The sequence below is a fragment of the Pelophylax lessonae genome, assembly GCF_965119305.1.
Source record: "Pelophylax lessonae genome assembly, chromosome: 13".
Taxonomy (NCBI): Eukaryota; Metazoa; Chordata; class Amphibia; order Anura; family Ranidae; genus Pelophylax; species Pelophylax lessonae.
In genome coordinates, this window is record NC_138780.1 from 202,031,134 (window position 1) to 202,175,312 (window position 144,179).

A 144,179-nucleotide genomic window follows, 5' to 3' on the forward strand; every position below is an offset into this window, starting at 1 on the left:
TTCCATTTAATTAGGTACTGAATCTGATTGTACCTCCTTCTACAATCCAAGATTGTTTCCACCTCGAATTCCTCCTCTCCATTGACTATTACAGGCTCTGGTGGACCAGTATTTCGTTCAGGAAAAGGATTCGGAACCACAGGTTTCAACAGAGTCACATGGAAGACGGGGTGAACTTTAAGTGAATCGGGTAATTCCAGCTCATAGGCTACATCATTGATCTTCCTCTTAACAGGGAAGGGACCCAAAAACTTAGGGCCCAATTTTTTTGAGGGGCAAGCCATTTTCAAGTTCACTGTAGACAACCATACCTGGTTGCCAGGTTCCAGAATTAGTTCTCCTCCCTTCTTCCTGTCAAAGATCTTTTTATTATACTCCTATGTCTTGGCCATAGTCTCTTGTAAAAGTTTGTTGTTTTCAGAGAAGAAATTCATTGTTTCAGAGACTGCAGGGATTGAGCATTCAGGTATAATACTAGGCAGGAATGACGGGTGAAAGCCGTAATTAGCAAAAAACTGAGTTTGTTTGATGGCAGAATAGAAAGAGTTATTATAAGCAAACTCGGCAATGGGGAGTAAAGAGACCAAGTTATCTTGGGAGAAGGAAAAGAAGCAACGGAGGTACTGCTCCAGGGTCTGATTGATTCTTTCTGTTTGTCCGTTCTTCTGAGGGTGGTATGTGGAGGAAAAAGCCAATTCAATCTCTAGAGAACCACACAGAGCTTTCCAGAACCTGGAGGTGAACTGGACACCCCGGTCGGACACGATGTTGGCTGGAACACCATGGAGCCTTACAATTTCTTTGACAAAAATTTTTGCAGTTTCCACAGCCGAAGGTGAACCTTTCATGGGCAAAAAATGGGCCATTTTGGACAGTCTGTCCACCACCACGAAGATGGTAGAAAAACCCTCTGCCGCGGGGAGTTCCACAATGAAGTCCATTGAGATCATTTTCCAGGGTCTCTCTGGAACGGCAATGGCTTCAGTAAACCCAAGGCCTTTACCCTGCTGTTCTTGCTTCGGGAGCAAGTAGTACAAGACTCCACATAGCTCTTACAGTCGCCTACCACCTGAGGCCACCAGAACGTGCGTTGTACCAGTTCGGCCGTCTTCAGGGCACCGAAGTGTCCGGCCAGCTTGTGGTCATGACAGAGCTCTAACACCGTCATTCTTAAGTCCTTAGGTACAACAATTTTACCTTCATGCCACAAAAGGCCATCCTGTGCCTGTCAGCTGGTTTCAGAAGACGAAGCAATCTCAGCAGAAGCCTGTTTGAGTCGGGATAGGAGATTCCCCTGTAATAGAAGAAAGTTTCCTGAAGGAAGGATGGTGTCTGGGAGTGTGGACCTTTCAGGGTCGTTGAACATACGTGAAAGTGCATCTGGTTTTGTATTCTTCGATCCTGGCCTGTACCTTATATGGAATGAGAATCTAGAGAAAAAAAGTGCCCACCTAGCCTGCTGAGGTTTTAATCTCTTAGCCGTTCTCAGATATTTTAGATTCTTGTGGTCTGTATAGACAAGAATGGGATGTGCTGCACCTTCAAGTAAGTAAGCCATTCTTCCAATGCAGCCTTGATGGCCAAAAGCTTGCGGTCTCCCACATCATAATTTCTTTCCGCTATTGATAATTTGCGGGAAAAGAAAGCAACTGGGTAGAGTAGGGCTTTAGCTCCTTGCCGTTGAGACAGCACAGCCCCCCACTGCAACTTCCGAGGCGTCAACTTCAAGAACAAACGGTAAGGCAGGGTCAGGGTGCTTCAAGATGGGTGCTGACGTGAACAGCTTCTTGAGGGCTTCAAAAGCAGATTGCGCTTTGGGAGACCAGAGGAATCGGGTTCCTTGCTTAGTTAGTTCGGTAATGGGGGCGATAATAGCAGAGAACCCCCTAATAAACTTCCGGTAGAAGTTGGCAAACCCGATGAAGCATTGAACCCCCTTTCTGTCCATAGGAGCTGGCCAATCTAAGATGGCGGTGACTTTCTGAGGGTCCAACTTGATGCCTTCAACAGAGATGATCAGACCTAAGTACTGGATACACTGAAGTTCAAAATCGCACTTCTCTGGTTTGGCATAGAGGCCATGTTGCCGTAGTCTGGTTAGCACATTTCGGACATGTCTACGGTGGTCATCAACTGAGGAGGAGAAAATCAGGATGTCATCCAGGTACACAATGATGTACAAGTCCAGATAGTCACGAAAAATGTCATTGACAAAGTGCTGAAAGGTGGCCGGTGCATTGCATAACCCAAAAGGCATGACTAGGTACTCGAAGTGCCCGAATCGAGTACGAAATGCCGTTTTCCAATCGTCTCCTTCTCGAATACGGATTAGATTGTATGCTCCCCGCAGATCCAGTTTAGTGAAGATGACTGCGGCTCCCAGTCTTTGAAACAGTTCCGGCACCAGAGGCAGAGGATAATGGTTCTTTACAGTAATCTTGTTCAATTCTCTGTAGTCTATGCAGGGTCGCAGTGAATGGTCCTTCTTTTCAACAAAGAAGATGCCTGCGCCAGCCGGAGAGGTAGATGGGCGAATAAACCCTTTTCTTAGGTTGTCATCAATATAGTCCTTTAGCGTGCCCAATTCAAGCTCAGTTAAAGGGTAAATCCTTCCGAAAGGGACCTCAGCCCCTGGTAACAGTTCAATAGGGCAGTCATAGGACCTATGAGGAGGGAGGGTCTCCGCACCCTTCTTACTGAATACGTCCAGAAAATCGTGGTATGCCACTGGGATTGATTTTTGTAATTCAAGGTCTGATTCAAGGCAGAGTAAGGGGGAGGGGTTGACTGAAGGTTCTTGCAGGCAATGTTGCTGGCAATAGCTTGAAGGAAATTTGATTTCTCCAGTGGCCCAGTTGATTTGGGGGTTATGGGCCTGTAGCCAGGGCATACCTAGGATGATGGGGAACAGAGGTGATGAAATGGCATCCAGGCGTAAAAACTCTTGGTGATAGTAAGCAAAGGGACCGTCACTTGTGTGACTGGACCGGATTTAATGACAGAGCCATCAGCAAGATGTACAGTTAGTCCCCGGGCCCTTGGTTGAAGTGGAATGAGGTGTTTGGCTGCAAAAGTCAAGTCTATGAACCAGCTGCAGGCTCCGGAATCAATTATGATGGATACCTGTATACTCCTTCCTGGGAGCTGTAACATGATGGGGAGAGTAAGATGAGAGGCTTGGTTAGGTGAAACAGGAACATGCACTGAAGAGATTGAAAGGCACTTACGCATCTTTGCAGGGCAGGACCTCACATAATGCCTGGGTTCCCCACAGTACATACAGAGGTTATTGATTCGAGGGACGAAGCAAGCCCAACTGCATGGGTTCGGAGGTGTCCGGGCCCGGAGCGACTGGAGCAGAAGGAGTCTGGCTGGAGAAACTGGGAACTTTAGGTAGCATCCAAGTTGGCCGATATTGGCCTGAGGATCTTTCGGGGCGACGTTCCCTTAGGCGTCGGTCAATCTGAATTGACAAGTTAATAAGTGCGTCCAGGGATTGGGGTATCCCAACTTGTGCCAGTTCATCTTTTAGAGGATCAGATAGTGCCATCCGAAATTGGTAACGAAGGGCCGCATCGTTCCAATTGGTAACCAGAACTCCAACACCTGAACTGGGCCACGTAGTCCTCTGCCGCTCTGCGGCCTTGTTGAAGTGCATGTATTGCGGCCTCAGCGGTAGCAGTCTGCTCGGGGTCCTCATAAAGTTGGGACATCGTGTCAAAGAACCTGGTGAGGTTGTTTAGCGATTCGGCCTTTTGTTCCAGAAGGCGATGTGCCCAGGCTTGGGGTTCTCTGGTCAACAGGGAGATAACGAAGCCCACTTTGGTCGCTTCCAAAGAAAAGGTGCGGGGTTGCAGGGCAAAATAGAGTTCACAGGCATTATGAAAGGCTCTGTATTTGCTACGTTCACCCGCAAATCTTTCGGGTGTGGGTACCCTTGGTTCTGGTGGTAACATCACTACTGCAGGTCCGGATGAGGTAGCACCTGTAGGGTTGGTGGGAGATGACAGAATTTAAACTCGTTCTTCCAGCCGAGTATATCCCTCTTGTAGATCCTTAACAGCTTGCGTCAGACCCGCCAGATGTCGGCACAGTTCTTCCATGGGGGAGGTTCCTCGCTCGGGCTCAGACATGGCTGTCTGATACTGTCAACTTCTCACGTACCCGACTGATGAGCCCAATAGTGCAGAGGAAGGCCTCCCTTACGTATCTGACTCGCAGCCCCTGGTAGAGCAGCCAGGTGGCACGGGAGAGCAGACTGGTATGAGGGCCTGGCGGGTCAGCTGTTGGCCGGGCAGCTCCAAAGTCCCAGATGCTTTAAAAGGAGACAACCAGCAGGTAGGAGGATCCCAACAGCAGGCAGGCAGAAGGATGGAACACCCGAGTCCACACTCACTCTGGGGGCTCACAGGCAAACGGATCAGTTCACAGGCCGGGTCAACAACAGGCGGGCGGCGTGGAATCCAAAGGAGCATGCAGGTTCAAGGTCAGATTGGAGCCGAGGTCAGGGTGCAGGCAGAAAGCAAGGGAAGTCCAAAGTCAAGCCGGGTCGTACAGGAGATCAATCACAGAAACAGGTAAACAGGAGCAGGGGTCACAGGAAGCTGCAGATCAGACAGCAAAGACATAATACTTCTGAGGAGTTTAAATAGAGCAGCCTGTTGCCAATCACTGCAATTAGTCTGCAGACTCTGCACTAAGTTAACCCTTAGGTAGCATATCCATGACAGTTTCTCAACTAGGGTTCCTCCAGAGGTTGCTAGGGGTTCCTTGACCAATGAGCAATTTCTGCCTCTCAGATAAGTTCCCATCGACACCAGTGATCTTTTTAGCTATCTGTAAGGGGGTAATTCTTCTCAATAACCTCAAGTGTAAGGATCATTCTTCTCACTGACCATCACATAGTTACATACAGTAGTTACATAGTAAGCAGGTTGAAAAAGACACAAGTCCATCTGGTTCAACCAACAAAAAAAAAAACAGTATTGAAGACCCAACCATACAATCCCATATACACAATCCTATACCTGCAGTTGATCCAGAGGAAGGTGAAAAAACTCCAGCAAAGCATGATCCAATTTTCTGCAGCAGAGACAAAAATTCCTTCCTGATCCCCCGAGAGGCAATCAGATATTCCCTGGATCAACTTTACCTAAAAAAATTTTAGTACCCACTTATATTATGTACACCTAGGAAAGAATCCAGGCCCTTTTTAAAGCAGTCTACTGAGCTGGTCAGAACCACCTCTGGAGGGAGTCTATTCCACATTTTCACAGCTCTTACGGTAAATAAACTTTTCTGTATTTGGAGACGAAATCTGTTTTCCTCTAGACGTAAGAGTGCCCCCTTGTCCTCTGTGTTGACCTTAAAGTGAACAACTCAACACCAAGTTCACAATATGGACCCCTTATGTATTTATACATGGAGATCATATCACCCCTTAATCTCCTCTTCTCAAGAGAGAATACATTCAGTTCCTCTAATCTTTTCTCATAGCTGAGCTCATCCATGCCTCTTATCAGTCATCACACTAATGTATCAGGAGTTGTAGATATAGGCATTTTACGCAGGGGTTCCCTTAAACTAGGAAGTTTTCTTAAGGGTTCCTCTGTGTTTAAAAAGTTGAGAAAGGCTGCTGTATATCATTTGTAGCAAGTTTTCCAGGCCTATGGCCTGATGTGGGTCTGCCATCAGTACCGGTAACCTCTCCAGCCCATGTGAGCTGTAACCCTGGGTGTGAGAACTGAAGCAGCGACAAGTCCGGCATCTTTGTTTGTGGTTTTTATTGAATTAAAGGGGATCGGAGAAGGGAATGAGTTGGATACTCCTTTAGGCTCCAACTAATTACACTTGGGACTTTACTTCTGAACAGGGCCGTCTTTTCCAATGAGCATGCCCGGCGGTTGCCCGGGGGCCCCACTTGCCAAGGGGCCTCACAGCCCACACACATGGTGGCAATTACTGTCAACAGGCCAGAATCCTCCAGATTACTTAGTTTACCTGGTGGTCTAGGTCCCCCCCGTTGTCCGCCGGGTCCCGTGCCCCCCCCCCCCCGTTGTTGTCCGTGGTGGCTCGAGTCCACTGATTGCTAAGGCCAGGACGATTAGCATCTAGCAACCAGTGACGTCACGTTCTGAGAGCAGAGCAGACCCATGATGCACAGCTCCTCGTCGGCTCGTCCTCCTCTACACACCTAGAAGACTGGCTCCGCCTCCACCCAACTTCTCCCTTCATGTGCAGCCGTTGTGAAAGGTAAGGCAGCCAGCCCAGCTGCCAGGCTGCTTGATTTTATTTATTTTTTTTCACTCTCTCTCTCCATCCACACAAGAGACAACTAGTACCTGGAGGATATACCTTACTATATATTGGTCCCTGTAATATGTATATAGTAAGGTATATATCCTCCAGGTAGTAGTTGTACTCTCTTGTAGTATATAGTGTTCCCTGTAATGTGTATATAGTTAGGTATATACTCCAGTCTAGTTGTACTCTCTTGTAGTATATATGGTCCCTGTAATATGTATATAGTAAGGTATATACTCCAGGTAGTAGTTGTACTCTCTTTTAGTATATAGTGTTCCCTGTAATGTGTATATAGTAAGGTATATACTCCAGTCTAGTTGTACTCTCTTGTAGTATATATGGTCCCTGTAATATGTATATAGTAAGGTATATACTCCAGGTAGTTGTACTCTCTTGTAGTATATATGGTCCCTGTAATATGTATATAGTAAGGTATATACTCCAGGTAGTTGTACTCTCTTGTAGTATATATAGTCCCTGTAATATGTATATAGTAAGGTATATACTCCAGGTAGTTGTACTCTCTTGTAGTATATATAGTCCCTGTAATATGTATATAGTAAGGTATATCCTCCAGGTAGTTGTACTCTCTTGTAGTATATATTGGTCCCTGTAATATGTATATAGTAAGGTATATACTCCAGGTAGTTGTACTCTCTTGTAGTATATATTGGTCCCTGTAATATGTATATAGTAAGGTATATACTCCAGGTAGTTGTACTCTCTTGTAGTATATATTGGTCCCTGTAATATGTATATAGTAAGGTATATCCTCCAGGTAGTAGTTGTACTCTCTTGTAGTATATATTGGTCCCTGTGATATGTGTATAGTAAGGTATATACTCCAGGTAGTTGTGCTCTCTTGCCATGATGAATGCATGTCCTCGCTCACCTCCTCCGGACTCCTCTCCGCCCTGCCATTTTTATTCTCGTGGGTGATTGTGTAGGCAGGGGGCCCCAATGCACTGCATTGCCCAGGGGCCTATAAGGCTCTTAAGATGGCACTGCTTCTGAAAAATGCCTGTTGGCCCTTCCTTGATGCTTGCCGGCGCCAGCCGGCACCAGCCAATGCTCACTAACTCTGAGAACACTCTGTACAACTATAAAGTGCTGAATCCTCGACTGGTAGTCCAGAAAATCCAGGACTAAGAACTGTAGAACCTTTGGCACTGTTGTATTATAAAAGTCAATTAATACTTACCTTTGCCCTGACTGGCTTGAGGTAGTATGATGTAGAATCCTGTATGGCTGTAACTTTAACTGACACACTCTGTACACTTCAGGGACCAACTACAGGTGCCCCCTTTTACCTTGAACTCTTCAGGGTCCACCGACTATGTACCCCCTTTTACAACTATCTGGATCCCAGAACCTCTTCCGGAGTGGTCCCCTTTAACTTCAGGCGAACCCCCAAGGGCAATCCGCAGTACTCACGACCATAGGCGTGCGCACAGGGTGTGCTGGGTGTGCCTGGGCACACCCTAATCACCTAGGGCACATTAGCATTATCGCTCTGTTTGCCAATGAGTAGATGGGAAAGATCTCCCTCGGACCTGCTCTGCCATAAGATAACTGCCACACACTTCTATTTCACTTTGCCAGAAGGGAGAGTAATGTACCGGGGCCATATACATGTAGGCAAACACATGCATGTGTATTTAAACTTTGGGGTGCACACCCTAATGCAATAGGCTGCGCACACCTATGCTCACGACCTGTGTAGGCTTTCCTGGGACTGAACCTCTCTCACTCTCCGCAGGCTCTCGGCACACCGGATCCCCTCAGCTCCACTCAGCTCTCTCTCTGGACACTCAGGCGACACCCCGAGACATCCACCTTGCTCAGACAGGAGGAGAGACAGCTGCACTCTCCCTCCTGGGACTCTGCTCCCGCCAATGACACCATGCCACGCACTTCCCTCCATACTTATACCCACTCTCAGAATCCGTTGCAGCGTAATCTGCCTTCTGGGGTAGTTAAAAGCTGGGAGGTGTCCCCTGATTGGGCTTCCCACACTGCCCTATGAGAAGCCTCTCACAGGAGCCAGTGGGGACACTTCTCCCCTCAGCAGGCACACCTGGAAGCAATGACACCCTAGCTAGATAATCATAACCCTGCTGTTAGGCAGACAAGGCACACTATACATTTACCTAGCACCTACCTGTACGGTGCTACAAATTTATAAATAAATAAACAGAATTGGTCCCAGGACAGAGCCTCGGGGTACCACCCTAACCATTCTAGGCCATTCTGAGTACTGTAAAGACTGCTTTCAAAAATGTATATTTTAATTGTTTATTTTTAGCAAATTAGAAAATGCAAAGTGAGCGAACAGAAGAAAAATCTAAATCCAATCAATACTTTGGGTGACCCCCCCTTTGCCTTCTAGGTAGACTTGCACACAGATTTTGTAGGAACTTGGCAGGTAGCAGTGGCGGTCCATCCATAAGGGGCGCAGGGGCACCGGCCCCCATCCATGCATCCGGCCCCCTAATCTACATGCAGGGCGCCGGGCACCTGGATTCCAATAGAGTTTTTTTTTAAGCACGTGATTAGAATCAGAGGCTCTAATAGGCTTCAAAAAAGGGTGGGCTCGGGGCGCAGAGTACTGTGCCCTGAGCCCACCCAGTTGTGGGACAATAGCGAATGAATATTTGCTATTATCACACTGATTCTCCCCTTTCTCACCCCTTTCCTGATTGGCCAAAAGGAGAATCGATCTTATTGGCCAAGGAGGAGGGAGGAGACGCACAGCCAGAGGAGAAGTACTGGAAGCACAGACCGACCCACCAGCTGCCACTGCACCTGTATGTATTTAGAAGCCCAAATCTCCTTTATGTCTTCTCTTTCCTTGCATGCTTGTTCTGGGCCACCCCCCCCCCCTTACCCTCCCGATCGTTCAATGCTGAAAGGAGCCAAGAGCGGAGCACAGCTACTGACACTGACACGCATGCCATAAACTAAACACAAAAGTCCATGAACATTAGCAAAAAATATTTCTCTGGATGTTTTGTTTTCAAAGGAACACTCTGGTGAAAATTGAAAATTAAACCAGCTTAGTATTTTGGCTTTTCACCAAGGCATTTCTATAGTGCAACAATCCACTGCCCTGAACTACTCTTTAAAATTCATTAAAGTTCATGATTTATTGGTCTTATAGACTGCATTGAGTAATGCAGACATGCTTTTTGTGCATACTGCTTTCAGAAGTGGGTATGCTACAGTTTTGGTTATCATTATGCTATCACTATCATAGCACATTACTATGTATTTTATATCCTTTACTAAGTGCTTGATACTTGATCCTAACTGGAACTGATACTGAGTTTCTTCACACTTTTCAGGAGTTTTCACAGGATATTATATATATAGATATATATATATATCTATTAGAGATCGACGATTATCGGCAACACTGATATATCGGGGGCCGATATGCACTTTCCCCAGTATAGCGGAATCCGCCCCCGAGGTTACCGTTATTGCCGATATTTAGGTAAAGTGCATGTACCGGAGTGATACCTGCAGCTAGAGGCATCACCCCGGTACCGGCGTCCATAGCCGATGGTCGGCTGTCTTGTAATGACAACCAATGCGCCTGAGAAGCAGCTCGGGTGTCATTACAAGGAGTGGGAGTGGACGTCCCCCCCCCCCCCCACCGCCAACTTCTGCTGCTCACCCGGGTCTCCCGTCCCACCGGGAAACCCGGGCATCCTACCTCCACCGCTGCTGAAGAGAAGACCCGGTGTTGCATGAAGATATGCATCCCCGTGAAAGCTGGTATCCCTGCCGCAAATGCGCATGCGCCCGTCTCCATGTAAAAAAACCCTCCCGCTCACTGAGGTAACGATCGAGCGACTCCCGAGTCACATTGGTCGTTACCTCCAGAAAGCCAACCACCGGCTCTAAAAAATGGTGACAGGGTCAGGCATCACCCCGGTAAAACCACTTACTGCAGCCGACGTACAACTACGGTGATTTGCGTTAAGTGGTTAATGCTGACATTCAGATTTACATTTTCTTGTTGTTTTCACAAAGCCTCAAAATCTTAATTTATGGCCAGGCCCCTAACCCCCTAATATTGGGATATATACTGAGAGACACCTTAATATGGGATTTATTGAGAGTGGGAGACCCCCTATTATGGATATACTGGAAGACCCTGTATTTTATTACTTGTGTTCTCTCAGTATATCCCATAATAGGGGTCTCTCAGTATATCCCATATGTGGGGGGGGGGTCACTCTCATTCAGTGTATCCCATAATAGTAGATCTCTCAGTATATCCCTTAGGGTGTCTCTCACAGTATATCCCATAATAGGGCCCCTGCTCCCTATTATGGGATATACCAGTACTGTGAGACCCCTTAATATGTGATATATTGGGAGAATTTGTTCACGCAAGCAAAATACAGGGGACAAAATGGGTGGAGACTATAAGGGGTGGGGCTTCTTAGAAGTGGGAGGGGTCAACATGGAAGGGCGGGGGTCTGGTTCCCCACCATCTTAAAACTTCACCAGCCGCCACTGGTACATCGGTACATCTCGGAGAGCTAAGCACAGATCTCCTGTGGATGTCGGCTGCCTCAAATCCTTCTGTCTCTTCATGTCATCCCAGACAGACTCCATGATGGTGAGGTCAGGGCTCTGTGGGGGCCAAACCATCACTTCCAAGACCCCTTGTTCTTCTTTACACTGCAGATAGTTCTTAATGACATTGGCTGTATATTTGCAGTGGTTGTCCTGCTGCAGAATAAATTTGGGGCATATCACATGCCTCGCTAATGGTATGGCATTGATGGAGAAGTATCTGCCTGCATTTCTCAGCATTGAGCATTGATCCGAACCAAGTCTCCAACTCCATTTGTAGAAATGCAGCCCCAAACTTGCAAGAAACCTCCACCATACTATAATATGACCTTAAATTCTTAAAGTTCCCTGTAACTACGAAAATTAAGGTAGAAGATTACTATTTTAATTTTTTGTTCTTTTTTAAAGAAAATGAGGGTCCTATTGCACCTCGGCTTCAGTGTGGCTCTTCTGTGTTTGATGGTCTTTGCCCACCACGATGGGGAGAAACATGGTCACAAAGATGATGAGAAGAAAGGTGATCACCATCACCACGACCACCATAACCATGCCGATAAAATTTTGTCCATCCATAAAATAAAAGATGGCAATCAAAAATTTGCATTTGACCTCTTTAGCAAGGTAGTCGCTGACCATCCAGAAGAGAACATCGTCATTTCCCCAGTAAGTATATCTGTATCATTGGCCTTGATGTCCCTCGGTGCCAAGGGCAAAACCCATGACCAGATCATAGAATGCCTTGGCTTTAACATTTCTGAGACGACCGAAAAAGAAATCTACGACGGCTTCCACGATCTTCAGGAAATGTTAAACGATGATGACAGAGAGCTGCATCTCGACAGCGGAAATGGCCTTTTTGTGAGCCAGGCATGGAAAATCAATGATGACTTTCTCACCAAAGCTAAAAGCCTCCATTCCGAAGCCTTTGCTGTAAACTTTGAGGAAAATGAAGAAGCCAAGAAACAAATCAACAGCTACGTTGAGAAGAACACGAACGGCAAGATCGCGGATATGCTGACCATTGTAGACAGGGACACAGCTTTCCTTATTGTTAACTTCATTTATTTTAGAGGTAAGTTGGTAAGTTATATCTGAATATTAAACACACTATATTGTCAAAAATATTGGGACGCCTGCCTTTACACACATATGAATGGCATCCCAGTCTTAGTCTGTAGGGTTCAATATTGAATTGGCCCACCTTTTTCAGCTATAACAGCTTCAACTCTTCTGAGAAAGCGGTCCACAAGGATTAGGAGTTATGAGCGAGTTTAGGGTGGAGAAACTTGACTGGTCTGCAGAGTCCTGACCTCAATCCGATAGAACACCTTTGGGAGGAATTTGAGCGGAGACTGTGAGTCAGGCGTTTTTATCCAACATCAGTGCCTGACCCCAAAAATGAGCTCCTGGAAGAATGGTCAAACATTTCCATAGACACACTCCTAAACCTTGTGGACAGCCTTCCCAGAAGAGTTGAAGCAGTTATAGCTGCAAAGAGTGGGCCAACTCAATATTGAACCCTACAGAGGCAGGCGTCCCAATACTTTTGACAATGTTATATAGATATAAATGGCATCTGTCAGGGTGGCTTTTAATATTAAACTGGTTGTAAACCTCAGACATGAAATATGAACAAAGCATATCTCTCTATAGTGTATACTTGTCTTAGTCCAGAGTACTAAGTGTCATTTCTGTCTGCAGCCTCCTTCCTCTGCTATCAGCATGAGTCCCTTCTGACAAGTTTTCCTGACACCAAGAGAAAAAAAAGATGACATGGGAGGGTCCTCCAGCTGATTGGCAGCCTCTGCTTTTTTTTATGTGTGCTGTGTGAAGGAGAGGGTGTCCCTTCCCTCCAATCAGCTCTCATAGTTCTCCTCCCTGACCTCTGCAGAGTGTAACCTAAGCCCCCCCCCCCCCTTTTTCTTGAACTCTCAGGCAAGGTTTAAAAATTCAGTACTTTATCTGGCTGTAGAGAAGAGAAGACCGCAGATAAACAGGTACAACTTATGTAAGAGGATTTGTTTAATCTCTGTGTATCCTAACACATAATCAATCAGTGCAAATACATAAACAATATAATTATTATTATTATTATACAGGATTTATATACACTGCTCAAAAATATTAAAGGAACACTTTTTAATCAGAGTATAGCATCAAGTCAATTAACCACTTGCCGACTGCCGCACGACTATCTACGTCGGCGGTCAGCCCCTCACAGGCAAAGTGACGTAGGGCTACGTCGCTAGCTTGTGAGGGTCTAGGGAGCGAGCGCGCCCCGCCGGAGGCGCGCTCCCGCGGGGTCACGGACCCCCCGCGCGTGTGACCGGCGGACCCGATGTCCGCCGGTCACTCTGCGATCGGCGGGGGAGTGGGAGAAAGTCAGGCGGCTAGTGTAAACAAGCTGCCTGTCATTCTCCCCTGTGTATGAAGGATGATCATACGGTTCTACTATGTAGAACCGTTGATCACTCTTCATACATCTGAAGCCACAGCCAATCACAGTAGAAAGCACGCCCCTAGGGACACACATAGCCCCTCCCTTTCAAAAAAAAGTTAACCCCTTCACTGCCAGTGTATTTTTACAGTAACAGTGCATATGTATAGCACTGATTACTGTAGTAATGTCACTGGTAACCCCAAAAGTAGAAAAAATGTCAGTCAAGGGTCCGATCTGTCCGCCGCAATGTCGCAGTACCGCAAAAAAAATCGCAGATCACCGCCATTACGCGTTAAAAAAAAAAAACAACAAAAATGGCAAAAATCTTTCCCTTTGTTAGTAAACGCGATAACTTTTGCGCAAACCAATCAAAATACGCTTTTTGTGATTTTTTTTTACCAAACATATGTAGCAGAAAACAAATTGGCTGAAAATGTTAAAAAATTTTGATTTTTACATTTTTTTGGGGGGGAATTTCATATAAAAAAATGTGAAAAATATTGCTATATTTGCAAAATTTACGCTCTTTTTTTGTTTATAGCGCGTGATCAAAAAATCGCACAGGTGATCAAATACCACCAAAAGAAAGCTCTGTTTGTGGGAAAGAAAGGACGCCATATTAGTTTAGGTACAGCGTCGCACGACCGCGCAATTGTCCGTTAAAGTCACGCAGTGCCGAATCGCAAAATACCCCCTGGTCTTTTAGCAGCCAAATCCTCCGGGGCTTAAGTGGTTAAACTCCTGGAAAATTGATCTGGTCAGTTAAGTAGCAGAGGGGGTTGGTAATCAGTTTCAGCTGCTTTGGTGTTAATGAAATTAACAACAGGTGCACTAGATGGGCAACAATGGGGTGACCGCCAAAACAGGAATGGTTTTACAGTTGGAGGCCACTGACAATTTTTTCCCTACTCATCTTTTCTGACTGTTTTTCCCTAGTTTTGCATTTGGCTGGGGTCAGTGTCACTACTGATAGCATGAGGAGATACCTGGACCCTGTAAAGGTTGCACAGGCAGTCCAACTCCTCCAGGATGGCACCTCAATACGTGTCATTGCCAGAAGGTTTGCTGTGTCTCCCAGCACAGTCTCAAGAGCATGGAGGAGATTCCAGGAGACAGGCAGTTACTCTAGGAGAGCTGGACAGGGCCGTAGAAGGTCCTTAACCCATCAGCAGGACCGGTATCTGCTCCTTTGTTCAAGGAGGAACAGGATGAGCACTGCCAGAGCCCTACAAAATGCCCCTGGTGTGAATGTCTCTGACCAAACAATCAGAAACAGACTTCATGAGGGTGGCCTGAGGGCCCGATGTCCTCTAGTGGGCGCTGTGCTCACTGCCCGGCACTGTGGAGCTTGATTGGCATTTGCCATTGAACCCCAGAATTGGTAGGTCTACCACTGGCCCCCAGTGCTTTTCACAGATGAGAGGAGGTTCACCCTGAGCACATGTGACAGACGTGAAAGGGTCTGGAGAAGCCGTGGAGAACGTTATGCTGCCTGTAACATCGTTCAGCATGACCGGTTTAGTGGTGGGTCATTGATGGTCTGGGGAGGCCGATCCATGGAGGGACGCACAGACCTCTACAGGCTAGACAATGGCACCCTGACTGCCATTAGGTATCAGGATGAAATCCTTGGACCCATTGTTAGACCCTACGCTGGTGCAGTGGGTCCTGGGTTCCTCCTGGTGCACAACAATGCCCAGCCTCATGTGGTGAGAGTATGCAGCCAGTTCCTGGAGGATGAAGGTATTGATACAATTGATTGGCCCCCACACTCACCTGACCTAAATTCAATAGAACACCTCTGGGACATTAGGTTTCATCCATCCGACGCTGCCAGGTTGCCCCTCAGTCTCTTCAGGAGCTCAGTGATGCCCTGGTCCAGATCTGGGAGAAAATACCCCAGGACACCATCCATTGTCTCATTAGGAGCATGCCCCGGCATTGTCAGGCATACATACAAGAACATGGGGGCCATACACACTACTGAGGACCATTCTGAGTTGCTGCAATGAAATTTTAGTAAAATGGACTCGCCTGCTGCATCATTTTTTCACTCTGATTTTCAGGGTGTCTTTGAATTCAGCCCTCTGTAGGGTGATCATTTTCATTTCCATCAAACAATGTGGCATCCTTTCATTCCTAACACATTACACAGTCCATACCAGTACAGATCCTAACACATTACCCAGTCCATACCAGTATAGATCCTAACACAATACTCAGTCCATACTAGTATAGATCCTAACACATTACCCACTCCATACCAGTATAGATCCTAACACATTACCCAGTCCATACCAGTATAGATCCTAACACATTACCCAGTCCATACCAGTACAGATCCTAACACATTACCCAGTCCATACCAGTATAGATCCTAACACAATACTCAGTCCATACCAGTATAGATCCTAACACATTAACCAGTCCATACCAGTATAGATCCTAACACATTACCCAGTCCATACCAGTATAGATCCTAACACATTACCCAGTCCATACCAGTATAGATCCTAACACATTACCCAGTCCATACCAGTACAGATCCTAACACATTACCCAGTCCATACCAGTATAGATCCTAACACAATACTCAGTCCATACCAGTATAGATCCTAACACATTAACCAGTCCATACCAGTATAGATCCTAACACATTACCCAGTCCATACCAGTATAGATCCTAACACAATATCCAGGCCATTCCAGTATAGATCCTAACACATTACCCAGTCCATACCAGTATAGATCCTTACACAATACCCAGTCCATACCAGTATAGATCCTAATACATTGCCCAGGCCATTCCAGTATAGACCCTAACACATTACCCAGTCCATACCAGTATAGATCCTAACACAATACTCAGTCCATACCAGTATAGATCCTAACACATTAACCAGTCCATACCAGTATAGATCCTAACACATTACCCAGTCCATACCAGTATAGATCCTAACACAATATCCAGGCCATTCCAGTATAGATCCTAACACATTACCCAGTCCATACCAGTATAGATCCTTACACAATACCCAGTCCATACCAGTTTAGATCCTAACACATTGCCCAGTCCATACCAGTATAGATCCTAACACATTACCCAGGCCATACCAGTATAGATCCTAACACATTACCCAGTCCATACCAGTATAGATCCTAACACAATACCCAGGCCATACCAGTATAGATCCTAACACAATACCCAGGCCATACCAGTATAGATCCTAACACATTACCCAGTCCATACCAGTATAGATCCTAACACATTGCCCACTCCATACCAGTATAGATATCCAGCATGATATTTTTCCCAATTCAGATCTGATGTGTTTTCAAATGGTTACATACATTTTTTTGAGCAGTGTATATATAATACAAATATTGCAAGATGAATACTAAACGAATATTCCACACTTAGTCAATACAGAGAGTAACAGAAAAGTCCATCAGACATGAGATATCCGTGTGACATGTAGAATATTCAGATGCACCGGGGTGTCATACTCCCATCACCGACATACACTGTGACTGCCCACCTCAAAAGGATGACCCCTGAACAAACAGAATGGCCACAACACGCTTTTCCTCTTCAGGGTAGTAAACCAAGATGCAGGTTGTCGCACTTCCGCAGCATAAAGATTCCCGGGTGGCATATGCAAGGCAAACAAGAGACTAAGGCCCCTTCCACACTTGGAGTCCGTCAGCGGACTCCGTTTTTCTCAGCGGGGGATCGATCCGCCAATCCCCCGCTGAGCAGGCAGGTGGCAGCTCTCCGTTCTCATCCGATGCCATCCGATCCGATCCACTGAACGGATGGAAAATAGGGTTTCCATCCGTCCAGATTTGACGGACCGGATCAGATGTCAGCGCACATGTCTCCGAAAAACTGACAGGCGGATCTGAATGGTCCGCTAGTGTGAAAGGGGCCTTATAGTGCTCTTTTACTCCTACTGAAAAAGTCTACGCCCAGAGACGTAACGCATATGGAGCGGAGCCCACCTGCCTGACGTCATCCCGCAGACATCTCGACAAGTGAGGATTTGTGAGCCAGCACTGCTAAAGTAATTTATTTGTGAGTGTATTTACACATATTTTGTATGGAGAATTAAATATTTTATCAAACAGAGAGCACTAGGTCTGTTTTCTTTTTCTTCCATACCATGAAAATCCCTTTTTTTCTGCCACTAGTATCTGTTTTTTTCTTGTTCAGTTTTTGGGATGTAGGTACCTTTAAAATCTGATTAACAAAGTTATTAACCACTTGTGCCGTCGGTACTTTGACGTTAAATACCGGGGTTATGGCTGCAGATAGCTGCCATAACCTCGGTATTTTTTTAAACTGCGGGCGGTCCGCTTTAACATAAGGGTGGTCCCAGCGGCAGATTCGCCACGGGATCACCCTTATGGGCGGAAGGAGAGGTGCCCCCCCGGTAGTGGGGAAAACGCCGGTAGTGGGGAAAACGATCCGGTCCGCTGTCCCCTCATGCAGGAAGTTGAGTGAGGGCGAGATAGCCCCCACAGCACTCTATGGACTTGGAAGACCAGAGGGACATCATACATTGCTTCCTAGCAACTGATTTAAAGAGCCCATTTTTTTTCCAAGATGAAAAAAAAATCCTTTTTTTTTTCTTTTTTAGTGTAGATGTGAGATGTGGGGTCTTTTTGACCCCGGATCTCACATTAAAGAGGTCCTGTCATGCTTATTTCTATTACAAGGGATGTTTACATGCCTTGTAATAGGAATAAAAATGATCAAAAACATTTTTTTTCTTTAAAAAGTGTAAAAATAAAAAATAAAAGATAAAATAAATAGGAAAAAAATAAATAAAATTAAAGTGCCCGGTCCCCGTTAGCTCGCGTGCAGAAGCGAACACCGCTTCTGCCACAGACATGCCTAAATGATTCCTGATGAAGAGAAGTAAAAAGTCCCCACCGCTGACCTACTGATTGCGGACAAGGACAGAGTGCAGGCCTGCTCCCAGCATGAATTGTGTAAACTGCGTCTGAGCAGAGGCCGATTCCTGGCTCCACTGGAGACTCTCCTCCCTTAGCCAGCCCCAATTGAGCTGTCCCAGCTCCCCCCCAACTGTCTGTTGGGAACCTGGATTCAGCCGGCTTCAGCCTGGAATGGGGGTCAGGAGGAGGAAAGGTAGAGGGAGAATGGGAAGGGGGCCAAGTCACTTCAGCATGGGCCTCTGGTTTGTACTTGCCCCCTGGTCCGAAAGTTGCAGATCTGCCCCAGACCATCTCTTTGTGTCACCTGAGGTCAGTCACTGCACTGGGTATATGGAAGGGTTTACAACCACTTTAATTCTGTATTTCTACAAGGATTGCCTTGGGGATGGAGAACAATGAACCTCTTAACTGTCCTGATATGGGGCCCCATCATGCATAGTTATGCCCCTGCCATTAACGTTTTTATTTGATCATTCATTCTTGGGGAAGTGGGAGAAACCTTTTGATGAGAAGCTTACCAAAGAAGGAGATTTTCACGTGTATAAGGATCTTACCATGAAGGTGCCGTTCATGTCCCAGACTGGATATTACAAGGTAGCAGAAATGGATGAAGCCACCGCTATATCTGTCCCTTACAAAGGGAACGCCTCCGCGTTATTCATCTTACCCAAAGAAGGCAAAAGTAAAGAAGTGGATTCACACCTACCTGACATAGTGAAGAAATATAAAAGTCATTGTCACGAGGAGCAAGAGCACTTTTCCTTAAATGATGCTATGCTTAGTAGACATCTTGCCTACAATATACACACATACACACGGGTGCTATTTATTGGCATTTGTTTTTTGATATTGCAATTGTCTAGGGCAGTGGTCTCCAAACTGCGTCCCGGGGGTCAGTTGTGGTTCTTTGCTTGCCTTTATCTGGCCCTTGGGGCACTACTTCACCAACTGACACCAATGAACGGGCATCATTCCCCCTACTGACACCATCAATGGGGCACTATTCTTTCATTAATATCAACAATGGGGCACTATTCTTCCATTGATACCACAATGGGACACTATTCTTCCATTGATACTACAATGGGGCACTATTCTTCCATTGATACCATCAATGGGGCACTATTCTTCCATTGATACCATCAATGGGGCACTATTCTTCCATTGATTGCACAATGGGGCACTATTCTTCCATTGATACCACAATGGGGCACTATTCTTCCATTGATATTATCAATGGGGCACTATTATTCCATTGATACCATCAATGGAGCACTATTCTTCCATTGATACCATCTATGGGGCACTATTCTTCCATTGATACCCCAATGGGGCACTATTCTTCCACTGATACCATCAATGGGGCACTATTCTTCCATTGATACCATCAATGGGGCACTATTCTTCCATTGATACCTCAATGGGGCACTATTCTTCCATTGATACCACAATGGGGCATTATTCTTCCATTGATACCACAATGGGGCACTATTCTTCCACTGATACCATCAATGGGGCACTATCCTTCCATTGATACCATCAATGGGGCACTATTCTTCCATTGATACCACAATGGGGCACTATTCTTCCATTGATACCATCAATGGGGCACTATTCTTCCATTGATACCACAATGGGGCATTATTCTTCCATTGATACCACAATGGGGCATTATTCTTCCATTGATACCACAATGGGGCACTATTCTTCCATTGATACCAACAATAGGGCACTATTCTTCCATTGATACCAACAATAGGGCACTATTCTTCCATTGATACCATCATTGGGGCACTATTCTTCCATTGATACCAACAATAGGGCACTATTTCCTCAATTAAATCCAATGATGGAGCATTCTGTACACCAACATGGTACAAAACTCCTCCAGGCTGCCATATTGCATTGAGTTTTACAAAAAAAAATATAATGGCTGCAGATTGAAAATAAAAGGTCGTAAATTACAACATGGCTTGTGAAGAAATTTTACATGCAGGATTATTTTATTTTTGCTGGTTTTTTTTCTGTAGAAGTGGATTTACCTATTTAGTAAGATACAGACAAACTAAAGGCTAACTCCACCTTTTTAAAACAAATAATAAATTCACCCGTATTAATTTTTTTAATAAAATATGAATTTATAATTTTTGGGATTTAAGCCTGCAAAGCTCTGTGGATCTCAGAGGCAATGCTTTGTCTCATGCAGACTATTTCTTACAGCTGCAGCTCTATAACGAGGTACAGACCTTCAGTTAAAGGAAGTTTAAATAGACTACAGCAGTGGTCTCCTTACTGCGGCCCTTTGCTTGCTTTTCCAGCCCTTGAGGCACTATTTTATCCACTGATACCATTAATTGGGCACAAATCCCCCCACATTGGCACCAATGAAAAGGCACAATTCCTCCTAATGACACCAATGATGAGGAAACATTCCTCCCATGGCACCAATAATGGGGCCCAGTAACACCAATAATGGGACACAATCCCTCCCAATGGCACAGTTTATGGGGCACAATTTCTCCCAATGACACCGGCAATGGGGCCCAATCACTGACACCAAGGATAGGGCATTGGGGCATTGTCCCTCCCAATGGCACCAATGACGGGGCACTATTCCTCTCACTGACACCAATGATGGGGCACTATTCCTCTCACAGACACCAATAATGGGGCATTATTCCTCCCACTGATACCAATAATGGGGCACTATTCCTCCCCTGACACCAATGATGGGGCACTATTCCTCTCACAGACACCAATAATGGGGCATTATTCCTCCCACTGATACCAATAATGGGGCACTATTCCTCCCCTGACACCAATGATGGGGCACTATTCCTCTCACTGACACCAATAATGGGGCACTATTCCTCCCATTGATACCAATAATGGGGCACTATTCCTCCCCTGACACCAATGATGGGGCACTATTCCTCCCACTGATACCAATAATGGGGCACTATTCCTCCCACTGACACCAATGATGGGGCACTATTCCTCCCCTGACACCAATGATGGGGCACTATTCCTCTCACTGACACCAATAATGGGGCACTATTCCTTCCACTGACACCAATGATGGGGCACTATTCCTCCCACTGATACCAATGAACTGGTCCTTTGTTTACAAAGTTTCAAGACCCTTGGACTATCGGTATAGTGATGTCACTGTACTTGTTCTCCATTGAGAACGACGTGTCCCTCTGCTTCAGTGGCAGATGGAATTTGTAGTATTTCCATTAGCAGATTGCAAGTACAGCCACGCTGACCTCAAATAATGATAGGAACTGGCAGGAACCCTCAGATCCTGTAAAATCCAGGGGTAGGCAACCTTGGCACTCCAGCTCTTGTAGAACTTCAAGTCGCATGAGGCACTGCAAGACTCTGACATTTTCCAGCTACTGGTGTTTAATATAATATCACCACTTCTGCACCCCTCACTTTATTTATTTATTTACATATTTTTCTCAAGTATTTTTTCTATTTATTCATGATTATTTGATTGATCATTGCATTTTCTTCTATCACACTTTGGAGATTCACTGTGATCTGATTACACCAGCATCAATATTCTTTTATTACTCCCGTTTTTTATAATTTTGTCTTTTTACTACACTACGGATATTTATTGTGATTTAATTACATCACTGCATCATGAGTTTTTTAAACCTTTGTTACTTCGAGTTTTATATATTTACTCTTTTTATCGTCAGGTGGTCCATCACTTTGAAGGATCAGAGCGCTGATTCTCTCTATTTTACAAATAATTGTGGTATGTGGTGACACTACTGAATTAGCTGCTCAATCCTTGGTGTTCCACTACATTTTCTGCTTATTTTCTTCATCCTCCACGTCTTATACCTACTGGTAGCGCATAGGTTTACCCCTTCTATTTTTTGGGGCCTAAATATTGCTGTAACATATGGTCATAAAGATGTACTTCTCTTTTAAAGCTTGACTTTAGCGTACTCCCCCCCCCCCCACCCCATTGCTGCCGACCCCCGGACCCAGCAATGGGGCTCTTATTCTTTATTGGGTTCCAAGAATCAGGTGTCTGTAGTGCAGTGATGGCGAAACTTGGAACCCCAGATGTTTTTGAACTACATTTCCCATGATGCCCAACTACACTGCAGAGTGCCTGAGCATCATGGGAAATGTAGTTCCAAAACATCTGGGGTGCCAAGGTTCCCCATCACTGGCCTAGAGTGACTACACTGCTGCTCTACAGATACAGTTCAGTGAGAATTGTCACCGTAGGACAGGAAATACAACCCCAATTCCAAAACTAATTGGGGCGTCGTGTAAAATCTACATAAAAACAGAATGCAATGAGCTGCAAATCTCATAACCCCATATTTTATTCACAATCAAAAACTAATTCGATGTTTAAACTGAGACAATGGGCCATTTTAAGAAAAAAAATCACATAATTTCGAAATTGATGGCAGCAAACAGTTAGGACAGGGCAACAAAAAGCTGACAAAGTGGTACCAACAAAGAAGTGCAGGAAGAGCATTTTGCAACCTATGAGTTTAATTGGCAACAGGTCACATGGCTAGGTATAAAAAAAACATCTTAGAGAGTCAAAATGTCTCAGAAGTAAAGATGATTGAGGAGAGTGGAAGGATAGCGCTGGACCAGTAGGTTTATTTTACTGTTATTGGTATCTCAAGGTATTAATGATGGTATAAATGAGAGGGCAGCTGTTAGAAATCACGGGGCCCTGTACAGCCTACCTAGCAGGGTCCCCCCCCCCAAATATATCAAGACAATATTTTTACTAAAAATACACTAAAATCATAATTAGTGGACACAAACATAACAGAAAAGGTGTGTGAATTAGCCCTCTTTATTTTTTTTACATTTTAAGAAGAAAAATTATATATTTTTTTAAAAAAATGTTTAAAAACTTTTACAAATATTTTATTTTACAATTTTTTTAAAACTTTTTTAAAACTTTTTTTAAAATGTATTACAATGTTTCATTATTATTTTTTTTACAATCTGTTATTTTTTTTACAGAACAGGAATGGGGGGGGGGCACAGTGAAAGGGGGGCACACAAGGAAACATAGAAACATAGAAACATAGAATGTGTCGGCAGATAAGAACCATTTGGCCCATCTAGTCTGCCCAATATATCTGAATCCTATGAATAGTCCCTGGCCCTATCTTATATGAAGGATAGCCTTATGCCTATCCCATGCATGCTTAAACTCCTTCACTGTATTTGCAGCTACCACTTCTGCAGGAAGGTTATTCCATGCATCCACTACTCTCTCAGTAAAGTAATACTTCCTCATATTACTTTTAAACCTTTGCCCCTCTAATTTAAAACTGTGTCCTCTTGTGGTAGTTTTTCTTCTTTTAAATATGCTCTCCTCCTTTACCGAGTTGATTCCCTTTATGTATTTAAAAGTTTCTATAATATCCCCTCTGTCTCTTCTTTCTTCCAAGCTATACATGTTAAGGTCCTTTAACCTTTCCTGGTAATTTTTTTCCTGCAATCCATGGACTAGTTTGGTAGCTCTTCTCTGAACTCTCTCTAGAGTATCTATATCCTTCTGGAGATATGGCCTCCAGTACTGCTCACAATACTCCAAGTGAGGTCTCACCAGTGTTCTGTACAGCGGCATAAGCACTTCTCTCTTTCTACTGCTTATACCTCTCCCTATACATCCAAGCATTCTGCTGGCATTTCGTGCTGCTCTATTACATTGTCTTCCCACCTTTAAGTCTTCTGAAATAATTACTCCTAAATCCCTTTCCTCAGATACTGAGGTCAGGACTGTGTCAAATATTCTATATTCTGCCCTTGGGTATTTACGCCCCAGGTGCATTATCTTGCACTTATCCACATTAAATTTCAGTTGCCAGAGTTCTGACCATTCTTCTAGTTTTCCTAAATCCTTTTCCATTTGGCGTTTCCCTCCAGGAACATCAACCCTGTTACATATCTTTGTGTCATCAGCAAAAAGACAAACCTTACCATCGAGGCCTTTTGCAATATCACTTATGAAGATATTAAACAAAATTGGTCCCAGTACAGATCCCTGAGGTACCCCACTGGTAACATGACCTTGTTCTGAATGTTCTCCATTGACTACAACCCTCTGTTGTCTGTCACTCAGCCACTGCTTAATCCACTCAACAATATGGGAGTCCATGCTCAATGACTGCAGTTTATTGATAAGTCTTCTATGTGGGACAGTGTCAAAAGCCTTACTAAAATCTAGATATGCAATGTCTACTGCACCTCCACCGTCTATTATTTTAGTCACCCAGTCAAAAAAATCTATAAGATTTGTTTGACATGATCTCCCTGAAGTAAACCCATGTTGTTTTTCATCTTGCAATCCATGGGATTTAAGATGTTCCACAATCCTATCCTTTAATAGGGTTTCCATTAATTTGCCTACTATCGATGTCAGACTCACTGGTCTATAGTTGCTCGATTCCTCCCTACTACCTTTCTTGTGAATGGGCATGACATTTGCCAATTTCCAATCTTCCGGGACGACTCCTGTTACTAAAGATTGGTTAAATAAATCTGTTAATGGTTTTGCCAGCTCACCACTAAGCTCTTTTAATAATTTTGGGTGTATCTCATCAGGACCCTGTGACTTATTTGTCTTCACTTTAGACAGCAATCTTAGAACGTCTTCCTCTGTAAAGACACATGCATCAAACGATTCATTAGTCATCCTTTCAAGTGGAGGTCCTTCTCCTTCTTTTTCTTCTGTAAAAACTGAACAGAAGTATTCATTAAGGCAGTCGGCTAGCCCTTTATTCTCTTCTACATACCTTCCGTCCTTTGTTTTTAATTTAGTTATTCCTTGTTTTAATTTCCTTTTTTCATTTATATATCTGAAGAATGTCTTATCCCCCTTTTTCATAGACTGAGGGGGAATCTGAGGGGGGGTCAGAAGCAGGCAGAACAGGGAGGGGGAATCGGTGTCGGAGTGTAACGCTCCTGCGTTTTATGTATGATGTGGATTTACAGCTGCAGAAATATTCCACTTCAGTAGTCATGTAGAGAAACGCTGAGACACCAATCCCAACTCCCAAAACTCATCATGTGTGGATGATCTCAATTCAGCAAGTAAATACACACACTCAATAAGATGTTCCTAGAGTGACTTATGTATATAGTAACACAGTTATGATAGGCTGAAGAGACAGGTTGGGTAGAGATGGTAGATGACAGACACTTGAAAGGAAATGTTCTTGAAAGTAAGATAGTAGCAGATGGGATGCAGATAGGTTAGCAATCATGTATGGTAGCAGATGATAGAGTAGCAGGTGAACATACAGGAGAGACCAACCCAGTGCAAGAGCAGATGGTAGTAGGCTCAAGAGCTAGCAATCTTAGATAATGCAGATGTAATAATAGTCCTTAGTATGCAGAGCTAGATAGTGTAAGCTTTAGTATGAAGGTTATAGAGGTTTCCCCTGTGGGGTACTTATCACTAGTAGCAATGTAGCAGAGGAGAGGTTCGGCAAGAGCGGATGATCCGGTAGCGGGATACAGGGATCAGCGCAGCGTGGTTCCGACAGCGAGGTATGCTTGCAAGCATGAGAGCTTCAAGACAGGTTAGCATCAAGGCACAAAGCAGGTTGAACGAACACATGTGAGTGAAAGCTGGTGATTTAAATAGCTTTTCAGTCCGGCGCTCAGTGATGACAGCATCAGTCTTAAAGGTGTATGCGCACCTTACCAAAAGAGAATGGTGGGGCGCATACACTTAGGAAAAGAGTAATTAGGGTACCCAAAGGTACCAGAACATTACACGGAGAAGCAAATACAGGAATGATTCCCTGTGTCTGCGTCTCTCCACGCAGCAGCTGGCAGGGGGGGGGGGGGACTGGCTTTCAGCTGCAGAGCTTCCTTCTGTAACTGCCCCTCCGCCTGACCACACTGAGTCCCCCATTCTGTTAGGGCCCCCCTGTGTACCTGGGCCCCCTACAGGAGAACTGGTTGTCCCCCCCTCTACGGACTAAGACTGGGATGCCATTTAAGTTCATAAGCATGTAAAGGCAGGCGTCCCAATACTTTTGACAATATAGTGTACGTGATCCGGCGCAGAGGTGCCGCCCTGTAGCAGTAAAACTGCCATAGGGCGGACCTTAAGTGGTTAAATGGTCCATTTCCTCAGTTGAAATATTTGATATGTTTTATATTTTCTATTGTGAAATAAATGGGGGTTTATGAGATTTGAAACTCATTGCATTCTGTTTTTATGTAGATTTTACACAGCGCCCCAACTTTTTGGAGTTGGGGGTTGTATGTCACTGGCAATGGAAAAAATAAGAAGAAAAGCCTTAAAAAAAAAAAAATAACTTGTTGCACTTATTGTTTAAATACTGTTTGTCTCTGTATCATTACCTATTGTTTCTTTTATCCTCCCACAGACTTGTGGATCTCAGAATCCCCAAATTTACAGTCTCTGGAGATACTGACCTAAAACAAGTTCTACCTAAAATGGGAATAGTTGATATGTTTTCCAACAGCGCGGATCTTTCTGGAATCACTGGGGCTCCGAACCTGAAAATTTCACAGGTGAATTTTGTCTTTTTTTTATAGTTATAGTTTTATGTAGGGCGGTTAAAAATCCATGATTTAAAAAAATCTGATTTTTTTTTTTTTTTTAAATTTAAATCACATTTTTTTTGTTTAAATCAATTTTTTTTTATTTTTATCAAATTTATATAAAAAAAATTCTTTTTGAAGTAAAAATATATGTAAAGATAGTTTTCTATTTAAGATACATTAATCATTTTGCTTATTCCGCATGAAATGGAGTTTAGTTATGTAGCATGAGGCTGTATTCTCTGCAATATTTACATCTTTGGTAAACCTATTCAATGAATCCAAGCTCTGCAAGCGGAGATAACATGCACTGCATTGATGCATTCACACAATTTCACACCAATTACCAGCAAGAATGAGTCCTTACATGTAAAGAGCACCTGTCATTTCAGATCCATCATGGCAGCGCCTGTTAGCCGGCATCCACTCACCTGCTGCCGCCACGTCCCTCCCTGCCGCATCACCAGCCATCCCATTAACCACTTACCGACCGCCCGATATACTGGCCCGATATACTGCGGCAGGCTGGCTCGTCTGCGCGGACCAGCGTACCTGTACGGCGGTTCGTGGGAGCACTCCTGGGGCACGCACTCGCCTGATCCAATTAGGCAGCGGGAAACCCGATCCACGAGGCCGGCGGGCATGACTCCCTGCTGAGAGAGAAGGACAGTCTGCTATTGTAAACACAGTAACTGGAGGAAAACAAAAAGCGCCATCTGAGTGCAGCATAATGTGTTTATTATGGCAGAAGAAACATAGTTACTCACACTTTGGTATAGAGTGTGCTTCTGGCTCAAATAATCAATCCTAATGTCAGAATCCCCTGGGAGGAAGGAAGACTTCGGGATGGCCTCGGCGGCTCCCGATCCTTGGACGTGGCTGATGGGTGTCAGCCTCTCCGCGGCTCAGCAGACTGTCCGGCGGCTTCTCCTGTGCTCGATTTCCGGGTGCAGGGGGGTTGCCAAGGCGACGCGTTTGCGGAGCATGCTCTCCTTCTTCAGGCCTGAAGGCCCCATATTCAAATCCCAAGATCCCTGGGTCAGCCCTAATCAGGGCCGCCAGGGGCTCTATGGTGATGGCGAAGAGCAGCAGAGACAGGGGACAACCCTGCCTGGTACCTCTGCCCAACGCGAATGCCTGGGACATCCTACCCGACATCCGAATGGTCGCCTGTGGGGATGAATAAAGCAAGCGCACCCATGCAATAAATTGTTCACCAAACCCAAATTTAGACAGGACCGCCCATAGATATCGCCAACCAACACTGTCAAAAGCTTTGTTGGCGTCCAAAGATAGTAGAGCTCTGTGTCTCCCATTGTCTGCCATTTGCTGCATGTTAAGATAAAGGCGTCTAAGTTTTGTGGCAGCAGACTTGTGTGGCCTGGTCAGGGTGTATGATCGATGAAATAATACCATTGACCCGGATCGCCAGGACCTTTGCCAGGATCTTAACATAGCTTTGGAGAAGAGAAATGGGCCTGTACGATCCCGGGTCAAGCGGATCCTTCCCGGGCCTAAGCAACAGTATCACATTGGCCCTAGCCATCGAGGGTGGGAGGTGCCCCTCCTCGATAGATGCATTAAACACCTCTAGTATCCGTGGCAAGAGCTGCTCGCCAAACTGAGTATATACCTCCATTGGCAGACCATCCTCCCCCGGGGCTTTGCACTTCGGGAATGAGCGTGCTGCCACCTGCAATTCCTCCAGGGTCAGAGGGGCGTCCAACAACTAGTGAGTCATGCTCCTGAAAGGCCAAATCCTTATGTATCAGGACACTCACCCCACGGGAATAAGCGAGTGGAATGATACGCCCTACCCACCCAGGAGTACTGAAGGAGCCCCACGTTGGTCCCCATGAGACGCGTCTCCTGCAGACCAATGATAGCAGGGTGGAATTTACGCAGACAGGTGGACATCATAGTTTGTTTCAGGGGGTCATTCACTCCGCGGACATTCCAAGAAACAATAGGTGTGGAAGACATAACATAATAATAAACATAAACTGAGAATAAAATACATAGAGTCCAACCGACCCTCCACCGTCCAATGAGATTGGGCACAACAGTTATTTGGAGTAGGCCAGATGATGTATGGGAAGCAAGACATGCCCCTAAGAAGGCTGCACATTGGAAAGACATGAAAAGTGCACAACAGTTAGTCTCGCGCAACTGCGCGGTAAACAGATTAAAACAAAAATAGGAATTGAAGGAGAAGCCTCCCAGGTACAGGGCCATTGTCAACCGGACATAGCTCCCCAGGCCCAGGAGCAGCATAAAACAAATGTTGAGCAAAGGCTTCGCACCAACCGAGCACCAAGCCTCAGGCCTAGGATCCCCGTGACCCCAGGAAGTTCACAAATAACCAGCTCGCCAGTAGCAAATGAATATGGTGAGGTTAATACTAGGGTTGAGCGGACACCTAGATATCCGTGTTCGACGGGTTCGGCCGAACTTTAAAAAAAAGTCCGGGTCCGTGTCCCGGACTTTTACCGAACTTTTCCCGGACACCGAACCCCATTGAAGTCAATGGGGACCCGAACTTTAAGGCACTAAAATGGCTCTAAAACACCAATGGAAAGGGCTAGAGTGCTGCAAATGGCAGCAAAACGTAGTTAAGAGCATGGCAAGTGCTCTGCAAACAAATGTGGATAGGGAAATAACTTAAAACAACAAAAAAAAAACAGAAAAATAAAACAATGTTCTTCATCTCTGAAGGACGAGGCCCATATGGAGTAGGAGGGAGGTTGAGGTGGTGGTGGATGTGGCGGTGTCATAGGCGTGCGCACAGGGTGTGCCTGGTGTACCTGGGCACACCCTAATCACCTAGGGCACATAGCATTATCGCTCTGTTTGCCAGTGAGGAGATGGGAAAGATCTCCCTCGCACCTGCTCTGCTCTATTTCTCTTTGCCAGCAGGGAGAGTAATGTATCGGGGCCATGTACATGTAGGCAAACACATGCATGTGTATTTCAACTTTGGGGTGCACACCCTAATGCAATAGGCTGCGCACACCTATGGGCGGTGTAGGTGGAAGCGGCGGTGGAGGAGGACCAGGGCCGGATTAAGAGCATCATGGTCTTGGTGCTGAGGATTTTGAAGGGCCTTAAGGGCCGTGCCTTGGCATGCACCCAGAGGAGGAAGGGTGCAGCCATGCATGCCTAATTCAACATGGGATGCTGTCTCTGAAGCCCATAAACACATCCATGCATCGGCAACTGTCCCTCCTTGTCCGGCCTTCGCGCTGTGTGGGGAGGTTCTGAGGGTGCTGCCTGGGGAAGCGAGCATAGAAGCCAGACTTCTGTGTTTACAAGTGACAGAAGAGCAGTCACAGTGAATATGGCCAACCAGGGGCCTATATAAAAGGTAGGGGCCTGCATGGAGCTGCAGCTCCAATAGCCCCTACGTTAATCTGGTCCTGAGGAGGAGGACGAGGTAGCCAACACTGCTTCTTTTCACAAATTTTAAATGAGGGTACACCCCAAAAGAGTGAGAAAGAGCAAAAATGGAACAATGGCTGGGTAAGGTCCGTATCCATTGCTATTCTGCACAAGGTACGGAAAAGTCCCGTGGGATCCATGCCTGGTTCATTTTAATGAATGTGAGCTTGTCCACATTGTCTCTGGACAGGCGGCTGCGCTTGTCTGTTATAACACCCCCAGCCGTGCTAAATACCCGTTCAGATAATACACTGGCTGCAGGGCACGCCAGCACCTCCAAGGCGTAAAGGGCAAGCTCAGGCCATGTGCCCAATTTGGAGACCCAGAAGTTGAAGGGGGCAGACCCCTCATTCACTACATGTAGGCGTGTGCACACATACTGCTCCACCATGTTGGTAAAATGCTGCCTCCTGCTAAGACGTTCCATCTGAGCTGCTGGTGCTGCTGTTTGTTGTGGCGTGCTGACAAAGCTTTTCCACATTTCGGCCATGCTAACCCTGCCTTCTGAGGTGCTGGCGGTGCCCTGGTTGAGTTGGCGACCTCCTCCTCCTCTGCCTTGTGCTTCCACTGTGGCCCCGCTGTCAGATGGGAATGCCAGCAGCATCGCGTCTACCAGCGTGCGCTTGTATTCGCGCATCTTGCGATCGCGCTCCAGTGAGTGAATTAAGGACGGTACGTTGTCCTTGTAACGGGGATCCAGCAGCGTGGCCACCCAGTAATCAGCACAAGTTAGAATGTGGGCAACTCGGCGGTCGTTGTGGAGACACTGCAGCATGTAATCGCTCATGTGTGCCAGGCTGCCCAGAGGCGACGAAAGGCTGTCCTCTGTGGGAGGTGTATCGTCTGTGTCCTCTGTATCCCCCCAGCCACGCACCAGTGATGGCCATGAGCTGGCCTGGGTGCCACCCTGCTGTGAACATGGTTCCATCTCCTCCTCCAGCTCCTCCTCCTCCTCCTCATCCTCCAGAACTGTGCCCCTGCTGGACAATTGTGTCCCTGGCGTTTGTGTGTGCAGGAACCCACCCTCGGAGCCCCTTGCGAATGACTGCCCTGAAAGCCTTTGAAATGTTACCTCTTCATCCTCCTCCTCCTCATCCTGTGCCACATCCTCTTCCATCATCGCCCGAATTGTTTTTTCAAGGAGGCATAGAAGTGGGATAGTTAAGCTGAGAACGGCGTCATTGCCACTGGCCATGTTGGTGGAGTACTCAAAACAGCGCAACAAGGCACACAGGTCTCGCATGGAGGCCCAGTTATTGGTGGTGAAGTGGTGCTGTTCCGCAGAGCGACTCACGCGTGCGTGCTGCAGCTGAAACTCCACTATGGCCTGCTGCTGCTCGCACAGTCTTTGCAGCATGTGCAAGGTGGAGTTCCACCTTGTGGGCACGTCACATATGAGGCGGTGAGCGGGAAGGCCGAAGTTACGCTGCAGCGCTGCCAGGCGAGCAGCAGCAGGGTGAGAACGCCGAAAGTGCGCACAGACGGCCCGCACTTTCTGCAGCAGCTCTGACATATCGGGGTAGTTTTTAAGGAACCTCTGCACCACCAAATTCAGCACATGCGCCAGGCAAGGGATGTGCGTCAAACCGGCTAGGCCCAGAGCTGCTATGAGATTTCGCCCGTTATCGCACACCACCAGGCCGGGCTTGAGGCTCGCTGGCAGCAACCACTCATTTGTCTGCTGTTCCATGCTCCTCCACAACTCCTGCGCGGTGTGTGGTTTGTCCCCCAAACAGGCAAGTTGTAAAACTGCCTGCTGTCGTTTAGCCCTGGCCGTGCTGAAGTTGGTGGTGAAGGTATTACGCTGTCCGGATGAGGAGGCGGTAGAGGATGAGGTAGCGGAGTAGGATGAGTTAGGAACAGGAGGCAAACTGAAGCGCCCTGCAATCCTCGGTGGTGGAAGGACATGTGCCAAATTGCTATCCGCCTCAGGCCCATCCGCCACTGCATTTACCCAGTGTGCCGTTAGGGAGATATAACGCCCCTGACCGTGCTTACTGGTCAGTAGTTAGGTGGACCTTGGCACAGATGGCGTTGCGCAGTGCACACCTGATTTTTTCCCCCACTTGGTTGTGCAGGGAAGGGATGGCTTGCCTGGAAAAGTGGTGGCGGCTGGGCACGACGTACTGTGGGACAGCCACCGACATAAGCTTTTTAAAACTGGGCGTCTCCACCAGACGGAATGACAGCATTTCAAAGGCCAATAATTGTGAAATGCTGGCATTCAGGGCCAGGGATCGCGGGTGGGTAGGGGGGTACTTCCTCTTCCTCTCAAGTGTTTGGGAGATGGAAAGCTGAACGCTTCCACGGGACATTGTGGAGATGGTTGTTGGTGACCCAGGTGGTGGTGTTGCTGACAGATCGTCTGTTTGCGGGGTGGCAGGTGCCGGTATCACTACAGATGTGGCTGGAGCGGCCGAGACTGCAGCAGAAGAGGAAGCAGGATGAGCCAGAGACGTTTCTTGGTTTTGAAGGTGTGTACTCCACTGCAGCTCGTGCTTTGCACTTAGATGCCTGATCATGCAGGTTGTGCTCAGGTTGAGAAGGTTTATGCCTCGCTTCAGGCTCTGATTGCACAGGGTGCAAACCACTCGTGTCCTGTCATCAGCACATTTTCTAAAGAACTTCCACGCTAGAGAACTCTTTTGAGCTGACTTTGGTGCGCTCGTTCCCTTGCTGCGTTGGGCAGTAGCAGGCGTAGTGTCTAGGGCACGGCCGCTCCGCTTCTGCACCCTGCTCCCTCTTCTGCTGTGCTGGTGGCTCTGTGCGACCACCGCCTCTTCCTCCAAACTACTCAGGTCACCTGCATGACCTTCATTCCATGTGGGGTCGAGGACCTCATCGTCCTCCACATCATCTTCCACCCAGTCTTCACCCCTGCCCTCCCTGTCGGTCTCCACAATGCTGAACGCCGCAGCAGTTGGCACCTGCGTTTCGTCATCACCGGAGACGTGCTGTGATGGTCCTTCCATGTACTCATCTTGAGAAATAAGTGGTTGGGCATCGCTGCACTCAATCTCTTCCACTTCTGGGGCAAAAAGAATAAGAGACTGCTCTATGGCTTGGGGCTCAGACTGCTTGCCTGATTTGCAAGGGGGTGAGGTGAAAGACGGTTGGACATTGGCTGCAGGTGCCAACTCTGACCTTTCTGCAGTAGACTGGGTGGGAGACAATGTGAAGGAACTGGAGGCACTGTCAGCAGCAAACCAATCTACTATCGCCTCTCTGTGTTCTGGCCTCATCACTTCTAGAGGCGTATGATGCCCTACCAAATACTGATGCAGGTTCTGTCGCCTACTCACACTTGAGGAAGGTGTTTCACTTGTGCGTGTAGCTGGCACAGATCGACCACGTCCTCTCCTTGCAACAGGAGCTCTAGCAGCAGCACCACCACGACCCAGGCCACGGCCCCTATTTGACGCTCTCCTCATATTTCTGAAATTTAAGATCTTGCCCTAGAAAGGTCTTTATTGAATAGCGGAACAAAAGAACAACAGTATCGCACGGGTGTATCTCACAGTCAAATATGCAAACTATGCCGCAATTTAATGTTTTTTACACCAAAAGGGTGTATATTGAATAGCGGAATAGGATAAAAAACTGTGTATCTCACACGTACAAACACAGACTAGGCCCGATTAAATTTTTTCCTACCCTAAAGGGAGGATGAGGAAGAGGAGTATGGAACAGGCAGCACCCTCAAATCTTCAGAAGTATGAGATGAACCCCAAAAACTTGGAAAGGTGGATCTCACACGTACCGACACAGACTATTCCGCAATTTAATTGAGCCCCAAAGGTTTTTATTGAATAGCAGAATAGGAAATATGATCAAAAAAAAGTGTATGTTTTTCACACGTACAGAAGCACACTAGGCCCCAATTACTATTGTTTGTACACCTAAAAGGATGGATGAGGAGGAGGAGGAGGAGGAGTATAGAACCAGAGATGTATAGTAACGAAGTAGAACTACTTAAGTACTGTACTTAAGTACCGAAATGCGGTATCTGTACTTTCCTAGAGTAGAATTTTTTTCTCCTACTTCTACTTTTACTTCACTACATTTTTTCGATGATTTCGATACTTCTACTCAAGTATTTTTTTTTTGTGCTGCATAGTTACTCGTTACTTTTAAAAAAATGACCACTGCCAGAACAGTAGATGGCAGGTTGCATAAAGCTCAAAAAAATGTGTATAATGTCATTTGTAAATCAGCGCATACGAAAATAAAGGCTGTGTATAATAAAAGCTGCTATACCAAATCTTTCCAATAAAAAGAAAATATGAAACAAATAAATAAATGGTGCTACTGCGCTTAAAGTGCATCAAGAAACTACTAACACAGGTTAATCATTTGAATAAATCATTTGAAATAATAAAAACCAATATGATGTTCAAACTTTTGATTTCTTTCTTTAATAACTACATAACACAGTACTTGTACTTCTACTTTCAGTACTTGAGTAGAAATTTTTTTTCAAAACTACTGGTACTTTTTACTTTTAGTACTTAAGTAGCAAATTTTTTGAAAAAACTACTTGCAATACTTAAGTAAAAAAAATGTTGAATACTTTAGTACTTCTACTTAAGTAACTTTTTCTGCGAGCACTTCCACTTCTACTCAAGTCACTTTTTGATCGAGCACTTGTACTTTTACTCAAGTAGAAATTTCAAGTACTTTATACAAGTCTGTATAGAACAGGCAGCACCCTCAAAGCTTCAGAAGTATGAGATGAACCCAAAAAACTTGGAAAGGTGGATCTCACACGTACCGACACAGACTATTCCGCAATTTAATTGAGCCCCAAAGGTTTTTATTGAATAGCGGAATAGGAAATATGATAAAAAAAAAGTGTATGTTTTTCACACGTACAGAAGCACACTAGGCCCCAATTACTATTGTTTGTACACCTAAAAGGATGGATGAGGAAGAGGAGGAGGAGGAGTATAGAACAGGCAGCACCCTCAAAGCTTCAGAAGTATGAGATGAACCCCAAAAACTTGGAAAGGTGGATCTCACACGTACCGACACAGACTATTCCGCAATTTAATTGAGCCCCAAAGGTTTTTTATTGAATAACGGAATAGGAAATATGATCAAAAAAAGTGTATGTTTTTCACAAGTACAGAAGCACACTAGGCCCCAATTACTATTGTTTGTACACCTAAAAGGATGGATAAGAAGAGGACGAGGAGGAGTATAGAACAGGCAGCACCCTCAAAGCTTCAGAAGTATGAGATTGTGTTCACTGTACCCCACAAAGATTGTGTTCACTGTACCCCACAAAGGTTTTGTTCACTGCACCCCACAAAGATTGTGTTCACTGTACCCCACAAAGGTTTTGTTCACTGCACCCCACAAAGATTGTGTTCACTGTACCCCACAAAGATTGTGTTCACTGCACACCAAAAGGATTGTCTTCTCTGCACCCCACAAAGATTGTGTTCACTGTACCCCACAAAGGTTTTGTTCACTGCACCCCACAAAGATTGTGTTCACTGTACCCCACAAAGGTTTTGTTCACTGCACCCCACAAAGATTGTGTTCACTGTACCCCACAAAGATTGTGTTCACTGTACCCCACAAAGGTTTTGTTCACTGCACCCCACAAAGATTGTGTTCACTGTACCCCACAAAGGTTGTGTTCACTGCACCCCACAAAGGTTTTGTTCACTGCACCCCACAAAGATTGTGTTCACTGCACCCCACAAAGATTGTGTTCACTGTACCCCACAAAGGTTTTGTTCACTGCACCCCACAAAGATTGTGTTCACTGTACCCCACAAAGATTGTGTTCACTGCACTCCAAAAGGATTGTCTTCACTGCACCCCACAAAGATTGTGTTCACTGTACCCCACAAAGGTTTTGTTCACTGCACCCCACAAAGATTGTGTTCACTGTACCCCACAAAGGTTTTGTTCACTGCACCCCACAAAGATTGTGTTCACTGTACCCCCCAAAGATTTTGTTCACTGCACCCCACAAGGATTGTCTTCACTGCACCCCACAAGGATTGTCTTCACTGCACCCCACAAGGATTGTCTTCACTGCACCCCACAAAGATTGTGTTCACTGCACCCCACAAAGGTTTTGTTCACTGCACCCCACAAAGATTGTGTTCACTGCACCCCACAAAGATTGTGTTCACTGTACCCCACAAAGGTTTTGTTCACTGCACCCCACAAAGATTGTGTTCACTGTACCCCACAAAGATTGTGTTCACTGCACTCCAAAAGGATTGTCTTCACTGCACCCCACAAAGATTGTGTTCACTGTACCCCACAAAGGTTTTGTTCACTGCACCCCACAAAGATTGTGTTCACTGTACCCCACAAAAGTTTTGTTCACTGCACCCCACAAAGATTGTGTTCACTGTACCCCCCAAAGATTTTGTTCACTGCACCCCACAAGGATTGTTTGTCTTCACTGCACCCCACAAGGATTGTCTTCACTGCACCCCACAAGGATTGTCTTCACTGCACCCCACAAAGATTGTGTTCACTGCACCCCACAAAGGTTTTGTTCACTGCACCCCACAAAGATTGTGTTCACTGCACCCCACAAAGATTGTGTTCACTGTACCCCACAAAGATTGTGTTCACTGCACCCCAAAAGGATTGTCTTCTCTGCACCCCACAAAGATTGTGTTCACTGTACCCCACAAAGGTTTTGTTCACTGCACCCCACAAAGATTGTGTTCACTGTACCCCACAAAGGTTTTGTTCACTGCACCCCACAAAGATTGTGTTCACTGTACCCCACAAAGATTCTGTTCACTGTACCCCACAAAGGTTTTGTTCACTGCACCCCACAAAGATTGTGTTCACTGTACCCCACAAAGGTTGTGTTCACTGCACCCCACAAAGATTGTGTTCACTGCACCCCACAAAGATTGTGTTCACTGTACCCCACAAAGGTTTTGTTCACTGCACCCCACAAAGGTTTTGTTCACTGCACCCCACAAAGATTGTGTTCACTGTACCCCACAAAGATTGTGATCACTGCACTCCAAAAGGATTGTCTTCACTGCACCCCACAAAGATTGTGTTCACTGTACCCCACAAAGGTTTTGTTCACTGCACCCCACAAAGATTGTGTTCACTGTACCCCCCAAAGATTTTGTTCACTGCACCCCACAAGGATTGTCTTCACTGCACCCCACAAGGATTGTCTTCACTGCACCCCACAAAGATTGTGTTCACTGCACCCCACAAAGGTTTTGTTCACTGCACCCCACAAAGATTGTGTTCACTGCACCCCACAAAGATTGTGTTCACTGTACCCCACAAAGGTTTTGTTCACTGCACCCCACAAAGATTGTGTTCACTGTACCCCACAAAGATTGTGTTCACTGCACTCCAAAAGGATTGTCTTCACTGCACCCCACAAAGATTGTGTTCACTGTACCCCCCAAAGATTTTGTTCACTGCACTCCAAAAGGATTGTGTTCACTGCACCCCAAAAAGATTGTGTTCGCTGCAGCCCACACACAGAAAAATGGATGTGGATCACTGACACCTGCCTATCTCCTATCCCACACCACACAGCAATATCGATTGTAGTTTGTAGAACACACTTTCCCTAAAATTCAGCAGACTCTGTCCCTAACAGGATTGAGAAGAGATCGTAGATCAGGAGAACTAAGTGCAGACCCCACCCCACACAGCAATATCGATTGTAGTTTGTAGAACACACTTTCCCTAAAATTCAGCAGACTCTGTCCCTAACAGGATTGAGAAGAGATCGTAGATCAGGAGAACTAAGTGCAGACCCCACCCCACACAGCAATATCGATTGTAGTTTGTAGAACACACTGACCCTATAATTCAGCAGACTCTATCCCTAAAATGCCTACAACTCGCCCTGCCTAAACACTCCGACCTGTCCCTCAATTCTATCCGGACACAAATGGTTTTTTCCTGCCTATCTTTCCCTAATCAGCAGCCAGCACGTTGATGTGTGCTCTGTCCCTGATCTAAGCAGCATAATGACGCCGCTGCGGCTGCCTGGAACTTATAAAGACTTGGTTCAGACGGCCAATCACAGCTACTGAGACATTTGCAGGCATGGCTGGGATGGCTTAAGGCACACCAGTTAAACGATTGTTGATTGGCTGTTGAAAGCCCGCCATGAAAAGAGCGCCAAAGCATGCAAAACCCGGAAATAAAACGACCGAACACGGATTTTTACCTGAATATACAGTAAAGTGTCCGTGTTCGTGTTCGGGTAACAAAAATCCAATTATTCGGTACGAACACGAATAATACAGTCCGTGTTCGCTCAACACTAGTTAATACGCACTGTGACAAAGATAAGATGGCGGTTGTCACACGCTGAGTAGAAGATCATAGTAATGTTTCCTCGTCAAGTGAATATTGTAAAAGAGGGACATATTGCCCAAGAGTCCTGTGGTATAATCAGATATCTTTGGGGTTCAGCCTGCCCTATCCTCACGCCCAAGGCGACGGAGATCTTGCTGATTGACGTCTAGCCAGGCAGTCGCATCCTGTGTGCTGTCAAAAAAGTGGATTTGGCCCCTGGCAGTCACCCGAAGCTTAGCTGGGAATAACATAGCATAGGATAAGTGTAGCCTCTGAAGTCGCCTCTTGACTTCCGCAAACTTTGATCACCGGCGTTGCACTTCTGCAGAGAAGTCAGGATAGAATGAAACTTTAGCACCATTGTATTGAATTGCCCCCCTTTCCCTGGCCAGGCAAAGCACCACTTCACGGTCCTTATAGTTCAGCAGCCTGGCCAGAATGTAGCGAGGAGGGGGTTTCTGGGTGGGAGGGGTCTGGGGGTACTCTGTGTGCCCTTTCCATGGTGTATAGGGGAGAAAAGCCTTCCTTGCCAAAGACTTCTTGCAGCCATTCTTCAACAAATGCCGTGGGGTCCCTGCCCTACACCTTCTCAGGGAGCCCCACTATGTGCACATTGTTGCGCCGCAGGCAATTTTCAATGTCATCTGTTTTGTTATAGGCCTGAGATGCTTGTTGGGAAGCCACCCTGACATCACAAAGCAAGGGGGGCAGTTGGTCAGCCACATCACTCACCCTACCCTCAACTGCAGTGGTCCGCTCCCTAATTTTCTGGAGGTCTTGGTGTAAAAGGGACACCGTTTCCCGCAGCCCCCCAAATTTCTCCTTGAGGTCATCCACGGATGCAGTGCATTTGTGTATAGCATGAAGTGAGGGCTGGGCAGTGTCTTCCAAGGGTTCATCAAATATGTCTGGCATAGATTCAGTCTGTAGGTCTAGTGGCTCTGTGACATCCAACAGGCCTGCTTCCTCCCTGCCAGCAAGGTTAGGGGAGAGTGCAGGACCCTGTGTGGCATGCAAGGGAGGGTCAGTAGACATAGAGAGCTTTTGAGTATAGTACAGCATGTCTCTGGATTGTTCATTGTGTTTCAGGGGCTTAGAGGACTTACCCCCCTGCTCAGGTTTCTTCTCCAGGCCTTGTGGCATCTTAGGAGGCTGCGACTGCCCAGCGACATTTTGGCCACCATGGAACGCTGCAGCCGCGGCTTCTCCTCTGCTCCCCCGGGGTCATCATGAGCTCGGTTTCACTCCCTAGCAATTCCGGGCAAAATCATATGTGAGGACAGGATAGTTGTCAAGATCAGCAGCGGGAGCTCTGTGCAGCACGTCTGCTCGCATGCCTCATCAGGCCACGCCCCCCCAGAACACTTCTCTACTGCTGGAGGGCGTAAAGGCGTCCTCAAAACCCGTTATGGCATATGCATTTCGAGGGAGGGCCCTCTTCCTCCGAGCCAAAATTGCCACTGCAGATACTGTTTTTTGGAATTTGTTAACCCTTTCCCTGTCAGTGCCATTAGTACAGTGACAGTGCATATTTTTAGCACTGATTACTGTAGTAATGTCACTGGTCCCCCCAAAAGTGTCAACAATGTCAGTTAGGGGTCCGATCTGTCCGCCGCAATGTCACAGTCCCGCAATATATTTCAATATATTTTCCGTCACATTGGATTTCCAGCTTATACATATAAACAGTGATATTATGCACAGCACACTTTTTTATATATATTTAAAATTTGCACCCAGCACTTTCTGATACACCCTATTTATTTATATACATATATCACACTATCTTTATTTTAGGTGTCACCCATAAATATTTGGTAATTTTTCACTGAATACTTTTACATTGCATACAGAATCATTTTTCAGGGGAACATTAAGGTCCTGCGCTGATCGTTATTTCCGTTTTTATTATATATCAATATGTGATCCACTCAGTATTGCTCTGTGATTTTTAAAGGATACATGCTGCGTTGACTGTGTAATTTTTGGCGACCCAGATGCACCAGGACAGTGGAAACAGCCCAGGAACCACAAGTGCAAGGGCAAAAAAACGACTGAGCCAATCCTATTTGCCTTGGAAAAAACCCAAGGTTAGGGGTCTGAAAGCCCCGCAGTCCATATATGAAAAGAGGCCCAGGTGAAGGTCCCAAAAAAAAAAAGGAAAACAAAGCTAGAGGCCATGAGTCATTTCTCTAGACCAGCATGCAGCATGTGTACCTCCCTGCAACAGATAGGGAAAGCTGGCATCACAACATCCCTTCCCCCGCTTTTTTGGTCAATCCTTTAGTGGGATTTTTCCTTGTATATAATTTGCTTGGGATGAATGCCGTCAGTTGTTATGTCTGAGTGGAACTGGGCAGCTTTTGAATGAAATAATTACATTACGGGTGGCAATGAGTCCATGCCCACCAGCGATGCTGCCTGTAGGGGGTGTTCCATCCTTGACATGTGCTGCAAAGAATTATGGCTGGTTCCCTATTAACCTTGGTTCTTAACCTCTTCTGGAGCGGAAGGATTTGCCCCCTTAATAACCAGGCCATTTTTTGCGATTCGGCACTGCGTTATTTTGTAGACGCGATAACTTTTGCGCAAACCAATCAAAATATGCTTATTGTGATTTACTTAAAAGGGTAACTTAAGGGTTAAGGTTAAAGCTTATAGTTAAAGTTAAATGTTAAGGTTAGTGTTTAGAGCTAAGGTTAAATGTTAGGGTTAAGGGCTAGAGTTACATTTTAGGGTTTGGGTTCAATGTCAGGGATAGTGTTGCATTTTAGTGTTCATATTAGGGTTAAATGTTAAGGTTAAGGGATAGGGTTAAATTTTAAGGTTTGTGTTAAATGTTAGGGTAAGTATTAACTTTTAAGGTTCAGGTTAAATGTTAGGGTTAGGGTTGAATATTAGGGTTAGTGTTAAGAGCTAAGGTTAAGGGTTAGGGTAAATGTTAGGGTTCGGGTTAAATTTTAGGGTTAGGGTTACATGTTAGTGTTAGTGTTTAGAGCTAGGGTTAAATGTTAAGGTTAAGGACTAGGGTTACATTTTAGGCTTTAGATTCAATGTAAGCTCTAACGAGCAGGGCCCTCTAGTTCCTCCTGTTTTGAATTGTATTGTAACTGTATTGTCTTCCCTCACATTGTAAAGCACTGCGCAAACTGTTGGCGCTATATAAATCCTGTATAATAATAATAATAATAATAATAATAATAATGTTAGAGATGGTGTTAAATTTTAGGGTTAGGGTTAAATGTTAGGGTTAGTGTTAAGAGCAAGGGTTAAATGTTAGGGTTAAGAGCTAGGGTTACATTTTAGGGTTTGGGTTCAATGTTAGGCTTAGTGTTAAATTGTAGGGTTTAGGTTAAATGTTAGGGCTAGGGTTAAATGTTAGGGTTAGTCTTAAGAGCAAGGGTTAAATGTTAGGGTTAGTCTTAAGAGCAAGGGTTAAATGTTAGGGTTAAGAGCTAGCATTAGGGTTAAGGGCTAGGGTTAAATTTTAGGGTTTGGGTTAAATGTTAGGGTTAGTGTTAACTTTTAGGGTTCAGGTTAAATGTTAGGGTTGAAAATTAAGATTAGTGTTAAAAGCTAGGGTTAAGGGTTAGAGTAAATGTTAGGATTTGGGTTAAATTTTAGGGTTCGAGTTAAATGTTAGCGGTAAATGCTTGGGTTAGTGTTAAGGGCTAGGGTTAAGGGTTAGGGTTAAATGTTAGGGTTAGTGTTAAGAGCAAGGGTTAAATGTTAGGGTTAAGAGCTAGGGTTACATTTTAGGGTTTGGGTTCAATGTTAGGCTTAGTGTTAAATTGTAGGGTTTAGGTTAAATGTTAGGGTTAGGGTTAAATGTTAGGGTTAGTCTTAAGAGCAAGGGTTAAATGTTAGGGTTAGTCTTAAGAGCAAGGGTTAAATGTTAGGGTTAAGAGCTAGCATTAGGGTTAAGGGCTAGGGTTAAATTTTAGGGTTTGGGTTAAATGTTAGGGTTAGTGTTAACTTTTAGGGTTCAGGTTAAATGTTAGGGTTGAAAATTAAGATTAGTGTTAAAAGCTAGGGTTAAGGGTTAGAGTAAATGTTAGGATTTGGGTTAAATTTTAGGGTTCGAGTTAAATGTTAGCGGTAAATGCTTGGGTTAGTGTTAAGGGCTAGGGTTAAGGGTTAAGGGATTAGGACTATCCCTAAATTTGATCCATGTCCCGGCAAATCAGGGCTAAGTCCTGGAACGCCCATGGCGTGTTCAGGGCCGCATGCTGCAAGCTACATTGTCTTTGCATGGCAGCCAGAATCTCTCCCTGGCTGCCTCTGACACACAAAAAGTTCACAGTGGTTATTTCTATGTACACTACACTTGCAGAGGAGGAAGGCATGGTTGAGAGGGTGAGGATGGAGCTAAGATGGGATCAGGGGAAGGATTGAGCTTGGATGGGATTGGGGGAGGGATGGAGCCAGGATGGGATCAGGGGAAATGGGAGAATGGATAGAGTTGGGGTGGGATTGGGAGATGGATGGAGCTGGGATTGGATCGGGGTGGTGGGTGGAGCTAGAATGGGATTGGGGTGGTGGGTGGAGTCAGAATGGGATTGGAGTGGTGAATGGAGCCCAAATGGGATCGTTATGGTGGATGGAGCCGGAATGGGATGGGGGAATGAATGGAGATGAATAGGATTGGAGGAGTTGATGGGGCTGAGATGGGATTGGGGGAATAGATGGAGCCGGGATAGAATTGGAGGAATAGATGGAGCTGGGATGAGACTGGGGGAATGTCTCCAGGATGGAGCCAGGATTGGATTGGGGGTGGTGGATGGAGTCAGGATGGGATCAGGGGAATGGCTGGAGTGGGAATGGTATTAGGAAGAATGGATGGAGCCAGGATGGGATGGAGGAAATGGATGGAGCTGGGATGGGATCGGAAGAATGGATGGTGCTGGGATGGGATCGGGGGACTGAATGGAGACAGAATGGGATCAGGGGAATAGATTGAGTTGGGATAAGATTGGGGGGGAAAGTTGGAGCCGGGATGGGATGGGAGGAGTAGATGGAGCTGGGATGGGATCAGGGGAATGGATAGAGCAAGATTGGATCAGGGTGGTGGAAGTAGCCAGGAGGGGATTGGGGGAATGGATGGAGTTGGGATGGGATCGGAGGAATAGATGGAGCTGGGATGGGATCGAGGGAATAGATCGAACTGGGATAAGATCAGGGAGAATGGATGGAGCCGGGATGGGATCAGGGGGAATGGATGGGATCAAGGGAATGGATGGAGTTGGGATGGAATCGGGGAATAGATGGAGCCAGGATGGGATCAGGGGAATGGCAGGAGCAGGGATGGGATCAGGAGAAAAGATGGAGCCGGGATGGGATCGGGGAATGGATTGAGCCGGGATGGGATTGAGGGAATGAATAGAGATGGAATGGGATTGGAGTAAAGGATGGAGCCCGGATAGGATCGGGGGAATAGATGGAGCTGAGATGGGATCAGGGGAATGGGTTTTGTTTAACCACATCCCTTTAGCCCCTCCCACTGCTAAGCACCTGGCCACGCCCATATTGTTCGGTCTTGTCCCTCCTTTAGGGTTCCTCATTCTGAAGATCAAATGTTGTAAGTTATGCTCATACCCATACTGTACATACCAAGGGCAGTGATGTGCATGGACTGAATCTTGCAGTGATCATGCGCCTTTGGTATCGCACTGCCACTTGGGATAGATGTCAAGTGGCAATCCCAGGAGGCAGCAGGGCACAGCCTAGCAGCAGGAAGCAGGAGGTTTTTTTTCATTTTGGATAGAATAAGGGAGGTTATAAACTCTGTCAGATTTTTTTTCGCCATCTGTGTCTCAATGCAGAGATTTCCCTTCTCTTCTTGTCTCATAGCCAACAAACTGGAAGTGGGAAGTGGGATAAGGGAATTCCTTGGGGACCCCCCAGGTCACCAGAACTAGTGTCCCCATTGAAAGATTTCCCCTCTATTATTTTTTCGGGGGACAACCAAAATTTTGGGATATTCTTTCACTTTCAATGCATATCTAGGACCTTCAGGGCCCCCGATGCAAGAAACCATGAAGGGTTCTCCGGCCCCCGACTGGGGCCCTTCCCACTGATCCCAGGGCCCTTTACTCTTATTATGGGACCTTTTATTATGGTCCTGCAGCAGACCACTTTCCTGCCCACTTGGGGTCCCCCCACGGTAGTGAAACACCACAGCCCAGGCACAAGTGTGAACTTTGCGACCCTGGTAGTTTCGCCACTGATGTCAGTAATTTTTTTTTATTTTTGTATTTTTTGCCCCATTTGTTTTTTTTTACAATTTTATTTTATTTTATTTTAGAATTTCATTTTTTTTTTTATTTAAGAATTTCATTTTTTTTTTTTACATATTTTAGGACCTCGGTTGGGGGGCTTTGGTGAGATATCAGGGGTCTAAACAGTCTATTCATTAAGACAAGGAAGGGGCCGGTAAATTACACATCTGCATCCTGACAGATCCCCTGCAGCAATTGATGCTAGAGGGAAACCCGGCAACACTGCGGGGGGGGGGGAGGGGGCGTAAAGCACACTTGTCCCAGGGCAGCAGGATAGGCAGGATAGGGATAGGGAGGCGGTGGGAGTGGCATGAGGAGGAACCGATGTCCTCCTATTTCCTCCTGCAGGTGCTGAATGTCTGAGGGGGGGGAGGAGGAGTATTCAGTGGCTACATAGAAGAAAATGTAGGGATCAGTCCCTCTGCATGCTGCCGCCCTCACCACCCTCCTATCCAGACGCACCCCTTTATGTATGCCCCAGCTTTCAATGATAAGTATGGTAAACGGGACAAATAGAGAGGGTGAATTTCCTTAATGGGGGGGGCACAGACAGCAATAAAAATTGACAAATGTTCTAATTCATCTCTACTCCATCCAAAACTAAGAAAAAGGTTTTTCCCTTACTTATACTAGTAGTACTGCCTGGCTGTATTCAGTAAAGAGTTCAATTGATAGTATATTGGGGGGTGTTCCCTAAATCCAGCCTGGTTGTCTACCTCTGCCTATGGATAAGGAGCGTCCCTGGAGTAGGCAGAGGAAATGGCTCTGGATAAAGAATATTTATATCCTTCTCTGGCCAACCGGCATTTTGAATATTGCAGTAATATACAGCTTCCTGGGACACCTATCCTGGGACCTGCGTCCCTCAATACAGAAAAGGCCTGGAGATGGATGGCAACAGTAGGCGGAAGGCTGGACATGACTAGGTTAGCCGTAGAGGCTAGGAGATCTTCGGGAGTTAAATGAGCAAAATCTGGAGTGGACAAAAGGTCAGTTTTGATTGGAGATAGGTAGGGGTTTTTTTTTCTCAGAGAATACATGCAGGAACTCCCCCTTCTGAGACACTTCTCGTCTCTGCCCCCTACCCACCTCCGAGCACCGTCACTTGGTTCTACCACCTACCCTTCTCCCAGTACCGCCCCTTTTAGAGAATACAGAACCAAGTATCATTTTGTGGTGCCAAGTAATTTGTATAGAATTTGTTAATAACAAGAAAATCAGTAAAGTAGATCCCCCCCCCCCCCCATCTTAGAGCCAGCAGCAACAGACCCTTCCCAGCATCAATAGTTTCCCCCAGCAACAATGGACCCAAACAGCAATAGATCCTGACAGCAACAACAGATTTTCAGCAGCCAGCCCAGCATCAATAGACCGCTCCCTCAACAGTAGATCCATCCACAGCAACATTAGCCTCCCCCCCCCCCAGCAACAATAGATTGCCAAGTAAAAATAGATCCCTACTGTCTCAGTAGAAGTCCGCTAGGAGGAAACGCGTCAGAGAGGAAGCGCGCCGTCACTAACTACATCCGCGGTCCGCACTGCAGGCGGCAACGGATCTACAGGGTTCCAGCAAGCTTATTATATCGTCTTAACTGTTCACCATTAACACCGGAGCTATTCACAAGCTTTACCACGGCTGTGTGTCATACCTTGGAGAAGCTAAGAAGTGTTTGGAGGTGATCCATGTCCATTTATGTGGAGGAAAGAGTCTATCCTGAGTGTTTTTGTCCCAAGCTTGAGTGGCCTGTCCATTAAGTTGGGGGCCCATTCCCTTTGGTAAGCAGCCACCTTTACCTATTCACCACGGGTGTTTTCCTCCTGCTCACCATACCTTGGGACCTCACCTTCTTTTTGGACTTTTTTCTTTCCACCTCAGATCCATGTCTGGGATTTATGATTCTAATGGACTTTCAAATGTTGGTCTTGTTTGACTTCACTGCACTAATGATTTTTGCCATATATTTATCAGTTATTTTTTAGCGCTGCACTATTTGATACGCAAGTAAAAATAGATGCCCCTCAGCATCCAGCAACAATAGACCCCTCCCTCAACAGTAGATCTCTTCCAGCAACACCGGATCCCTCAGTAACAAACTCCCTCCCCCAGCAACAACACATCCCCCACCAGCAACAATAGACCTTCCCAGCAACAATAGACTGCCATGCAAAAATAGATCTCCGAGCAGTCATGGACCCTCCAGCACCCCTTGCCATTACATACATTCAGAGCTGGAGGTGCCGGAACTGTGTTCCCCCGCGTTCCCGCTGAAAAAAAGCCCTGGAGATAGGTAGGGTGGGGCAGGGTGGAGTCAGTGGGAGAGAAAGGGTGGTGCTGGGGGTCCTAGAAGTCATTCGAAGCAGAATGGCGTGGAAATAGCTTCTCCCTCCCTTGTTTTTTTGCGGTTATGGTGGTTTTTGAGGTTTTGTCCAAAATGTTTTCCTTCTTCAGGTACTGTGGTTCAAGGGATCGCCCAGGATGGGGATTGACCGGGGGGGCATGTGTAGCCTGGGATTGTCGGTTTGTGGGAGTTCTTGTCATAGCAGTGGGCAGGGGTCTTGGAAGGCTGTAACAGTTTTAAAAGGTGTAAAAGGAAGGGTGGGGCCCATCTCAGGTATGGGTGTACCTACCTTGGTAACAATTTAAGATGGTAATGGCTAAGAGTCATTTGGCTGTATCGAGGGCATCTTAATAGTAATAGTCCTTGAGCCGGTACAGTTCCGGCTGAGGGCCTCGGAGTCTATAAAATTATAGACTGATCATTTTTATTGTCAGTGGGCAAATGTACAAAATCAGCAGGGGGTCACATACTTTTTCCCCTCACTGGCCAGAAGAGGCGAGCCTGAAGTCATCTAACAAAACTTTTCTAACTAAAGTTCCGCTTTAATAACTAAACTGCATCCTCAACCCCAAAAATGAAAATGTAATATATTGCAGCTCACTAGTCCTCGGCCAGATGTGGTGGCTGCATTCGTTTTCTCTTTTAGGCTTTTTTCCCTTTATTTTCATCTGGTGATCCTGTGACTTGCTGTCATTTCATGTCTGCGCTAATTTCTCTACTGTATGTGGCGCAGAGGAGAAGTGTCTGGGATATGACAGTAAGCAGTATTTTAAGGAAAGGATGGTGGAGGCTTTCGGGTAACATGCATAGAAGAGGATTTTGGTAGATACACTATATTACCAAAAGTATTGGGACGCCTGCCTTTACACACACACATGAACTTTAATGGCATTCCAGTCTTAGTCCGTAGGGTTCAATATTGAGTTGGCCCACCCTGTGCATGCCAGTCAAGTTCCTCCACCCCAAACTCGCTCATCCATGTCTTTATGGACCTTGCTTTGTGCACTGGTCCACATCATTTGGTGGACGGGGGATTATGGTGGGGGGTTGTTCTTCAGGGGTTGGGCTTGGCCCCTTAGTTCCAGTGAAGGGAACTCTTAAGGCGTCAGCATACCAAGACATTTTGGACAATTCCATGCTCCCAACTTTGTGGGAACAGTTTGGGGATGGCCCCTTCCTGTTCCAACATGACTGCACACCAGTGCACAAAGCAAGATCCATAAAGACATGGATGAGTGAGTTTGGGGGGGAGAAACTTGACTGACCTGCACAGAGTCCTGACCTCAACCCAATAGATTACTTTTGGGAGGAATTAAATGCAGACTGCGAGCCAGGCCTTCTCATCCAAATCAGTGCCTGACCTCACAAAAGTGCTTCTGGAAGAATGGTGAAACATTCCCATAGACACTCCTAAACCTTGTGGACAGCCTTCCCAGAAGAGCTGAAACTCTTATATCTGCAAAGGGTGGGCCAACCCAATATTGAACCCTACGGACTAAGAGTTCATGTGTGTGTAAAGGCAGGCGTCCCAATACTTTTGGTAATATAGTGTATGATAGGTGGACAGTATGTGTGGGGGAGTGGTAGGTATAATAGGGGGTACTATGTGCTGGAGGGGCATGCAAAGAATATGATGATGAGAAGTATGTGAATGGGTATGGAAAAGATAATGGTCAGCGGTTTGTAACACAGACTGCACTTTATCGCCGCTTGCCGTTCCCTACATTAGTTAAGTGCAATACTCTAGGCCTGTTTCATATGGGCTTTAGCTTTTATAAGAGCAGTGAGAACAGCAAGCTATGACAAAGCATTTACAGAGCTCTCAGCAAGTTTTGTTGAAGCTTTAAAGTACCATTCAGCTCAACTCTGGAAATTTTAAACACAGATCTGAATAGGAATATGGATGACCCCCTTAAACAAGCTACTAGCAGGCTTCAGAACTTCTTGAAGCTTGTTGAAAAGCCTGCTAGCAGCTTGTTTAATATGGCAATCAGCAATCCCATTAAGACATGTTTCCAACATTTACAAACTGAAGCTGAAAAGCTTTAACAAAGCTTGCTAATCGCTCTGCAAAAGCTTTGTCAAAGCTTGCTGTTCACACTGTTCCTATACAAGCTGCTGTTCTCAGCCAGAGTTCCTCTAGAGCAGGGGCTGACTGGCAACTTTTGGCCCAGGGGGCAAGTACAAACCAGAGGCCCATGGTGCAGCGATTTGGCCTTCCTCCCACTCTCCCTGTTCCTGGATTCCTCCTGACCCTCATTCCAGGTGCTCTCTACTGATTGAATCCAGGTTCCCCACCTGGCCAGCAGGGGGCAGTTGGGGAGAGCTGGGACAGCTTAGTCAGGGCTGGCTGGGGGAGGAGAGTCTCCAGTGGGGCATGGAATCGGCCTCTGCTCAGACAGTTTACACAATCCATGCTGGGGGGGGGGGGGGGGGGCTGCACTTTTTTCTTGTCTTCATCCCACACTCAGTAGGTCAGCAGCGGGGACTTTTTACTTCTCTTCACCAGTAATCCTTTAGACACGTCTGTGGCAGAAGCGGTGCAGACTTTTTGCAGGACATCAGAGCAGCCTGGGGGGGGGGGGGGCAATTTCCCCCCTGCCCCCTGGGCCAGTCCTCCCCTGCTCTAGAGGTTGCTAGGGGTTCCTTGAGCTGCTTCCAATTTGATGGTGCCTGCAAAGTTCCAGGGCTGATGCCACCTAATGCGTTACACCAATAATCTTCTTAGTTGTCGGTAAGGGTGGTATTCTGTCCACCACTGTCAGGGACTTTCCTTCCACAAGCCACCAATGTGAGGGCCATTTTGCCACTGACTCTAATGCATTGGTTGTAGCAGGGGTTCCCCAAGACCTGAAATTTATTTCAAGGGTCCTCTGGGGTAAAGGGGTTGAGAAAGACTGCTCTAAAATGATGAGTCCATGAACATCATCCTTGGGCACACGATGCAGGCAAATAGATGTAATCAGACAATATTTGCTCGCCCACATGTGAACCCAGAGTGGTGAGGTTATCCTGTTAATGGTTAGAGAGATCTTGGCTCGCACCAAAGTGTGGACACATGCTGTTCTATATAAGTGATCAGTCAGTATATTTGATTGCGGTGTTCTCTCGGTGGACCTCAGGACTCTGCAGTGAGTATGCATGATTTGATAATTATTCAAATTGTTTTTTTTTAAAGCAGCTTTACAACAAATATCTTGTGATTTCCTTTACCATATTGGTCCTTAATGGACCATTGCTCGGGGCAGAATAGACAGAAGGGGCAGCACCAAGCCTCAGAATTTTCAAAATGTGTTCCTTCTTCTCTTATTTTGTCTCACATGTCTGGCCACCTCCGGACATTTGTGGCTAAATTCAGTAAATTTACCTAAGGGGGTGCAGGGGATATGAGAGGCTTCACAAGGCTGGATGGTGCCCCTGTGCTTTGCACCCACACCACAATGCTGGGATCTCATGCACCGGGGGTAAACGCTCAATATACAAAAGGCCTAAAGCAGGGGTCTCCAAATTTTTCCAACAAAGGGCCAATTTTCTGACCTTCACACTTTAGGTGGGCCAGGTTGTGGTCATTGGGGATAGAAAATGTGGCCCAGAATCAATGTGGGTAAATTTAGTTTCAGAGTTGGTGGTCAGTAGGAAGAGGAGTGCCCAATCATTGGTGTCAGTGGGAGGGATAGTGCCTCATATCATTTGGAAGGATAGTGCCTCATATCATTTGGAAGGATAGTGCCTCATATCGTTTGGAAGGATAGTGCCTCATATCATTTGGAAGGATAGTGCCCCAAGAGGCAGATAAAGGTTAACAAAGGGCCAAAATTTGGAAACCCCTGGCCTAAAGGGGTTAGTTCCCCAAAATTACAATTTTTATTTTAGCACCAATGAGTGAAGCCACCCACAAGATGATTTGGGTGGGTGATCTGGGTTCTAGGTCTTCCTGCCTTCTGTCCCCTTAAAGATTTTTGCATATTTTCAACTATGTTTGTTACCTTATCAATAATAATGAAAAGGGAAAGCTAACTCACAACACCCTACCCACCCCCCTGATCCTGAACTAAATTTTAAATTACCGGACCCTTATACCAACTGGAGGGCATTGGAAGATTGGAACAACATAAGATCGATATTATGTTGTTCCAATCTTCCAATGCCTTCCAGTCCGTTTAAGGGTCTGGCAAAATTTTTCCCTAAACAGTTCTGGAGGCTGTATGGCAGTATGAGTGTTTATTAGTCAGTGCTGACCACATGATCAGTGAGAATCTCTTCATTTTGGGAATGCCGTACAAGAAGAAAGATTTGTGCTGGGAGGAAGAAATTTCTTTAGTGGGGCAGATTAGTACTGGGAAAGGGGGGGGGGGGGATATGCTTAGAGAATATGCAGGATTTCTACTGACACATAATGCTCATACATCTTGAATGAGGGGGGCACAGTTTGGCATGTTCTCCCTAGGCTCTAGATGACCTTGTCCCAACACTGGTTATAGAATATCCATGGGTTCTAAATCCTCTAGAGCAGGGGTGTCAAACTCAATTTCATTGCGGGCCACATCAGTATTATGGTTGCCTTCAAAGGGCCAAGGGTATCTGTAAGACTAAATGTCCAGAGCAACCCCCCCCCCCTTACATCAGATGTCAAGACCCCCCCACCCTCCTTTAAATTATAGGGATGGGGAGGAGGGTGGCAGAGACGAGTGCTTCCGTGGCTGCACAGAGAAGTGCAGGATCTGGTGGAGGAATTCTGTCATCCTCTCCGCTGCCAACTGCTGAGACAAGATAGGGCGAGACTAAGCGGGTGCCTTAGTGGCAGGAGAGGTGTGAGGGCCACATAAAATGGCCTGGCGGGCCACATTCGGCCCACGGGCCTTGTGTTTGACACCTGTGCTCTAGAGCTTGGCATGGGTAAAATTAATTTAGAATTGAGGTAGGCTTCTCATGAACTATGTTCCCCATGGGTCATTTTTTAACTTCCTTAAAGGGGAGGAATGGCTGGCGCCAGGCTCTAGCCAACGTCTGATGAGTGGCAAGAAGTCCCACAAGTCTTTGATTTTTTTTAATCACCACTGGGTTTTTATTTTTTTGTTAAATGAACGAAAAAAAGACTGAACATTTGGAAGAAATAAAATGTTTTTTTTTTTAGTTTGTTAAAAATTTGGCAAACCAGGAATTTTTATCTTTCACTGAAGTTCGCTGATGGGCACTGATAGGCTGCACTGATGGGCACTGATAGGCTGCACTGATGGGCACTGATAGGCTGCACTGATGAGGCGGCACTGATAGGCTGCACTGATGGGCACTGATGAAGCAGAACTGGTGGGCACTAATGAGGCTTCACTGATAGGTGGCACTGATAGGCATTGGTAGGTGATACTGGAAGACACTGGTAGACAGCACTGATAGGTGACACTGATGAGGAAGCACTGATAGCCACGGATTTTCAGCACTGATTGGCAGCACAGGTGGGCACTGATTGGCAGCACTGGCGGGTACTGATTGGCAGCACTAGTGGGCATTGTTGGGTCTGCACTGATAATCGGGACACTGATAATCAGTGCCCTGATTATAATTGTAGATGTCCCTTTCACACAAGCGGGTTATCGGCTCTCCTCTCCTCTCCTCATGTTGTCAGCGTGAGGAAAGGAATGCCAATAACCAGCTTGTGTTTACATCATGATCAGTTATCATTGGACACACATTGATCACATGATAAAGGGCCGCTGTGATTGGCCCGGATCTATGATAAGCTGTGCTAGGGACACAGTGATCACTGAGCGTGCCGCACGTTTACGGGAGGACCACATACAGTATGACGCCCCCCCAGAACTGGACATCAGCGCTGTAGCTGTCATTTGGCTATAGCGCAGTTGGCAAGGGATTATAATAAATATACTGAACATGTCTGTGAAGGTTCTCGTTGATACGGGGTCATGGTGTACCTAGTAGTAGTTGGTCACATTCACACGGACTTGTTTTGTAATGTTGAAGACTTTTTTAAACTTCTCCAAACCACTTCTTCAGTTCTAATGAGTGTCAGGAAGATACCCCAACATTTATATCCACACAGGAAGCACAAACACCTTCATCCAACCTCCAACCAATGTGTTAAGGTAGATGTTGATTGTCCAAGACCAGAACAGGAGGGGTAAAAGTTGTGGAACCCCCCTTTTCCAGGTATATCATCCCATCCTAGGTGTCAGGGAGTCTGCATAGGTGTTAATCCTTTGATTCACAATGCTTAAGGTGTGAATTGTTGTTACATGGGAGGGGTAGAGATGGTAGAACCGCATTATACGGGGAAAACAGATGGTGTCAAAGGCCCCCACCCCTGTTTGTTGATAGTTGAACCCTTTGACACAGATGGCCTCTTTCTGCCATGTGAATGGAAGGATTAATGCCTTACTGAGACCAAGGATGAGATTATGCAACTAGAACGTTCTAATGAGGCAAGGCAGATGTTGATTGTCCAAGTCAATGGCCATCAGTGAGGCTTCAGTGAAATGGCAGATAAGGAATGCTGAGCTGAAAATTGCCACTGAAAGATCTCGGTGGAGGAGTTCCTAAAGTTTAGATATTTGATGGCTCAAATAACTTTTTACTGCTAATTTTTTTTTTAGCAGTAAAAAGTTAAAGACTAGAGTATAAAAAGAATAATCAGCGCAAACCAAACAATTAATAAATATGAAATAAGGTGTACTAGGCAGCAAGCAATCAGTGTCAAACACAAAACACCTGTGAACTCAATATATAAAAATATTGCTGCGCCAAGTAAGCATAAAAGTGAGGATAAATCAAAATCAATCAGTGATTGTGATCATATACATATGAATATATAGATAAACATATATAAATCCAGTGCAAAAAAAAGGTCAGTGTAAAAAAGTTCAAATCAGGTATTATATCAAATCAATATAGTCCCAAAATCATATATAGTGCCCAAACGTGATAAATCTCTTCATCCAAATATATAAGTGATTAAGGGTGCTTGCATGCTCCACTCAAAAGTGCTCCCTGTGGCTGGTGACACACTAGCAGCTCACCTCAAGGATAGGCTCTTTGCAGAGCCAAAACACGCATATAAGTGATATAATCCAGTAGCCTGGTCCTCTTAGAATGATCTCCTGTTCATCTCTCCAGATACATCAGCATCGATATAGGGGATAAAAACAAGAGATCTAGTGCTCTCTGCTTGAATAGGGTTTATTAATGCAATAGATAGGAGGTGCACTTACATTTGTTGGCACTCTTAGCAGTGCAGACTAACAATACATCAAACAACAGTCTTTGCCAGTGTTCTTCCGGGTACCGGCATGATGACGCATAGGCTCCTCCCCCCGTCATCACGCCGGTACCCAGAAAAACACTGGCAAAGACTGTTGTTTGATGTATTGTTAGTCAGCACTGCTAAGAGTGCCAACAAATGTAAGTGCACCTCCTATCTATTGCATTAATAAACCCTATTCAAGCAGAGAGCACTAGATCTCTTGTTTTTATCCCCTATATCGATGCTGATGTATCTGGAGAGATGAACAGGAGATCGTTCTAAGAGGACCAGGCTACTGGATTATATCACTTATATGCGTGTTTTGGCTCTGCAAAGAGCCTATCCTTGAGGTGAGCTGCTAGTGTGTCACCAGCCACTGGGAGCACTTTTGAGTGGAGCATGCAAGCACCCTTAATCACTTATATATTTGGATGAAGAGATTTATCACGTTTGGGCACTATATATGATTTTGGGACTATATTGATTTGATATAATACCTGATTTGAACTTTTTTACACTGACCTTTTTTTTGCACTGGATTTATATATGTTTATCTATATATTCATATGTATATGATCACAATCACTGATTGATTTTGATTTATCCTCACTTTTATGCTTACTTGGCGCAGCAATATTTTTATATATATAAAAAGTTAAAGACACCTACAGTAGCCGTTTACTTTGGGTTCATTGGCCTAGGCGTCGATGACCTCACTCTTTCTGGAAAAGCTGAGGGTCCTAAAGCGATTCTAAGTGTCCATTCAAACTGGTACGACTTGTCAGGCGACTTGGTCAGCCTGACAAGTCGTGCACCGTCGCTCCCACTGTGTGATACAGGACCGGTTCTAATAGGAGTGACTTAGAAAAAGGGTCCTGTACTACTTGGGGGCGACCTAGAGGCTACTTCCATTATGTGAAGTCCGTGCAAGTCGCGCTGCACGCGACTTCACAGGTCGCCCCCTAAGTCGGAGCGACCTAATGTGAACGGGGTCTAAGGGTTGTGGTTTTTTTTTTCTTCTTTTAAAAGAAACTTTAAAATAAAATTTTGTGCTGCAGTGCACTCATGCAATCACTAAAGACAGCAAACTGCTAGAAACAGGCGCAGTGGAATTTGTTTCAAGAGTACAGTGATCCTTAAAGCGGTAGTAAACAGATCTGTGTAAGCAAGCGGTTTCCACTCCATTTCACTGCGTCTGTTTTTAGCAGTTTGCTGTCTTTAGTATATTTTAATTATTCATTTTTAGAAAATTACAAAATGCAAAGTGAGCGAACAGAAGAAACATCTAAATCCAATCAAAACTTTGGGTGACCCCCCTTTGCATTCTAGGTAGACTTGAACACAGTTTTTGAAGGAACTCGGCAGGTAGGTTGTTCTATGTACATCTTGGAGCACAGATCTGTGAATGTCGGCTGCCTCAAATCCTTCTGTCTCTTCATGTCATCCCAGACAGACTCCATGATGGTGAGATCAGGGCTCTGTGGGGGCCAAACCATCACTTCCAAGACCCCTTGTTCTTCTTTACACTGCAGATAGTTCTTAATCACATTGGCTGTATATTTGCTGCAGAATAAATTTGGGGCATATCACACCCCTCGCTAATGGTATGGCATTGATGGAGAAGTATATGCCTGTATTTCTCAGCAAACACACACACATCATCAGGGGAGGACTGGGCCAGGGGGCAGGGGGGCAATTGCCCCCTGGACCACTCTGATGCCCCTTAAAAAGGCTGCACTGCTTCTGCCATAGACATACCTATGGGATTCCTGGTCAAGAGAAGTGCAGGCCTTCCACAACCCCAGCATGGATGGTGTAAACTGTGTCTGAGCAGAGGCCGGTTCCATGGTCCACTGGAGACTCTCCTCCCCCAGGCAGCCCCAACTGAGCTGTCCCAGCTCCCCCCTGCTGGCCAGGTTGGGATCCCAGATTCAGCTGGTGACTAAAGAGTACCTGGAGCAGGGCTTCAGGTTGGAATGGGGGTCAGGGGGAGGATGGGAAGAGGTAGAGTGGGAGGGAGGCCGAGTCGGCATGGGCCTCTGGTTTGTACTTGCCCCCTGGGCCGAAAGTTGCCAGTCTGCCCCTGCACATCATAGGTTGAACTGGATGGACTGATGTCTTTTTTCGACCTCACAAACTATGTATGTTATTGAGCATTGATCCGAACCAAATCTCCAACTTCATTTGTAGAAATGCAGCCCCAAACTTGCAAGGAACCTCCGCCATGCTATATTATGACCTTAAATTCTTAAAGTTCCCCTGTAACTACGATAATTAAGGTAGAAGATTACTATTTTAATTTTTTGTTCTTTTTTTAGGAAAATGAAGGTCCTATTGCACCTCGGCTTCAGTGTGGCTCTTCTTTGTTTGATGGTCTTTGCCCACCACGAGGGGGAGAAACATGATCACAAAGATGATGAGAAGAAAGGCGATCACCATCACCACGACCCCCATAACCATGCCGATAAAATTTTGTCCATCATAAAAATAAAAGATGGCAATGACAAATTTGCATTTGACCTCTTTAGCAAGGTAGTCGCTGACCATCCAGAAGAGAACATCGTCATGTCCCCAGTAAGTATATCTGTATCATTGGCCTTCCTGTCCCTCGGTGCCAAGGGCAAAACCCATGACCAGATCATAGAAGGCCTTGGCTTTAACATTTCTGAGACGGCCGAAAAAGAAATCAACGACGGCTTCCACGATCTTCAGGAAATGTTAAACGATGATGACAGAGAGCTGCATCTCGACAGCGGAAATGGCCTTTTTGTGAGCCAGGCATGGAAAATCAATGAGGACTTTCTCACCAAAGCTAAAAACCTCCATTCTGAAGCCTTTGCTGTAAACTTTGAGGAAAATGAAGAAGCCAAGAAACAAATCAACAGCTACGTTGAGAAAAACACGAATGGCAAGATCGTTGATGTGCTGAGCAGTCTAAACAAGGATGCAATTTTCGTTTTTATTAACTTCATTTATTTTAGAGGTAAGTCAGTAAGTTATATCTGAATATTAAACACACTACAGTATATTGTCAAAAGTATTGGGACGCCTGCCTTTACACGCATATGAACTTTAATGGCATCCCAGTCTTAGCCCGTAGGGCTTAATGTTGACTTGGCCCACCCTTTGCAGCTTTAACAGCTTCAACTCTTCTGGGAAGGCCGTCCACAAGGTTTAGGAGTTATGAGCGAGTTTGGGGTGGAGGAAACTTGACTGGCCCGCACAGAGTCCTGACCTCAACCCAATAGAACACCTTTGGGATGAATTAGAGAGGAAATTGCGAGCCAGACCTTCTTGTCCCACCTCAGTGCCTGACCTCAAAATGCGCTTCTTGAAGAATGGTCAAACATTCCCATAGACACATTCCAAAACATTGTGGACGGCCTTCCCAGAAGAGTTGAAGCTCTTATAGCTGCAAAGGGGGGGCCAACTCAATATTGAACCCTACGGACTAAGACTGGGATGCCATTAAAGTTCATGTGCGTGTAAAGCAGGCGTCCCAATACTTTTGACAATGTTGTGTAGATATAAATGGCATCTGTCAGGGTGGCTTTTAATATTAAAGTGGTTGTAAACCTCAGACATGAAATCTGAACAAAGCATATCTCTCTATAGTGTGTACTTGTCTCGGTCACTGACAGAGCTGTCACCTGCCTGCTCAGCAGGGATCGGCGGATCGATCCCCCCCGCTAAGCAGAGAACGGACCGCGCCGTGTGAAAGGACCCTAAGGCACCGTTCACATCTTGGCATTCCCGATCCCGAATCACGTCAAATCGTGGGACGCCCGTGCGATCCCCGTCACTTCCAATGGCACCCCAAATGTGGCGCAATTTTTCCACAGTTGTCGCCTGATGAATCGCGGTAAAATAGTGCAAAAAGAATCACGGGATGCCAGTCACCCAAAAGAAGTACAAGAACTTTGTTTGGATGACAGGTGTCCCGCGATTCCCTTTGCGCGATTCGATGGTGATGGAGGTGCCATTGGACGGGACGGGGATCGCACGGGCGTCCTGTGATTTGCCTTATTTTGGGATCGCGGGCAGATCCAGGACGCCAAGATGTGAACAGAGCCTTATGAATTACTTTGTTACAGATTATTGAACTTTTCTGTTGATGTTTACACATGGATACTTTGTCATTTATTTATTTTTTCATGCATACTTAATGTTTCTTTTGAATCACTGAATAACCACTTGCCGACCTCCCGCCATATACCGCGACAGGTCAGCTCTGTCCTGCGAAACGACGTAACTGTACGTCGCTTTGCGGGACCGCGAGCAGGGGGGCGCGCATGCGCCCATTCGCCATAGGGGAATGATCTGCAGGTCCGGTGGCCGCGATTGCTGCCGGGCACCTGCAATCTCTCCAGAAGACAGAACAGCGGTCTGCCTTTGTAAACACAGCAGACCGTTGTTCTGTCAGTAATGAACACAGGGATCCTCCTATTTAGTAACACAGGTCTCTGTGTTCATGCAGCAAGCCCACCCCCCCCCCCCACAGTTAGAAAGCATCCCCTAGGGACACATTTAACCCTTTGATCGCCCCTGGTGTTAACCCCTTCCCTGCCAGTGTCATTAGTACACTGACAGTGCATATTTTTAGCACTGATTACTGTAGTAATGTCACTGATCCCCCCAAAAGTGTCAAAAATGTCAGTTAGGGGTCCGATCTGTCCGCCGCAATGTCGGGGTCCTGCTAAAAATCGCAGATCGCCGCCATTACTAGTAAAAAAAAAAATTACATAAATCTTTCCCCTAGTTTGTAGACGCGATAACTTTTGCGCAAAGCAATCAATACACTTATTGGGTTTTTTTTGTTTTTGTTTTTTACCAAAAATATGTAGCAGAATAAAAATTGGCTTAAAATGATGAAAAAATTTGATTTTTTAAATTTTTTTTATTGGGAATGTTATATAGCAGAAAATGAATAATATTGTTTTTTTTTTTTTTTTCCTAGAATTGTCGCTCTTTTTTTGTTTATAGCGCAAAAAATAAAAATCGCACAGGTGATCAAATACCACCAAAAGAAAGCTCTGTTTATGGGGAAAAATTTCATCAATTGTATTTGGGTACAGCGTCGCACGACCGTGCATTTGTCCGTTAAAGTAACGCAGTGCTGAATCACAAAAAATGGCCTGGTCACTAAGGGGGCAAATCCTTCCAGTCCAGAAGTGGTTAAAACATCACTCAAGGCCATAGAATTGTTACTCTCTGTATTGATTTTTAGGCCCCATTCACACATCGATTATTCTCCATGGAGATGGTTCACATCTCCAATCCAAGTCGCCTGAAGCTCAAAAAAACTTCTGGAGCTTTTTTTGTAGCTCAAATTGGGCAGATTTGAGCCATTTTACTCCCATAGAAATTAATAGAAACACGCCTTGTGCGCATTTATGTGCACATATGTCTGTTTTTGCGTGATTTTTTGCTCAAATGAAAAATTAAAAAAATAAAATAAAATAGTAATAATATATGATTAAATAAATGTAAAATAAATACACAAATAACTAGAAATCATAATAAATAAATAAAATAAATGATAAATATGTAATAATACATAAATAAATAAATTTACCGCTAACCTTAAAAAAAATGAAAAAAATACATTATTATTAATAATAATAATAATAATAATAATAATAATAATATTTAATAATAAAAATAATAAATATACACCCCCAACCTGAACAAAAAAAAATAAAAAATGATTAATAATATTAGTAATGTATTTATTTATTTTGTGTTAGAGTTAGGGTATTTCACCCTAAAAAATATATTTATTATTATGTTATTTTTTAAGGGTTAGGGGCTAGTTAGCTATTTACTATTACTTAGTATTCATTTATTGAATTTATTTATTATTTATTTATAACTATTTTTATTTATTTGTGTATTTATTTTAGATTTATTTATTCATATAGTAGTAGTAGCAGTAATAGTAGTAGTATAAAATCTCTGTGTTTTTTTTTTTTTTTTTTTTAATTAACAAACGTGTTATAGCCTGAATCCTCCTCTTCTCTGGTCCCTCGTTGTTGCTCCTGGCCCCTCCCTCCTGTTGAGTGCACCCAAAGCAAGCAGCTTGCTATGGGGGCACCTGAGCTGAGCTGCCACTCCCTATATCCATTCAGACACGGAGCTACCGTTTGGCCCCGCCTCTCTCTCTCCTGATTGGCTAACTGACTTTGACAGCTGCGGGAGCCCATGGCTCCGCAGTTGTGTCTCAGCCAATCAGGAGGGAGAGTCCCAGATGGCCGAGGGACTTGTGGACATCGCTGGACAGAGATGATGCTCAGGTAAGTATTAAGGGGGCTACTACACACAGAAGACTTTTTATTCAGAATTTACAACTCCTTTAACACCCTAGCCCTTACAAAAAAAACCCTAACCCCTAATCCTAATTCTAACCCCAACTCATAATCCTAACCCTAACCTAACCTTAACTCTAACCCCGTACCCTAACAAAAAAAAAATTAAAAAAAATAAATGAATGACAAATAATGAAAAAAGAAATAAAAGCTGATGGAAAAGCGAATAAAGCTGAAATACCTACCAACAAATGATGCAATAGATGATAGCTTTCTCTATTGGCTAATAAAAAAACAGCAAAGCTCAAAAATGCTGTATAAAACCGCGCAAGTCTAGCATAAAAACACACTAAAACCGCGCATACAAAAGCGCAAAAGAATGTCGGAGAAATGCTTAAAGACGCTACACTCTGTATGCAGCCTTAGAGTTTATATGGACATTTTCAGACTTGATTTAGTTTTGTGCTGCACTTTTGTTAAAATCTTCTCCAGGGGAAGACTGGGCCAGGGGGCAGGGGGGCAATTGCCCCCCTGGGCCGCTCTGATGCCCCATTAAAAAGCTGAACCGCTGCTGCCACAGACATGCCTAAATGATTACTGATGAAGAGAAGTAAAAAGTCCCCACCACTGACCTACTGAGTGCGGGATGAAGACAAGGACAGAGCGCAGGCCTCCCCTTCCCAGCATGGATGGTGTAAACTGTGTCTGAGCAGAGGCCGGTTCCATGCCCTGCTGGAGACTCTCCTCCCCCAGCCAGCCCCAACCGAGCTGTCCCACCTCCCCCCAGCTGCCCCCTGCTGGCCAGGTTGGGAACCTGGATTCAGCCGGTGAGTAGAGAGTACCTGGAGCAGGGCTTCAGCCTGGAATGGGGGTCAGGAGGAGGACGGGAAGAGGGAGAGTTAGAGGGGGGGCCAAATCACTTCGCCATGGGCCCCTGGTTTGTACTTGCCCCTTGGGCCAAAAAGTGGCCGGTCTGCCCCTGATTATTTCTGTGTATCACCTGAGGTCAGTCACTGGGTATATGGAAGGGTTTACAACCACTATAACTCTGTATTTCTACAAGGATTGCCTTGGGGATGGAGAGCAATGAACCTCTTAACGGTCCTGATATGGGGCCCCATCATGCATAGTTATGCCCCTGCCATTAACGTTTTTATTTGATCATTCATTTTTAGGGAAGTGGGAAAAACCTTTTGATGAGAAATTTACCAAAGAAGGAGATTTTCACGTGAATAAGAATCTTACCATGAAGGTGCCGTTCATGTCCAAGACTGGTTTTTTCAACGTAGCAGAAATGGATGAAGCCACCGTTGTATCTGTCCCTTACAAAGGGAACGCCTCCGCGTTTTTCATCTTACCCAAAGAAGGCAAATGTAAAGAAGTGGATTCACACCTAATTGACATAATGAAGAAATATAAAAGTAGTCATCACAGACAGTAAGAGCACTTTTTCTTAAACTGATGCTATGCTTCGTAGACATCTTGCCTACAATTGGCTACACACATACACACGGGTGCTAATTATTTGCATTTGTTTTTTGATATTTGCAATTGTCTGGGACAGTGGTCTCCAAACTGCGTCCCAGGGGCTAGTTGTGGCTCTTTGCTTGCCTTTATCTGGCCTTTGGGGCACTACTTTACCAACTGACACCAATGAATGGGCATCATTCCCCCTACTGACACCATCAATGGGGCACTATTCTTTCATTGATACCAACAATGGGGCAATATTCTTCCATTGATACCAACAATGGGGCACTATTCTTCCATTGATACTAACAATAGGGCACTATTCTTCCATTGATACCAACAATGGGGCACTATTCTTCCATTGATACCAACAATAGGGCACTATTCTTCCATTGATACCAACAATAGGGCACTATTCTTCCAATGATACCAACAATGGGGCACTATTCTTCCATTGATACCACAATGGGGCACTATTCTTCCATTGATACCAACAATGGGGCACTATTCTTCCATTAATACCACAATGGGACACTATTCTTCCATTGATACCAACAATGGGGCACTATTCTTCCATTGATACCACAATGGGGCACTATTCTTCCATTAATACCATCAATGGGGCACTATTATTCCATTGATACCACAATGGGGCACTATTCTTTCATTGATACCACAATGGGGCACTATTATTCCATTGATACCACAATGGGGCACTATTCTTCCATTGATACCACAATGGGGCACTATTCTTCCATTGATACTAACAATGGGGCACTATTCTTCCATTGATACCACAATGGGACACTATTCTTCCATTAATACCACAATGGGGCACTATTCTTCCATTGATACCAACAATGGGGCACTATTCTTCCATTGATACCACAATGGGGCACTATTCTTCCATTAATACCATCAATGGGGCACTATTATTCCATTGATACCACAATGGGGCACTATTCTTTCATTGATACCACAATGGGGCACTATTATTCCATTGATACCACAATGGGGCACTATTCTTTCATTGATACCACAATGGGGCACTATTCTTCCATTGATACCAACAATGGGACACTATTCTTCCATTGATACCACAATGGGGCACTATTCTTCCATTGATACCAACAATGGGGCACTCTTCTTCCATTGATACCACAATGGGGCACTATTCTTCCATTGATACCACAATAGGGCACTATTCTTCTATTGATACCACAATGGGGCACTATTTTCCCATTGATACCAACAATGGGGCACTATTCTTTCATTCATACCAACAATAGGGCACTATTCTTCCATTCATACCAACAATGGGGCACTATTCTTCCATTCATACCAACAATAGGGCACTATTCTTCCATTCATTCCAACAATGGGGCACTATTCTTCCATTGATACCAACAATAGGACACTATTCTTCCATTCATACCAACAATGGGGCACTATTCTTCCATTGATACCACAATGGGGCACTATAAGGCAGAGGCATGATGGGATTTGTAGTTTCAGCACAGCTTGAGGGCCAAGGTTGCCTTGTCTGTAGTCCAAATTAGGAGGGCAGCCTAAAGCAGTGATGGCAAACCTTGGCACCCCAGATGTTTTGGAACTACATTTCCCATGATTCTCAACTACACTGCAGAGTGCATAAGCATCATGGGAAATGTAGTTCCAAAACATCTCGGGTGCCAAGGTTCGCCATCACTGGCTTAGAGTGCCTACACTGCTGCTCCACAGAAACAGTTCAGTGAGCATTGTCACCATAGGACAGGAAGTACAACCCCAATTCCAAGAAAATTGGGGCGCTGTGTAAAATCTGCATAAAAACAGAATGCAATGAGCTGCTGAGATTTTAACCCCATATTTTACTCACAATAGAAAACATATCTAATGTTTAAACTGAGAAAATGGGCCAATTTAGGAAAAAAATCCGGTCATTTCAAAATTGAAGGCAGCAAAAAGTTGGGGCAGGGCAACAAAAAGTTGACAAAGTGGTACCAACAAGTAAGAGAAGGAAGAACATTTTGCAACCTATGAGTTTAATTGGCAACAGGTCACATGACTGGGTATAAAAAGAGCATCTTAGAGAGTCAAAGTGTCTCAGACGTTATTGGTATCTTAAGGTGTTAATGATGATGTAAATGTTCTGGTTCTTGGGCAGGCGGCTTCCACAACCCAGAGGATCAGACGGCCAGTTGAAGCTGTTATAGCTGCAAACGGTGGGCCAACTCAATATTGAACCCTATGCAGGGCTGCTGTTAGAAATCACGGGGCCCCATACAGCCTATTTGCAGGGTCCACCCCCCCCCCCCCCGAATATATCAAGTCAATATTTTTACTAAAAATACACTAAAATCATAATTAGTGGACACAAACATAACAGAAAACCCGTGTGAATTATCCCTCTTTAATTTTTTTTTTTACATTTTAAGAAGAAAAATGATATTAATTAATTAATTAATGATATATTAATATTAATAGTTAATAATTATTATATTAATCATTATATATTAATATGAATTATATTATTTTTTTAAATGTTAAAAAAAACTTTTACAAATATTTTATTTTATAATTTTTTTAAAACTTTTTAAAAACTTTTTTTTAAAATGTATTAAAATGTTTAATTATTATTCTTTTTACAATCTGTTATTTTTTTACAGAACAGGAATGGGGGGGGGGGGGGTGGCACAGTGAAAGGGGGGCACACAGGGGGGGGGATCAGAAGCAGGCAGAACGGGGAGGGGGAATCGGTGTCGGAGAAGCAAATACAGGAATGATGCCATGTGTCTGCGTCTCTCCACGCAGCAGCTTGCAGGAGGGGGGGGAGGGGGAACTGGCTTTTAGCTGCTGGAGAGAGCCGCACAGGGCTTCCTTCTGTAACTGCCCCTCTGCCTGACCACACCGATTCCCCCATGCTGTTGGGGCCCCCCTGTGTGCCCGGGCTCCCTACAGGAGGACTGTTGGTCCCCCCCCTATCAGCGGCCTTGACCCTATGGACTAAGACTGGGATGCCATTAAAGTTCATGTGCGTGTAAAGGCAGGCGTCCCAATACTTTTGACAATATAGTGTACGTGATCCAGCGCAGAGGTGCCGCCCTGTAGCAGTAAAACTGCCATAGGGCGGACCTTAAGTGGTTAAATGGTCCATTTTCCCAGCTTAAATATTTGATATGTTTTATATTTTCTATTGTAAATAAATGGGGGTTTATGAGCTTTGAAACTCATTGCATTCTATTTTTATGTAGATTTTACACAGCGCCCCAATTTTTTGGAATTGAGGGTTGTATGTCACTGCCAATGAAAAATAAAAGAAAAACAGACTGAAAAAACGTGTTGCGCTTATTCTTTAAATCCTGTTTGTCTCGGTATCATTACCTATTGTTTCTTTTATCCTCCCACAGACTCGTGGATCTCAGCATCCCCAAGTTTACAGTCTCTGGAGATACTGACCTAAAACAAGTTCTACCAAAAATGGGAATAGTTGATGTGTTTTCCAACAGCGCGGATCTTTCTGGAATCACTGGGGCTCCGAACCTGAAAATTTCACAGGTGAGTTTTGACTTTTTTTTTGTAATAGTTATAGTTTTATGCAGGGCGGATAAAGATCTATGATTTTAAAAAATATATATTTTTTATAATATAAATAAAATGATAAATGATAAATGAAAATAAATAAAAAATAAAAATGTTTTTTTTTTTATTTAAATCAGATTTTTTTTATTTAAATCTGATTTTTTTTTGTTTTTTTAACAAATTTATTTTAATAAAATGCTTTTGAAATAAAAAAAATCTATCTAAAGGTAGTTTTCTATTTAAGTTACATTTATAATTTAGTTTTTTAGTTTATTCAGCATGAAATGGAGCGTAGTTATGTAGCATGAGGCTATATATTCTGCGATATTTACATTTTTGGTAAACTCATTCAATGAATCCGAGCTCTGCAAGCGGAGATAACATGCACTGCATTGATGCATTCACAAAATTTCACACCAACTACCAGAAAGAATGAGTCCTTACATGTAAAGAGCACCTGTCATTTCAGATCCATCATTTAGGCCAATTTGTATTCTGCTACATATTTTTGGTAAAAAAAAAAAATCACAATAAATGTATTTTGATTGGTTTGCGCAAAAGAGATCGCGTCTACAAACTAGCGGAAAGATTTATGTCATGTTTATTTATTTATTTTTTATTAGTAATGGCGGCGATCAGCGATTTTTAGCGGGACTTCGACATTGCGGCGGACAGATCAGACCCCTAACTGACATTTTTGACACTTTTGGGGGGACCAGTGATATTATTGTGGGCTCCATCTAGTGGCTAAATGTAATATTACAGGCAGGTCAGGCATAATACATTTCTCTGCTGGAGACAGAACAGACATACTATATACAAGGCTTCTGGATGTAGGGGGACAATAGACTGAGCTTTAGCATTACAGGTGGACAAATTATTGATGATTTCTTGAAATTTCGAAACATCCCCTTTCAAATGGGTGGAACGCCCCCCCCCTGTTAGGTTCACAGCATGACTCTCGTAAAGGGGATATGTTCTAAGTCTGAACGGCAAACCTCATTGAAGTCTATGGGAGTGGAACAGGAAAAATCCTCATTTTTGAAGGCTTATATGCAAGTAATTGGCCATACAAGGGGTATGGGGGGCTGGGTACTGCCCTGGGGGACATGGATCAATACATTTATTTATTTATTTTTTAAACAATCGTTTTTTTCAGGAGCAGTGATTTTAATTGTGCTTGAAGTACAACAATGAAAATGAAAAAAAAAATCCTTTATAGTGCCTATAGTGCATTTAAAATGACTCCCGGTTACAATCTCTGGCACCCAGCTATTGAAAAAATAAATTGAAAAAAAAAAGGCGTGGGGATCCCCCCAGTTCATACCAGTTTCTTATCCGGGCATGCAGTCTGGCAGGTCAGGAAAGGGAGGGAACGAGCAAGCATCCCCCCTCCTGAACCATACCATACCACATGCCCTCAACATGGGGGGGACTCTGCTCTGCCCCTCCACCCCAAAGCTCCATGTCCCCAATTTTAGTGAGGACAAGGGGCCTCATCCCCACAGCCTTGGCCGGTGGTTGTGGGGGTCTGCGAGCAGGGGGCTTATTGGAATCTGAAAGCCCCCTTTAACAAGGGGGGCCCTAGATCCCGCCCCCCCCCCCATATTAATGAGTATCGGGTACATAGTACACCTACCTATTCACCAAAAAAGTGTCAAAAATTAAAAACATGAGACAAGTTTTTGACAATTCATTCTTAAAAAAAAAATTGTGTCCCTCGATGTAAATCAATCGTCAATCATGCCACTCACTGACTCGAAAAACAAAAAAATCTAAAATATCTGCCTCCTGGGAGGCTTTCCGCTGAATGCATGCTTTGCGCTTTGACTTTTCTTATATAAGAAAGGGGCAGGGCCGCCTGGCTACATCACTCAGTGGCACCCCCGTCTTCTGGGTCCGTGACATCAGAAGGGGGCGGTGCCACCGAGATATGTAGCCAAAAGTGCAAGTGTTACATTTTTGATGTGTTTCGCTTTTTTGGGGGGGTAATAGTAAAGTATGACATTTGTAACAGATCCCCAATGTCTTAGGTCTCCAGAATCTCACGTGGTGCAGTGACCTGGCCCCTCAATTCCCCCCCAAACATCAGCCTAAGCTTGATGAAGGGTAAAACAAAAGACACTTTATTCAACAACTCACTTCCAATATATACAGTTTTAGGTGCTTGATTACATCATGCAAATGTATTGTATACAGAACATAATTAACATACCTGGCCATCTGGACAGACACAGGTGAGTGACATTGCAGGCTCAGACAGGATTAGCATTATCATAATTGACTCCACAAACAACCAGCCCAAACATAGCCAAATACCCATTCCTAGAAGTGTGAACACACTTCACCTCTAAACAGATGAAAGCAGAAGATATAGACTCTCGGGCTGCCTGTCTCCATTTTCAACACACCTTATTATAACTTAAGTGTCAATACACATCCCCATAGTAGACAATAGTTTGACGTCATTAGCATCTCTTTAGTCTCACAATGTGTGGAGAAGTCCTCTGCTGTAACAGGCAGCTTTAGGCGTGTAACATTGATCCCAGTCTGAGTCTGTATCTTGGGGTGACATGGATTTGAGTCCAAAGCAACACTACTCCCATGGTCCTCCAGCATATACCCCCACACAGAGGTGCACTCCCCTACAAACAAGGGCCCATAATCCGTGGGCAGGAGTCTGGCCTCCACACTCCTCCGGTAGCCCGTAGCGAACGTCCCAGCAAATGGGCGTTCGTCACAACATTCTTTTTATGGAGTGTGCCTTTGATGTGACTTTCTCTGGCTCTCAAGTCACATCAAAGTAGTGCAGGAATCTTTATGTGTCAAACTTTGCATGTTAGGGTTAAGGGCTAGGGTTACAGTTAAGGGTTAGGGTAAATGTTAGGGTTAGTGTTAAGAGCTAGGGTTAAATGTTAGGGTTAAGAGCTAGGTTTGGGTTAAGGGCTAGGGTTACATTTTAGGGATTGGGTTCAATGTTAGGGTTAATGTTAAATTTTAGGGTTCAGGTTAAATGTTAGTGTTAGGAGCAAGGGTTAATTGTTAGGGCTAAGAGCTAGCATTAGAGTTAAGGGCTAGGGTTACATTTTAGGGTTTGGGTTCAATGTTAGGGTTAGCGTTAAATTTTAGGGTTCAGGTTAAATGTTAGTGTTAGGAGCTAGGGTTAAATGTTAGCATTAAGGGCTAGCTTTAGGGTTAAGGGCTAGGGTTACATTTTAGGGTTTGGGTTAATGTTAAATTTTAGGGTTCGGGTTAAATGTTAGTGTTAGGAGCAAGGGTTAAATGTTAGGGCTAAGAGCTAGCATTAGAGTTAAGGGCTAGGGTTACATTTTAGGGTTTGGGTTCAATGTTAGGGTTAGCGTTAAATTTTAGGGTTCAGGTTAAATGTTAGTGTTAGGAGCTAGGGTTAAATGTTAGCGTTAAGGGCTAGCTTTAGGGTTAAGGGCTAGGGTTACATTTTAGGGTTTGGGTTAATGTTAAATTTTAGGGTTCGGGTTAAATGTTAGTGTTAGGAGCAAGGGTTAAATGTTAGGGCTAAGAGCTAGCATTAGAGTTAAGGGCTAGGGTTACATTTTAGGGTTTGGGTTCAATGTTAGGGTTAGCGTTAAATTTTAGGGTTCAGGTTAAATGTTAGTGTTAGGAGCTAGGGTTAAATGTTAGCGTTAAGGGCTAGCTTTAGGGTTAAGGGCTAGGGTTACATTTTAGGGTTTGGGTTAATGTTAAATTTTAGGGTTCGGGTTAAATGTTAGTGTTAGGAGCAAGGGTTAAATGTTAGGGTTAAGAGCTAGCGTTAGGGTTAAGGGCTAGGGTTAAATTTTAGGGCTTGGGTTTAATGTTAGCGTTAGTGTTACATTTTAGGGTTCAGGTTAAATGTTAGTGTTAGGAGCTAGGGTTAAATGTTAGGGTTAAGAGCTAGTGTTAGGGTTAAGGGCTAGGGTTAACTTTTAGGGTTCGGGTTAAATTTTAGGGTAAGAGTTAAATCTAAGCGGTAAATGCTTGGGTTAGTGTTAAGGGCTAGGGTTAAGGATTAGGGTTAAATTTTAGGGCTTGGGTTAAATGCTAAGGTTAAGTTTTAGGGTTTGGGTTAAATGTTAGCGTTACATTTTTGAGTTTGCGTTGAATTTTAGGGTTAATGTTAATTACAAGGGTTAGGGTTAAATGTTAGCGATAAATTTTAGGGTTAGTGTAAAGGGCTAGGGTTAAATGTTAGGGTTACATTTTAGGGTTTGGATTAAATGTTAGGGTTAATTTCCAGGGTTAGGGTTAAATATTAGGGTTAAGGGTTATGGTTAGCTCTAATCCTTGGGCTTAGCAGTAGTTAGAGTTAGCATTCCAAGACTAACAATTACCACTAACCCTAACATTGAACCCTAGCGCTTGACCCTAACCCTGTCCCTTAACATACGGCTTTGGACATGTAAAGGTTTCTGCACTACTTTGATGCAACTTAAGTGCCAGAAAATGTAAAGTCCCAATAAAGTTTCACTCCATGAACAGAACTGTCATACTTTCCTATTAGCCAAAAAAAAATAAAATAAAAGGCAAAAAACACCTCAAAAACTCAAAGTGCACCAGAAAACGTGCCAAAAATTAATCAACTGCAACCTGCATATATCTGAACCAAATCTTAAAGGAATACACCACTGTGTTACACGGTAGTCTGTATATATGCAGTTTAATTTTACGAAAATATTTGATATTCCGGTATAAAGTGTATTTAATATAGTTATTTTTTTTTTTTCCTCTGCAGGCTCGTCACAAAGCTAAGATCAATGTAGATGAGAAGGGGACGGAGGCTGCTGGGGCCACTGTCATGGAGGCCATTCCAATGATGCTTCCTCCTAAGATTCAGTTCAATCATCCGTTCTCATTTCTTGTATATGACAAAGTCCTCAACAGTGTCCTCTTCTTAGGTAAAGTTATGAAACCAGGGAACTAATTCTCTGTACACGTCATCACTGTGCCATCAATAAAGATTGTACTTTGTTAAAATACTTCTTTTCGTGGGGTATTTTTTTTTGCAATCTGTAACATTGTAGCAGAGGCCTGAAAAACGAGGAGTGTTCTTTGGCATGTACATGGATTTTGAGGGATGTAGTGAAAAAGGAGATCGTCTATTTCATCTTATATGGTTTACCATGTTTGCATCAGTAAAAAAAGATGCTTTTACATAGTTACATAGTAGGTGAGGTTGAATAAAGACAATAGTCCATCTAGTTCAACCTGTGTAGGTGTGTGTGGCTGTAATCATCTCACATACCCCTGAATGTTCTGATCCTTGAGATGTAAGTCTAAGAGTCTTTTGAAAGCCACCATACTACCCGCAGAAACCACCTCTTGTGGTAGAGAATTCCACAATCTTGTTGCCCTAACAGTAAAGAACCCCCCGCGTTGCCTGAGGTTAAAACGCTTCTCCTCTAATTGCATTGTATGCCCTCGAGTCCTCATGCAATCCCTTCGAATGAACAGCTTTTTTTCTAAGCTGGGATCCCCATTAAGATATTTATAAATTGCTATCATGTCCCCCCTCAGACGTCTCTTCTCCAGGGAGAATAAATCGAGGGATTGTAGACGCTCTTCATAGTCAAGGTCCTCCAATCCCCTAATTAGTTTAGTGCCCTTCTCTGGACTCTCTCCAGCTCCAACACATCCCTCCTGAGGACTGGCGACCAGAACTGGACGGAATACTCCAGATGCGGTCGGACCAGAGTTTTATAAAGTGGAAGGATTATAGTCTTATCTCTGGAATACATCCCTTTCTTTATGCATGCTAATATTCTGTTGGCTTTGGAAGCTGCCGCTTGATATTGCATGCTGTTTCCTAATCTATCATCAACCAAGACTCCCAGATCCTTCTCCATTTTTGATTCCCCCAAGGGCTCCCCTCCTAACGTGTATTGTGTTTTTATGTTTTTAGTCCCCAAGTGCAAAACCTTACACTTCTCCACGTTAAACCTCATTTGCCATGTCGTTGCCCACTCTGTTATTTTGTCCAGGTCAGGTTTTTCATGCATCTCTTTTACCAATAGAAGTCCTGAAGAGGGACAATAAAGCTTCAAAGCTCTCTATGTGATTTTTGCTTTGACCAATAAAGACTGGACTCACACAGACCCGTGCCGTGGTTCTACTGTAGTCAATGCTAACATTTACAGGATCTGTCTGGGCCCATCGTCTTCTAGGACTCTTTTCTCTTGTGTAGCCACCCTGCAGCTTAACATCTGCATCAGTCTCCTCCCACTGCCCCTCCTTCATGCATCATCTTCAAATGTTCTGCATTTTTTTGAGGCAGGTTGTATGGAAGAGGGGTGGTGGGAGGGGATTGATGCAGCACTAAAATAAGGCAGGGGGGCTACATAAGACAAAAAACAGCTTTCTAGAAGGGCTCTGCCAGGTATTTGTGGGACAAATGCACAAATGCCTCCAGTTTTTGGGCGACGGGCATTGTTGCAGCTGGTGGCATCGGTGCACATGCATACCTCCCAACAGTCCCTGATTTGCCAGGACCGTTGAATCATGTCCTGGCAAATCAGGGCTAAGTCCTGGAACGCCCGCCGCATCTTCAGGGCTGCACGCTGCAAGCTACACAACATTTGCATGGCAGCCAATCTCTCCCTGGCTGCCTCTTACACACAAAAAGTTCACAGCGGAGTGCCCTGAACCCACCCCTTCTTTTCCTGTGTTTTCCTGTGCACAGAGGAGGAGGCGGGGAGCAGCACACTATTCTGCCAGAATGCGGCTGATCTGAGGCCAGTGTGTGATTATTTCTATGTACACTAAACTAGCAGAGGAGGAAGGCAAGGGGAAGAGGGTGAGGGGGGGAAGGATGGAGCCAGGATGGGATCAGGGAGAAGGATTGAGCTGGGATGGGATCGGGGGAAGGATGGAGCCAGGATGGGATCAGGGGGAATGGGAGAATGGAGAGTTTGGATGGGATCGGGGGGTGGATGGAGCCGGGACTGAACTGGGGTGGTGGATGGAGCCAGAATGGGATCGGGGTGGTGGGTGGAGTCAGAATGGGATTGGGGTGGTGAATGGAGCCCGAATGGGATCGAGGTGGTGGATGGAGCCAGGACGGGTTCAGGGGGAATGAATGGAGACGGAATAGGATTGGGGGAATGGATGGGGCTTGGATGGGATTGGGAGGAATAGATGGAGCTGGGATGGGATCAGAGGAATAGATGGAGCTGGGATGGGATTGGGGGAATGCATAGAGCCAGGATTGGATTAGGGTGGTGGATGGAGTCGAGATGGGATCGAGGGAATGGCTGGAGCGGGGATGGGATCGGGGAGAATAGATGTAGTTGGGATGGGATTGGGGGAATAGATGGAGTCGGGATAGGATCGGGGGGAATGGATGGTGCCAGGATGGGATCAGGGGAATGAATGGAGACAGAATGGGATCAGGGGAATAGATGGAGCTGGGATGGAATTGGGGGAATAGATGGAGTCAGGATGGGATCAGAGGAATAGATGGAGCTGGGATGGGATTAGGGGAATGGATAGAACCAGGATTGGATCAGGGTGGTATAAGGAGCTGGGAGGGGATTGGGGGAATGAATGGAGTTGGAATGGGATCAGGGAATAGATGGAGCCATGATGGGATCAGTATATGGATGGAGCCGGGATGGGATCGGGGGAATGGATGGAACCGGGATGGGATCAGGGGAATGGATGGAGCCAGGATGGGATCGGGGGAATGGATTTTACATTTTACCACGGAGTGCTGCCTGCGCTGCAGGTTTCGTCCCTCCTTTACTGTCCCTCATTCTGAAGACCAAATGTTGGGAGGTATGCACATGCGCAGATATCACATGCTTGTGCCCATACTGTATAGGCCAATGGCAGTGATGTGCATGGACTGAATCTTGCAGTGATCATGCGCCTTTGGTATCACACTGCCACTGGGGATAGGTGTGAAGTGGCAATCTCAGGAGGCAGCAGGGCACAGCCTAGCAGCAGGAAACAGAAAGTGCTGCCTTGAAGAAAAAAAAGTACTACACTGGAAATGAGTATGACATTTTTGAAAAAGGGAAGGGGAGGAATAAAAAAGAAAAATCTGCTGAAATTGTGTGTCTCTCTTCATTAAAGTAGAACTATAGGTAAAACTTTTAATTTTGGATAGAATAAGGGGGGGGGGTTATAACCTCTGTCAGATTTTTTTCGCCATCTGTGTCTCATTGCAGAGATCTCCCTTTACTTCTTGTCCCATAGCCAAACAGGAAGTGGGAAGTGGGATAAGGGAATTCTTTGGGGACCACCCAGGTCACCAGAACTAGTGTCCCCATTGGAAGATTTCCCCTCTATTACTTTTAGGGGGACAACCCATAATTTGGGATATTCTTTAACTTTCAATCAGAGGCATATCTAGGACCTTCAGTGTCCCGATGCAAGAAACCATGAAGGCTCCCCTGGCCCCCGACTGGGGCCCTTCCCACTTATCCCAGGGCCCTTTACTCTCATTGTGGGACCTTTTATTACAGTCCTTCAGGGGAACGCTTTCCTGCCCACTTGGGGTCCCCCCATGGTGGTGAAACACCACAGCCTAGGTGCAAGTGCGACCTTTGCGACCCTCGTAGTTCCGCCACTGATGTCAGTCATTTTTTTTTATTTTTGGAGTATTTTTTACCATTTTTTTTAATTTAATTTAATTTTATTTTAGAATTTCATTTTTTTTTATTTTAGAATTTCCTTTTTTTACTTTAGAATTTAGTTTTTTTTTTTTTTTTACATATTTGTAGGACCTTGGTTGGGGGGCTTTGGTGAGATATCAGGGGTCTAAACAGTCTATTTTTAAGACAAGGATGGGGCCGGTAAATTACACATTCTGACAGATCCCCCACAGCACCCGGTGGGAGGGGGAAACCTGGCAACGCTGCAGGAGGGGGGTCAGGGAAGCACACTGGGCCCAGGGCAGCAGGATAGGGATAGGGAAGTGGCGGGAGTAGTATGAGAAGGAACCAACGTCCTCCTATTTCCTCCTGCAGCTGCTGAATGTCTGTGGGAGGGAGAGGAGGAGAAGTGGGCATTCGGTGGCTACATAGAGGGAAATGGAGGGATCAGTTCCTCTACATGCTGCCGCCCCCACCGCCCGCCTATCCAGATGCACCCCATTACGTACGCCCCTGCTTTCAATGATAAGTACGGTAAACAGGACAAATAGAGAGGGTATATTTCCTTAACGGGGGCATAGACAGCAATAAAAATTGACAAACATTCTAATCCATCTCTACTCCACCAAAAACTAAGAAAAAAGTTTCGCCCTTAGTTATACTAGTAGTACTGCCTGGCTGTATTCAATAAAGAGTTCAATTGATAGTATATTGGGAAATGTTCCCTAAATCCAGCCTGGTTGTCTACCTCTGCCTATGAATAAGGAGTGTCCCTGGAGTAGGCAGAGGAAATGGCTCTGGATAAAGAATATTTATATCCTTCTCTGTCCACCCGGCATTTCGAATATTGCAGTAATATACAGCTTCCTGGAACACCTATCCTGGGACCTGCTTCCCTCAATACAGGCCAACCACCATGAAGTTTATTTCCAGTGGTGCATGCCTGGGAAGGGTATAGGTACTTGGGCTGACCTTGTATTGAGGTATTTTCCTCCTAGGCTTTAGCCTGGTGAGGGAACATATCAGTGTCTTCTGTCCTCCTAGGTTCTGCTGCTGGAGGTATCCCGGAAAGCTGTGCAAAGCCAGAACCTTACAGGGAGATTGGTATTTAATATGGAAAGAAGAATTACAACCATCCTCTCTCTGGTCAAGGTACTGCAAAATAAGAAATGCTGGTTTACGGCATAAAGGCCACTTTTCTGGGTGACTTGGAGTTTTGCATCTTTTAAGGTTCTTTGTGGTAAAATCAAGGAAGCATAAAAACCTCTGTAGTCAGGGCCATCTTACCGAATGGGCACGCTCACTAGTCCTCTGCCAGATGTGGTGGCTGCATTCGTTTTTTCTTTTAGGCTTTTTTCCCTTTATTTTCATCTGGTGATCCTGTGACTTGCTGTCATTTCATGTCTGCGCTAATTTCTCTACTGTATGTACAGTATGTCTGGAGCAGGGCTGGGATGGGGTAGAAGATGTGGTCAGCTGCCCTGGGACTGGTGGGATCCTCAATTGTATGTAGCACCCTCCTAGTTAGGTGCTAGTCAGGGAGTGTAGTTTTGTCTCTCTCTACTTACCAGAATAGCAGCCGGCAAAAATCTTTATGCACTTTGCTTATCAGGGAGCAGGATTGGTAGTTAGGTCTGCTCAGTGTGCCCAGTGTGTGATTCATCTGGTCTCAGGGAGTGTCCCCTGATGATCCAATGGGGAGGCACGTTGGATGGTAGAGGAAACCTGACCAATGACACACAGGCTTTTGGTACTGTCCCAGGGGTTGGCACAGACACTGGTGCATTATGGGAAAGGGTATAAAAAGCCACGGGCAAATGAGGTAGAGGACTTTGGGCGAGTAGCAAAGTCCCCGAAGGAGGGTGGCGGCTGTCTACTCTTCTGCAGCATTTGATGGTGGTCACAGGCAGTCGGCCTGGTGAACCAGCGGTGTGAAGCTGAACCTAGAGGTCCAGGAGAGCTGACTACAGGAGTTGGGACATTGGAGAATCTGGAGAAAACAGTATCATGACTACAGAGGAACTTCCCCAGGGGTCTGCCCAGGAAGGGGACCACTCCAGAGTGTAGAGTCAGTGGACGGGTGTCAGCTAGCCCAGAGAGAAATGGGGGTACTAGGGGAGTACCCTGAATAGAAATCCTATAGGAACACTTATCTCATCTTCATTCAAGTGGCAGGATGAAGTAGTGGCTTTGCCGCATTCTCAAAGTTAGAAGTCCTCAGCATTATGAATAGTTAACAGTTGGAATATCCCACTCGTCCCTTCTCCTATCCCAATTTAAATAAAACCACAAAACAACAACCCCTGGACTGATCCTTGACTGAGCCAAGAACTTAACCACTTTACCACCGGAGGATTTTCCTGCTTTACGTCCAGGCCACTTTTTGCGATTCGGCACTGTGCGACTTTAACCGACAATTGCGCGGTCATGCAATGCCATACCCAAAGGAAATTTACGTCCTTTTTTCCCCACAAACAGAGCTTTCTTTTGGTGGTATTTGATCACCTCTGCGCTTTTCATTTTTTGCGATATTAATAAAGAAATGCGACAATTTTGAAAAAATAACAATATTTTTCTACTTTGACAGTTAAAAAATATCCAATATATTCAATTTTTGTCATATATTTAGGCCAAAATGTATTTAGCTACATGTCTTTGACAAAAAAATTCTCAATGAGCCTATTTTTAACCACTTTAAGACCGGAAGGTTTTACCCCATTCCTGACCAGCCCATATTTTGCGATTCGGCACTGTGTTATTTAACGGACAATTGTGCGGTCGTGCGACGCTGTACCCAAATTAAATTTATGTCCTTTTTTCCCCACAGATAGAGCTTTCTTTTGGTGGTATTTGATCACCTGTGTGATTTTTACTTTTTGTGCTATGAACAAAAAAAGAGGGACAATTTTGAAAAAATAACAATATTTTTCACATTTTTTTTATATGAAATTCCCCCCAAAAAAACGTAAAAATCAAAATTTTTTTAACATTTTAGGCCAATTTGTTTTCTGCTACATATTTTTGGTAAAAAAAATCCCAATAAGCGTATTTTGATTGGTTTGCGCAAAAGTTATCGCAGCTACTAACTACGGGAAATTTATGTCATTTTTATTGTTTTTTTTTTTAACTAGTAATGGCGGCGATCTGGCAGCGATCTGCGATTTGTTTGCGGGACTGCAACATTGCGGCGGACAGATCGGACCCCTAACTGACATTTTTGACACTTTTGGGGGTACCAGTGACATTACTACAGTAATCAATGCTATAAATATGCACTGTTACTGTAAAAATGACACTGGCAGGTAAGGGGTTAACTTTATTGGTGATCAAGGGGTTAAAGTATGCCTGGTGCTTACTGACATGTGTGTGGGGAGGGGACTGTGTGACACAGGGACAGCTAAGCTGAATCCTATAATCGGTCCCTGCCTGTCACATAGGAGATCCGCCTGCTTTGTTTACACAAGCGGGCGGATCTCCACACTCGATCCCCGATGATCGGGGAAGAGCGGCGGTGATCACCGCCTCTCCTCCCCTGGCCCGACTCCCGCTGTGTCTGAATACAGCGGGAGCGAGCCTCCATCGGCGCACGCGCGCCGCCCACAAGGGGAGGAGTCCAGCAACGTAGGTCTACATCGCTGGACGATAACGAACCCAGAGGCGTAACTAGAAGCTTCAGGGCCCCGGTGCAAGAAACCATGAAGGGCCCCCCGGCCCCTGGCCGGGGCCCTTCTCTTCAAGCCTATGGCTCTTCCCACTGATCTTTGGACCTTTTATTACGGTCCCGCAGTGGGACCCTTTCACAAGTCCTGCAAAGACAGCAGAACACAAGTGAACTGGGTGGGAGGGGTGGCGGGGGCAGCATACATATTAACCAATCTCCTCCATTGTCTTCCTGCAGCTACAGGAGGAAAAAGGAGGACAGTGATTTCTCTACATGATGCCCCCGCCACCCCTCCTATCCAGGTGTAAAGGGGAGCTGCGCAGGCCCCCTGGAGCATGGGGCCCGGTTGCAATTGCACCCCCTGCAACCCCTGTAGTTTTGCCCCTGAACGAACCACTTTGCCGCAGTAGGCTCAATGTGAGCGGTCGGCAAGTGGTTAAAGTGCTTAAAGTTTTCTGCAAACAGTTGTTACGGGTAACCCAGGGGAATCCCTAAAGTGTAATATCCAGCAGTCCTCTAGGGGGCAGTGCTACATGTACAACATAAAAGACATTTCATCTAATGTGCAGGTTAAACAGCTGTTGATGTGTGCCCGTCTATAGGGATACTGGAATGCCTGTTTTCACGTAGCTGGGCATATTCAGCAAAGATGACGAACAGGAGGACCAGCCTAGTCTGATGTCACTTTATGGGTGGCACAATTCACCTGCTGCCCTGTGCTGCTTGTAGTTTACCAGGGCAGAGACTGTTTGCAATGAAACAGGTCCGACCAGTAGGGCGTCGTTCTGGGATTACAAGTTTCATGTAAGTAGATACACAAGCAGAATACTGTATTACAAGTTCAAATGACTTAATATAATAAATTAATCACTTTCCTATCAATAGGAGTGCTGCTTGTATGCAAATGTACTGAGATTATTGCTGGCTGGTGCTTGTAGAGTGTGCACTGTACGGTTCATGAAATATATTGTACAGTAAAACCTTGGATTGCGAGCATAATTCGTTCCGGAAACCTGCTTGTAATCCAAAGCACTCTTATATCAAAGCGAATTTCCCCATAAGAAATAATGGAAACTCAGATGATTCGTTCCACAACTATTTTTTCAGAAGTCTTTCAGTTTATAGTCTATATACAAAGATTATAGCAATGTGATAGGTTGTGTCATCATAAAATGTCCATCCACAAATGGCAGCAAATTTATGTTCATTTGGAAAGAAAAATGCTGATAACAACCAGCAGGGCCGCTGATAGGCCAGTACAACCGGCCCTGTTGTACCGGGCCCGGAGTCCTCAGCTCAGTAGGGGGGCCCGGCGAAATCTCTAAACAGCGCAAAAAAAAAAAAAAAAAAAGCCTTACTGCATGCATCTTAGGCTGCGCCTGTGTGTGTGTGTGTTTTTTTTTTTCTTTCTATGGCCCCTCTGCGATGTTGTGTGCTGGGGGGAGTCTGGGACTATTTTTTCTATTTCGGGCGCCCCGGCGCATCATGTCATCAGCCCCGCGCCGCGTTCTTCTACGCTGACTGAGGGCGCCGTCCGGCTCAAGTCCCGGCCGCCTGTCTGCACTTTCACTTTGCCTTGAATGCCTATGCCTTCTCTGGCGGAGGGATCTATTATCCTCCGCGGCTTCGCCCACGGCCGTCACTCAGCTCTGCTCTGCTCTCCACTCATCCTGCGACGCGAGACAGAGGTCAGATTCTATGTTTTGTTCTCCCATTTCAATAAGGGATGAATCCCAATTGTTGCCTTCAGGCAAGAGTTCACACAAGAGATTATTAGCCGGAAACAGTTTTATTAACCTCCCTGGCAGGGCTGCTGTTAGAAATCGCGGGGCCCCGTACAGACTACCTGGCAGGGCCCCCCCAAGAAAATATTAAAGATATATTTAGCTAAAATTACAACAAAATCACTATTATCAGACACAAATATAACATAACTCGCATAATTCCTGCTAAATCTAAAAAAAAAAAAAACTATGTTAAATAATAAAGAAGATTAGATGAGAAAAATATACAGGCTGGGCAGTTGGAGTTCAGTGCTGGGACAAGGTCATATGGTGCCCAGGGCGAAGATGGCAAACTGCACCCCCCCCCCCCCAGTTCAGCGTTCTTACAGAGTGCCGAACCTCTTATGGCAAGCGGACCCACCGTCCAGGAAACAAATATTACAGATGGGTCCCAAAATACAAAAGTCTCGCTCGTAGTAGTCTAAAAATCTTTAAAAACTTTATTTAAGGCATACAATATTGCACTTATAGCAAGAAGAACATGTAATTGCATTAGGATCAAAACAAGTCAGCTGGCTAATCGCAGCTACCTGTCCTTCCGGGATTCGAGAAGCGCGGTGACGTCAGCTGACGGAGTGATTTGCTGATGTCACCCTACTTCTCGAAGTCGGTGCAATCTGGTAAGCGAACACTTTATCTATGGTGGAGGTGACTGTCACAGGAACACTCAATTGAAGTTGGCAGATGGGTGGGGTGTTACCAAAGAACCTTTATTAGCACATTGGGAGTTTTTGTTTATCACTGGTGTTTGACTGAATTTGTATTATGCAGCATGAGAGGGTTAATGTATTGCGCTGGTCACTGATACATTAATGAACAGTGGCAGCTAATTAACCCCTTTGTGCTGCATTAGAGGCACCAGTGTCAGTGTTACTGATGTATCAATACATTAACCCCCTCATGCTGCATGTTACAGAAATTAAATGATAGAGAGGGAGAGAGGGGAGAGAGAGAGAGGGGGGGGGAGGAGAGAGAGAGAGGAGAGAGAAAGGGGGGGAGAGAGTGAGGGAGGGATAGGAGAGAGAGGGGAGAGAGAGAGGGAGGGGAGAGGAGAGAGAGAGAGGGGGGGAGAGAGAGAGGGGGTGAGAGGAGAGAGAGAGAGGGGGAGAGAGAGAGGGGGAGAGAGAGATAGGAGAGAGAGGGAGGGGAGAGAGAGGGGAGAGAGAGAGAGAGAGAGAGAGGGGAGAGAGAGAGGAGAGAGAGAGGGGGGGGGGGAGAGAGGGGGGAGAGAGAGAGGGGGGAGAGAGAGGGAGAGAGAGAGAGGGGGGGCAGAGAGAGGGGGCAGAGAGAGGGGGGAGAGAGAGTGGGGGGAGAGAGAGTGGGGGGAGAGAGGGGGGAGAGAGAGGGGGCAGAGAGAGGGGGAGAGAGTGGGGGGAGAGAGAGAGGAGAGAGAGAGGGGGGAGAGAGAGGAGAGAGAGAGGGGGGAGAGAGAGGGGGAGAGATGGAGAGGGGAGAGAGAGAGGGGGCAGAGAGAGGGGGGAGAGAGAGTGGGGGGAGAGAGAGTGGGGGGAGAGAGAGAGGAGAGAGAGAGGGGGGAGAGAGAGAGGAGAGGGCGGGAGGAGGAGGAGCAGCAGAAGTAGCTCTGTCTCCTCTCCTGTTTGTGGGGGAGGGGGAAAGTGTCAGCGCAGCGGCTCTATCTGACTGTGATCTGAAATGAAAGGCTGGTCTGCTCTAAGGCTTGTGGTACAGTAATCACACACAGTTGTCTTTTTTAGAAGTACACTTCACTGCGCCCCCCTCCCTCCAATAAATTGTACCGCCCAGGGCACCCGCCCACTTCCGCCCCCCCCCCCCTGTACCGGCTCTGGTCGGAGCTCAGTGATCAGAGAGACAGAGAGAGAGAAACAAAGTTACAATTTACAAATAAACTCCTGAGCAGAGATAAGTGCTGGGAGGGGGGCCCACATAAGGGAGGGGGATTAGTGAGGGATGACTGTCTCTTTCTCTGCAGATAAAAGCTGATAGCAGGGAGAGGGACAGATCAGATTCAGGTGCTGGAGGAAGATTTCTGTATTTGTTGTCCATCACTAATCCCCCTCTCTGTGTGGGCCCCCCTGTGTGCTCGGGGACCCTACAAGAGGGCTGGTGGTCCCCCCTATCAGCGGCCCTGCTCCCTGGTGGTTTTGTGTGTGATCAGTTTGCGGCACATTACAGGCGGCATTTCCCCACCTCATAGTGCCGCCTGGAGTGCACACTGATGAGTATGAGGAGGGAGTGTCTCCTCTGGGGAACGCCCCTCACGTGATCATGGTGTGCGCAATGACGTCAGACATCAGGGCACTCCATCTCACGCAGAGCAGGCTGGATCTTCTAGGATGGTGGGCACAGCAGACACAGGACAGGAGTTAGGTTCAGTTATGGAAAAACTTTACCACATTTTATACATGTTCTGCCAAAAGTTCAGTAAAGTTATTTCTACTGCTCAAGGCCTGGTCTGAAGTTACTCTAGGGGTGCATGTGGAGTCCTGGCGTCCTTACAAGAAACCAGGGTAAACATAGCACATTGGGGTTTGTGAAACATCGCTGCAGCGCAAGGTTAGCCTGTTAGTCTAAACCCCCGTACACACGAGAAGAAATTCGGCCGGGAATTTTCGTCCGACGACCGATCTGCCGATTTTCGGCTTGTTAGTATGATGCTTCCGACAACCGACTCCGACTTTTCGGCCGAAAAAAATCTGGTGTGCAGGCTATAAAATTTTTGTCCTCCGTCAAAACACGTCCGATTTTCGTGCAGTCAGTACAGATTTCGACAGGGAAAAATCTAATGAGCAAGACTGGGCATGCTCAAAGATGAAAGAACACAAAGAAAGCAATCCAACACATGACGTCACTTCTGAAGTAGAATTCTGTCGTGCAGGAAAATTCGTGTGCAGTCTAGAGCACATTCCAACCAACAGACACCACTCTGGACAAAAGATGGACGACCGGTCGGCGGAAATTCGTTGCGTGTGTATGAGGCTTAGGACAGTGTTTCTCAACTCTGGTCCTTCGGGGCACACTAACAGGCCAGGTTTGCAAGAAAACTGAAATACATCACAGGTGATATCATTTGCTGCTCAGTGATTGCAGTATTCTAGTCTGCATCTCCCCAAGGTAATACTTAAAATCTGGAATGTTCATGTGCCCTGAGACCCGGAGTTGAGAAACACTATCTAAGATGAGAGGAGGATGCCATGGGTATTCACAGACTTAAACAGCAACCAGTCATTGGCGTTGCACCTGGTTAGGTGACGGGTACTCCGGTAGCGAGGGGGTTCAGTGTTGTCTGTCTTTGTCGGTCTCCGGGAGCGGACTAGTGTTACGGAGATCTATTGCCAGGTCACTAGGTACAGTCAGGTCCATAAATATTGGGACATCGACACAATTCTAATCTTTTTGGCTCTATACACCACCACAATGGATTTGAAATGAGACAAACAAGATGTGCTTTAACTGCAGACTTTCAGCTTTAATTTGAGGGTATTTACATCCAAATCAGGTGAAAGGGTTTTTTCTGGTGCCTCAAACCAGGAAGATTGGGACTTTATGGGCAAGTGAACATAGGTGCAAATAGGTAAATAAAAAATAAGCAATGTATTGTAAAAATAAAGGCAATAATTTATTTACAATGCTGGTTTTACGTGTATAGGCAATTGTGAACAATGTGCTTGGGGGAAGACCCCAAGTGTGAAGAAAATAAAAGAGGTGATTCCGAAGAATCAGTGACAGTAGTGCATTTGTGACTTTTGTGAGGATTTTTTGGCTGTTTCCCAATAGATGTTGAATAGGACAGAGTGTCCCCAAAAAATCCCCAATTTCTGACGCGTTTCGGCTCTATCATGGGCCTTTTTCAAAGCATTTTGAGTCACTCAGTCTTTAATCCGAGGGAAAAATATACATGATTGTTTAGGTCCTCTCAGTATAATTTCTGTAGTATCAAATATATATGAAGAAAATAATGGAATAAGTACATACACGAGTGTAGCTGTTAATTCTGCGCAGAGCTCCCTTGTCCAAAAATTGCAATCACATCGGGAATCGTGTTCTGCATACAGCCTGGGTTAATATGAGGAGTATTGTTGTATTAATGAGACTTGACACAGTGGGTCTCTAGTTAGTATTGAAAAAGTATGAGGTATCTTCACTTACAAGTATATCGGCTGAAGGGGTTAAGCTTCCACGGTTCTGGAGGTGGGTTTTTCCCTTTTCACTCTTGGGCCAGATTCTTGATCTATATTATAATGTATTGTAATATATGATCATGTATATGGTCCGTTTTTATTAACAGTATTTTATCACAAGATTGTGTTTGCATATTGTGACTATAGTGCCAGTTCCCAAAGGTATTCCATGTGTTTTACTCATAGTGCTTACACAGTAAAAAAATCGATAAAGTGACTCTGGTGCCCAGGATTTTATTGTGGGTATTTAACTGAAATCTTGGTAGGGAATCATCTGTCCAGCTGCCGCAGGTTCGGTCCGTCCTCTTCTCTCAGCTCGAGAGAAGTGAGGACTGACTCTCGTTCCCCGGCCTTATGAAGTCCCTCGCGCATGCGCAGTATGCGCTGCACGTAAAGAACTTCCGAGGAGCGTGACGTGGCACCGATCTCTGCGCCTGCGCTCAAGGGATGCGCGCGCAGGTCGCTCGGCTCGTAGTGAGGGACGCTCTCGACCGCCAGCACAGGAGGAGGGGCCATCCTCTCCCCGAAGGTGATTGGTAGGTCCCAGGCAGCCCCCACGTGGAGACGTAGGGGCTACCCGTGCTGGGTGCGATTGCTATGACAATTGTGAGCCGGTCAGCAGAACTGTTGCTACAATCCCTGTATGTAAGATATCCTATATCCGCATAAATGAATATATAGCAGTCTGACGTAGTACATTGTGCATTTAGCATAACAATAAAGGAAATTGAGTAAGCAGTGAAAACAAAAAATAATAAAAAATATAATAAAAGGGCAATGGTAAAGGTGTCATTTGGACAGCAGTAATACAATAATCCCACTCATGGTATCGGTGGATTTGGGAAGGAAAAAATCCCGATCACCGGGTAATCCAGGGTTGTCCCATGACCATGAATTACAACAGTTTGTATATGGGCCTCCCACTTTTTAAGGGACCAAAAGTAATGGGACAATTGGCTGCTCAGCTGTTCCATGGCCAGGTGTGTGTTATTCCCTCATTATCCCATTTACAAGGAGCAGATAAAAGGTCCAGAGTTTGATTCAAGTGTGCTATTTGCATTTGGAATCTGTTGCTGTCAACTCTCAATATGAGATCCAAAGAGCTGTCACTATCAGTGAAGCAAGCCATCATTAGGCTGAAAAAACAAAACAAACCCATCAGAGAGATAGCAAAAACATTAGGTGTGGCCAAATCAACTGTTGTGGATGACCGAAGAATTCTTTCCCTGGTGAAGAAAACTCCCTTCACAGCAGTTGGCCAGATCAAGATCACTCTCCAGGAGGTAGGTGTATGTGTGTCAAAGTCAACAATCAAGAGAAGACTTCACCAGAGTGAATACCAGATTAGAGTTTGCCAAACAACATCTAAAAAAGCCTTCACAGTTCTGGAACGACTTCCTATGGACAGATGAGACCAAGATCAACTTGTACCAGAGTGATGGGAAGAGAAGAGTATGGAGAAGGTTCCCCATCCGGAGGAGACATCATGGAACTTTAGGACAGAGCCAATGAAAGGATTTTGACATACTAACACCTGTTGACATATCCACATGGCCTTACTCCATGTGATATATAGAGAGATGCTTCCATAGTACAATTTGTTTGGTGGCTCCCAGGCTCTACTACCCCTGGGTTAATCTTCTCTCTATATATACCGAGCTCTGTACCTATCCATGATTGTCCCTTCGTTATTCATTACCATTTGTCTGCGGTGACAGTTGTCCTGCATAACAATTATACAGAACCATTTTCTTTGATCACAAGCAGGCTCCAGACGAAGCTTCTTTATGAGGCGAAACATGTAGAGCAACCTGATCAAGCGTACTACTAATTTCTGTCATCATGTTTCTAAGTATATAAATATGTACATGTAGTCGCATTATGTGACTAATAATATGAATATGTGTATGACCACATCAAATAGAACTGCTGTATGTTATTCATTTCTGACTGGTTAACCCATTCTAGCTCCAGTCAATTTTTAATCAATATTTTTTGTTTTGTTTGTTTATATGTTTTGTGTGTTTTTCATGATTGCTTTTTGTGTTATGTTATTTGAATAAAATTGATTTTTTAAGAATTTATGTGCCGGAAAATCCTTCCTTCCCAACCTTCCAAAAAACTCTGTAAAACTGTAAAATTTGAGGATTGGCACCTTTAACAGTAACTTAGATGCTCAGATGGCTGCTATCTGACGGCATTATTATCAAACTTATATGGAGAAGGAAAGGAACTGCTCATGATCCAAAGCATACCACCTCATCAGTAAAGCATGGTGGTGGTAGTGTCATGGCGTGGGCATGTATGGCTGCCAATGGAACTCATTCTCTGAGTGTTTCAGGCAATATTATCTGCTCATATTTAGCCAAATGCTTCAGAACTCATTGGATGGTGCTTCACAGTACAGATGGACAATGACCCGAAGCATACTGCGAAAGCAACCAAAGAGTTCTTTAAGGGAAAGAAGTGGAATGTTATGCAATGGCCAAGTCAATCACCTGACCTGAATCCGATTGAGCATGCATTTCACTTGCTGAAGACAAAATTGAAGGGAAAATGCCCCAAGAACAAGCAGGAACTGAAGACAGTTGCAGTAGAGGCCTGGCAGAGCATCACCAGGGATGAAATCCAGCGTCTGGTGATGTCTATGCATTCCACACTTCAGGCTGTAATTGACTGCAAAGGATTTGCAACCAAGTATTAAAAAGTGAAAGTTTGATTTATGATTGTTAATCTGTCCCATTACTTTTGGTCCCTTAAAAAGTGGGAGGCACATAAACAAACTGTAGTAATTCCTACACCGTTCACCTGATTTGAATGTAAATACCCTCAAATAAAGCTGAAAGTCTGCAGTTAAAGCACGTCTTGTTTGTTTAATTTCAAATCCATTGTGGTGGTGTATAGAGCTAAACAGATTAGAATTGTGTCGATGTCCCAATATTTATGGACCTGACTGTACGTGAGTGTCAGGGTTCAGCAGCAGCTAGGGAGACCAGACACATGTAGCTACACACCAAAACAATATAGATAGCCTTAAAGTGAGATTTATTACAGTGAACCACACAAACAAGCATACACAGTAATAGTGAACTAAGGAAATGCCAGCAAACAAAACCCAACCCCAAAGACAAAATAAATAAAGAACCTAAGAACCAACTATCTACAAGTATATACAATATAAGAGACAAGGGTAACAGGGAAGCAAGGAAGAGGGCAAACTAGACTGGATACTAGGCAGAGAGCAGGAACAAGGCAAAGGGGGTTCAGGATGGATCAGGATCACAGACACTCGGTTAGTCAGCAAGGAGGCAATCAAAATAGTGACGCGCCTGGGAAAGGGAGGAGCAGCCTTAAATAGCCACCTGGCAGCTGAACACAGTTTAGGTGATCATAGAAGCCTGCTGGCTTCTGAGAGACACCTGCTGGTGGACACTGGAAGTGCAGCATTCAGCCCAGGGCAATACAGTGTCACCAGCAGGGGAACTCAATCCTAACAGTGAGTTAAATGAAAGCACACATGTGGTCCACGCTAAGTGCTCAGCGGGACCCCATTCTGTTACTGGGAGTGAGGTAACATCTACACTGACTGGTGGAGTAGGCAAAGGCTCCACATGCCCTTTCTAATGCAAAACATACACCTGTACAAGTGTGTAGGATGAGGGATAACATTTTCTGGAGGGACTCCACAAACAACACCACACACAAGTGGCTCATCTCTAAGTTGGGGGACTGCCATAATGTTTGATTCTTCACATGACCGTTGCTCCTGCCTGGTCTCAGGCGTTGGTGAGCATGCCTTCAGGCAAGGTGTTACTCCTGTGCTGAGTGGCCCCAGACACCACCTGGCATAGCCCAAAGAACCCACCCTGGGTATAGTCCTCCCAAGTGACCTAGAACTTGGTGCCCAACAAGTTAACTGGAAGCATGGAGGAAAGGTCCTTCATCACCCGCCCAACCCCTACAGGCTGCTTCCTCATTTTTGCTTGGTACTCCATTGAAGCAGCCTGGTTGCATGCCCTAGCAGCTTTTCATTTTGATGGTGGTGCCCAGTGAATGGACAAAGGAAGACCCTACAGACAGAGAAAAGTGGGGAGCTGGGAGTCAGTAGGAGAGGTGAGCCTGAGAAACCTGAAAGAAGGGCCAAGAAGAAGGAGGGCAGAGGGCAATGAGAAGAGGCGGGAGGCCAGGGCACCATCTGGAGGAAGCCAAGGTTGTGCAACTAGAGGAGAAGAAGAGCAGAGGAGAGACTGAAGGTCAGTTGGGAGGAAGAGTCATTTTTGTATGGTCTGCTACTGATGAATGGAGCGGTTTCATAACTCTAAATGAACCACCACTCACACCACATACACCACTCACACCACCACATACTACATACAGTATGTAATACACACACATGAGAACTTATCACTACATTCTTTATGTGTACAATGCTATGCTCAAATGGTTAACATCATATATATATGCAGTGCTTCTTATTAACCCTTAAGCATGATCATGCTGATAATACTACACATGTAAGTGCTCTTAAAATATGTATACACTCAGGGCTAGGACAAGGGGAGGGCAGGAGGGGCAGCTGTGAGTGAATTTTGTTTGACTTAAATAAACCAATTTTATTTTATGTCCCCTTTCACATCCGTTTGGATGGGCTCCGCTTGCTCAGCGAGGATCGTTTCGTTGATCCCCACTGAGCAGGCGGATGACAGGTCTATCTCCGCTCCCTGTGCAGAGACAGACCTGTCAGAGTCCAGATCTCCGACCGGCTGGATGGATGGCGAACATATTGTCACACGTCTGCTTTCAGCAGATTTTGTCGGATCGGATTGGCAGGCGGGTGTCAGCGGACATACACCTCCCCATAGAGGGCAATGGGTGACACAATCGGTCCACCTGAAAAATGGACAGGCGGAACCGATCAGTCCGATCGTGTAAAATGTTTAAAATATTCTCTTGTCTTAAAAAGATACTGAAACATGTGTGATAAATCAGGGATAGGGGGCATAGTGTGGCATATTTACCCTGGGCATGGATAACCTTGACCAGCATGGAGGGAGCCATGATTGTCACCCAGGCTGGACTTCAAGATGGTCAGCCTTTGCTTATCTCCATTACATAGTGGATAATTGGGATTAGTAGTTAACGCCAGGGGTCTCCAAACTTTCTAAGCGAAGGGACAGTTTACTTTCCTTCAGACTTTGGGAGGCGGTGGACTGTGGCCAGTGGGAGTAGAAATTTTCCTGGTTTCAGTGGGTGTAAACAATTCATCTTTGATATTAGGGGGAGGAATAATACCCCATTGTTGGTGTCAGTGGGAGGAATGATACCCCATCGTTGGTGTCAGTGGGAAGAATAGTGCCCCATCATTGGTATCAGTGGCAGGAATAGTGCCCCATCATTGGTGTCAGTGAGAGGAATAGTGCCCCATCATTGGTGTCAGTGGAAGGAATAGTGCCCCATCATTGGTATCAGTGGGAGGAATAGTGCCCTATCATTGGTGTCAGTGGGAGGAATAGTGCCCTATCATTGGTGTAAGTGGAAGGAATAGTGCCCCATCATTGGTATCAGTGAGAGGAATAGTGCCCCATCATTGGTATCAGTGGGAGGAATAGTGCCCCATCATTGGTGTCAGTGGGAGGAATAGTGCCCCATCATTGGTGTCAGTGGGAAGAATAGTGCCCTATCATTGGTATCAGTGAGAGGAATAGTGCCCCATCATTGGTATCAGTGGGAGGAATAGTGCCCCATCATTGGTATCAGTGGGAGGAATAGTGCCCCATCATTGGTGTCAGTGGGAGGAATAGTGCCCCATCATTGGTATCAGTGGGAGGAATAGTGCCCCATCATTGGTATCAGTGGGAGGAATAGTGCCCCATCATTGGTGTCGGTGGGAGGAATATTGCCCCATCATTGGTGTCAGTGGGAGGAATAGTTCCCCATCATTGGTGTCAGTGGGAGGAATAGTGACCATTTGTTAGGGTCAGTGGAAGGAATAGTGTCTCATCATTGGTGTCAGTGGGAGGAATAGTGCCCCATCATTGGTATCAGTGGGAGGAATAGTTCCCCATCATTGGTGTCAGTGGGAGGAATAGTGACCATTTGTTAGGGTCAGTGGAAGGAATAGTGTCTCATCATTGATGTCAGTGGAATAATTCCCCATCATTGGTGTCAGTGGGAGGAATAGTGCTCCATCATTGGTGTCAGTGGGAGGAGTAGTTTCCCATCATTCAGCTTCGGGTGTGGCTGCTGGAAGGTTCTCTGGCTGTGTGTCTGTTGCTGCTGCAGGTGATCTGTGTAAGAGGGTGTGAGGTGAAATCCCTCCCAGCTCTCCTGGCCCCCTTCTGGGGAAGCCATGGAGGCCAGCAGGGCCTCTCCTGCTGGAGGCTCTCAGACATCCCCTGGGCGGATGGATGGCACCCCTGCTCCTGTGCAGCCCGTGGTTGGTGATCTCTCTGCACCTGGTGAGGATGAAGATGCTGGATCCATTCGGGAGCGAGTGGTGGCCGGGATCAAAGTCCTCAATAAGGAGAGAGACAAGCTCTACAAGCTTAGAGCGGATTTAAAGCGCCTGAGAAAGCAGCGTGAAGGCTTGTTCAGCAAGAACCGTGGATCAATGGATTCAGAGGTCCAATTAGCGAAAGTCCGTGTGGATCATCAAGAAACTATCGTGGCCATGATGGAAGGCAGGGATGGTCCCTTCAGGGAGAAGTTTTGCAATGAACGGAGGTTTGCAAAGATGGAGGTGGAGGAGGAGACCCCCGGTTCTGACCCCCTTCCCCCTCAAGGTGAGGTAAGCAGCCCATTGCCATCTCAGGGCTCAGGAGGCATGTTGAAAGTTATACAGGTAATGGAGTCTCCAATGCAGGAAGATCAGCTGGTGTTTGGTGATGTGGAGGACTTACCTGAGAGTGTGCCTGATAAAGTAAAGTATATAAAGCCCCAGCTTACAGATAAAACAGTTTTTGTGCCTTTTAGCACCTTGCCTAGTGATGGGTTTCCTAATGACACTCTGGGTGATTCCCCTATGCTCAGCAATGTTGTGCCTGCTGCTGATGTCTCTAAACAGGAAAAGTTGTGTTTAAAAAATGACATTTCTGCTGAAGAACCACAAAACCCAGAAGAGCCGATTAACCCCCCTTCTGCTGAGCTTAAAACTATTTCAGTCACTGTTGAACAGGACTCTACAGCGCAGCAGCAGGAAACATCTGGTACTGCATCAGAAACAGTTATCCCTAATAACATTGCAGGCATGGTGGATCCCACCATTATATGTGGAACTGATAATGCTGCTTGTTTAGGCCAAGCTGGTAAAAATAATAATAGTAGTGTACCTGATAATGTGACATCAGTGTGGGGTCTTGGCCCTAATAAGCCTACATTTGCACAGGTGGTAAGCTGTGCTCCTGGCAATATCACCAAGCCAGGGTTACAATCAAGGAGGAGCTCTGCTTCTAATCAGGGTTTTCCCTCGCGGGCTGCCACTATGAGCACCATTGGATCTGGTATTGGATCTATGGCTTCTGCTGGGGGTCCAAGGCGGAACGTAGTCCTCCTTAAATGGGAAGGTGGTGCAGTCCCTCTAGCAAGGCGTATGGTGGTGGACCTGATCTTAGATATGGGTTTTGGGGCTAATGACCTATATGCCCTGATACATGTGGCTGGAAGCCGGGAATACACAGTTAGTTTCACCAGACCAGAGGGTCTTGACTTGTTCTGGGAACGATATATGGCTCGGTGCAGGTCAAGACCCGAATGGGAAGGTCTGGTGCCAGTGGCAGTTTCCCAAAGGTCAACAGTGAAGAAAATTACTATTGTCCTTACAAATGAGAGTGTTCCTGCTCGGGACTTAGAGGTCTGGTTGAGAAATTATGGGGATGTTTTGACCAGGCCGGATAAAATTCATGATGAGCGTGGCATCTGGACCGGGGGTTGGTCGGTAACGGTCAGGTTGGCTAGGGATGGGAATGTTGTCCGTCACCTGCCCTCCTCTGCCTTTATAGGGAGGGATAGGATGACCATTTTTTATCCCGGTCAGCCAAAACTGTGTCACCGCTGTGGAGAAAAGGGGCATTTTAGCTCCTCTTGTTCAGCTCTGATCTGTTCAGTGTGTCGGGGGCAGGGTCATGTGGCCAGGGACTGCACCCAGGCGATAAGGTGCAACCTGTGCCTGCGCCTTGGCCACCCCTACAGCCGATGTCCTGAAGCCTGGCATAATATGGATAGAGAGGTGATAGATGATCTGTTAAGGCTGGACAGGATGGAGGATGAGGCCCCTGTTGTACCACCCTCCTCTGCGGTGACTGACCCCCCTGGTCTTGTGCAGGATCCCTCCCTAGTCCCTGTGCCCACCCCTCCTGTATCTGTAAGTTTTCCTTCTGTGTCTGTCCCTGTGTCCCCCCAGCCTACTGTACCGGCTCCTCTTGTGTCAGAATCTGCCAAGTCTGTGCCCCCTGAGTCAGTTATTCCCGATCAGTCTTCCCTTCCTAAGTGTGACCTTAAAGAAGCCCCCCACCCACCAGGAGTGGTAGAGGGTACCAAAAAGGGTGCTGCTGCGGCTTCCTCTGTAAAGAAGTCTTCTGTGAAGACTTCAAAGAAGAAGAAGAAAACAAGAGATGAAAGCATCTCTGAATCTGACCTTCAGTACCTGGAGGAGAGAAGGAAGGTTGTGAGGCGGAAGAGACAGACGGTGAGGACGGAACAGGGACAGGATGCCTCAGTGACTGTCTCCAACCGTTCTAGGGCTTCTGCTTGGGATATCTCCTCATCTGGGGATTCTTCTGAGCAGAATTCAGAAATTGAAATGGAGTTGGAGGAGGCTTCAAGAAAGAGAGAGGCTTCTGGTGATGAGCAGCAGAGGGGAGCTAAGAAGCAATCCACCCAATAACCCAAATGGCGGTTCCCCCTCCGTTAAAAGTGGTGACAATAAATGTCGCCAGCATTAAGTCGGTAAGAGCTCGTTCTATGGCCTTATTTTTGTTCAGCCAATTAGATGCTGAAATTTTATTTTTGCAGGAGACTAGGCTCACCTCCTTGGCAGATATTCATATGGCCAAGAGAGAGTGGAGGTATGGTCCATCTTACTGGTCTCTTGCGGCCGAGCCTTACGGCGGGGTGGCGGTGTTGTTTAAAACCGGCATGGTAACTGTCCGGCGGGTTATTGAGGTGGAGATTGGGAGATGTGTGGTCTTAGACGTTCTTGTGGGAGGGCAGGACCTGCGCCTAATTAATATCTATGGGCCGCACACAAAGTGGGACAGGAAATGCCTTTTTACAAGGATCAAGCCATTTCTTTTTACATCCCGGCAAGTGGTTTTTGGAGGTGACTTTAATACTGTGACTAGGCCCAAGGACAGGAAGGACTTCAATGACCGGCTGGGATATGATAGCGTTTTTTTAAATAGTATGGTTAGGGATGCTGGTCTTGTGGATGTGCACATTAAGCACCTTCCAGATGACACAGGGTTCACCTTTCATCGAGGTAATAGTCAGAGTAGGATAGATAGGTTTTTTTTGAAGGAGGCCTCTGCTTTCTCACCCCCAGTGGTGCAGGCAGTGGAGTTCTCTGATCACTGTATGCTATCTGTGGTCTTGAATGCTTCAGATTTCCCTCAGAGGGGCAAAGGCATCTGGAGATTAAATTCGACTCTCCTTGAGGAAGAACATGTTAGACAATCCTTTGAGGAATTCTTTCAGGCACAGGTGACCATCCTGGACTTTTGTAGCAGCAAGGCTGAGTGGTGGGAGCTGACCAAAAAGAGGATTGCTGGATTCTTCAGGGGCCTAGCCAATAAAAAACAGTTTAATAGATACATGACCTACCAACGTTTGCGGAGGAAGCTGGATATTCTTGTCTCGAGAGGAGGAGATCCTGGGGCAATCTCTGAAGTGAAAATCCTCCTCAGGAAGTGTCAATATGACCGGCATACCTCTTTGGTTCTGGAGCGGGACTATGGGAAATACCACTCGCCTGACCCTTACCAGAACTGCAAACAGGGTGTAGCTGTTAAGATGGTCGTTGGCCTTAAGGATAGTACAGGTTCCTTGACAAAGTCCAGGTCAGGGATCCTGGAGGTCGTGAGGTCTTTTTATGCTGAACTTCTTGGGAGGAAGGAGCTTGACCGAGACAAGATGGAAAGCTTTTTGGACTCTATTCCAGGTCTAAATGGTGGAGATGTCCCTTTGATGAATTTGACAGAAGAGATCACAGTTGAAGAGGTGACGAGGGCAATTGAACAGCTTGCCATCAAGAAGTCACCTGGACCGGATGGTCTGACGGCTGAGTTTTACAAAGCCTTTAAGTCTATTCTGGCCCCACATTTGGTAGAGATTTTTAACAGTTGTCTTGCTGAGGGGGTGCTTCCCCCTTCCATGAGACACTCAGCTGTGATTCTTCTTTCAAAAGGTAAAGATCCTTCGATGATTGAGAATTGGCGCCCCATCAGCCTTCTCAATGTCGATAGAAAGGTGCTGGCGAAGATACTTTTCTGGCGCCTATCGGCAGTAGCAGAGTCTTTGCTTTCTCGCCATCAGCACTGTTCGATCCAGGGTAGGAGCACCTTCACAGCGGTTTTAGCTGTCCGGGAGGCCTTGGAGCAGTGCAGGGCTGCAGGCTGGGGAAAGTATCTACTGGCATTGGATCAGGCAAAGGCTTTCGATCGTGTCAACCATGAGTACCTGTGGTTGCTCTTTAGTAAGTACGGTCTGCCGGGTGGTTTTGTCGATTGGTTAAAAGTTTTGTATAAGGGGGCAGAAAGCTTCCCTCTTGTTAATGGTTGGGTTGGACAGTCCTTTGAGGTTGGTTCTGGGGTGCGCCAGGGTTGTCCGCTGAGTCCCCTGCTCTATGTGTTTGCAATCGACCCCTTCATCAGGAGGCTAGAGAGCAGCATGTTGTGTGGGGTACCAGTGGGAATCCCGGGTGAGCCGCCTTTGAGGGTTGTTGCCTATGCGGATGATGTGTCAGTGATTGTCACTGGGACAGATGAAGCGGAGGAGGTGGTCTCTCTGACATCACGGTACTCTGAAGCATCAGGCTCCAAGATCAATCAGGAAAAGAGTGAAGTTTTTTGGATGGGAAAGGAAGGTGAGGGGTTTGATCTCCCGGACACTTTTCCAGTGCCCCAGGAAAAAATTAAGATATTAGGCATTGAATTTGGACCTGGCGATTATGGCCTCAAAAACTGGGAGGGCAGGCTGGAAGTTGCCAATACTAAGGTGGTCAGCTGGAAGAGATGGAAGTTATCTCTGAGGGAAAGGGTTGATCTGATTAAGACTTACCTGATACCGATCTTCTTGTATGTCAGCCCTGTCTGCATCTTGCCAGTGTCTCTCTATGCTAGGATCTATAGTGTGTTCTTCCAGATGCTGTGGGGGAACAGACTGAACCCCATCAAGAGGAATGTCACCTATCTATCCAGGAGGGAGGGTGGCTTAGGTATGGTCAACCCCGTTCTTTTCTTTTCACTGCTATTTCTCAAGTTTAACATTGGTAGTATGCTTGCAGTGGAACCTCCTGGATGGGCAGGCATGTTTAGATCTTGGTTTAGGCCTTTTCTGCGACTTTGGGAAGAAGGTGGCCAAGTGAAGAATCTCAGGGGTCATCGTGGTCAGCTCCCAGCCTATGTCGCTCCGTGTCTGAAGTTGCTGCGGCAGTGGCGACTGTCGGCTGAAGATCTCAGATCCGCTCCGAGGAAAGTCCTTATGAGCCGAGTCTTGAGTGAAGTCTTTCATGACCCACTGGCCTTAAGGGATTGCCCAGGCCCAATTTTGAGGGAAGGGTTAAGATTGATTAATTTGGCTAGAGTCCCCCTTAAATTCAGGGATCTGGCCTGGTTGTGCTTCCACGGGAGGCTCTATGTTCGGGGCAATTTGAAATTCCGCAGTGGGATGGATCGTGGTTGTCCTCGGGAGGAATGTGCAGGTGAGGAGGAGACTATGGACCATTTTCTGCTTCGTTGCCCTTTTAACATAGAGGTATACAAACAGGTTGGGCGGGCCCTCGGTGTTCCTTTCCTCTCCAGGCTGGGTTATGCTGAGTGGGTGTACGGAGCATTCAATACTGGTGGGGGCTTTTGTTTGGATACACTTTTTTTAGTTAGTTTAGTAGTCCGTTATTACACATGGAACGCACGGTGTCAGGTCACCCTTCGGCGTAAAATCCTTCCTGTTCAGGTGGTGGTGTGTGACATTCTGCATGAGGTGGGGAAGATTCGGGCGCTTGAGAGAGACAAGTGGGGTCAGAGGGCTTGGCTGAAGGCGTGGAGGGGTTTCAAGCCTCCCTGACTGCCAGGAGTCTCTTTCCCGGGTGTGGCTTTCTGTCTCTTATCACCCTAGATTTTTTCTTAATGCTCAGTTTTTGATAAATGGCTGCATACATAGGTGATGGGTTGTGCCTCTTAGGCCCTCTCTGCTGCTTTATGTAAATAGTTTTCTAAGAATGTTGGAAGTGGATTATGTATATATTGTATATATTCTGCACATGGATGTGAATTCCTTTGTTTTTTTTGTTGGAATATTGTACTATAGTTCTGTTTTTTACTTTTGTATAAAATATGTTGCTTGATTCTTTTCAATAAAAGATCAATAGTGTCTCATCATTGGTGTCAGTGGGAGGAATAGTGCCCCATCATTGGTATCAGTGGGAGGAATAGTGTCCCATCATTGGTGTCAGTGGGAGGAATAGTGCCCATTTGTTAGGGTCAGTGGAAGGAATAGTGTCTCATCATTGGTGTCAGTGGGAGGAATCCTGCCCTGTCGTTGGCATCAATGGAAGAAATAGTGCCACATTGCTGATGTCAGTAGCAGGAATTATGCCCCATTGTTGGTGTCAGTGGGAAGAATAGTGCCCCAAGGACCGGATAAAGGCAAGCAGAGGGCCACAGTTTGGAGACCATTGGTTTACACAATCGAGAGAAGGATGTTTTTCTTTTCAGCTCATTAGAAGTGACAAGGACACTGCATTTCTGGCAGGATCAACTGGTATTTGCTGAAAAATTTCTCAACTGGAAAAATTAAAACCGGTGCAGCCACCAAATCTAAGGACCAATAGCTGCAATATATTACACTATTGTTTTTAGGCTTAGATATGCTGCGATGGAAGATCAGAATATTGAATTTATTGTGCTTGGAAAAGTCAATTCAGTGTAAATAATTCAGAACTCCAGATACAAAGTATATAATTGGGTTACTGCAATAAAACTTGTCTGGGGTTCTAACTCATCCCCACCACTTCCAAGAAAAAAAAATTCCAATGTTGTCTTTAGTTACACTTTTACTGGGTCAGTTGGCTCGGTTTCCTTACTGTCAATAATTAAACATAGAAAATTGAGAAATTTAGATAAAACCGATTTCTACGTCCATGGTATAAACTATACTGTGCATGCGAATCCAAGAGTTACATTGCAACATTGTTTACCTTTCCTTCCATGAACTTCTAGTCTGGAGGTTGTTTGATAGAAGTATGTGGAATTTTCTGATTTCTCAACTGGCGTGGGTTGGGTCTCATTATATATAAGAGACCCTCTTGTATATTCTGGAAATCTCTGGATGGTAACGGGTAAGTCACAAAGGATTCATAATTCAGTGTTTTTTTTGCTATATATATATATATATATATATATATATATATATATATATAAACAGCGGGAACGCGGGGGGGAATGCAGTTACGGAACCTCCAGTCTGAATGTATGCAATGGCAAAGAGGTGCTGGGGCCAGTGGGGTGAGCTGAAGGGCCTATTGATGCTGGATGATGGGGGATCTATTGTTGCTGGGGTGAATCTATTGTTGCTGGTGGGCATTTAGTTGTGGGTGGGGCTTTTTTTGCAGTGGGGGATTTAGGGCTCTTTCACACAGGCAGACCGTTAAGATCCACCTGTCCGTTTTTTTGGCGGATCTGAACGGTCCCCCCATGCATCCCTATGTGGCATCGGATGTCAGCGGAGACATGTCCACTGACATCCGATCCGATCCGCCAAATCTGGACGCATGGAAACCCTATTTTCCATCCTTCCAGCAGATCGGATGGGATCGGATGAGAACGGACCGACGGTCCGTTCCCATTCCGATTTCCCCCATAGAGATGCATGGGGAACTGACAGCTGTGTCTCCGCACACAGCGTGGAGACAGAGCTGCCATCCTCCTGCTCAGCGGGGGATCGGCGGATCGATCCCCCGCTGAGAAAAACGGACTCCGTCTGATGGACGGAGTGTGTGAAAGGGGCCTTATTGTTGCTTGGGGGAACTATTGTTGCTGGGGGGCTATTGTTGTTGGGAGGGAGTCTATTGTTGCAGGGGAGGATTTATTGGGGGGGGGAGCGATTGTTGCAGTGGTGGATTTATTGTTGCTGGGGGGCTATTGTTGTTGGGGTCTATTGTTGCTTATTGCAGAGAATCTATTTTACTGGTTTTTCTATTGTTGCAGGGGAAAATTTATTGCTGCTGGGGGGATCTATTGTTGGGGGGGAACTATTGTTGCTGATTCCAGGGGATCTATTTTACTGTTTTTTCTATTGTTGCAGGGGAAGATATATTGCTGCTGGGAGGATCTATTGTTGGGGGGGGGGTTTATTGTTGCTGATTCCAGGGGATCTATTTTACTGCTTTTCTAGTTATCATTAACAAATTCCATACAAATTACCTAGAACCACAACATGATACTTGGTTCTGTATTCTCTAAAAGGGGGGGGGGGGTATTGGGAGGTGGACAGAGGGTGGAACCAAAGGACAGCTCTCTATTCTTGGAGAAAAAAAGCCATATATATATATAATTTATTTTATTATTATTACAATGTCTGCTAGCTAAATAAACCAGACTAAGTATAATTACACTTTTTGAAAGAAAAATAATTCATGTTAAAATTTTTGAAGAGAAAAATGTGAATTTAATTTTTTTTTTTAATTTGCAAATGAGGCTACAAAACATTGCAACTGTGACCAGTGGATGGTGGGTGCAAAGCCTGGATTTTGCAGACTTTTCCTTCATCTTCCTGTCTATACCATGGAAAGGACTTCCAGTTACAGAGCTGGATAAAGTGTCAATGAGTTTGGTGATCAGGAGGACACTTTAATTCCATTGACAGCTACAAGTCCATCTGCCACTATAATAGATGAAACTTGTAGTTTATTCTTTCTGGATCTCATCTGACAGATGCTGGTTCATACCCCCACATGCTGTTGGGAATAAGGCATTTTCATGTAGCGGTGGGGGGGGGGGGGGGGGGGGTCTTCTTGGTACCATCTTACATGTGACCTCCTAAACATGAATTTACCATGTAACATGGTCTTAAAGGTGAACTAAGCTTTAACAGAAGTATCTTGGCGTTGACTTACTAAAGGATTAAAGCAGGTTTCTTAACTGGGGTTCCACAGAGCCCTTGGATTCTGTGAGAGGTTCCCAGGGTTTTGCCACAATCTACCCCTCAGTCACAAGCAGCTGATGGGTAGATTGCATCTTGGCATGCACAGCTAGACAGGGAAGCAGCTGGGATAGTGTTTGCTGTGGCACTCTGTTCCCCGCACTCCCCTCCTGTCTATAGAAGGTACGGTACTGGTGTGTGACATAAGATGGGGTGGACAGAAGGGGAAAAGGGGCCCTATGAAATGTGCCGTGCTGTTAGCCTCATAATGTACCCTGCCCCAATTTTAAGGCCCCTGCTCGAATGCAATGTGTCCCGTTCCCAGGTAATGAACCCTGCTCTCATGGAATGTGTCTTGCTTTCATGTAATGTGCCCTGCTCCCACATAATCTGTCCTTCTCTCAGGTAACGTGCCCTTTTCTCACTCAATCTGCCCTGCTCTCATCTAATGTGTCCTGCTCCCATCTAATGTGTCCTGCTCCCATCTAATGTGCCCTCCCCCCATGTAATGTGCCCTGCTCTCATGTAATGTGCCCTGTTTCCACATAATGTGCCCTGCTTCCATGTAATGTGCCCTGCTTCCATGTAATGTGCCCTCCCCCCATGTAATGTGCCCTGCTCTCATGTGTAGCACCACCCCCGCAGGAGCTGCTGATTATATTATTGGGTCTACACCCTGCCTAACAACCCAATCAAATTGGCTCGATCCCTCCTCAGGCACAACTGACCCAGAATAGGACTGGACTATCAAATAGATACACAGGTTGGAATACAATACTTCACTATGCAACAATACCTTGTTACCTTCTTGAATAGTAGTCCTTCTGGGTGACACAATGGAACAACGCACAAGATTGTAATTAACCAAACTTAGTTTACTATGTATCAAATTGAATAGGGGAGATACAATACAATACAATACAAGTCCATAAAAGGTTATTTAAAACAGCTTTAAAAAGGTAAAAGAATGCCCCCACACTCCTCCTGCATTAAGGCTAGACACAGTACCAGGTAGGTGGGCCTATCTGAGTCCCTCCCCCAGAGTTCTCTTCTTTCTTGTTGATCTTCGCTAGCAAGGTTATTGAATAGAGCTCATTTGTAATCCAGATTAGGAATAAAGATCAAGAGAGAAAAAACAACGAGCTGTTAGTTGTCACCGCAGGGTGTCTGCGTAACTGAGCAATAACTTCTGCGAGAGAGATAAGCCTCTGGCGACTCCTTTTCAGACCTTATTGTTTGTCTATGAGTCTCCTGAGAGAGTATGGTGATAAACCCCGGGGTTTTATCACCTCCTGCTGCGCTACCGCTATCTGTAGATAAAACTGTCTCTTCAGCAGATAAAGTCAGTTATTGGGCATGTGCCCTCTCACCAACAGAAGTTTCTCCTTCGCGCGCTTCCACTGCGGTCTCAGTCCTTTGGCTATATGCCAGCCGCGCGGGGTCCTTCTGGCGGATGACTTCCGGTCTCGGCAAACAGCAGTATGACCTCCAGGAATGTGCCTCGTGCTTGAGATGGGACGGTTCCACGTCGTCCCTCCAGGCTAAAAGGCTCTGGCCCAATATCCAGTGTCAGTCCTTCACTCTCGCTCGCTGGTTCCTCAGAGTCCAGCACAGAAAGGCCCCCCCCTTCGCGCGCTTCTCTCTTCCTTTAAATAACCTCCCCCATAGTGCCGTGCGGTGCAGCCGTGCACCCTGGATCTTGCAAAGCAGCCTGGGAGATGTAGTTTCTTCATCTTGTGAAAAGGAAGTCACAGCCCGGGAAATTCCATGCAGCTACCACTAGAGGGAGCCTAGTTCCTGGATCTTGCAAAGCAGCCTGGGAGATGTAGTTTCTTCATCTTGTGAAAAGGAAGTCACAGCCCGGGAAATTCCATGCAGCTACCACTAGAGGGAGCCTAGTTCCTGGATCTTGCAAAGCAGCCTGGGAGATGTAGTTTCTTCATCTTGTGAAAAGGAAGTCACAGCCCGGGAAATTCCATGCAGCTACCACTAGAGGGAGCCTAGTTCCTTCCCACATATCAAACAGTGTCTTTAGGCATGTTTAACCCCGCTACACACTCCCCCCACTTGAGAAACTTTGGTCCCCAAAGAGGTCAACAGTATGTACCCTAGTGCATAGGTTGGCATTATACAACAAAAACATTAACATTTTGCTGAAATAAGTCAATCTGAATACATCCAACTTTGTATTCTAATAGCAGTGCAACAGTAAAACGATAAAGTGCAATTAATAAACAAATAAGTGATTTCTACAGTGTTAATATAGTGCTGATTTCTAGTGCTTTTATATAGTGCTCCTTTAAAAAGCACATGTGCCTTTGCAATTTCTTAAACACTTACATCTTAAAGTTTGTGTTGAAAAAAAAACATCAAAAGGTGAGAAAGAGAAAAAAACATATAGTGAGGTCAGAGCAACAAAATGTGCGCAAACATTAACTCACAAAGTAAACCAAATTGTGAACATCAAAAACTGTGCTTATTATAATGGCCAAACCCAATATCCTTATGTACAAACTTAAATGCAAACGTTTTCTACTTCAATACTTTGTTCTCATGATCTCTCACAGACCCCCCAAAACTTGGGTGGCTTGTACAGTTGTGCCTGGGGGTGAGCTAGGGTTGTCCCCCACCAAATCTACAGTGGAGGAACTAGGCTGGTCAGGAGATCTTTTGGAGGTAAAAACAGCTTCTTCCGAACATTCACCCAATTGATCATAGGTCAGTCTCTTAGGTGGGTGAATGACTCTCCTTTCCCTCTGTTCCCGTGGAGGCATGCTCTCAGAGGTGCTAGGATCAGGCACTTCTGAGGATTCTTCAATGTCCCCCTCCTCATGTTCCAACACAGAGGAACCTGATGGTTCAAGAGAGGTCAGTTCTTCTTCAGAGAAGGGTGCAACCTCCTCCTCAGGATCTTCATCCTCAGCTGCTTCTTCTGGAAGCATATGAAAGGGTATGAATTCAGGGGCTTCTGCCCGAAGGGCTCCTCTATCAGCCAAGTCAGATGAAGACAGGGAGACAGGTGTGGGTTCTGGCAACTGAGATGACCACAACCAGTCGGGTACCTCCTCTTCATCTTCCAAATCTTCAGATGGAGAACTTCCCTCTCTCTCATCTGGGAGCGTCGTCTGAGATCTGGTAACTGGTCTGGACCGGCGAGAAGTCGAAGGGGCCTCTGACAAGTCTTCCACAGGGGGCATACGAACCGCTTCAGAGAGAGGCAGCAAATGGTTCCGATGCCAAGCCTTCAATGGACCCACACTTCCTTCAGGCCGAATTTGGTACACAGGAAGGTTTGGCAGTTGCTTGCAGATAACATAAGGTTGGGACTTCCAGCGGTCTGCCAACTTGTGTTTTCCCGGGACACCCAAGTTTCTCAACAAAACCCTGTCCCCTGGTTGCAGGTCATGGATCCGAACTTTTAGGTCGAAATTTTTTTTATTCCGCAGTCCACGTTGATCAGATGTGGCCTGAGCCTTGTCATAGGCCGCTTTCAGACTCTTCCGCAGTCGGTCCACATATCCTCTATGCGATGCTGAAGAGGTATGATCAAGCGAAATGCCAAAGGCCAAATCCACTGGCAACCGAGCCTCCCTTCCAAACATCAGCCGATAAGGGGAATATCCAGTAGCATCACTGACAGTGCTGTTGTAGGCATGCACAATGGCAGCTACGTGCTTGCCCCAATGCTGTTTCTTCTCTGAGCTCAAAGTCCCCAACATATCCAAAAGAGTCCTGTTAAATCGTTCAGGCTGAGCATCCCCCTGTGGATGGTAGGGAGTGGTTCTAGTCTTTTGAATGCCTAACATATCTAACAGTCTCTTGATCAGTCTGCTTTCAAAGTCCCTTCCCTGATCAGAATGGAGGCGTTGTGGTAACCCATAATGTACAAAGAACTTCTCTACAAGAACTTTGGCTACCGTTGAGGCCTTCTGATCCCTTGTTGGGAATGCTTGAGCATATCTGGTAAAATGGTCTGTTACCACAAGGACATTCCCCTGGCCACTCAGATCAGGCTCTAAGCAAAGGAAATCAATGCACACCAGCTCCATGGGTCCCTGACTTTGTAGATGGCCCATTGGGGCTGCTTGACGTGGCAGAGTCTTCCTCTGTATACACCGGACACAAGAATGACAGTATCCTTCAACTTCGGCCCTCATACAAGGCCAGTAGAACCTGTCCCTGACAAGCTGAAAGGTTCTTTCGGGCCCCAGATGGCCATGATTATCATGAAGAGCGGCCAGAACTCCCTCTCTGTATTTAGCTGGTAAGAACAGTTGCCACTTCTCCTCCAGATCTTCAGATGGACCTCTCCGGTAGGCCACTCCTTCTCTGATCTGTAACCGGGTCCACTCTCTATGCAACAGACGGGCCCCCTGAGGGGAGTCAGTTAGAAGCAACTCAGGGCTCTGGATCTCCAGGGCTTCCAAGAGAAGTTTTCCCAAAGGGTCTTCCAACTGCTCCTTCCGCAAGTCCCTTTTGGACAGCCGGGGCAAACCCTCCCCTTCAACTTGGGTCACCTGGCAGTAGCATTTGGGTACTCCGATAGCCGAAACCCCAATCTCTTCTGCTCTTGACCCTCCTCGGGATCGAAATTCAGTTCCCTGATATAGGGCACGCACCCCTTCTGGAGCCAAATGAGTCCATTCTTCCGCAGGTTCCTGTGGAACATGCAACCTTCTGGATAGGGCATCTGCATCCCTATTTCCGATTCCTGGCCGATACTTCAGGCTAAAATTGAAGCTAGAGAGGGCAGCCAACCATCGATGTCCTGTTGCATCCAGCTTGGCCGTAGTCAACAGATAGGTGAGGGGATTATTATCTGTCTTGACAATGAATTCAGCTCCGTGCAGGTAGTCTTTCAATTTGTCAACCACTGCCCACTTCAAGGCCAAGAATTCAAGTTTGTGAGTAGGATAATTCCTTTCAGCAGGCAGTAGGCTTCTGCTCACATAGGCAACAGGTCGCAGATGACCCTCATGCTCCTGATAAAGTACCCCCCCCAGCCCATCTCGGCTGGCATCAACATGCAGTTCATATGGTTTTGTGGGGTCCGCATAGGCCAACACAGGGGCAGTGGTTAGGGTTTCCTTCAGCTGGACAAAGGCCCCTTCGCATTCCGGGGTCCACTGATCCTGGATGGATTCCTTAGCCTTCCGGGGGCCTATGGTGGACTTCGCCGGCTTTACCAACTCAGGGACATCATCTTCTTCATTCTTCAGGAGCTCATTTAGGGGTCGGGCAATCTGGGCGAACCCCTCCACAAACCTCCTGTAATAGGAGCAAAAGCCCAAGAATGACCGGAGTTCGGTCACATTTGTGGGTCTCGGCCAGGAAGCAACAGCATCCAGCTTGTCCGGGTCAGTGGCCACCCCTTCTTCAGACACGATATGGCCCAGGTAATGGACCGAGGACTGATAGAATTGGCACTTCTCAGGAGAAAGTTTCAGACCTTCTTCATGTAGCCTCTTCAAGACCTTTTCCAACCTCTCCTCATGTTCTTCTAAAGTTCTGCCAAACACGATAACATCATCCAAGTATACCAGTACCTCTATCAAATTCATATCTCCAACGGTCCTCTCCATCAGCCTTTGGAAGGTAGCAGGGGCCCCGGACAACCCCTGAGGCATGCGATTGAACTCAAAGAACCCCACAGGGGTGATGAAGGCTGTTTTCTCCCGATCTTCAGGGTGCATGGGGATCTGATAATACCCACTCTTTAAGTCCATCACACTGAACCACTTCGCCCCTGACAGACTCTGTAGGGCATCTTCGATTCGAGGAGTGGTATACTGGTCTGGGATGGTTCTTCTGTTCAGCGTTCGGTAGTCGATACAAAGCCTCAAAGATCCATTTTTCTTCCGGACTACCACTATCGGGGAAGCATACGGGCTCCTGGATTCTCGGATAATCCCGATCTTTTTGAGCTCTGCCAGCTGTTGACGTAGATCTTCTAAGTCACCTGAGGGGACTCGCCGGACTCTCTCCCTGAAAGGCTTGTCCTCACTCAGGCGGATCTTATGAGTGGCGCTCCTGGCACATCCCACGTCAAACTCGTCCTTAGAGAATATTTCCCTACATCGAGCAAGTTGTGCCTTGGCCCTCTTCACCCATTCCGGCGGGAGGGCAGCGTTTCCAGAGCAAAGCTCCTCTATAACCGCTTCACCCTGTTCCTTTTCTTTGAAATCAATGGGGGCAACTGGGGTAGCCGGGTTGACTTGGCCCAGGAGCACTCTAGCCGGTACCTTCACTGGTGTAATAGAGGTGTTTCTGACACTCACTAAAACCCTTCCACGGTTTTTCCTGTAACACCTTCAAAGGGATCACCTCAGGGATCACTTCTATCCCTCTCTGTCTCTCCTTTTGACCTGATTCAAAGATAATGAAGGGACCCGGCTGTTGCCATGTGAGTTTAACAGAAGCCTTAAAACAGGCCACCTCTCCTGGCTGTAAGACCTTTTCTGCTCTATCCAGCTTCCAGAGTCGTCCAACTCCTTCTGCGGGGGTCTCTTGCTCCAACACTAATCGTTGGTAGGCCTGCCGTAGCATGGGATGGATCCTTGGCGCCTGAGCATCTTGTCCCTGGACCAGTTGTATCAGAAGGCGCCTTACCAGGTCAGTGTTTGTTCCTACGATGAGAGAGCTTTTGTTGGCCCCTGGTGGACGAGGACAGACCACCGCTAAGGTGTCGAAGGTTTCCGCTTCACCAGCCACTGATGGATCAAAGGTCAACTTGATTGGCAGATACCCGTCATAGGGAAAACTTTGGGTCCCAATACCCCATATCTCCAGATCTTCCAACTTCTGCAAAGGTAGATGGGTAAGATATTTATCATAGAAGTCTCTATACAAAAGAGTCACCTGGGCCCCTGTGTCAAGGAGGGCTCTTGTGTAAATTCCTTCCACCTGAACCGAGACCACTGGGGAGGGCCCGACCAAGTTAGTTGGGAATTCTCTTGATGTAGCCTGGTTGTCTGATTCAGTTCTCTGTACCCTGGCCCTCTTCTCCTTTTTCTTCCTTGATCTGGGCCCCCGCTGAACCCGGTGTGCATTGACTTTCCTTCCCTCAGTAACCCGGAGTCTAGAACTGGGGGTATTATATTTGGGTCTGACCCCCTGACTCAGTTTCCCTGATCCTGCACCACTTCTGGAGTCCCTTAAGACTGGCGGACACCCGGTTGACTCCTTCACCGGTGTCCTCTGAAGTTTCCCGCTGGCTCGCGAGGTTTCGCGGCAGCATTTCCTGAGCTGGGACATACCCTTCTAACATGCCCAACTCCCCCGCAGTTGAAACAAGTTAACAATCTTGCAGGCCGTGGCTCTGGATCTGTGCTGAGACTAACAGGTTCATCTGGCCTCTCCGATATACTCCCCTTGGGTAGAGTGGATACCTGACCAGTCAGGATGGACACCATTTCTATCAACTGAGACACTTGGGTCTTTAGGAGTTCAACTTGAGAGTCACCCTCTTCCACACTTATCACTCCAACCCGGGCAGTTGAGTCAAACTGCCGACTTTTCTTCTTGTTGTCCAACATAACCTCTTCCTCTCTGACCATTCGAATCAGATCGGGGTATTCTAGAATGCCGCCATCTCGACGAGTTCGTAACAGTATGGCAATGGGATCTAAAGGTTGAGCCCCTTTCAGAACCTGTCGTGCACGAGTCTCATCTATTTTCCGGTGGTCTATTCCTTTCTTTAACAGAATCTGGTGGATAATCCTATCCAGACGTTTAATGAATTCGGACAACTTCTCCCCCTCTTCTTGATAACAGTGGTCCAACTGGTAGAGAAGTTCAGCCGCGTTCTCCGTCCGACCAAACACATCTTGCAGAATGTCCAAATAATCCTGTGCAGTGCAGTTCTTCTTGCTAAGCTTTAGATTACGTACAGCCTCTAATGCAGGTCCCCTTAAACTCTCTGTGATTCTCTGCTTCTTGTGCTGTTCTGGTACCTCCCATTCCTCCAAAGCCTGAGTGGCGGTATCTAACCACTCTTCGAACCCATCTTCTGCTGAAGGCACAGGCTGTTTCCCAGAGAATGTCCGGAGCTTCCTATATCCAGTCATCAAATAGCTCGAGGAGTCCCTACTACATTTTGCCACAATCTCCCCGAGAACAGCACACAGTTCTGAGCTAAAAGTCGACAAAGGTGATGACTCAGGATGCCCTTCTTGGACACCTTTTTCTTGGCTGGATACCCCAGGGGTGGTGGATGAGGGACCCGCAATAGGAACTCCTGGATGTATCAGGAAAAGTTCTGTTTGGTCAGTAGTTTTTACACTGTTTCCGTTGAAATAATCAGGGACCCCCTTCCTCCACTCACACAGTGCATACGTGTGTGGGACAGTGGTGTCAGTTTTCATGTCAATCACCCAAAATTTCCTGTCTGTGGATAGTGCCCTCAAAACAGGGAGGAGCTTTTCTTCAGTCCAGGCTTCTCCCTTGATTTCAACCACCAGGCCATTTTCCACTATGACATTCTCTTCCTTGCACCACTCAGCAGCAGCGACAGGATCCATTTCTGCGTGGGAGGGGATTCTATGGCTGAGAGGGTTGTATTGCAGGACTGTAGAAATCCCGGACGAGCCCCCACGTGTAGCACCACCCCCGCAGGAGCTGCTGATTATATTATTGGGTCTACACCCTGCCTAACAACCCAATCAAATTGGCTCGATCCCTCCTCAGGCACAACTGACCCAGAATAGGACTGGACTATCAAATAGATACACAGGTTGGAATACAATACTTCACTATGCAACAATACCTTGTTACCTTCTTGAATAGTAGTCCTTCTGGGTGACACAATGGAACAACGCACAAGATTGTAATTAACCAAACTTAGTTTACTATGTATCAAATTGAATAGGGGAGATACAATACAATACAATACAAGTCCATAAAAGGTTATTTAAAACAGCTTTAAAAAGGTAAAAGAATGCCCCCACACTCCTCCTGCATTAAGGCTAGACACAGTACCAGGTAGGTGGGCCTATCTGAGTCCCTCCCCCAGAGTTCTCTTCTTTCTTGTTGATCTTCGCTAGCAAGGTTATTGAATAGAGCTCATTTGTAATCCAGATTAGGAATAAAGATCAAGAGAGAAAAAACAACGAGCTGTTAGTTGTCACCGCAGGGTGTCTGCGTAACTGAGCAATAACTTCTGCGAGAGAGATAAGCCTCTGGCGACTCCTTTTCAGACCTTATTGTTTGTCTATGAGTCTCCTGAGAGAGTATGGTGATAAACCCCGGGGTTTTATCACCTCCTGCTGCGCTACCGCTATCTGTAGATAAAACTGTCTCTTCAGCAGATAAAGTCAGTTATTGGGCATGTGCCCTCTCACCAACAGAAGTTTCTCCTTCGCGCGCTTCCACTGCGGTCTCAGTCCTTTGGCTATATGCCAGCCGCGCGGGGTCCTTCTGGCGGATGACTTCCGGTCTCGGCAAACAGCAGTATGACCTCCAGGAATGTGCCTCGTGCTTGAGATGGGACGGTTCCACGTCGTCCCTCCAGGCTAAAAGGCTCTGGCCCAATATCCAGTGTCAGTCCTTCACTCTCGCTCGCTGGTTCCTCAGAGTCCAGCACAGAAAGGCCCCCCCCTTCGCGCGCTTCTCTCTTCCTTTAAATAACCTCCCCCATAGTGCCGTGCGGTGCAGCCGTGCACCCTGGATCTTGCAAAGCAGCCTGGGAGATGTAGTTTCTTCATCTTGTGAAAAGGAAGTCACAGCCCGGGAAATTCCATGCAGCTACCACTAGAGGGAGCCTAGTTCCTGGATCTTGCAAAGCAGCCTGGGAGATGTAGTTTCTTCATCTTGTGAAAAGGAAGTCACAGCCCGGGAAATTCCATGCAGCTACCACTAGAGGGAGCCTAGTTCCTGGATCTTGCAAAGCAGCCTGGGAGATGTAGTTTCTTCATCTTGTGAAAAGGAAGTCACAGCCCGGGAAATTCCATGCAGCTACCACTAGAGGGAGCCTAGTTCCTTCCCACATATCAAACAGTGTCTTTAGGCATGTTTAACCCCGCTACACATGTAATGTGCCCTGTTTCCACATAATGTGCCCTGCTCTCATGTAATGTTCCCTGCTCCCATGTAATGATCCCTGCTCTCATGTAATGTTCCCTGCTCCCATGTAATGTGCCCTTCCCCCATGTAATGTGCCCTGCTCTCATGTAACGATCCCTGCTCTCATGTAATGTGCCCTGCTCCCATGTAATGTGCCCTGCTCTCGTGTAATGTGTCCTGCTCCCATGTAATGTGCCCTGCTCTCATGCAATGTGCCCTGCTCCCATGTAATGTGCCCTTCCCCCATGTAATGTGCCCTGTTCCCATGTAATGTGCCCTGCTCCCATGTAATGTGTCCTGCTATCATGTAATGTGCCCTGCTCCCATGTAATGTGCCCTGCTCCCATGTAATGTGCCCTGCTCTCATGTAATGTGTCCTGCTCTCATGTATTGTGCCCTGCTCTCATGCAATCTGCCCTGCTCCCATGTAATGTGCCTTGCTCCCATGTAATGTGCCCTGCTCTCATGTAATGTGCCCTGCTCTCATGCAATGTGCCCTGCTCTCATGCAATGTGCCCTGCTCCCATGTAATGTGCCCTGCTCTCATTTAATGTGCCCTGCTCCCATGCAATGTGCCCTGCTCTCATGCAATGTGCCCTGCTCTCATGCAATGTGCCCTGCTCCCATGTAATGTGCCCTGCTCTCATGTAATGTGCCCTGCTCTCATGCAATGCTCCCTGCTCCCATGTAATGTGCCCTGCTCTCATGTAATGTGTCCTGCTCCCATGTAATGTGCCCTTCCCCCATGTAATGTGCCCTGCTCTCATGTAACGATCCCTGCTCTCATGTAATGTGCCCTGCTCCCATGTAATGTGCCCTGCTCTCATGTAATGTGTCCTGCTCTCATGTAATGTGCCCTGCTCCCATGTAATGTGCCCTGCTCCCATGTAATGTGCCCTGTTCCCATGTAATGTGCCCTGCTCCCATGTAATGTGTCCTGCTATCATGTAATGTGCCCTGCTCCCATGTAATGTGCCCTGCTCTCATGTAATGTGTCCTGCTCTCATGTATTGTGCCCTGCTCCCATGTAATGTGCCCTGCTCTCATTTAATGTGCCCTGCTCTCATGTAATGTGCCCTGCTCTCATGTAATGATCCCTGCTCTCATGTAATGTGCCCTGCTCCCATGTAATGTGTCCTGCTGTCATGTTATGTGCCCTGCTCCCATGTAACATGCCCTGCTCCCATGTAATGTGTCCTGCTCTCATGTAATGTGTCCTGCTTTCATGTAATGTGCCCTGCTCCCATGTAATGTGTCCTGCTCTCATGTAATGTGCCCTGCTCCCATGTAATGTGCCCTGCTCCCATGTAATGTGCCCTGCTCTCATGTAATGTGCCCTGCTCCCATGTAATGTGCCCTGCTCTCATGTAATGTGCCCTGCTCCCATGTAATGTGCCCTGCTCTCATGTAATGTGCCCTACTCCCATTTAATGTGCCCTCCTCTAATGTAATGCGCCCTGCTCCTATGTAATGCACCCTGCTTTCATGTAATGTGCCCTGCTCCCATGTAATGTGTCCTGCTCTCATGTAATGTGCCCTGCTCCCATGTAATGTGTCCTGCTCTCATGTAATGCACCCTGCTTTCATGTAATGTGCCCTGCTCCCATGTAATGTGACCTGCTCCTATGTAATGCGCCCTGCTTTCATGTAATGTGCCGTGCTGTCATATAATGTGCCCTGCTTTCATGTAATGTGCCGTGCTCTCATATAATGTGTCCTGCTCTCATATAATGTGCCCTGCTCTCATGTAATGATCCTTGCTCTCAGGTAATGTGCCCTGCTCCCATGTAACGATCTCTGTTCTCGTGTAATGTGCCCTGCTCTCATGTAATGTGTCCTTCTCCCATGTAATGATCCCTGCCCCTTAATGTAATGTGTCCTGTTCCCATGTAATGTGTCCTGCTCCCATGTAATGATCCCTGCTCTCATGTAATGATCCCTGCTCTCATGTAATGATCCTTGCTCCCATGTAATGATCCCTGCTTCCATGTAATGATCCCTTCTCCCATGTAATGATCCCTGCTCCCATGTAATGATCCCTACTCTCATGTAATGATCCCTGCTCCCATGTAATGATCCCTGCTCTCATGTAATGATCCTTGCTCCCATGTAATGATCCCTGCTCTCATGTAATGATCCCTGCTCCCATGTAATGATCCCTGCTCTCATGTAATGATCCCTGCTCCCATGTAATGATCCCTGCTCCCATGTAATGATCCCTGCTCTCATGTAATGATCCCTGCTCTCATGTAATGATCCCTGCTCCCATGTAATGATCCCTGCTCTCATGTAATGATCCCTGCTCTCATGTAATGATCCCTGCTCCCATGTAATGATCCCTGCTCTCATTTAATGATCCCTGCTCTCATGTAATGATCCCTGCTCCCATGTAATGATCCCTGCTCCCATGTAATGATCCATGCTCTCATGTAATGATCCCTGCTACCATGTAATGATCCCTGCTCCCATGTAATGATCCCTGCTCTCATGTAATGATCCCTGCTCTCATGTAATGATCCCTGCTCCCATGTAATGATCCCTGCTCCCATGTAGGGATCCCTGCTCTCATGTAATGATCCCTGCTCCCATGTAATGATCCCTGCTCCCATGTAGGGATCCCTGCTCTCATGTAATATACAATACTCCCCCTTGTAGAGTGTCCCCAGACCCCCTGTATCTCACCCTGCTACCTCTGTGCACTGTTTATCTCAGGTTGGATGCAGACTTAAACATCTGTGCAGAAAAAAGCAGGCACACGTTTCACATTAAAGAGGAAGTAAACCCTCCTCAGGAAGTTGTACCTATAGGTAAGCCTATGATAAGGCTTACCTATAGGTACTGTAAATATCTCCTAAACATGTATGGTTTAGGAGATATTTACCTTTAATGCATCCAGTGACGTCACTGGCGCATGCGCTCTGAAGGAACGGCTGATCGTGCCGTTCCTTCAGAGCCCCGTGCCGTGACCGTCGGCTCCTGCGCGCGTGCGCAGGAGTGACGTCACCGCGGCTCCGGCCAATCCGATGGCCGGATGCCGCGATCCCGGAAGACGGGCGACTGAACATGTCGCTCGTCATACAGGTAAGAGAGCGGCACGGCGGGGGCTCGTTCTAAGGTAAGTATTTCATAATGAGCTAGTATGCGATGCATACTAGCTCATTATGTCTTTCTCTTGCAGGTTGTAAAAGAAAAAAAAAATTTTTTAACGAGTTTACAACCTCTTTAAATAGGTACATTTTAATACCGATTTTATTATTTATTGCTGTTACTAAAAATAATTGCTGTTATATCAGCAGCGTGATAAATGATTTGAACATTATTTCCAGACACTGATCAAAATCCACAGAAGTCAGTTGTTTGATTGACTTCTGGCATACGGACATATTGGAAAATGTTCCTCTATCAGCGTCTGCAGCCAATCAGCTTGCTGATCGGTGTATTCTGACAGTGGAGTTAATAATTAATGTAATGTTTAAGCTTCTCCTCGCCTCACCTTTTCACCATCTCTCCTCTCTAGCCCCCTTTTTTCTCTCCTCCTTGACTGCCCTCTATCCTCCTCTTCTCTCCTCCCCTCAAATCTCCTCTCCCCTACTTAACTTTCCTTTAGTCTCCCCTTCTAGCCTCAGCTTTCCTTTCCCCTCTTCAACTGTCCTCTAACCTTCTATACCTTCTTCTCCCCCATTTTCTCCTCTCCTCCTTTTCTTCTATCCTCACCTCTCCACTCCCCTCCTCAAATCTCCTCTGGTGTCCTCTCATCTCTCCTCCTCAACTCATCTCTAGTCTCCTCTCCCCTCCTTCCTTCCCTCATCTCTCTTCTCGCCTCCCCAACTCCAGCCTCCCTTCTCCTCTCCTCTATCCTCCCCCTCTTCCCCTCTATTCTTCTTTCTTATTCTTCCCCTCCCCTCCAACTCTAACCTACTGTCCTCTCCACTTCCCTCTTCCCCCCTCTTCTCCTCTCCTCCTCTTCCCTCCCTTCTCCTCTTCTCAGCTCACCTCAACTGTCCTGTAGCTTCCTCACCTTTCATCTTCCCTCCTCAACTCCCCTGCAGCCTCCTTATCTCTCCCCTCTCCTCTCCTCACTTCCTTAACCATCTTCAAGCCTCCACTCCTCCTCCCCTTCGTTCTTTCCCTCTCCTCCCCTCATCACCTCACCTAACAACACTTATCCTCTCACCTTCTCAATTCTCCTCTAGCCTCCTCTCCTCCCTCCTATTCTCAATACATTTGTCCACTCCAGAGCAATCTTTTTGTTTGTGTGCTTGGGCCAAGCTTCCCCTCCTCACTGCTTCTCTCCTTTCTGCTCTTCCCTTCTCTCCTCTCCTCTCCTCTCCACTCCCCTCTCCCCCTTCTCAACTCTCCTCTCCTCAACTCTTCTCTACCCTCTCCTCCCGCTCTTCTCCTCTCACCTTCTCTCCTGTCCTCAACTCTCCTCCAACCTCGTCTTTTTATGTTCTCCCCTCCTTCTCTCCCTCCTATTCTCAAGTCTGTATAATAAAATATGTTAATACATTTGTCCAGAGCAATTTTTTTTGTTTGTGTGCTTGAGCCAAGCTTCCCCTCTCTCTTATAGTCTCCTTTCTCCTCTCCCCTTGTTCTGCTCTCCTACTCTTCCCTTCCCTCCTCTCTTCTCTTTAATTACCCTCTAGCCTCCCCTCTTCCACTCTTCTCTCTCCTCCCCCTCCTCGCCTCTCATCTTCTCTCATCTTCTCCTCTCTTTACCTCACCTCCCCTCTACCCTCCTCAACTCTTCTAGCCTCCTCTCCCCTCCTCTCCCCACCTTACCTCTCCCCTCCTCAACTCTCATCTTCTCCCCTCTTCCCTTCTCTCTTCTCCCCTTCTCTCCTCTCCACCCCCCTCTCTCCTTCTCAACTCTTCTCTTTTTTTCTCTTCTCTTCCCTCCTCCTCCTCCTCTTCCTCTTCTTCTCCCCCTTCCTCTTCTTCTCCCCCTTCCCAATTCTCCTCCTCCTCCTCTTCCTCTCTTCTCCCCTTCCCAATTCTTCTTCTCCTCCTCCTCCTCTTCCTCTCTTCTCCCCCTTCCCAATTCTCCTCCTTCTCCTCTTCCTCTTCCTCTCTTCTCCCCCTTCCCAATTCTCCTCCTCCTCCTCTTCCTCTTCTTCTCCCCTTTCCTCTTCTTCTCCCCCTTCCCAATTCTCCTCCTCCTCCTCTTCTTCTCCCCCTTCCCAATTCTCCTCCTCTTCCTCTCTTCTCCCCCTTCCCAATTCTCCTCCTCCTCTTCCTCTTCATCTCTTCTCCCCTTTCCCAATTCTCCTCCCCCTCTTCTTCTCCCCCTTCCCAATTCTCCTCCTCCTCCTCTCTTCTCCCCCTTCCCAATTCTCCTCCTCCTCCTCCTCTTCCTCTTCCTCTCTTCTCCCCCTTCACAATTCTCCTCCTCCTCCTCCTCTTCCTCTTCCTCTCTTCTCCCCCTTCCCAATTCTCATCCTCCTCTTCTTCTCCCCTTTCCCAATTCTCCTCCTCCTCTTCTTCTCCCCCTTCCCAATTCTCCTCCTCCTCCTCTTCCTCTCTTCTCCCCTTTCCCAATTCTCCTCCTCCTCTTCTTCCTCTTCCTCTCTTCTCCCCCTTCCCAATTCTCCTCCTCCTCCTACTCTTTTCTCCCTCTCACCTCCTCTTTTCTCCTCTCAACTCTTTTCTCCCTCTCACCTCCTCTTTTCTCCTCTTTTCTCCTCTCCCCTCCTTTCCTCTCCCTTATCCTTCTCAAGTCTTTATAATAAAACAGGTTAATCCATGTGTTACAGAGCAATGAGGGTCTTCTTGTTTGTGTGCGTGAGCCAAGCTCTTCTTTGTGCTGTGGTCTTTGGTCACCATGAGAAGCAGGAGGAACATCATGATGAAAATGTTGATGATCACACAGAAGAGACCTCATCTCTCCAGAAGATTGTTCCAGGCAATGTAAAGTTTTCATACGCATTCTACACTCATCTAGCTAACAAATATCCAAGTGATAACTTATTTTTCTCTCCCATGAGTATCTCTCTGCTATTCAGCATGCTCTCTGCGGGTGCCAAGGGTCAGACTCAGACTCAGATTTATGAAACACTTGGCTTCAACGCGTCTGCAACCTCAGAAGGAGACATCAACAAAGGCTTCCAGCAGCTCCTTCACTTTATTAATCAGCCCAACGCGGATCTGGAGCTCAACAGTGCGAACGCTCTCTTTCTCGATCAGCACTCAGAGCTTATTGAGAAGTTTACAGAAGATCTCAAGAACTTCTATCAGTCTGAAGTAATTCATTCAGATTTTCAAAAAGGAGATGAAGCAAAAAATCAGATTAACAGTTATGTGGAGAAAAAAACAAATGGAATGATCAAAGACTTGCTGGAGAGTATTAGACCGGAGACACTATTAGTCCTTATCAACACAATCTACTTCAAAGGTAAGTCGTGGACATTTGAAAGCAGGTTAGTGGGAAAGATGTAATCTTTTAAAATGTTCATTCTATGGTTATGTAGCGCTACTCCCGTAGGAGCTGCAGGAATTACTCGCCAGCTCTTCCCAACTTCAGCCCCGTAGACAGGCACACAACAGGCTCATCCACTGTTTCTCCAATACCAGTCTAGTGGATGTTGTTTTTGAAGTTTGTATATTTTTTTTTTTTTTTGAGAGCTTGGATAGGAATGGGGGGAGCGGGGGGATACTCCAAAGATGAGAAAGTTCTACAACTGAGGACATGGTTTTCCTTTCAGGACAAGCTATGATGAAGTCCAAACTTGTAGCAAACAGTAGACTTCCGTTTAAGTGGTACTTGAGCCATTAGAGCAAAGTCCCTTTTAAGTAGGAAAGTGTCTGGATAGAGCTCTTCAGGACACCAGCTGGTGTCCCCTTTAACCACTTAAGCCCCGGAAGATTTTACCCCCTTCCTGACCAGGGCCTATTTTGCGATTCGGCACTGCGTGATTTTAACGGACAATTGCGCGTTCGTGCGACGCTGTACCCAAATGAAATTGACTTCCTTTTTTTCCCACAAACAGAGCTTTCTTTTGGTGGTATTTGATCACCTGTGCGATTTTTTGATCATGCGCTATAAACAAAAAAAGAGTGACAATTTTGCAAAAATAATATTTTTCACATTTTTTTATATGAAATTCCCCCAAAAAAATGTAAAAATCAAAATTTTTTAACATTTTACTCCAATTTGTTTTGTGCTGCATATGTTTGGTAAAAAAAAATCGCAATAAGCATATTTTGATTGGTTTGCGCAAAAGTTATTGCGTTTACTAACTAAGGGAAGGATTTTTGTCATTTTTATTGTTTTTTTTTTTTAACGAGTAATGGCCGAGATGCGGTTTTTTTTGTGGGACTGCGACATTGCGGCGGACAGATCGGACCCCTGACTGACATTTTTGACACTTTTGGGGGTACCAGTGACATTACTACAGTAATCAGTGCAATACTTATGCACTGTTACTGTAAAAATGACACTGGCAGGGAAGGGGTTAACTTTATTAGAGATGCAATGGCTATGTGTGTCCCTAGGGGCGTGATTCTTACTGTGATTGGATGTGGCTTTTCATGTAAAAGCATAGATCTACGATCCTACATAGAAGGACCGTATGATCTCTGCTGTTACACAGGGGAGAATGACAGTCGGCTGTGTTTACATTAGCGACGATTGCGAGTGAGCGGCGGACATCGGGTCCACCGATCACATGCGTAGGGGGGTCCGTGAGCGAGCAGGAGCGTGCCTCCGGCGGCGCGCGCTCAGTCCCTAGAGCCTCAAAGGCTAGTGACATACCCCTACGTCACTTTGCCTGTGAAGGGCTGACTGCCGCCATATATAGTCAAGCAGCAGTCGGCAAGTGGTTAATAAACCCACAGCTGACTCAGGCACCAGAGGCATAGCAAGAGCACAAGATCCCCAAGGTCCCTCACTGTCTGTACTCCCAAGGCCCTAGGACAGATGGAGCCCCTTCCAATCTTCCAAGCGATGGCCTTCAGTGGTACCAGACAGATCTATGGCAGAAAGCTCCCCTCATCCAGCTTCTTCCAAGCATCTGGGTCTATGCATTCCTCCCTCAGATCTTCCACCTGAGGCCTCCTCATGGCAGCTTGTTGGACCCACAGCTCTGTGTGCTCTCAGAATAAATATAGTCTCCCAGCATGCCTTTCCTGCCTGCCTCTCTCGGATAGGCTGGGGCTGTCTCAATATTCTGCATAACTCCACACCTATTATCCAGAAACTTCTCAAGTTACCTTGATACAAAGATAGTTATCAGATTCGCAGCAGCAGAGTACACAGATCAGACCTAACTAAACAATCACAGCTCACTGGGTACAATGAGCCAAACTATGCTTTTACCTTACCCAACGTTACAGCCACACTGCCTACAATGTGGCAGCTAAATTTACCTATCAAAAAACAAACTAAAACCTATCGAACTATCCTAGCACCTACCTAAGAGGGTGCTAACCCATCTAACTATCCTAGCACCTACCTAAGAGGGTGCTAACCCATCAAACTATCCTAGCACCTACCTAAGAGGGTGCTACAGTTAACCTAGATGCCTTTATTTTAATAATATTTATAGTAGAAAGAGGCGTTCATTGTAAAGTAGGCATTACCAGTATCTCTATATTGAAGGACTATAAAGGTAGCCACTATCTTTTCATATTAAAAATATATATTTTATTTATACAAACAATTGATAAAACAATTGTGGTTTACAGATGAAGCAGCCAATAGGCGATATCGCACTCGTCGATAATAAATATTTACAAGACAAATATCTTTGCAATAATAAAAAAGTAGCACCCTGATTCTTTTTGTACCGGTGTAAAACCATACCTCGTTAGAATTCCATACCCTCGTCACTTCCTGTCTGAAACAGCTGAGCAGCGCAGCAGTGCGCATGCTCAGAGCCCCGGGTACGTCATTGCACAGCAGAGAAGTTCACAAGTACGCATGCTCGGAGGGAATGTAATTATCATGGCACTGCGTGTAATGTTAAACTTGCGGAGGTTACATTAAAACAGTTCGGCAGCAACATGGGTGATCTCCGCTCCTATCCCTGTCACTTCCCAGATCTCGGCTAATAAATATAAAAGCGGCAGCGGGTGTATGAAATGTAAATGACGGAGATCTCGGCTCCGTGATCCGCTTTTATATTTATTTGCCGAGATCAGGGAATTGACAGGGATAGGAGCGGAGATGACTGATGTTGCAGAGGAGCTGTTTTAATGTAATCGCGGCAACTATAACATTACACACACTACTGTGAGAAATCCATACCCTCCGTAGGTGCACCGGAAGTGACGAGGGTATGGTTTTCTCACGGGTATGGTTTTTTCACGGAACACCGGCTCTCTTCTCTGCCCCCACCGCCCACTCACTGGTGAGTTGGACTGTGGAGGTGGTGGAAGTGGCCGGTTCAAGCTCTCAGCATCTCCCGGAGCGGCTGAGCCAGGTGCTGGTCCAGGCATGTGGGCGGATCCTGACTTTATTGGTGCGATCTTGCCTTAGCGTGTACTGGCTCTATGATGTCAGCCGCCACCAGGGTTTAGCCCGCTATATGCTGAAAACTGGTCACAGGAGTGCAGAACGAACTGCACTCCTGTAATCTATAGAAGAAGTACAGCCAAATGAGCTTTACCTGTACTTCTCCTTTAAGTGTTTATTCGTCAAGCACCTGTGTTGTTACATGGAGGGAAGAGAAGTGAGTCACATTGTACCCTATACCTGGAAGTACCGGATATGTCATTTTTACATCTTGGATTCATAGAGTGATGAGATAGTGACAGAGATGTAGTTCTGGGGGCATATCTACATCAATAGAAATTGACCTCCAGGTAACTTTTCCTCCAAGAATTCTACAATCCGGCCAATTGTGTCATAAGAAAACTATATTAATTTAAAAAATCCATTATGCCCAATGGCACATAGTGGGATATTCTGAATTAATTTCCTTTTATGCCCATATCAAGAAATAATGATAAATGGTACTGAATAGAGTAGAACATTTTCCAAAGGTATAGATATACAATTTCTTCATAATGTTTTCTGCTACATGTCTTTGGTTAAAAAAAAAACAAAAAAACAACAAAAAAAAAACCATCCCAATAATATAATTTATATTGATTGGTTTGTGTGAAAGTTATAGCGTCTACAATCCATGGAATGTATACTAGAATTTCATTTTATTTATTTATTTATTTTTGGTGGCGATCAGCGGCTTATATTGGTACTGCGATAATGTGGCGAGCAATCTGACGCTGGATGGGAACTGACTAACTGACACTGACATCCCCAAAGACACTAATACAGTGATCTGTGCTAACACTATACACCAGGGATCTTCAAACTACCGCCCTCCAGTTATTGAAGAACTACACGTTCCATGAGGCATTGTAAAACCCTGTCATTCACAGACATGACTAGGCATGATGGGAAATGTAGTTCCTGAACAACTGGAGGAGCATAGTTTGAAGATCCCTGCTATACACTGTCACTATTAATGACACTGGCTGGGAAGAGGTTAATCACGGGGATACCTGTGTGCCTAGAAAGTGGTAATATGTGCGACTTTACTAAAAATCTATTTGTTCCTTCTCCCTGCTTTTCAGGGAGAAGAAACAAAAAGATCGTTCCCTCTGTACACAGCCCTGTTGTTTGGCCAACACAGGACTCTGGGCTGTGATTTGGCCAGGACATGTGGACAAAATTGGCAGTGGGGGGAGGGGGGCTGGGGGGGAGCACGCACGTGCTCTGAACTCTGACGTAGGGAGCGATGTACAGTTACTTCACTGTGCATGTAGGAGTAATCCATCCACAGGTACAATGCGGGTGGGCAGTCCTGAAGTGGTTCATTGAAAACATCCACAGAATAGCTGCAACCATATTAATTTCCACCCAAAGACTACCACCTTCTTAACTTGTTTCAACAAGAATGATTTAATCCTTGTGATCAAGCCATTCTTGGTGAAACGCGTTAAGCAGGTGGTGGTCTTTGGGTGGAAATGAACATGGTTGCAGCTATTCTCTGGATGTTTTATATTGGGCAGACTAGATGGGCCAAATGATTCTTATCTGCCGACACATTCTATGTTTCTATGTAAGAACCAAAAAAAAGTGGAGATCAGTGTGCAGCTCTTATTTATTTTTTACCTCCAGTGATTGGCTTTTTTGAGCAAGCACCTTGCACATGTCTACTGTATAGATGAAATAGAGGGGCAGGTCTGAAGTGGTGCTGTGGGTTACAAATTCTGCAGAACACTAACAAATGAAATTCCAATGTTCTTCTCAGGCACCTGGTTGCACGCCTTTGATGAGACTCGTACGAGGGAAGCAGACTTTCACGTAGATGAGAACACGATCGTTAAGGTGCCGATGATGACTGTTAAGGAGAAGTTTCTGGTAGCTTTCGTACGGGAGATGGGCTGTGTAGTGGTCGATATCCCATATAAAGGAAATACCTCGGCCATCCTCATTCTGCCAGATAAAGGGAAGCTTCAGGATGTGGAGAAAGCTCTCCAGAACGTATCACTGCAGACCTGGGCCAACCTCATGAGACCAATGTAAGAGCCTTCTGTAACAAAACATATGTTAAATATCTGATCTGAGTTCATATGAGCAATCCCTGACCTGAGTGATGAGAGCACAGAGGTAACCCAGGTCATCCATCTACCTCTCCAACCGAGAGGTATTTAAAGGTCATCCAGCGCCCAGGGCATAGATGCCAAATCCCCCCCCCCCCCCCCATATTGTGCAAGCTTAGGGGATCCTATGCCCAGCAGTCACTCGCTTTTTAAAATCACTGCCACTGTCACTACTCTAGACACAAAAAACATATAGTATGGATTGGAGCTCTACCCTTTAGTAATACATATCAAAGATTTTTATAGCATTTTATAAATGATAAGAAACAAAAAATAATAAGAAACCATATAAAGCTAGGTGCGACTGATACAAGGCCCCATGTGTGAATGTATAAACCTTTACTGGAATAAAGTTTAAAAATTACATAAAAGACATATATTAGACATTATGAAAAAGAACACTCACAGCCTAGCATAGGCTCATCCCTATATATATAGAAAATAATTGATGATATCAAAAAGATACAAACTAATCTAAACAATGTAGGCTAATGCCCAGTACACACGATCCGAAAATCGGGCGACGTTCCATCCGTTATTTTTCGTATTCTAGCAGCTCTCAATAATATTCGCTTAAAGGGAGAGGTTACTCACGATACAAATTTTCTCTGACGATAATTCTTAGCTTCCGGTATGCGTAACCACGCTGTAGCGTTTGAGGGGAAAATGATGTCTACTGCTCATGCGCTGTCTACTGCTCACCATTTTTTTCGGACGAACAACATACTGATAATACGATTATCGTACGATGTGTTATAATACGATCAAAATTTTTATGCTTGCACGACCGCATAATATCGGGTGAACTGTCGTGATCGCCTCTCGTAAGCTGTGTACTAACGATTCGATTATCGTCCGATCCTTTCACAAGCGTTAATTTTCGTCCGATTTTTGGATCGTGTGTACAGGCCATAAGTGGGACTTTAGGTGAGACACCAGCAGGTATGCCCAGCGTCTCCATCCCTGTATCAGAAAAAACGAAAGTTGAAAAGGATTAAGAGAGGTGCATGGAAGCCAGCCAGCCCCCAGTCTGATGTACTCACCCTCCAGTCTGCCACCAACTAAGTAGACCTGTCTCATGATATAAATAAAGAACAGGGGTTTAGTTGACACGCATTTGAAAACGCATGTGTAAGCTGCAGGGCCACTACACGACACCCTGTTTTACCTGCAGTCCTGACACTTTTAATTTGAGTGTCTCCACAAGGGAAGCACATGGCTGCTAATGGATGGATAGGAGGCAGGTGGGAAGGAGCAGGCAAAAAATTTGGGGGAGCATACCCATGTATTTCTAAAGCTGCTGCAGCTATGAACCAAAAGACATGTATATTAAAAAAGAATAGCGCGCAAATGCAAAAGAAATAACTAAATCTGAAGACAATCCATAAATAAAAATGGGGGTTTGGTCCCACCATATGGCCATATCGTGCTCAAGCCCACTACTGCGTCAAAGTACCCCATTATCAGTGGGTCCTACACTATCCATGAAAAAGAGATGAATCCAGCCTTTCTAACCCTTGGAGATAATACTCCTTGCTGGGAAGGATGTGCAAATGCACTACAGGGGACTCCTCCTATATCCACTTGATGGTGGACACTGATTGAGTACAGGTGTATGTGGGGGGGTGGGGAGGGTTGCTCAACCTCGATAGTCTGGTCAGACCGAATACATAATAAACAGGCAAAAAATTTTGGGGAGCATACCCATGTATTTCTAAAGCTGCTGCAGCTATGAACCAAAAGACATGTATATTAAATAAGAATAGCGTGCAAATGCAAAAGAAATAACTACCAAATCTAAAGACAATCCATAAATAAAAATGGGGGTTTGGTCCCACCATATGGCCATATCGTGCTCAAGCCCACTACTGCGTCAAAGTACCCCATTATCAGTGGGTCCTACACTATCCATGAAAAAGGTGGGAAGGAGCAGCCCAATCCTCCCCCAACCCACCCCCATCCATGACTGGTCTAGTATCTCAAAACTCTAATAGCGATGGTACAAACTGAAAAGTACCAGCTGAGAAGCATACACCTCCAACCCCTTGGCGGATGCAGTGTAAAACACAGATTGTACCATTGCTACATCGCTATTGGAGTTTTGAGATACTAGACCAGTCATGGTTGGGGGAGATTTGCGCTGCTCCCTCCCACCTGCCTCCTATCCATCCATTAGCAGCCATGTGCTTCCAGAGTGGAGACACTCAAATTAAAAGTGTTAGGACTGCAGGTAAAACAGGGTGCCGTGTAGTGGCCTTGCAGCTTACACATGCGTTTGCAAATGCGTGTCAACTAAACCCCTGTTCTTTATTTATATCATGAGACAGGTCTACTTGGTTGGTTGGCAGACTGGAGGGTGAGTACATCAGACTGGGGGCTGGCTGGCTTCCATGCACCTCTTTTAATCCTTTTCAACTTTTGTTTTTACAAACTAATCTAATGGACACCTATCCAAAATGTGGAGCCCTCTCCTATGAAGAAACCATACTAATGGATAATAGAATAAGGAGGCATTGATGGAACAGGAAAAAAACACCGTAGTCTAAAGGCAAATGTTCAAAGAACAAGTATATCCATGATTGGCATAAACCAATTATGATTCTTCCTTTAAACAGATCTATGTAAAGGATATAATGTCATCATGGCTGATATGTGGGCTTCCCACCACGGGGGTCTCATAATGGGAGAGAGAAACAATTAAAGCTTGATGTTTCCAAAGAGAACCAATAATGCAATGGCATACAAACTTTGATGAATGTCCAAGTCTTCTTCACAGAAATTTCTTTGTTCAAATATCCAAGAAAGAGCCAGAAAAGAAAGTGGTGGGATGGCCTAATGCAGTGGTCCTCAACTCCGGTCCTCGGGGCACACTAACAGGCCAGATTTTAAGTATTACCTTGGGGAGATGCAGGCTAGAATACTGCAATCACTGAGCAGCATGGCCTGTTAGTGGGCCCCCAGGACCGGAGTTGAGGACCACTTGCCTAATGTTATAGGCTCTTGCACAGCATGTGCATTAGGCCACCCCACCACTAAAGAGCGACAATTCTGAAAAAAAAAAAATAACAATATTTTTCACATTCTGCTATATAACGTTTCCAAAAAAAAAATGTAAAAATCAATTTTTTTTAACATTTTAGGCCAATTTGTTTTCTGCTACATAATTTTGGTATAATAAATCGCAATAAGCTTATTTTGATTGGTTTGCGCAAAAGTTATCGCGTCTACTAACTACGGGAAAGATTTATGTCTTTTTTTTACTAGTAATGGCAGCGATCTGCGATTTTTTGCGGGACTGCGACATTGCTGCGGACAGATCAGACCATTAACTGACATTTTTGACACTTTTGGGGGGACCATTGACATTACTACAGTAATCAGTGCTACAAATATGCACTGTTACTGTACTAATGACACTGGTAGGAAAGGGGTTAACAGTGTGGGGGATCAAGGGGTTAAATGTGAGCCTAGGGGAGTGATTCTAACTGTGGGGGGCATGGCTTGTGAAATGACCATAGAGACCTGTGATCCTATATAGAAGGATCACAGGCGCTCTGTGATCATTCCAGGGAGAAGAACGGTCAGCTGTGTTTACAACAGCCGACCGTCCTTCTCTCTTAGCGAAGAGCGATCGCAGGTGTCAGGCAGCCATCGGAGCCGCCTGTCCGCTGTATCGGCTTCCCCGCTTCCCCTAGCCTCCTGCGCGCGACCTGTGCTGAACAATTGCCAAAAATGACAAGCTAAAATGTAACAACCTCTTAAAAGATAAAATAGCAAAAACCAGCTTTCGCTGCAATATTCACCTTGAATTCAGAGATTTCCCTTGCAGTACTGCTTTTGCCACTAGATGTCCCCAGTCTGATGGCCAGTATCATTCAACCCATTTCCTGTAAGCCCAGGTCATCCTGGTCCCAGCTCCCGCCTGTAAGTGGACCGTGCATAGAGAAGCAGCACAGTGATGAGGTTTTCTCTATGGCACTCTGCTCTCTCCTTCTATCAACACGCTTCACATAAACATATTGGCTCTTTGTGCTGCTTCTTCCTCCCGCAATCCATCCCTGCTATATGGGGACTGCAATTAATGCTTACAGAGCTTCATTCACCCAATTCTTTTATATCTGCCCAAGGTTAAGCCCTAAAGAGACCCTGTCACCAGACCATATGAACAAATGTATTCCCATAATATTATATGTGTATTTATTGTATTTTAGGCGTGTTATTCCCCTGTATAATCCTCTCTCTCTCTCTCTCTAAAGGCTCTGACACTTTTGCTAGGCACCAACATCATGGATGTGATGTCAGCAGCCCCCAGAAGGCTCACAGCTCTCACTCAAGTGACCTTCTATAGCAGGGGTCCAAACTTTTCAAGGGGCCATCTTACTGTCCTTCATACTTTAGGGGGGCAGTGGGGGTTGAAAATGTCCCAGGCCCATCAGTGAGAATGAACAAGGCCTCAGAGTTGGTGGCCATTAGGAAGAAGAATAGTTCTCTCACCATTTGTACCAGTGGGAGTAATAGTACCCCATTGATTGTATCAGTGGGGAGAATAGTACCCCATTGTTGGTATCAGTGGGAGGAATAGTACCCCATTGTTTTTTGTCAGTGGGAGGAATAGTGCCCCATTATTTGTACCATTGGGAGGAATAGTCCCCTCATTGTTGGTGTCAGTGGGAGGAATAGTACCCAATTGTTGGTGTCACTAGGAGGAATAGTACCCCATCATTTGTACCATTGGGAGGATTAGTACCCTATTGTTGGTTGGTGTCCATTGGAGGAATAGTGCCCCATCATTTGTACCATTGGGAGGATTAGTACCCTATTGTTGGTTGGTGTCCATTGGAGGAATAGTGCCCCATCATTTGTACCATTGGGAGGATTAGTACCCTATTGTTGGTTGGTGTCCATTGGAGGAATAGTGCCCCATCATTTGTACCATTGAGAGGAAAAGTACCGCATTACTGGTGTCAGTGGGAGAAATAATACCCCATCATTTGTATCAGCGGGAGGAATAGTACCCCATTGCTTGTGTCAGTGGGAGGAATAATACCCGCGATTTGTACCAGTGAGAGGACTAGCACCCCATTGTTGGTGTCAGTAGGAGAAATAGTACCCCGTCATTTGTACCATTGAAAGAAATAGTACCCCATTCTTGGTGGGAGGAATAGTGACTGCTACATCATTTGTAGCAGTGGGAGGATTAGTACCCCATCATTTGTACTAGTGGGAGGAATAGTGACCCATCATTTGTACCAGTGGGGGAGGAATAGTCCCCCATTGTTGGGGTCAGTGAGAAAAAAAGTACCCCATTGTTGGTGTCAGTGGGAGGATAGTGACCCATCATTTGTACCAGTGGGAGGAATAGTCCCCCATTGTTAGTGTCAGTGGGAGGAATTGTACCCCATTGTTGGTGTCAGTGGGAGGAATTGTACCCCATTGTTGGTGTCAGTGGGAGGAATTGTACCCCATTGTTGGTGTCAATGGGAGGAATTGTACCCCATTGTTGGTGTCAGTGGGAGGAATTGTACCCCATTGTTGGTGTCAGTGGGAGGAATAGTACCCCATTGTTGGTGTCAATGGGAGGAATTGTACCCCATTGTTGGTATCAGTGGGAGGAATAGTAACCCATCATTTGTTCTAGTGGGAGTAATAGTACCCCAGTGTTAGTGTCAGCGGGAGAAATAGTGCCCAAAAAGCCACAGTTTGGAGACCACTGCTGAGGCATAGTATTCATCTTCACTCCTCCCCCGGCAGTTACATAAAAGGTTATGTAGGGAGGTAAGGGGAGGGTTGGTGGAGCTGGGCCAACACAGACAATAATCAGACACTCCTAGAATGCAAAGGGCTATGACATGAAAGGAGGGAGAGGGTTGTGCTAAGGATATTGACTCCTCCTGATGTAGGGGCACAATACAAGTAATAAAAAGTAGAAAGAAAAAACCCTGCAATTAAGCCTGCAAAATTCTTGATTTTATGTGCTTTTACTTGTAATTTTGTAAATCTATGGCGGTTCTCTTTAATATTGGACATTCAGAATATAAGGGAAGGCTGTTAGTGACTGGTTCTCTTCAGGAAATCTTCATAATTCCACCCTGCCAACTGCAATGTCTCCTTCACAGGGAAATCTTTGTATCGATCCCTAAATTTTGTGCTGCCGCTACGCTCAATCTGAAGAATGAATTATCTGAAATGGGGATGAAGGACATCTTCTCCAGCAAAGCCGATCTTTCCAGAATTACAAAGCTCCATGTGGAGGTGTCCGAGGTGAGACGTGTGCTGTCCCTCGTTCTATATATACTTCTTCTATAACTCTTTTCTGTTTTTTACCTTGAAACAGATTTTGATGGAACTTTCACAATTTTAAATGTCCTCTGTAAAACGTTTCAGTTATTTAATTACATACACCGATCAGCCATAACTTTATGAGGTGAATAGATGAAACGCGCTGCCGTGGTATAATGTATATATACAAATAATAAAAGTGATGGGAATTGCTGCTCCCACCGTGTTCAAGTACTCAGAGAACTTGAAATGGTCAGTCGAAAATGTGAATAAGTGGTGGTTCTCTATTCTTATGTATTCATTTTACACATAGGTAAACTCCAATTTACAAACAATAATAAAGCCTTGGAACATTTTCTTAATAAACAAATTTAATAGTGGTTAATATTAAAGTCCGTGATTTTAAATGCAGTGATTCTATATTGTGATCAATAAAAAACTTTTATCAAAAAGTTCATTGAAGGGCTGCCCTGAGGAAGTCACGTGTCCGGTGACGCAACGCGTAGGAGGAGCTAGTGACGTCAGACTTAGCTGTCTGACTGCGACACAAGACGGGACTTTATCAAAAGTGCCTCTTCGTTGAATAATAACACGGTGCTATTGTGCCACACGCTTCCACCTCAGCACCTTTGAGTGCAGCGCGCGCTCACCTGGAGCACAACAAATGTGTGCAGTATGATATTAAAGTCCTCCACCTGAAGGACTAATCAGCCTGACAAGAGTACTTCCTGATAACAATGTGTCACCTCCACATTTATGCAAAGATAAAGAAAAAAATACCATAGTGCAGCAATATTTTAAAATATAGAAAAGTATTCAGAACACTCACATTTCAGTTGAATAAACTAGGCATTAAAAACAAGTAGTGCACAAAATAGATCAAACCCGGTGGTTAACCTGGAGGCTGCGATCATGGGTTCATATGCGGCATTAATGAATTTGGTTTACAGGGGGGTGGGAGCTGCCCCTCAGGCGACGCCTTCTATGAGGACTGTGGTGCGCGTGTGGGAGCAGATGTTGGGGGCCACGGGTGATGTCGGGAATGTCTCCCCTCACCCTGCTGTGGGGCAACCCGAAGCTGTCTCACCTCCGGGCCATCCATGATCCTAGTGTGTGGGCACGATACGGGGTGGTTAAGCTACAACTGATTATGCCTATGGGCTCCCTTCTGACCTTTCCGGCTCTTCGTGATTGATTTCACCTCCCGTCTTGGATGCTGTTTAGGTATCTACAGCTAAAACATGCGGTGCAGGAACAGTTTCTAACGCCTATTGTGGTTGCTCCTCACGCGGTGGAGCAATTTTTGACAAACACGTAAAAATATTCTTCCCCTCTACAATTTACCCAGGGATGGAGGTGTGTGTCCTGAGTCTTCTTCCCCTCTACAATTTACCCAGGGATGGAGATTTGTGTCCTGAGTCTTCTTTCCCTCTACCATTTGACCACACGTAATGCGGATAAGTTACTATCCTCCATTTATTTCGGCCTCACGTGTAGACACCTGGAGCGCGATCCTCTCCTGCTTCGGCAATGGCGGCAGGATATTCTTGGGTTGTCGGAGGAGGACTGGGATAAATGCATCCATCATTATATACCCACAGTGATTTCGGCCAGGAATAGATTTATCCAGCTTAAATTCCTGCATAGAGCGTACTATACCCCGCAGCGCTTGGCACCAGCAGGCGGTGGGAACTTATTTCCATGTTATATGGGACTTCTCATTGATTCAAGACTATTGGAGCAGTGTTGCCCAGGAACTGAGTTCTGTTCTGGCCTTGTCTGTGCCATTGGATCCTAGAGTGCCCCTTTTGGGTATGGGGGATCTGATGACACAGGCGATTGTCACGGAACCATGAACCAGACGTACAACAACAGATAAGTGAAAATAAGACAGCTTTATTGAAAAACAAGCTATAAAGCAAAAGTCCAAACGGATGGCGAAACCGATGCAGAGTCTTTGCGAAGCCAGGGGTCAGGAACCAGCAGGGTAGTCAGACGAAGCCAGGATCAGGAACCAACAGGGTAGTCAGACGAAGCCAGGATCAGGAACCAACAGGGTAGTCAGACGAAGCCAGGAACAGGAACCAGAAGTAGCAGCAGTCTAGTAGCATGTGAACACAGGAGGACCAAGCAGGGAACTGAAGCCACAGACCTCCTATATATATGAGCTAGGCATCCAGCTCCTCCCAGTGGGAAGGAGGAGCCGCAGGGTGGGAGGCTACAAGAAACCCAGAAACCAAGATGGCCGCCAGCACATGTCAAACGAAGGAGAACAGCAAGAAGGTAAGACCATGACAGTACCTCCCCCTCAAGGGCCCCTCCTCCGCGGAGTAAAGAACGGTTTCTGAGGGAAGCGTGCGTGGAAGGCTCGGAGCAAGGCAGGAGCATGGACATCTGCGGAGGGAACCCAGGAACGCTCCTCTGGACCATAACCACGCCAATGAACCAAAAACTGCACCCGACCGCGGACCAGGCGTGAGTCCAGGATATTGCTCACCTCATACTCCTCACGATTGCCCACTCGGACCGGACGAGGCCGAGGAACCGAGGAAGTGAAACGATTATACACCAGAGGCTTCAACAGGGAGACAAGAAACACGTTGGAGATCCGCATGCCAGGAGGAAGCGCAAGGGCATAGGCTACCGGGTTTACCCTGCGAAGCACTCGGAAGGGACCAACAAAGCGAGGCGCCAGCTTGGGAGTGGGCACTCGAAGGTTGAGGTTGCGGGTGGACAACCATACACGGTCTCCGGCCTGGTAGGAAGGAGCAGGCGCTCGTCTGCGATCAGCCTGGAGTCTCTGGCGCTGCGCAGAGACCTCAAGGGACTTCTGGATCTGTACCCAAGAAGCACGTAGGACGGAAAGGTGATCCTCCACAGCCGGAATATCCTGGGGAGAGAATACCTCCGGTAACACGGCAGGTTGGAACCCATAGTTGGCCATGAAGGGAGACGTCCCAGAGGAAGAGTTCACCGCCGTGTTCCTGGCAAACTCAGCCCAAGGCAGGAGGTCAACCCAATTGTCTTGGTGATCGGAGACATAGCAACGAAGGAATTGCTCCAAGGCCTGATTGGATCGTTCTGCGGCCCCATTGGACTGAGGGTGGTAGGCCGAGGAGAAGGAGAGATGAATCCCCAACTGGGAGCAAAAGGCGCGCCAGAACCTGGACACAAACTGACTCCCCCGATCCGACACAATCTCCTTGGGCAAACCGTGCAACCGGAAGACCTCCCTGGCAAAAATCGTGGCCAACTCCTGTGCAGAGGGTAACTTCTTGAGAGGAACACAGTGACACATTTTGGAAAACCGATCCACAATCATGAGAATGACCGTATGGCCTCGGGATGCAGGGAGGTCCACAATGAAATCCATCCCCAGGTGTGACCATGGGCGCTCCCCGGTGGCTAAGGGTTGCAGAAGGCCCAACGGAAGGTGCCGAGGGGACTTACTCTGGGCACAAACGGAGCATGCCGCTACATATGCGGCGATGTCGGAACGTAGGGAAGGCCACCAGAACAGACGTGAAACAGCCCAGGACAGCTGATTCTTTCCAGGATGCCCTGCGGTCTTGAAGTTATGGTAGGTTCGCAACAACCGAGTGCGCAACTCCTCAGGCACAAAACATCTGCCGTTGGGTCTCCCAGAGGGAGCACCAGATTGAGCCGCCAAAATCTGCTCACCCAGGGGAGAGGTCAGGCTGGTGCGAATGGCAGCCAGGATCTGATTCGGAGGTATGACCGAAGTCGGAATCGACTCCTCCCTGGACAGGTCGGAGTACTGCCGTGATAAGGCATCAGCCCTGATGTTCTTGGAACCGGGTAGGTAGGAGACCACGTAATTAAAACGTGACAAGAACAGAGCCCATCTGGCCTGACGTGGTGTCAATCTCTTGGCCTCAGAGAGGTAGGTCAGATTCTTGTGGTCCGTCAGGATGAGGACCGGAACCACCGAACCCTCGAGCAAGTGCCTCCATTCTTTAAGAGCCTGCACGATGGCCAATAACTCCCTGTCACCAATCTGGTAGTTGCACTCCGCGGAAGGCAGTTTCCGGGAGTAAAACCCACAAGGAAGCAGAGGACCCTCTGGTGTTCTACGCTGAGACAGAAGGGCGCCTACTCCCGTCTCAGACGCGTCCACCTCGAGGACAAAGGGCAACCCAGGGTTGGGATGCGACAGAATCGGAGCCGACACAAAGGCGGACTTTAGAGCCTCAAAAGCTCGGATGGCCTCGGGCGGCCAGACCTGGGAATTACTGACCTTCCTGGTCAGATCCGTGAGAGGCTTGGCTAGCATGGAAAAGTCCCTGATGAACTTCCGATAATAATTGGCGAAGCCCAAAAAGCGCTGCAGGGAGCGAAGACCACTGGGCTGGGGCCACTGTAAGACAGCCGAAACCTTCTCAGGATCCATGGAGAACCCCTCAGCGGAAATGATGTAACCTAAGAAGGTTACCTGGGATCGGTGAAATTCGCATTTCTCAAGCTTACCGAACAGCTTGTTCTCTCGTAACCGTTGCAACACTCGTTTGACATCCAGAATGTGGGTCTCCATGGACTCAGAATATACCAAGATGTCATCCAGGTAGACCACCACACACTGCTGCAACAGGTCACGGAAAACATCGTTGATGAATTCCTGAAAGACTGCGGGCGCATTGCACAGCCCAAAGGGCATAACCAAGGATTCATAATGACCGGTCCTGGTGTTAAACGCGGTCTTCCACTCATCGCCCGCCTTGATCCTTACGAGGTTATATGCCGCCCTCAGGTCGAGTTTGGTAAAGACCGTGGCCCCTTTAAGGCGATCGAACAGCTCGGAAATCAAGGGTATCGGGTAAGCGTTCTTGATCGTGATGCGATTGAGACCCCTGTAATCGATGCAAGGCCTCAACTCACCGCCCTTCTTTTTCACAAAGAAAAATCCAGCCCCTGCCGGGGACGAGGATTTGCGAATGTGTCCACGTGAAAGCGCCTCCCTCACGTACTCCTCCATGGCCTCATTCTCCGCTACCGACAGTGGATAGACTTTGCCACGAGGAGGAACGGCACCAGATTGTAACTCGATGGCACAATCGTATGGGCGGTGCGGAGGTAGGGCAACCGCGCGCACCTTATCGAATACATCCCGGTACTCCTCGTATTCAGGGGGCAACAGAGAGTCCGAGGAAGTACACAGCAACTTGACAGGCCCATGGATGCAACTAGTCCCACACTGCGGTGACCACGAGAGGATCTCGGCCGATCTCCAATCGAAAATCGGATTATGCTTCTGGAGCCAGGGGTACCCCAAGACCACCGAGTAGTGTGGAGACGAAATAACCTGGAAGCAGACCGACTCTCTGTGGACGGCACCAATGGCTAACCCCACTGGAAGGGTCTCATGAGTCACGTGTGGCGGCAGAAGGGGTCTGCCGTCTATCGCCTCAAGAGCCAGAGGAGAACCTCGAGCCTGCAGAGGAATGGAATTGGCGGCAGCGAACACACTACCAATGAACAAACCACCAGCACCAGAGTCCACCAACGCCTGGGTCGTCACCGAGCCCCCGACCCAGGAAAGGACAACAGTGATCAGTGGTTTGTCAACACGGGAAACCGGGGACGAGGAGACTCCACCCAAGATCTGCCCCCCGACAGGATCTCAGGTGCGAGCGTTTCCCTGGACGGTTCGGACATGCCAACCGAAAATGCCCACCGAGACCACAGTACATGCATCGGCCCTCGCGTCTCCGGAGTACCCTCTCCCCCTCGGACAGGCGAGCAAACCCCAGCTGCATGGGTTCACCCCCAGACAAGTCATCCCCAGGAGGCGTGGGAGGAGAGGGAGGCACGGGTGGGACAACAAAGGTAGGCGCAAATCTGTTAGGAGGCCTCCGCAGACTCTCCTTAAAGGAAGGTCTCTCCCTGAGTCTGGTGTCAATCAAAATCAGGAAAGAAATAAGAGACTCGAGCTCCACTGGTAGGTCCTTAGCTGCAACCTCATCCTTCAAGGCATCCGAGAGACCATGAGAGAAAGCAGCGACCAGAGCCTCATTATTCCAGCCCACCTCTGCTGCCAGGGTACGAAACTCAATGGCGTATTCAGCTACGGATCGTGAACCCTGTCTGATGGACATAAGGAGCTTCGCGGCAGAGGCAGCACGAGCCGGCACATCGAATACCTTCCGAAGAGAAGCAACAAAACCGGAAAACTCGGCAACCACCGGATTGTTGTTCTCCCATAAAGGGCTGGCCCAGGCCAAGGCCTTGTCCGAGAGCAGCGAGATTAAGAAGCCCACCTTTGATCTCTCAGTAGGAAAGGCATGTGGCAGCAACTCGAAATAAATGCCCACCTGGTTAAGGAAACCTCGGCACTGAGTTGGCTCTCCCCCAAAGCGCTGTGGAAGGGGGGCAGAACCGGACATACCCCGAAACACCGCGGGCGCAACAACAGGTGTCGGGGTAGACTCTGGCGCAACAACCGGAGCGGCAGTAGGAGCGGACCCAGGAGCGACAACCGACCCATCGGCAACGGGAGCGAAATGAACCGTGCGTTCAAGCAGGGTTTGCAACGCCACGGCGAACTGACCCAACAGGTGATCCTGCTGATCAAGTCTGGCAACCAGCGTGGGTAGTGAGGATGGCCCTGTACCGTCAGAATTCGTGGCCTGTGGTACCGTGCGTTCAAGCAGGGTTTGCAACGCCACGGCGAACCGACCCAACAGGTGATCCTGCTGATCAAGTCTGGCAACCAGCGTGGGTAGCGAGGATGGCCCTGTACCGTCAGAATTCATGGCTTGGTCCTAATGGCACGGAACCATGAACCAGACGTACAACAACAGATAAGTGAAAATAAGACAGCTTTATTGAAAAACAAGCTATAAAGCAAAAGTCCAAACGGATGGCGAAACCGATGCAGAGTCTTTGCGAAGCCAGGGGTCAGGAACCAGCAGGGTAGTCAGACGAAGCCAGGATCAGGAACCAACAGGGTAGTCAGACGAAGCCAGGATCAGGAACCAACAGGGTAGTCAGACGAAGCCAGGAACAGGAACCAGAAGTAGCAGCAGTCTAGTAGCATGTGAACACAGGAGGACCAAGCAGGGAACTGAAGCCACAGACCTCCTATATATATATGAGCTAGGCATCCAGCTCCTCCCAGTGGGAAGGAGGAGCCGCAGGGTGGGAGGCTACAAGAAACCCAGAAACCAAGATGGCCGCCAGCACATGTCAAACGAAGGAGAACAGCAAGAAGGTAAGACCATGACAGCGATGCACCCAAAGCTCCTGCTGTTTTTCCTCTGTTCTTATGCTAGAAAAGCCCTGCTGCAAAATTGCACCTCCCACAATTGCACAATGGCATGCACTGGTAGACTCGGCCCTTCCCCTTCATAAGCTGACTTATATGGGATGACAATGCCCCCAGAAATTTGGGAAGGTTTGGGATGCTTGGATTGCTGCCAGGTCCTTACGGCTCTAGTTTGTCCGCAGTTGGAAGACGCTATTATATGCCCAGGTGGTAATATTGACGCTGCACGGATGATGGCCGGAGGGTGCAGGGGGGGCTGTTTTTAGGCCTTCCTCAACTCCACCCTCTGGAACTCCCCCGCTGCTCCCCCCATGAAGACCCATCTCCGGTGGGTTGTGACTTGTTACGGTTTAGTGGTGAATTGGCGCAAGAAGAGGTCTCAAAAAAGTCTGGTCCTGGGGACCCGGGGGAGGGGGGGAAGGGAGAAGGGAAACACCAGGGGTAGGGGGACCCCCAAACAGTTCAGGGGGTAGCTGTCCACTGTAGCGGCTGCCGGCGGAAGAGACAGAAGAGATCTCTGGGGGGAGACAAGAGGGAAGACAGCGAAGCCCTTCTAAGTGCAGCAAGACATTTATTGAAGTATGTGCAGCAGTATTACACTCACATTTAGTCGGTGAATAAGATGTAGTTAGTCAAGTAATGTTGATCATAAGGAGCATCACTGGAGCGGGTCCTGGTGGTGGAAGCAGCGGCAGGGGGGGGTTCCTCCGTGTGTACAGGGACGGCCTCGGTGGTGTCCGTGGGCTCCCCGTCAACTGGTGGAACGATGGCACTCGTGGGTCCTGGGATGCTGACGTCACTCCTGGCGGTGATGCGGGATGCTACGGCGACGCGTTATCTGAGCATGCGCTCCTTCTTCAGGCCGTCTGAAGAAGGAGCGCATGCTCCGATAACTGCATCTTATTCACCGACTAAATGTGAGTGTAATACTGCTGCACATACTTCAATAAATGTCTTGCTGCACTTAGAAGGCGCTGCGCTGTCTTCCCTCTTGTGACTTGTTAAGGCCCTGTTTGATGATGCTATACACCCGAATGGTAGACTGTTATCTCGTGTTCTGTTAATATTGCTGCGCTCAATGGCTTCCTAGCTCATATTGCAGTCAGACAGCTGAGTCTGACATCACTAGCTCCTCCTACGCATTACGTCACCAGACACGTGACTTCCTTTTTAGGCCAACCCTTCAATGAAGAAGCACTTTTGGTAAAAGTTTGTTTATTGATCACAATGAAGAAGCACTGCATGTTTAATCACGGACTTTAATATTAACCACTTTTAAGTTTGTTTATTAGGAAAATGTTCCAAGGTTTTATTATTGTTTGCAAATTGGAGTTTACCTATGTTTAAAATGAATACATAAGAATAGTGCACCACCACTTATTCACATTTTCTACATAACATTATGACCACCCACCTATTATTGAGTATGGCCCCTTTTGCTGACCCATTGAGGCATGGACACCAAAGTAATGACCACATGAATGGAAGGACCCAAGGTTTCCCAGCAGAGCATTGCCCAAAGCATCACACTGTCTCTGCCGACTTGCCTTCTTATACCGCATCCTGGTGCCATCTCTTCCTCAGGTAAGTGACGCACCCGTCCATCCACATGACCAGGCGGCCACCTTCTTCCATTGCTCCGTAGTCCAGTTTTGGTGTTCATGTGACCATTGTAGAAGCTTTTGGCTGTGGACACGGGTCACCATGGGCTTCACAGCCCCATACACAACAAACTGTGATGCCCATTTTTTTCTGCTTTCACCACATCAACCTCATGAGCAACATGTTTACTTGCTGCGTAATATATCCCACCAATTTTCCAATGTCATTGTAATGAGATATTCCCTTTACCTATCAGTGGTCATAATGTTATGGCTGATCGGTGTACATTGGTTGTAGTTTTCCCCTTTAGTGGCTTTCTTGGGTTCTAAGGTAATCACGTTCTGTTTCTAATGCCACAGTTGGCATTGACAAACCTGCTTAAACCCTGTCTGTTATGGCACTTTTCCACTGCATGGAACCGTACCGGTTCGGCACGCTTTTGTGCTTTTCCACTGCTGGTACCACATGGTATAGGGTCGGAACAGTTCGGTACGGTACGGTATAGGTTTGCTTTTCCACTGCATGGAACCGAACGGTACGGTATGGCCCTGAAAAAACAGTACCTACTCAATTGTGGTTCCAACAGGTACCAAACTGGTACCATATCCCACAATCCTTTGCATGCAGTCACTACTAGCCACTGATTGGTCAGAGAATCCCACCCACCCCGTTGTTATCCCACCCACTTAACTTTAGTACTACTTTAGTGGAAAAGCAAACCTATACTGTACCGAACCGTTCCGACACTATACCATGAGGTACCAGCAGTGGAAAAGCAAACCGGGCCAAGCAGGGCCGAGTAGAGCTGAGCCGGTACAAGCCGAGCCGGTACGAGCCGGTACTTGCAGTGGAAAAGTGCCATTGGAGGCATAACTAGAACCTTCAGGGCCCCGGTGCAAGAAACCATGAAAGACCCCCCCCTCGGACCCCTTCCCTTCAAGCCTGGGGCTCTTCCCACTGATACTGGGGCCCTTTATTACGGTCCCACAGCGGGACCCTTTCACAAGTTCTGCAGTGGGCTCCCTTCAATTTTTTACAATGTCAATGACTATGACTCTGTCTATTCAGAAAAGGAAGGAGCTGGTAGATTAAATATTTACCGACCCCTTCCTGGTTCTCTATTGTGACACATCCCCTGCAGCAGCCGGCAGGAGAGGGAAGGGAGCACAGCAGGGGGGGGGGCTTTGGAGCACACAGGGTCCCAGAGACAGCAGAACACAAGTGAACTGGATAGGAGGAGTGGTGGGGGCAGCACACAGAGGAACCAATCTCCTCCATTTTCCTCCTGCAGCAGGAGCAAGAGGGAAGACAGTGATTTCTCTACATGCTGCCCCCGCAGTGTACAGGGAAGCCACACAGGCCCCCTGGAGAATGAGGCCTGGTTGCAATTGCAACCCCTGTAGTTATGCCCCTGCTATCTGCGTGGGTTGTATTGTTACCTGCTGACTTTTGACACAAAATCAACTTTGCAAAAACCACTCGGCTCATCCATATTCAATAGCACGACGTTATTCAAATGTAACATAGAGGTGATGCATTGTTTCTTGGTTATGAAGCGTCTGTAATTGAATGTATCATTTAACCTTTTTTTTCTTTCCAGGCAATTCATAAAGCAGTGCTGAAAGTGGATGAGAAGGGATCGGAGGCCGCTGGGGCATCGGCTGCAGTCATTACTAAATTAAGTCTACCATTTCGATTTATTCTGGATCGCCCGTTCCTGATGACCCTTCTACATAAACCTACTAACACCATTCTCTTCACTGGAAGAATCATGAAGCCTGAGACTTGCTGAAACCATGAGAGGTTGATGCTGATTTCTCATACAGCTGATGAAGGGTCATGAGAATAAAATTAGTTGGGGCTTCAAATTTCCTGACAAAATTAAAATATATTTTTTATTTCTGTTCTCTGTCCTTTGTTTACTACACCACAATTGCCTTATTCTTTGATAGGGTATTAGGGCCCATGCACATTGATGCACTTTATGGTGCATTAAGGCAGCCAATGCAAAATGAATTGGCTGTGATGGTACCAAAGTGATATATGCAGCATTTTAGGCAGCGCACATTTAGTACTTATCGACCGTCCCACACAGATATACTGCGGCAGGGCAGCCCTCCTGCACGAGGGAAAAAAAGGATATACATTTTGTTTGGGTAGTGTCGCACGTCCATGCATTCGTCAGTAAAAGAAACGCACTGCCATATCGCAAAAATGGCCTGGTCATGAAGGGGGGGGGTAAATCTCCTGGGGCTTAAATGATTAATGTGTTGTTGTAGCCGTAGGTATGCTCAGCCTATTGCATTAGGATGTGCAGAACCTGCTCTCATCTGTGAAAAGCACAGGGTGCCAGTGGCAGACCTGCCAATTCTGGTGTTCAATGGCAAATGCCAATCGAGCTCCACGGTGCCGGGCAGTGAGCACAGGGCCACTAGAGGACGTCAGACCCTCAGGCCACCCTCATGAAGTCTGTTTCTGATTGTTTGGTCAGAGACATTCACACCAGTGGCTGCTTGAGGTCATTTTGTAGGGCTCTGGCAGTGCTCATCCTGTTCCTCCTTGCACAAAGGAGCAGATACCGGTCCTGCTGATGGGTGAAGGACCTTCTACGGCCCTGTCCAGCTCTCCTATAGTAACTGCCTGTCTCCTGGAATCTCCTCCATGCTCCTGAGACTGTACTGGGAAACACAGCAAACCTTCTGGCAATGGGAGGTATTGATGTGCCATCCTGGAGGAGTTGGAATGCCTATGCAACCTCTATAGCTGGGGTCTTCAAACTATGGCCCTCCAGTTGTTCAGGAACTACAATTCCCATCATGCCTAGTCATGTCTGTGTATGTCAGAGTTTTACAATGCCTCATGGGATGTGTAGTTCCGCAACATCTGGAGGGCCATAGTTTGAGGATCCCTGCTCTATAGGGTCCAGGTATCTCCTCATTCTACCAGAAGTGACACTGACCCTAGCCAGATGCAAAACTAGTGAAAAACAGTCAGAAAATAGAGAGTAGGGAAAACAATGTAATTGGCCTCTACATGTAAAACCATTCCTGTTTTGGGGGCTATCTCATTGTTGCCCATCTAGTGCACCTCTTGCTAATAACACCAAAGCAGCTGAAACTGATTAACAACTCCCTCTGCTACTTAACTGACCAGATCAATATCCCAGGAGTTTAATTGACTCAATGCCATACTCTCAATAAAAAGTGTCCCTTTAATTTTTCTGAGCAGTGTGTATATATATATATATATTTATGTATATATATATATATATATATATATATATATATATATATATACACACACAGTATATATGCAAAGTATATATATATATATATATGTATATATATATACAGTATATACACAGACAGAAAGTTCAGGAGTGCTCAATGGAGAGAAGGGCTAGGAAGTGTTCTATGTATAGGACACAGGAGTATGTTATATTTAGGTTGCAGAGTTTAGGAGTGCGCTATATACTGGGCGCAGAGTTTAGGGGTGTGCTCTGTACAGGGTGCAGAGTTAAGGAATGCGCCATATACAGGATGCAGAGTTAGGGACCTCACTTTCTACAGGTTGCACAGTGAATTGTGTTATGTACTGGGTGCAGGGCTCAGGAGTGTGCTCTCTACAGGGTGCAGGGCTCAGAAGTGTGCTATGTACAGGATGCAAAGTTAAAGGAGTTGTAAAGGTTTTTTTATCTTAATGCATTCTATGCATTAGGATAAAAAGCCTTCTGTATGCAGCATCCCCCCCCCCCCAAGCCCCCCTAATACTTACCTGAGCCCATCTCTATCCAGTTATGTCCATAGGTGTCTCAGCCATCCGTGACTCTCTCTCTCCTGATTGGCTGAGACACAGCAACGGTGCCATTGGCTCCCGCTGCTGTCAATCAAAGGCAGACAGCCAATCAGGAGAGAGAGGAGGCAGGGCCAGATCGCAGCTCCATGTCTGAATGAACACAGGGAGCTGTGACTCACCTCGGGTGCCCCATAGCAAGCTGCTTGGGAGGGGCCAGGATCACTGAAGAGGGACCCCGAGAAGAAGAGAATCCAGGCTACTCTGTGCAAATCCCCTGCACAGAGGAGGTATATATAGCAAGTTTGTTATTTTTATTGAAAAAAAGAAAAACAAGACTTTACAATCACTTTAAGGAATGCATATCTCACAGGCCAGTATATATCTCCCCTCCCAAGTACAGAGCTCTCCCCCCCAAACCCACCCTTTGCTTCCAGTACAGAGCCCTCCCCCCAAACCCACCCTTTGCTTCCAGTACAGAGCTCTCCCCCCAAACTCACCCTTTGCTTCCAGTACAGAGCTCTCCCCCCCAAACCCACCCTTTGCTTCCAGTACAGAGCCCTCCCCCAAACCCACCCTTTGCTTCCAGTATAGAGCCCTCCCCCCAAACTCACCCTTTGCTTCCAGTACAGAGCTCTCCCCCCCAACCTGCCTTTTGCTTCCAGGACAGAGCTCCTCCCCCAAACCCAGCCTTTGCTTCCAGTACAGAGCCCCCCCCCCCCAACCCACACTCTGCTTGCAGTACAAAGCTCTCCCCCTAAGCTCACTCTCTGCTTCCAGTACAGAGCTCTCCCCCCAAACCCACCCTCTGCTTTCAGGACAGAGCTCTTCCCTCAAACCCACCCTATGCTTCCAGTACAGAGCCCCCCCCCCAACCCACCCTCTGCTTCCAGTACAAAGCTCTCCCCCCAAAACCACCCTTTACTTCCAGTACAGAGCTCTCCCCCCCAAACCCAACCTTTGCTTCCAGTACAGAGCTCTCCCCCCAAACCCAACCTTTGCCTCCAGTACAGAGCTCTCCCCCCAAACCCACCCTTTGCTTCCAGTACAAAGCTCTCCCCCCCAAATCCACCCTTTGCTTCCAGTACAGAGCTCTCCCCCCAAACCCAACCTTTGCTTCCAGTACAGAGCTCTCCCCTCAAACCCACCCTTTGCTTCCAGTACAGAGCTCTCCCCCCAAACCCACCCTTTACTTCCAGTACAGAGCTCTCCCCCCAAACCCAACCTTTGCTTCCAGTACAGAGCTCTCCCCCCAAACCCACCTTTGCTTCCAGTACAGAGCTCTCCCCCCAAACCTACCCTTTTCTTCCAGTACAGAGCTCTCCCCCCAAACCCACCCTTTGCTTCCAGTACAGAGCTCTCCCCCCAAACCCAACCTTTGCTTCCAGTACAGAGCTCTCCCTCCAAACCCACCCTTTGCTTCCAGTACAGAGCTCTCCCCCCAAACCCACCCTTTGCTTCCAGTACAGAGTTCTCCCCCCCAAACCCACCATTTGCTTCCAGTACAGAGCTCTCAGTCCTTTCACCCCCAAATCCTCCCTACCCCACCTAAAGAACACCAGAGATATAGGCGCAAGGGGCTATTCCTGAAAGGCAGCTAAAACAGTAGCAGTGTGCAGGCTGCGGGCGTGGGCTTTATCAGGAGCTAATGCCAAGACACAAGAGCTGTGCACATCCCCCGCCCCCCATATCTGCTCTCATAGGGATAGTACAGAGCGCGCACCACTGTGACAGGGAGCTGGTCACTTGTACACACACAGAAGCCTGGCTTCTGTGTGTGCAAGTAATAGTAGCAAGCAGCTGGCAAGGGGCAAGCACTGGAGAATATGGCAGAAGAAAGAAACTCTGTGCGCAGGGGGTGTATTAGGGCGTGACCAGGCACATCCAGATGGTCCATTGATTGGCTCCTGCTGTGTCCAATAACAGCAGAAGTGGGTTTGCTGATTGGCTCCCACTGTGTCACATCATAGCAGGAGCGGGTCCACTGATTGGCTCCTGCTGTGTCCAATCACAGCAGGAGCGGGTCCACTGATTGGCTCCTGCTGTGTCCAATCACAGCAGGAGCGGGTCCTCTGATTGGCTCCCTCTGTGTCACATCACAGCAGGAGTGGGTCCACTGATTGGCTCCCTCTGTGTCACATCACAGCAGGAGCGGGTTTCCTAATTGGCTCATGCTGTGTCCAATCACAGCAGGAGCGGGACCGCTGATTGGCTCCCGCTGTGTCCAATCACTGCAGGAGCGGGTCCATTGATTGGCTCCCTCTGTGTCACATCACAGCAGGAGTGGGTCTCCTGATTGGCTCATGCTGTGTCCAATCACAGCAGGAGCGGGTCCGCTGATTGGCTCCCGCTGTGTCCAATCACAGCAGGAGCAGGTCTGCTGATTGGCTCCCTCTGTGTCACATAACAGCAGGAGAGGGTCTCCTGATCAGCTCATGCTGTGTCCAATCACAGCAGTAGCTGGCCTGCTGATTTGCTCTCACTGTGTCACAGCAGGAGCGGGTCACCGTTGGTGCGCGAGCGCGACCCAGACCCTGTGCACGAAATCATGTACAGGTACAGTACGTGATTTTGTGCAGGAGGGTCGCCCTGCCGCAGTATATCTGCATGAGATGGTCCATAAGTGGTTAAACATTTCAGTTGGCATTGTGCAATGTGTCTTTCTGCTTTTCTCTCACATGATGTAATATAGTGTTGATATTACACAAATAAATCTGTTTTTGCAGTGAACAATATCTTCTGCCAATGTAGAACATTCCAAACCATTTCATCACAAAGCTTAAATCTGATCTCCAGCCTTGCCTCCAGTCTTGCACAGATGTATCGGCTCCTCTCCTGGACTGAAACGGCTTCCTCTGATTTCACTGCACACTGCGAGCGTCTCACAATGTGCATTAAAAGCTGCAGCAAGTCAGATAAAGCTCTGCCTCATTTTATTGGAGGACTTCCAGCATCATCTAGCCTGAGCGTCCCTGTCCCCCCACCCCCCTTTCAGTCATTGGATTTCAACTCTTTCAATCATGGAGTCTCAGTATCACATGTAGTAATTTCTTAGGGTTGTCTGAATGCAACCGCAACCTGCCACTCCTCCAGACTGACATCAAACCCATTAAAGAGGCTGTAAACCCCCCCCCCCCCCCCCAAAAAAAAAAAAAAAAGTAAATAACAACCTGAAAGACAAAGGCATAATATGTAGTGTGCATTGTATACTCACTCATTATGAAATACCTTAGAACGAGGCCCCCGCAGCGCCGCCCGCTCACTGCTGACAAAGCGTCCATCTATACCTGGTCTTCCTTCCGGGTTCGCGTCCTCTGGCCAGCTGATTGGCCGGAACCACGATGACGTCACTCCTGCGCGCATGCGCGGGAGCCGCCGTTCACGGCGCATGTGCTCTGAAGGAATGGGTAGCCATTCCTTCAGAGCGCATTGACCAGTGATGTCAAAGTAAATATCTCCTAAACGGTGCATGTATAGGAGATATTTACAGTAGCTATAGGTAATCCTTATCATAGGATCATGTATAGGTACAACTTACAGAGGAGGATTTACTTCCTCTTTAACCACTTGCTGACTGCCCACCACAGATATACTGCGGCAGGCTGGCTCGGCTGCGCAAACTGACATATAGGTACGTCCATAGTTGCCAACATTTGAAAAAAATTTCCAGGGACACTTTGCAGCACAGCTATCAATTACTTACCACGCGCACTTCACCGAAGCTCCGCCCACTCCACATAATTAATCTCCGCCTACTTATCAGATTATAGGGTCTACTTCATAAAGAGAGAATTACAGGAAATTGAAAAGGGAATTGAAAACTTGAGGCCAAAGTAGCAGAGTTGGAAATATTCTCCCATTCAGCTGCACTACTTCTGCCTAAAGTTTAAAATTCTCATCACAATTCCCTGCAATTCTAAAGTGTGAAATGTGCTCAGGTGTGACCATAGAAAAAATGGAATATGTAAATATAAATAAAGTATTAGGTGTAAATAAGTACGATTATACTATCTGCTATAATTAGGTTTTATCGTACTTATTTACACCTAATACTTTATTTAGATTTACATATTCCATTTTTTGTATGGTCACACCTGAGCACATTTCACACTTTATTCACCTGTCT

The 144,179-nt window shown here is 46.3% G+C and overlaps 2 protein-coding genes across 3 annotated transcripts; both read left to right on the top strand.

The window, feature by feature from the left end:
- Positions 1 to 11,302: 11,302 nt before the first annotated feature.
- Positions 11,303 to 70,821, top strand: LOC309569473 (alpha-1-antitrypsin-like). Of its 2 annotated transcripts, XM_082275320.1 has the most exons (5): positions 50,277 to 50,389; positions 56,832 to 57,496; positions 61,994 to 62,255; positions 65,696 to 65,843; positions 70,618 to 70,821. In XM_082275320.1, the coding sequence occupies exons 2-5, from the start codon at positions 56,836 to 56,838 to the stop codon at positions 70,804 to 70,806; spliced, it is 1,260 nt and encodes a 419-aa protein (XP_082131446.1). In that variant the 5' UTR covers positions 50,277 to 50,389; positions 56,832 to 56,835; the 3' UTR covers positions 70,807 to 70,821. The 2 variants fall into 2 exon arrangements, with proteins under 2 accessions (XP_082131447.1, XP_082131446.1); XM_082275321.1 differs by lacking the exons at positions 50,277 to 50,389; positions 56,832 to 57,496 and adding an exon at positions 11,303 to 11,965.
- Positions 70,822 to 115,239: 44,418 nt separating this feature from the next.
- LOC309569347 (alpha-1-antiproteinase-like) lies at positions 115,240 to 138,159 on the top strand. The gene is made up of 4 exons (XM_082275138.1): positions 115,240 to 115,882; positions 120,747 to 121,017; positions 127,215 to 127,359; positions 137,862 to 138,159. Exons 1-4 carry the CDS (start codon positions 115,249 to 115,251, stop codon positions 138,051 to 138,053), a joined length of 1,242 nt encoding a protein of 413 aa, XP_082131264.1. The 5' UTR covers positions 115,240 to 115,248; the 3' UTR covers positions 138,054 to 138,159.
- The last annotated feature ends 6,020 nt before the right edge of the window (positions 138,160 to 144,179 follow it).

Excerpts from the sequence above, each read along its gene's own strand:
- LOC309569347 (XM_082275138.1), top strand. The coding sequence starts at position 115,249 with ATGAGGGTCTTCTTGTTTGTGTGCGTGAGCCAAGCTCTTCTTTGTGCT. Across the intron at positions 115,883-120,746 it reads CAACACAATCTACTTCAAAG|GCACCTGGTTGCACGCCTTT; the intron begins GTAAGTCGTGGA and ends TGTTCTTCTCAG. Across the intron at positions 127,360-137,861 it reads TCCATGTGGAGGTGTCCGAG|GCAATTCATAAAGCAGTGCT; the intron begins GTGAGACGTGTG and ends TTTTCTTTCCAG.
- LOC309569473 (XM_082275321.1), top strand. The coding sequence starts at position 11,305 with ATGAGGGTCCTATTGCACCTCGGCTTCAGTGTGGCTCTTCTGTGTTTG. Across the intron at positions 11,966-61,993 it reads TAACTTCATTTATTTTAGAG|GGAAGTGGGAAAAACCTTTT; the intron begins GTAAGTTGGTAA and ends ATTCATTTTTAG. Across the intron at positions 62,256-65,695 it reads AAAAGTAGTCATCACAGACA|ACTCGTGGATCTCAGCATCC; the intron begins GTAAGAGCACTT and ends ATCCTCCCACAG.